Source organism: Lissotriton helveticus, chromosome 1_1 (genome assembly GCF_964261635.1).
Source record: "Lissotriton helveticus chromosome 1_1, aLisHel1.1, whole genome shotgun sequence".
Classification (NCBI taxonomy): Eukaryota; Metazoa; Chordata; class Amphibia; order Caudata; family Salamandridae; genus Lissotriton; species Lissotriton helveticus.
Window position 1 is genome coordinate 1886623572 of NC_136057.1, and position 144179 is coordinate 1886767750.

The following is a 144179-nucleotide window of genomic DNA, read 5'->3' on the forward strand; positions in this document are numbered from 1 at the left end:
GGTGTTGTTCGCTTGGAGAGAACCGGTTCAGTCCTTGTCGAAGGATTGTATTTCTCTTCGTGCTGAAGACACAACATCGGGCCGGCCGGCTGGGGATGTGTCCTTGGTACGGGGAGGTGCAAGAATTTGGAGGGCGGCAGGCTGATGCCTGGAACTTTCCATGAGGAGACAGCATTCCATATTAGTGAAGTGCAGAGGCGGAGTCAGGGAGAAGGACTTTGGGTTGGAAGGAGTGCAGTCGTGGATTGGAACGGAGAGCGTTAGAGTGCAGAAGGAGAGGAGATGGAGCAGGGGAGAAGAGACAGTGGATGCTTGGAACAGAGGGAAGACAGACAGCCAGTGAGCTGGAACCAGAGAGAGAGAAACTAGAAGCAGTTGTGAGTAGATGGTGTTCTGAACAGAGAGAGATGAAGCAATGTTTGGAGCTGAAGACAGCAGTTAGAAGTAGTTACTTATCCGGAGGAGTTGTGATCAGCTGGAGTCTGAGGTGGTGCCTTTTGGAAGAGACTGAAGTTATACTAATCTGTGAGAGCAGCTGGAGTGAATTGGACATTTGAACAGAGATAATCAGACAGAATGAAGAAGCTAGTGGAGCGAACGGTTATTAGAGCGGCCGAAACAATTAGACTGAAGCTGGAAGGCGGAGACAGTTCGTGGGGGAGAGGTGTCCAGTGCAGAGTGATCAGCGCAGCATGTCCAAGAGTGCAGAGGAGAATCACAGACGAGGGAGGAATCCAGATGACAGCTAGAACAAGACTCCATACTAATCAGGTGATATCTGTCCTGTTATGTTAGTGTCCATGAAACATTATTACTAATCCTTTTCCTTTCAGCAGTGTGCAGTCTTTTTACCGTCCCTGTTAGTTAGATGTGGATGTGGTCTTCACAGAGACCCTGCAGATCTGTGTATGTGTCTATTATGTGTTGCTAATGTTGTTTATTGTACTGAGAAATAAAGATACCCCAGTTCTTAGTGAACCATTGTGCAGGCGTTGTTGTTCTTAGTGAGGCTAACCTTTCTTCTAGTCAGGTGCAGGTGAACGGATGCATCTCCCGTCCATGTGGGTCTGAGCAAGGGGGTAGAGGAGAGCTTATATTTGATAATAACCTTTGCATAGTGAACCGGTGTGCTTCTTATTCTTGTATGAAAAGGTAACCTGTTCTTCTAGTCAGATGCTGCTATGTGAACAGATGCTAACCCTGATCAGGTAAGTGGTAACTGAATAAGGGAGAGAGGAGCTCTTGGATTGAAGGATAGGTGGTACATCACCTAATTTGGCAACTATTGTGTGATCCAAAATAATGTAGTACTATACCCCTGATGAATAGTGAGACTGATCCCTTTATGTAATGGTAATCATAGGACACTGATACTGCCAGGTAATAAAGATACCCCAGTTCTTAGTGAACTGACATGTGCTGCGTGTTCTTGTATGAGAGGGTAACCTGTTCTTCTAGTCAGATGCTGCTATGTAAACAGATGCTAACCCTGATCAGGTAAGTGGTAACTGAATAAGGGAGAGGGGAGCCCCTTGAATTAGAGAACATGTTGTACATCACCCAATTTGGCAACTATTGTGTGATCCAGAATATTGTAGTACTATACCCCTGATGAATAGTGAGACTGATCCCTTCATGTAATGGTAATCATAGGATATGCTGCCGTCTGGGTAGGTTGTCTGGGTCTGTATGAGGCCGCGAGATCGCCGATTCTGATACTGCCGTCTGGGTAGAGAGGTCTGGGTTCGGATGGGACCGCGAGATCGCCGATTCTGATACTGCCGTCTGGGTAGAGAGGTCTGGGTTCGAATGGGACCGCGAGATCGCCGATTCTGATACTGCCGTCTGGGTAGAGAGGTCTGGGTTCGAATGGGACCGCGAGATCGCCGATTCTGATACTGCCGTCTGGGTAGAGAGGTCTGGGTTCGGATGGGACCGCGAGATCGCAGATTCTGATACTGCCGTCTGGGTAGAGAGGTCTGGGTTCGAATGGGACCACGAGATCGCCGATTCTGATACTGCCGTCTGGGTAGAGAGGTCTGGGTTCGAATGGGACCGCGAGATCGCCGATTCTGATACTGCCGTCTGGGTAGAGAGGTCTGGGTTTGGATGGGACCGCGAGATCGCCGATTCTGATACTGCCGTCTGGGTAGAGAGGTCTGGGTTCGGATGGGACCGCAAGATCGCCGATTCTGATACTGCCGTCTGGGTAGAGAGGTCTGGGTTCGAATGGGACCGCGAGATCGCCGATTCTGATACTGCCGTCTGGGTAGAGAGGTCTGGGTTCGAATGGGACCGCGAGATCGCCGATTCTGATACTGCCGTCTGGGTAGAGAGGTCTGGGTTCGGATGGGACCGCGAGAACGCCGATTCTGATACTGCCGTCTGGGTAGAGAGGTCTGGGTTCGAATGGGACCGCGAGATCGCCAATTCTGATACTGCCGTCTGGGTAGAGAGGTCTGGGTTCGAATGGGACCGCGAGATCGCCGATTCTGATACTGCCAGCAGGGTAGAGAGGTCTGGGTCTGAGTGACCGCGAGGCCGCCGATATTGATACTGCCAGTAGGGTAGAGAGGTCTGGGTCTGAGTGACCGCGAGGCCACTGATTGCTAATATTATAGGAGGTACATGGTATGTATCTTAGGAATTCCCTGTCCTTAGGGGGTAGATACCTGTTGTGAATAGGTCCTAGGGAGGGGCAGAGAGTAACGTTCTGGCTGGGTTAGTTAGGCTCTGATGAGCTGGTTCTATCTAATCTGAGAACCCAAGCAGAACATATGGCGTCACGAACCGTTTACGTTAACCTGTGTGAAAACCCTTTGAAAATTTGACATCTGTGAACAGTCTGTGAATTGCATGGTGGGGTGTGGTCCCTGACCTATTGGCTTGAACAGTTGGAGTGTAAGGAGATTGCAGTATATCATGGCATCTGACTTATGCAGTGTAGGAGAAATGCTTTTCATCTTGGTGTTTGGCCTGTCAGGCTGGAAGGGTGACTGTGTGTGAGGGGGCCAATTACGTGGTCCCTGACCTATTGGCTTGAACAGTTGGAGTGTAAGGAGATTGCAGTACATCATGGTATCTGACTTATGCAGTGTAGGAGAAATGCTTTTCATCTTGGTGTTTGGCCTGTCAGGCTGGAAGGGTGACTGTGTGTGAGGAGGCCAATTACGTGGTCCCTGACCTATTGGCTTGAACAGTTGGAGTGTAAGGAGATTGCAGTATATCATGGCATCTGACTTATGCAGTGTAGGAGAAATGCTTTTCATCTTGGTGTTTGAACTGTCAGGCTTGAAGGGTGCCTGTGTATGAAAAAGGCTTGTACATTGCTTATCAAATGGCTTGCTGCATTTGCTTATGCTGTGAAGTGTGAAATGTATTCTGTGATATAACTTGCTGAAAATCTTGTAAATAGCGCCTTCTGACTAAGGCTTGTGTGCCTTGTGCATAGCGCTTTGTGCTTCTCACTTGTGAATAGTTTGTTGCATCTGACTTATGCAGTGTAGGAGAAATGCTTTTCATCTTGGTGTTTGAACTGTCAGGCTTGAAGGGTGCCTGTGTATGAAAAAGGCTTGTAAATTGCTTATCAAATGGCTTGCTGCATTTGCTTATGCTGTGAAGTGTGTAATGTATTCTGTGATATAACTTGCTGAAAATCTTGTAAATAGCGCCTTCTAACTAAGGCTTGTGTGCCTTGTGCATAGCGCTTTGTGCTTCTCACTTGTGAATAGTTTGTTGAATCCATGTGCATAGCGCTTTGTGAGTGCCTAGTTGAATTATTTGTGAATTGCGCCTTGTGCTTCTGACCTGTGAGTAGCTTTTTAAGGATCTTGTGCATAGCGCCTTCTAACTAAGGCTTGTGTGCCTTGTTTGTAGCGCCTTGTACATATGGTCTGTAGTGCCTTGTATTTTTTGGCCTGTGAATAGCGTGTTATCATTGTGTTTCTTGTGAATAGCGCCTTGTGCTAAAAATGTATGAGTGGCTTCTTAAGACCATGTGCATAGCGCTTTGTGCTTCTAACTTGTGCATAGTTTGTTGAATCCATGTGCATAGCGCCTCGGGTGTGACTAGTTGCATTATTTGTGAATTGCGCCTTGTGCTTCTGACTTGCGAGTAGCTTTTTAAGGATCTTGTGCATAGCGCCTTCTAACTAAGGCTTGTGTGCCTTGTGTGTAGCGCCTTGTACATATGGTCTGTAGTGCCTTGTATATTTGGCCTGTGATTAGCGTGTTATCATTGTGTTTCTTGTGAATAGCGCCTTGTGCTAAACATGTATGAGTGGCTTCTTCAGACCATGTGCATAGCGCTTTGTGCTTGAGATTAGTGAATAAGTTTGTTCCATTGAGCAGGGAAGGGTTGGATCCTTTCTGTCTGTTGGGGGAGAAAATGTGTTTTTGAAAGGAGCTCGACTGTTATGTGAGAACGTGAGAGATTAGTCCTGGGACTTTCCCTTGTGTCTGCTGCGATCGGGGAAGGCTTAGGTTTCAGCTGCCAAAGGGTTGATATCTTGAATTGAGACAGCAGTGTTCATTTTTACGTACTGTTTGGAATGCATCCACGGGTTTCTGTGTGTCTTCCCTTTGTACACATGATTTAATGTGTTTGACTCGGAGGTGTACATCAACCTGTCGGAATGTGAGGGGGTGTTTTGGTCGTTTTCAGCTGTGCACAGATGGTGCAATCTTCGGTTGTGGAAATGAAATTATTTCAATGTAGAATGTGCTTTAATTGGTGAAATGCAACCGTGTGCTTTTAAATGAAATGATGAATCTGGCCCTTTTTATAGGTAGAATGGAAAAGTTTGCACACTTAATTATGAATTCTTGGTTATGCAATGCAAAATTATATGTTGCCCCTTGTTTAATTTGATGGTGTTTCACATGTTATATAAAATGAAATGTGTCTGCATGCATTGTTGTTCTAATATTTTTTTCCCTTTCAGCAAATAGTGAACCGTTGTGACAGAATTGTTTGATGTTCGTGTATACAGTCAAGGGTGGATATGAGGTTCTATTTTGATTTTGACTTTAATACACTCACATCCCTTACATCAGTTTAAAATTGCTTTAGTGCAGAATGCCGTCTTTTGAATGTTGGTTAACTTTTCATATGGCTATAGAAAAATAATAGCTTAAGAACTTGATTACATTAGTTAGAGAAATACGGTGCTTGTCTGAAAGGAGAAAGGTAAAATACCAGCTGCATAGAGTTTCATTTAAAAATGTGTGAGAAACTCCACAAAGCAGAAAATTGTTGTTGTAACCTTGAACGAGATAACTCAGGCCCGTCCTCTGCACGGCTCCTGCTTGTTATGGTTGGAGCTGGTTCAAAACTCTGAGCGCGACAATCTTTCTAGAGGGAGGGGCTGTTTCTCAAAGGAGTGAGAGAGTGACTAGGCCCCAGCCCTTCTGACTTGTGTAAAAAAAAAAATTGGGGATTTTGCCCAAACAAATTATGGTATAGGTAGAGTGTTCAAATTATCCCTTGGATTTAGAGAGTTCTTTTCAGGAATTAGGAGGTTTTCTTCTTACAGAAATGAAAAGCACTTGGGGTGCTTTTTTGAATGGAAAATTTTCTTTTATAAGATGATTGAAGCTTATCTCTCGTTTCAGGTTGATGGCTTGTGCGGGAGTGCATGGATGGTCTGCCCCGCCCCGTTTGTTATTTTGTTTTTTTTTATTTTCTTGTTGTTATGTTAGTTTGTTATTTTCTGAAATGCGGAACCAGCTTGGGCCCAAACTACACCGGAGCTGATGGCGAGAAGCGGTGTCTTACGGCGGATAGCTGGAGTTCCATGGATGACAAGATCAGATGGGATTCCTTCCTGGCAAAGAACTTTGGAGCGGTGTGTCTTGCACACTGGAGAACTGTCATACCTGCTTTCTGTTTTAGAAAGAACAGACTAACTTTTTTTGATAGAGACACTTTTAATTAAAATCTTTTTGTTGGTTCAAAATGTAAATCTTCAGTTGGATGCCTCAGCAGTACCATTCCTGGATTTCCTAAAAGATTTTTTTTTTTTTGACAAAGCCAATAGTAAAGTGATGTTCTGAAAGTACCCATTGGTATTTGGTTATAATGATGTTCCTTTATGAAAGGAGTCTACAATGTAATTCCTTGGCCTGCATTCTTGAGTCTTGCATTTTTTCCCATGTTTCTATTTCAGATGGACATAATGCCACTTTTTGCAGTTACCACAAACAGGCCCCAATAATAATGTTACATTTGCAGTCCTGTTTATGCTTTTGATTTTCCAGTTTGAAAGATGCAGTGCCACATTCATAATTTGGCCTTTGGTTTAATGATTCCTTTTGATATATGCAAATGATTTTGTTTGAAAGTCATAGGGTGCAGTATAAAATTAGTGAGCTGCTTTAGTAATCTGATGCCCTGTGATACATGATATTTTGATCTTAGTATGCTATGCTATTACAGATTGACTTTACACTTGTTTATCTTTCACCTATTGGATAGTTTTCCTGTTTTCTGTAAAACAGTTTTGCCAATGAAGGGAAAGTAGTGTTCTGCATGATGGTGCACACATGTGTTCCACAGATTGATACCGAGGGATTAGGTGCACACTGTTTCCTGAGTTAGATGACTTATGACCTTTGCCTATTGACTTTGGCATGGTCTCCTATCACTTAGTTTTTCAAGTTTAAGTTTCAGCTATTTTAGCTATAGGGATTTCTGGACAGACTATGTCTGAATTATCTTTTAGAAGAGTATATGCACCACACTTAGATCACTGTTTCTGATTTCTTGCTTGATATGCATAGTGCTACACCAGCTATTTTGTAGGAATGGGGTTATCCTTGTTATCCTGTTATTACACTTTTACTTTGATCCATCAGCTTTTAATTGGAGCAGTGGGATTAGTTCCAAGGGTGGTCACCCTAGACTTTAAGTTGTCCCGGGAGGTGTGTCATTTAGTTAGGTCATGTCCTAGATTTACTAGTAATAGTTGCCCAGACATTGAGGACCCTTTGTTATGTTTATTTGTCAAGATTTTACCAAATCCTTTCTTAAGTTGACCGAAGTAGGTAGGCCTCGTTTAGGCCCTTTGTTGTTTTTACTTCACGGATATGTCCCTACATCAATAGACTTCATGAGTTATTACTAGAAGTTGAGGCACATTTAGTTCAAGGGTGCTTAGGTTAGTTTCTTAAGTTGACCGAAGTAGGTAGGCCTCATTTAGGCCCTTTGTTATTTTTACTTCACAGACATGTCGCTACATCAATAGATTTCATGAGTTATTACTAGAAGTTGAGGCACATTTAGTTCAAGGGTGCTTAGGTTCTCTATGTTGAAGACGCAACACCAGGCTGGCCAGCTGGGTGCGCGTCCTTGGCATGGAGTGGTACAGGAATTTGGTGGGCGGCAGGTTTTGTTTTTGATTTTGTTGATAGATCATGTCGATGTTTGTTTATTTGGTTGTTGTTGTTTATAGATGTTAGCAAGTTAAAGTCAAGGGTGCAATGTTCTGCTTGATTTTTGGGCTCTATTTATGAGTGATGGTGACTTTAAGCTTGCTACCATCCTGAATCTCTATTCTTGCCTTGTGTTGGTCCTTTTAAGGCCTTTTTGCCATACCTAGAAGCATAAACTAGAGGATAGCTGCTTAATATGATGATAGATCCCTTATTGTCGACTCTAATCCATCTATTGCCTATTGGCTTTGACATAATTATGTGTCCTTTCATGATTCTACCTATAGTAGAGGGTGGATCCTGTTGTCTTGACTTCATATTACATATTGGTATGGTTTGTGTAGGTACTCTGATAGAGCTAAGTGTTATTTCATCTTTCTCAGGCCTACAAGGCCCAGAACTAGAGAGACTCCATTTTGCTTTCTGTCCCTGCAGACTGAGATGCTTGCAGGGTAAAGGTAATGTTTTAGTTATGAGGTGTTGTTCGCTTGGAGAGAACCGGTTCAGGCCGGCCCTTGTCGAAGGATTGTATTTCTCTTCGTGCTGAAGACACAACATCGGGCCGGCCGGCTGGGGATGTGTCCTTGGTACGGGGAGGTGCAAGAATTTGGAGGGCGGCAGGCTGATGCCTGGAACTTTCCATGAGGAGACAGCATTCCATATTAGTGAAGTGCAGAGGCGGAGTCAGGGAGAAGGACTTTGGGTTGGAAGGAGTGCAGTCGTGGATTGGAACGGAGAGCGTTAGAGTGCAGAAGGAGAGGAGATGGAGCAGGGGAGAAGAGACAGTGGATGCTTGGAACAGAGGGAAGACAGACAGCCAGTGAGCTGGAACCAGAGAGAGAGAAACTAGAAGCAGTTGTGAGTAGATGGTGTTCTGAACAGAGAGAGATGAAGCAATGTTTGGAGCTGAAGACAGCAGTTAGAAGTAGTTACTTATCCGGAGGAGTTGTGATCAGCTGGAGTCTGAGGTGGTGCCTTTTGGAAGAGACTGAAGTTATACTAATCTGTGAGAGCAGCTGGAGTGAATTGGACATTTGAACAGAGATAATCAGACAGAATGAAGAAGCTAGTGGAGCGAACGGTTATTAGAGCGGCCGAAACAATTAGACTGAAGCTGGAAGGCGGAGACAGTTCGTGGGGGAGAGGTGTCCAGTGCAGAGTGATCAGCGCAGCATGTCCAAGAGTGCAGAGGAGAATCACAGACGAGGGAGGAATCCAGATGACAGCTAGAACAAGACTCCATACTAATCAGGTGATATCTGTCCTGTTATGTTAGTGTCCATGAAACATTATTACTAATCCTTTTCCTTTCAGCAGTGTGCAGTCTATTTACCGTCCCTGTTACTTAGATGTGGATGTGGTCTTCACAGAGACCCTGCAGATCTGTGTATGTGTCTATTATGTGTTGCTAATGTTGTTTATTGTACTGAGAAATAAAGATACCCCAGTTCTTAGTGAACCATTGTGCAGGCGTTGTTGTTCTTAGTGAGGCTAACCTTTCTTCTAGTCAGGTGCAGGTGAACGGATGCATCTCCCGTCCATGTGGGTCTGAGCAAGGGGGTAGAGGAGAGCTTATATTTGATAATAACCTTTGCATAGTGAACCGGTGTGCTTCTTATTCTTGTATGAAAAGGTAACCTGTTCTTCTAGTCAGATGCTGCTATGTGAACAGATGCTAACCCTGATCAGGTAAGTGGTAACTGAATAAGGGAGAGAGGAGCTCTTGGATTGAAGGATAGGTGGTACATCACCTAATTTGGCAACTATTGTGTGATCCAAAATAATGTAGTACTATACCCCTGATGAATAGTGAGACTGATCCCTTTATGTAATGGTAATCATAGGACACTGATACTGCCAGGTAATAAAGATACCCCAGTTCTTAGTGAACTGACATGTGCTGCGTGTTCTTGTATGAGAGGGTAACCTGTTCTTCTAGTCAGATGCTGCTATGTGAACAGATGCTAACCCTGATCAGGTAAGTGGTAACTGAATAAGGGAGAGGGGAGCCCCTTGAATTAGAGAACATGTTGTACATCACCCAATTTGGCAACTATTGTGTGATCCAGAATATTGTAGTACTATACCCCTGATGAATAGTGAGACTGATCCCTTCATGTAATGGTAATCATAGGATATGCTGCCGTCTGGGTAGGTTGTCTGGGTCTGTATGAGGCCGCGAGATCGCCGATTCTGATACTGCCGTCTGGGTAGAGAGGTCTGGGTTCGGATGGGACCGCGAGATCGCCGATTCTGATACTGCCGTCTGGGTAGAGAGGTCTGGGTTCGAATGGAACCGCGAGATCACCGATTCTGATAGTGCCGTCTGGGTAGAGAGGTCTGGGTTCGAATGGGACCGCGAGATCGCCGATTCTGATACTGCCGTCTGGGTAGAGAGGTCTGGGTTCGGATGGGACCGCGAGATCGCCGATTCTGATACTGCCGTCTGGGTAGAGAGGTCTGGGTTCGAATGGGACCGCGAGATCGCCGATTCTGATACTGCCGTCTGGGTAGAGAGGTCTGGGTTCGAATGGGACCGCGAGATCGCCGATTCTGATACTGCCGTCTGGGTAGAGAGGTCTGGGTTCGGATGGGACCGCGAGATCGCCGATTCTGATACTGCCGTCTGGGTAGAGAGGTCTGGGTTCGGATGGGACCGCGAGATCGCCGATTCTGATACTGCCGTCTGGGTAGAGAGGTCTGGGTTCGAATGGGACCGCGAGATCGCCAATTCTGATACTGCCGTCTGGGTAGAGAGGTCTGGGTTCGAATGGGACCGTGAGATCGCCGATTCTGATACTGCCGTCTGGGTAGAGAGGTCTGGGTTCGAATGGGACCGCGAGATCGCCGATTCTGATACTGCCAGCAGGGTAGAGAGGTCTGGGTCTGAGTGACCGCGAGGCCGCCGATATTGATACTGCCAGTAGGGTAGAGAGGTCTGGGTCTGAGTGACCGCGAGGCCACTGATTGCTAATATTATAGGAGGTACATGGTATGTATCTTAGGAATTCCCTGTCCTTAGGGGGTAGATACCTGTTGTGAATAGGTCCTAGGGAGGGGCAGAGAGTAACGTTCTGGCTGGGTTAGTGAGGCTCTGATGAGCTGGTTCTATCTAATCTGAGAACCCAAGCAGAACAGGTGGGGAGAAGGGTAACGATCAGAAAAAGTCACCATCAGGGCCCCAAAAACCTGCATCATGGGGGAGTCACAAGCCAACAAAGGTAAAGGCAAGAAAACACATTGGACAAGAGATGCTGATTGCCTGAAAGCCAAGGAAAATACTCCTACTACCACAGACCCTAAGGCAACTGCATCCCCAAACACAAGTACAGGTGGTGGTACAGGGTCAAGGGATTAGTAGGGTTAACCTTGGGCTTTGATATGGGTTCTGGCCTGTCAGAACTCCACCTCAGGCTGTGCTTGTCTGTGATGGTGGCATGGATCTTTCCACCTTATTTGTCAATCTCAGTAGCCTGGGCAAATACAGACAGCAGCCTTTGACCAATGGTAAGGAGGCCATGGCATACAAGGACACAGGTGCAAGTGTCACTATGGTGACAAAGGATCTTGTGACCCCTGACCAAATCATACTTGGAGAAATGTACCAAGTGACCACTGCAAACAATGTCAGGAATGACCATTCCTTGACAGTTGTTAATTTCAGCTGGGGATGAGTAACTGGCCCTAAGAAAGTTGTGGTTAGGTCAGACCTACCAGTAGAGTGTTTGTTGGGCAATGATTTGGAAACTTCAGCTTGGGTTGAAGTGGAACTAAGGACTCATGCAGCAATGCTGGGCATTACTGCAGATGTGTTTGCTGTGACCAGGCCAAACTGGCTAACACTGAACAGGCCCTGGATCCTGAAATAATGGACCAAGGGCCTTCCACGAGAAAGAGCTGGAGAGAGGAAGGAACTGTCCTGGATGAACTTGAGCCTGATCAGGTTGGGTTCTTGGGGACAGGGGGCCCTTCCAGGGCAGACTTCAGTATGGAACAGCAAATCTGCCCCTCTCTTGAACCCCTTAGACAGCAAGCTGATGTTGAGGTTGCTGGGAGTATCAGTGGGCCCCACAGGATCTATTGGGATGAGGGACTCCTATACACAGAGAGTAGAGACCCCACGCCTGGTGCCACCTGGAGGTTGGTCATACTTCTGAGGTGTAGGGGTTTCCTACTCACCTTGGCACATGACATTCCCTTAGTAGGACACCTAGGCCAAAGTAAGACTTGGGACAGGCTTGTCTCTCACTTTCACTAGCCTCACGTCAGAGGACACCAAGGAGTTTTGTCGCTCCTGCACTACCTATCAAGCCAGGGGTAAGTCAGGTTGTACTACAAAGGCCCCCCTCATACCACTACCTGTGGTGGGGGTTCCCTTTGAGAGGGTTGAGATTGATACCATTGGTACAATAAACCATACTACAGCATCTGGACACAGTAATATTCTAGTGGTGGTGGACCATGCTACTAGGTATCCAGAAACAATACCCCTTAGAACCACCACAGCCCCTGTGGTGGCCAGGGCCCTCCTGAGAATTTTTTCCAGAGTGAGTTTCCCTAAGGAGGTTTTAACTGACAGGGGTACAAACTTCATGTCAAGTTATATCACTGTAATGTGGAAGGAGTGTGGATTGCACTATAAGTTCACCACACTCTATCACTCACAATGCAATGGGTTAGTTGAAAGGTTTAGCAAAACCCTCAAGGGCATGATCATGGGCCTTCCAGAAAAGCGTAGGCGAAAATGGGATGTCCTGGTGCCCTGCCATCTCTTGCTTATAGAGAGGTCCCATAGAAGGAGGTTGGCTACAGCCCTTTCGAACCTTTGTTTTGGCATCCAGTTAGGGGTTGCTTGTGTTTGGTGAAGGAGGGATGGGAGTTACCTCTAAAACCTCCTAAACAAGACATAGTGGACTATGTACTTGGTCTCTGCTCCAGGATGGCTGAATACATGAAGAAGGCCAGTAAAAACCTTGAGGCAAGTCAAGAATTGCAAAACGTTTGGCATGACCAAAAGCCTGTCTTGACTGTTTATCAGCCAGGGCAGAAGGTGTGGGTGTTTGAGCCTGTGGTCACAGCATTCCTCAAAGATAAATGGAGTGGACTCTATACCATTGTTGAGCTGAAGGGAGAGTCCATCTACTTGGTGGACCATAGTACTCCCAGTAGCCCCCACAGGGTGGTCGATGTGAACAGGCTGAAGCCATATATAGACAGGGCAGACATGGGCTTGGTCATGGCAACTGATGGGGGACAGGAAGAAGAGAGTGACTCTCTTCCTGATCTCCTCTCGCAGAACCCTGATGATGGGTCAGTAGATGGTGTTGCTTTGGCAGGCAGCCTCAATGACCAACAGTAGATTGATTGCAGGAAGGTCCTCAATCAATATAGACACATGTACTCTCTGACTCCCAGTCAGACCACTTGGTGTACCCATGAAGTGGACACATGTGAGGGTCTACCTGTTAAAAATAACATTTACAGGCAACCCAACTATGTCAGAGATTGCACTATGACTGAGGTTCAAAAGATGGTAGAGTTAGGAGTTATTGCGCCCTTAGATAGCCCATGGGCTAGTCCAGTTGTCTTGGTACCAAAACCTCACACCCAGGGTGGTAAAAGAGAGAAGAGGTTTTGTGTTGACTACAGGGGACTCAATGCAGTCACTAGGACTGATGCTCACCCAATTCCAAGGGCAGATTAGCTCATTGACACTTTGGCCTTAGCAAAGCAGACTAGCTGAGGACGCCAAACCAAAAACAGCATCTTCAAACCCTAGTGGGCATTATCAATTTATTGTAATGCCCTTTGGTTTGAAGAATGCACCTGGCCCATTCCAAAGGCTGGTGAATAAATTCCTTACAGATTTGGAAGCCTAAGATACAGCACATTTAGGTGATATAGCTTTCTTTAGCTCCACCTGGGAGGATCAACTGGTCCACCTGAAGAATATTTTGGAGGCTCTTCATAAAACAGGCCTCACTATCAAGGCTACTAAGTGCCAGATAGACCAGAGCAAGGTTTGTACTTGGGCCACCTTGTGGGTGGAGGCCAGGTTCAACCATTACAGAGCAAACCCCAGACCATTATAGACTGGGTTGCTCCAACTACCCAGACTCAGGTCAGAGCTTTCTTGGGCCTCACTGGGTACAACAGAAGATTTGTGAAAGGATATGGGTTTATAGTGACTACTTTAAATGATCTTACATCTAAGAGAATGTCCAAGAAAGTTCAGTGGGCAGTTAGCTGTCAGAAGTCATTTCATGCAGGCCATGTGCACTGCTCCCATTCTGCAGAGTCCTGACTACTCCAACCAATTTATTATCTAAAGAGATGCATCTGAATTGGGGGTAGGGGCTGTGTTGTAACAGGGCCGGCTCTAGGCTCATGGTGGCCCTGGGCAGGGAGCGTAGGTAGGGGGCCCGGAAGAGGGGCTCTGGGCGGTGCGCGCAGGCCAGTAAAGAGGGGAGGGGGGTCAGGGTGTTTAGAAGTGGAACAGAGCCGGAGGCCGCCAAATCCCTGCCAGGGGCCACCACGCAAATATGTATCCATCCTCAGAGGATTAATATATTAAGGATACATATTGGCGTGGTGGCCCCTGGGGTTTGGTGGCCCTGTGCAGGTGCACAGCTTGCACATGCCTAAAGCCGGCCCTGGTTGTAACAACTGAATACAGAGAGTCAGGATCAACCAGTAGCTTTCATAAGCAGGAGCCTGACCCCCAGAGAGAAACTGGGGTCAGCTATAGAGAGGGAAGCCTTTTCTGTGGTCTGTGCCCTGAAGAAGCTGAGGCCATACCTGTTTGGCACTCAATTCATTGTTCAGACAGGCCATAAGTCCCTCCTCTGGCTAAAACAGATGAATAATAAAAATCCCAAACTTTTGAGGTGGTCCATTTCCCTACAGGGGATGGACTATACAGTGGAACGTAGACCTGGGCGTAACCATGCCAGTGCAGATGGCCTCTCCAGATATTTCCACGTAGAAAATGAAGACTCAACCTGGCAAGGTTAGTCTCATCTCCTTACTTTTTTTTGTGGGGGGGGGTGTTTGATGGAAAGTAGGATCTGCTTCTTCTGGTTACCCCTACTTTTTGCTAAATGTAATACTGTTTTGACTAGTCTGACCAGGATCCTGCAAATCAGGACCCCAGTCTATCTGCTTTCTCCCAAAACTGTATGGTTATGTACTTTGATACACCCCAGATTGGATACTGGGGTACCCTTGTCAGTCAGTAGTATATGGTACCCATGTACCAAGGGCCTAGGTATCCCAGAGGCCTACCCCTGGTGATTGCTGCACTAACGCGGACCGCGGTCTACTCATCAGACCCCCCGGACGATCGAGGATCTTTTGACCCAGAACCCTGCCAAACTCATCAACAACGGTTTCAATACCGGCAGTCAGCCAGTGGACAGCCAGTGGATCCCTCAACCCGGCTGCTCATTGTTTAGCCCATTCAGCTAGGATGGGGCTCCGTTCCTGTGCTCCTCCAACACCTTCTTTATTTGGCAACCCGGTCCTGATGAAGATCCTAATTCAATAGGATCGAAACGCCGTCGACCTACAAAACAACGCAACTTATGACGCAAAACACCCCTTGGTTCCAATACTAATTGTAAAAACCCTTCCACTAAAGAGGAACCAACTATTTTGTATATATTGTTTTTCAATTCTTGTTTATTTTTGCGCCTTTCGCTGTTCCCTTACCCATATGTCACTTGAGCCGTCACCGTTTCTCTCATGGTCACGTAGCACACTAAGCCCCCTTGGGTTGCCTTAAATATTATTTGTCTCCGGTGCTGTTTTTCTTCAAACTGTTTCTTTTGCTAAACTGTTTCCAGAATTGCTTTGATGAAAATATGTTTCTAAATATATGATGCTATATGCACTTCTAAATCATTGAAATCTCGCGTCTCTCTTTTATGTCCAGATCTTTTCTAATGTTTTGAACATACAAATGTTTCTGTTAACAAAGTAAATCCAGTTGAGATATTGTCGTTCTTTACACATATGCACCCAGATCTCAATCTGGTATATGGGTTATACTCCTGTTGTTTGTTCCCATATCCCGGGCTGAAGCATGTATTATGCCACCAATGGGAGGCCATTCAAAATGGAACCTACAGGTGAACAAGCCCCTTACCAGGGCCGGCTCTAGGCTCACGGAGGCCCTGAGCAGGGCGTGTAGGGAGGGGGCCCGAGGCCGCCAAATCCCTGCCAGGGGCCGCCACGCAAATATGTATCTAAGGATATATATTGCCGTGGCGGCCCCTGGGGTTTGGCGGCCCTGTGCAGGTGCACAGCTTGCACATGCCTTAGGCCGGCCCTGCCCTTACTGTTATCAGAGCGCTTTACAGGGCAAATGTAAGTGAGAGAACATGTACAAAGAAATATAGTTTAAACAAATACAAAATAGTAACTACTACAGACTCTGCAAAAAAATGGAATATACAGGATATATACATAGTTCAAGTGAATTTGGCCATGAGGATGGATTTCACTTCTTTTTTTAAAAATGCCGTGGAGGGGTTCTGTCTCGTTTCTGGGGGCAAGGCATTCCAAATCCTGGAGGCCATTCCAGGGAAGATCCAGATGTATGTACTCTTCTTATCAAATCGTTGTGGTTTCAGTAAAAGGTTATTGGAGCTCCTGGTGGATCTGTTACCGCCGGAGAGCACCAATTTCTCTGCTAGGTAACTCAGGGTTTTGTGATGTAATGCCTTGTGAGTCATACAGGCGATTTTCAAATGACTGCTGATAACCAACTCTAAAACGCCTGAAAGTAACCCCATCATGTTTGGTGTCAAACATTGTGGAATCCTACCCCCACATTGGTAACCGGTGTGAGAGGTATGATTCCAACCCTCAGAAACGAGCTTTGTGAGGTCCCTGGTGTTCCTGGTACCAGCCTTCTAGTCCTGTGCAGCCCAAAATGGTTGCTGTAAACCAGAGACACATTTCTGCCCTCCTGCTGCTGAGCCAAGCTTGAGCAGGGGAAGGCAGAACAATAGGCATCCTGTTACAGGGAGGTCTGATCACCTCCCAGACAGGATTTAGTGTATTAGGCCTGGCTGGGTGCACTTGCCAGCGACCTAAAGTCAGCATGAGGGGCACATTTGGTGTACCCGTGCATAGTCCAGTTCAAACCAGTCCTGGGAGCCACTGGCTCCTGCTGTGGCGCGAAACCGGACAAAGGTCATGGGAGTAACCTCCCCACCGTCCTGACCCGCCCCTGGGAGGGTCCCATGAATCTGTCCAACCCTCTCCCTTTCGTACAACATGGCTTACTTGGCTGTAGAACCCTAGATTCGACGTGGACAAGATACTGAAACAGAAGCCACTGAACGTCGATCGTCTGGACACTCTGGACTTCGTTTGGGCCCGACTTCATCTCAGTTTCATTCTGAAGCATCGTCTGTGCCCATGCACCATATAGGCTCCCTGCTGGACCTGTGGAGAATCAAGGACAACTGAAGTTATCTCCCTTCGGGTGAAGGAGTCACTTGCCTGCAGCTGCAGGCACCACATCACGCCTGACCAGTCTGCTGATCCTGAGCTCCTATGGACTCCGAAGGCTCCAGGAACACAAGACGTGGGTTTCTATGTCCCTCGAGGTCCGAGCTGCCCTCTTACCAAGTTGGAGGCCAGAATACCTCATGGGGGGATTCACTGCGATCATTTGCAAGTACATATGCTTGTTGGCATTTCCCAAGCAAGTACTACTAAAAAGTGGTCCGGGTAAAGGGGGATCTATTATCCAGCCAGTTTCTATATAGGGCAAGCGTACATACTCAGTGGCACAATTTCAAACGATTTAAGTGAACTTGTAAACACACACGAATATACCAAACAGAGAAGTTTTGTGTTGTTATTGAAAATTAATCATAAAATGATTTATTACCTCCCAATGGGGTTACAATCTAACACATTATCACAGTATTAAAAAAAGTTTTTAAAAAAAGTTTTTAAAAAAACCTCATAGCATGGTTATACAGTCACATATACAAAGTCAAAATTTAATCAACAAACAGTCGACGCAGCGTTTCGGTGCTTTTTTCTTTTCTCACACCTTCTTCAGGACTTTACAACATTTTGACTCCATTATTTCTACAAATAAATAACAACATTTTAGTATTATTCTTTTTACAAGTTCATCGTTTTGACCTAGACATATTCCTATCTATTGTTATGCCCCTAGATATACCCGTACACTTCGTTCAAGTAACAGAGAATTTATTCTCTTTGTTTGGAATTTACATTCAGATTCCTTTGGATAACTGAATCTTGTAGATGGGACCACGTCCCTCTGTGGACTATATCTAATTTTCTACATCACTGTATTTAACATTAGGATGCATTTTTTATTAAACTAATGTTGAGGATATTCGTCATACCTGTATTCGGTTAAAAAATGAATAAATCATTTCGCAATAATCCCACACGAATTTGCAAGATGCTCAGGTTTTTCAGTTTCCTTGAGCTGAGCTGATAATAAATGACAAATACTAGATTAAGTAATGGATGACTAAAAGTCACAGTTTTAAACTAATGAGTTACTACACAGTTATCGACATTACCTCTTAGTCTGAGCAACTCTGTGTTGTATATGCACGGAGGAGCCACCATCAATGAGGGCAGAACTTCTTATAGTTTTGTTAAAATCTGTAAATATATGGATAACAAGACTAAAATATTTTTTCACGATTATTTAGCGATTATTCTTATTTTGTGCTCAATCATCACCAATATTGGTGGTCCTTATGGTTAAAGCATCAAGTTACTAACCTTTATCGCATTTTTCGCCGATTTGAAATGAGCGTCGGCGGCAAGTAAATATTACACGGCTAGAGAAAACATCGTTAATAAATCGGGTCTTAAACCTAAATCGACATGGACACTCAATATTGGTATCGTAAATAAACAAGTTGACCTCTTTGAAAAAGTGGTGGAAAACAACATCTCTGAACTCTTGACACACCCTCTCAGAGGTATTAACAATCTAAGCCCTGCGGAAAGAATGGCTTTAAAAAAACCTAGAAAAGAATGACCTCTTAACAATTAAACCTGGTGACAAAGGTGGTAGTATTGTTTTAATGAACTCTGAGGACTACGAAAAAAGGATGATGTCCCTCCTTAATAATAAGGAACATTATTGTTCCTCTAGTAGATCCGAGTGGAATTCACTGATCCTTAAAGTAAACACACTATTAGATCATGCTAAGGAAGATGAGATAATCTGTATAGAGGAATATAAGTTTTTAAAAAACGAGGCACCCATTATTCCTGCACTCTACGGACTTCCCAAAGTCCACAAAAGTATCACTGACCCACCAATGAGACCTATTGTGTCGTCGATTGACTCTGTCACAGAACCTCTAAGTAAATATATCGATAAATTTCTCCAACCGATTGTATGCAAGCAAAAAGCATACATAAAGGACACCACGTGTATGATTGGAAAAGTAGAAGGTGTGCCATATGACATCACTTCACAATGGTTGGTGACTTGAGATATAGAGGCCCTCTACACTAACATCCCACAGGATGATACCATCAGAATGTTAGAGGGCCTCTTAAAAGTAGGATCGGATGATCTAACTGAACACGCAATTTTCATTGTAGAGTGTGCGGAAATCATACTAAAAAATAATATTTTTCTGTTTAAAAACAGTTTTTTTAAACAAACAAAGGGGACCAGCATGGGGGCCACTTGTGCCCCAAGCTTAGCATGCTTATATGTAGCGGCCTTTGAGGAAGCACACATTTTTAATGATCTAGCCCCGTTCAGTGAAAACATCACAAACTGGTCGAGATACATCGACGACATTTTTTTCATTTGGTCAGGATCCTTAGAATTACTTAATGAATTTATCCTCTGGCTTAACCTGGGGGACAGTAATTTGAAATTTACCTCTAACATCAATAAGGATAGAATAGAATTCCTAGACATTACCATCAAAGCAAATAACGGTATCTTAGGTGTTGATCTTTACACCAAACCAACGGATAGAAACACTCTGTTGCATTATAAGAGCAATCACCCTAACAGCCAGAAAAGCAATATACCGTTTGGGCAATATCTACGCATAAGAAGGAATTGCACCGATATCCAAGATTTTAATAAACACGCAGATGTTTTATCTGACAAATTGAAAGAGCGAGGATACCCAAAAAGTCTAATTAGACGGGCCTACAAACGAGCAAAATATTATAACAGAGAGGCTATCTTTGATAAAAAGAACACTGAGAACAACGAGATTAAAGTGGATAACTCAAAAAATAGATTAATCTTTGTAACTAACTACAGCACAGCTAGCAATAAAATTAAGAACATTATATATCGTAACTGGCCGCTACTGAACACAAAACCAGGTGAGAATATTCCGAAACCCATGTTCAGTTTCCGGCGAAACAGAACAATTAGGAACTGTTTGGTCCATACCTTTAAAGAGAAAGAACGACCAAATATTAACACCATCAATAATGCACCATTACCAGTCGGGAATTTCACCTGCAATATGTGTTCGAATTGCACATCTCTAATCAAAGGTAAATCAGTAATGTATAATGATGTAGTGCACAACATAAAAAACTTTGTAAACTGCAGAACAAAAAACTTGATTTATATGATTAAATGTCCATGTGACAAAGCGTATATTGGTGAAACCGCAAGAGAAATCAGGACAAGAATAACAGAGCACAAATCTGCTATTAGAACAAACAAAAAATCTGCCCCTCTTGTTGAACACTGGACAACACACAACCATAAAGTAGAAGAGCTTAAATGGTGTGTGATAGAAGCCATCTCCCATAACACTAGGGGTGGGAGTATGGACAACAAACGTAAGAAAAGAGAGCAGTTCTATATGTCTCTCTTCAATACCTTCCGCACGGGATTAAACAACCGGGAAGAATGGGAGAGACTAGTCCTATAACGAGAATCAGATAATCCATAGTGAATGCTAGAACTGGTCAGTCATGTTGTCCCCTTCTTATATAAATTATCATCAAGACATATATACAAAAATGGTTCTGTAGGGATAATGCATAACAAATGATATGATCCACATACCTAAAAAAACTGCACAGACAACATAACTAATGGAAATGTAAAAATGTTTTTTTCATGTCTCTTTAAGTAATGTGTTTTCTCCATAGAAATGTAAAAATATTTCCTTCATGCCTTTTTAAGTAACGTGATTTCTCTATAGAAAGAGAGTACTAGTGCCATGTTATGTACCGTCAGCACTTGTGAAAGATGATATTGTGATAGGGGTCTTCCCAATACAGACAGAACAATGCGGATTAAAATCAATCGGTAGCAAATGTAATAGAATTAAAAATGAGTAGAAAACAGAACTTAGCATAATAATATCCCTGTTAAGATATATATTTTGTTGGAAAACCGAAATGAGAGTTGAAATTATTATAACATTACTTTAGAGATGAAAAAGTATAGACATAACAAAGTGGTGTTTTGTGTATTATGTGGGTCACTTTCGACTTTCTACAATCCAAGCAAATCGGGCTCTCGACCCGTTCCAAGATGGCGGCCGCCACAAACGCGGGGATAATAATAATAATTATTGTAATAGTAGTTTGTTATCACGTTACGAAAAATGAAAAGGTTCTTAATTATAATCTGTAGGACCGGTGGAAGTGACATTGTAGTGCTTTATGATCTAAATCAGAGAAGCACGATAAGTCCGTTTTTTAAAATAGTTGTCATTTACGAATGGGCGCCTAATTATGATGCCCGACTATGTGTTTAGGATAAACGCCTTAAAAACCAAGCACATTTGTGCGTCATTATGATTATCGAAAATTGTAGAATAAACGGCGCCATGTTGACAACTAGAACACTTCCGGGTCTAATTTAAGAAACCGGATATAAAAAGGACGTCCCAAAACAGTGGCGCCACTCTTCTAATCTTCAGGAAGACGCCGCTACGGAGGAGCAGGGAGGCCACTTACGATATACAAGGTGAGACATGGGTACTAATCTAACGGAGTAGGATTAGTCTAAAGCACTTGGGACAGGTCATCTCTTTAAATTAATTTTGTTAACATAATCATTTTTAATAGTATTAGTAAGCTTAGAATTGTACACTCTAAGCTTACTGACTTTGACTCGCTCAGCCCAGGACATACGTAGATAAAAAGAACATGCCCTGAATAATATGGTGGCTGTTCCGCTTTTTTTAAAAACTATGTCCTACAATAGCGTCCTTAAAAGAGGATGTATTAAAACAAAAATAATCAATAATATATGTATGATTATGTGCACTAGGTATAAAACTGTAACCCTGAGTGAAATCTATATGACAAATGGATGTTTTAAAAATATCCCTAGAGACCCGGACCCTTGATGAAAGAAATCCTGACACTGGGGCCGTGTACTATTTACTTGCCGCCGACGCTCATTTCAAATCGGCGAAAAATGCGATAAAGGTTAGTAACTTGATGCTTTAACCATAAGGACCACCAATATTGGTGATGATTGAGCACAAAATAAGAATAATCGCTAAATAATCGTGAAAAAATATTTTAGTCTTGTTATCCATATATTTCCAGATTTTAACAAAACTATAAGAAGTTCTGCCCTCATTGATGGTGGCTCCTCCGTGCATATACAACACAGAGTTGCTCAGACTAAGAGGTAATGTCGATAACTGTGTAGTAACTCATTAGTTTAAAACTGTGACTTTTAGTCATCCATTACTTAATCTAGTATTTGTCATTTATTATCAGCTCAGCTCAAGGAAACTGAAAAACCTGAGCATCTTGCAAATTCGTGTGGGATTATTGCGAAATGATTTATTCATTTTTTAACCGAATACAGGTATGACGAATATCCTCAACATTAGTTTAATAAAAAATGCATCCTAATGTTAAATACAGTGATGTAGAAAATTAGATATAGTCCACAGAGGGACGTGGTCCCATCTACAAGATTCAGTTATCCAAAGGAATCTGAATGTAAATTCCAAACAAAGAGAATAAATTCTCTGTTACTTGAACGAAGTGTACGGGTATATCTAGGGGCATAACAATAGATAGGAATATGTCTAGGTCAAAACGATGAACTTGTAAAAAGAATAATACTAAAATGTTGTTATTTATTTGTAGAAATAATGGAGTCAAAATGTTGTAAAGTCCTGAAGAAGGTGTGAGAAAAGAAAAAAGCACCGAAACGCTGCGTCGACTGTTTGTTGATTAAATTTTGACTTTGTATATGTGACTGTATAACCATGCTATGAGGTTTTTTTAAAAACTTTTTTTTAAAACTTTTTTTAATACTGTGATAATGTGTTAGATTGTAACCCCATTGGGAGGTAATAAATCATTTTATGATTAATTTTCAATAACAACACAAAACTTCTCTGTTTGGTATATTCGTGTGTGTTTACAAGTTCACTTAAATCGTTTGAAATTGTGCCACTGAGTATGTACGCTTGCCCTATATAGAAACTGGCTGGATAATAGATCCCCCTTTACCCGGACCACTTTTTAGTAGTACTTAAACCAGCCATTCGCTGTTTTTCCTGACAGGGTTTTCTTCACCTTTCTATTGCTTGAACCCCCCTCCCTGTTGCATAAGACCAGGGGTACCTCCTATTTGTTTTTGCTTATTTCCCAAGCAAGCGCATTGGGCTCCGAGTAGCCCCAACCCTTTGGCACCATTTCCTACAAAGAACTCCAGCCTCTTCGCATAGTGTGCTCCGTGGGCTGCTGCTTTGTGAAATCGCTCAAGGTCCTCTTGCCACTCCCGTGCCTCCGGCCAGTGGGTCTATTTGAGGGTCAACTTTGTTTTTCGTGGGCTCCCCATGTTGCTCCAGGCCTGTCCTGACTCCCCTGTATTTGGTGAGTCTCTTGGACCTTGCTGGTCCGAACTGTAACCTTCTTTGACCTTTTGCATGGGTTGCCTTTGCCAAGGCTTGTTGGTGCTATAGCCATACACCAACCCCTCAGTACTCAACATCTTTCATGAAACAGCTCGTAGCCAGCTCCTGGTTGTCCTCGACATCTCCTGGTACTGGTGGCTCCAGAGTCAAGAACCTCCTCAACTCACCTGAAGCACCCGACATCGGTGGGCATTCGTCTACCGAGCCTCTGGTCACTCTTGAGTGACCCAGACTCTGTCCCCTCTGCTTTCAGGTACTCTTCAACAAGAATTAACCCTTGGATTCTAATGGACACTTCTCTTCCTTCCAGCAGCGGCTCTTCTTTGAAGACCTCCATTGGGTTCGACGGCGGTTTCCGATGCCACTTCAGACCTCTGCACCAGGTGCCCCTGTGATAGGCAACTCTGGTAATTCAGTATCCATGAGTGGGGTGGCTCTCTAACCTCCTAACTTCCACAGGGTTTCTTCAAAGTCCACTTGGAATGGTCCTTAAACTCTAAAACTTCAACCGCGGCTCTCCCATAGAATTGTATGGAGTACGCAGTCGTGAGCTGCACTGAACACATATTATGCATCAGGCACGATAACCCTCTGTGCTACCATATGGTGGGTCAAAACTGCAACTGGACAAAACTCTGATCTCTCTCCAGCAGGTTCATCAATCACCAGAGTTATCATGACATTTTTATTAGTGCCTGAAAACTGTTGGGAGGACAAGGAACTGAGCAGCAGGTGCTTTTAACTCCATCAGACAATTTAAAACAAAGACCATCCGGAGCTGGGCAACTAGTGCTGTAGCACTGGTCGCACCGCCTAAAAACCAGCCCAGAGTGCCCAAATGATGAAGGGCTCATCATAAGGATTCATATCTCATACAAATGGCGGCACGATTTACAAAGGACCTCCGCACCGGTAGTGGAGGCTCATAGTCATGGAGGCGGGGCCACCAGTCCTGGCGGGACCTTTGCAATGAGAATCTGCAATGCGGAGCCCCTTTGTGAATCTGGGCTTGTGTAATTGAGACTCCTCCATTAGTGTACTGATTATATATATGTCATTGTTTAAATAGGCCTCTTATGATTTTCTAGAAACAATAGTCTGATTATCAAGTTCTTGATCCACACATTTTTGTCCATACTTAGCTACTAAATTATATTTAGCTATCAGGCCATCAATCAAAGAGAGCCACAGGTTGCACAGCTTCTAAGGTGCAAATGGAACAAACAGATTTCGCACGGTTTGATATTGGTAAGTGCCCATTTTGCATTTCTTCCCAATTAATGCACATCAGAATGTTGGGCGACACGTTAATAGTGCATGCTATTACCCATTTGAGGGTATGTACATACAGTGCATTTACGCTATTGTCCCAGACAATTTGGGGGAGCTTTCACTTCACAAAAACCTTGTAGGTAAACACATCAGTGAGAGCAGTTTTTGCCATGGTTGTAATCTCCAATCTGCTCAAACAGGAGCTTGCATCCAAGTTGTTATTTGTGGGCCTCTCATAAACTGCCTAATTCTGTTACCAAAGATGAGAAAACACCTTTTAAAGAATTTTAAATCTTATAAATAAGGCTATCATCTGCTGACTTCTTTTTAAGAAGATTGTAAAATAACCCGGCTTGGTCGGCAAATTTACTCGGGGACCTGCCTAAATTTGCCCAGCAAAATCCAAACATTTTACAGAGCAGATTGCATTTCATGACGTCCAATTATTAGCTACATGCAGGATCCATGGAACTTCACATATGAATTCTCTCATCATTAGAACAAGCCTTTGGGACCTTATATGTGTTTAGACAGAGCTATTGGCTTCGCCAATGTCTTAAAGCTATGGTGTAGAGCAGTGTGGCTGCTGACCGGAGCCGACCGACCTCCAGTCGGCAGTCCCAACACTGCAATTACAATGCGGCCACACATGGTGCGATCGCATACTCCCATTTCTCCATAGGAACTTGTGCTGTGGCTGTAAACCACCCATAGCACAAGCTCCCAACGAGAAATGGAAGATTCTGTTAATCCCAACCCCGTGTGGCAGGCACCTCAAGGTGCCTGCCAGACGGTGCAGGAATTAACAGGGGGGCTCCGGAAGGGCCCCAAAGTCACTTTCGGACAGGCTATCCATGTCGGAAAGCCCGACACGGAAAGCCTGTCGGAAACCGACTTTGTAATCCCGGTGGCGGAAACGCCGTCCTCAGGGATTGCGTTGGGGCCTCCGACTGGAATCCAGCCAGAATGACAGGCCGGTTTCAATTCAGACCTCCTACATTCTTATTAGGTGGTCAGAACTAAAACTGGAGATGTTGGTCGGAAAACTCTTTCCGAATAACATCATAATCAGCGCCATAGTGTCGCACATGATAAATACAAACACAATATTTGCATTTTGCTATACATTCACGTGCTTACACAAACATGGCATACTGCTCGCACACACTAAACGTATACACATGTACACAATCCTGGCAACACACCATGCCTTGGCCACAATCAACATACTTTATGGCTCTTGTCTTATTTTGCTGCCTGCCTGGATTTTTAGCCCCAGAAAATTTCATGTCACTGTCTTCCTCCTGATGGGTACAGAGGGTGAACAGATAGCCCCCTCTCTTCTCAAACCAGCGAATCTCAGAAACGAAAGAGAGAGACATATTTGAATAAACAATCAGATACCTGGGCTGTCTCTCAGGTTACTTAGATGATACCGTGGATTCTAATGAGAGGAGAGCTATGCTTCAGGATGCCTTGGAGTTAAAGTCTTGCACCTTAGACAGCAAGGCAATGAAACTGTTTAGTAGTGCTTTATATATCGCTTAACACTGAGCCCCATGTTGCAACCTCGATTAGTAGATGCAACTTGGTTAAAATGATGTTGTATACTTGGAATGCTGGCTGCGGGCTGCGGGCTGGCACGCTGACTGGAATTAGTTTTAGCCATAAAACAATTCATAGGTAAAATTCTGCTGTGCTGTACCTACCAGTAATATGCCATTATGTTTTGGGATAAGCACCATGGATCAATAAACTTGGCACTGATTCCTACATCTTACAAAGAACACAATCTAAACAGAATATTTATGCTACAGAAAAACAGAAGTTAATTTATAATGAAGGCTTTCCTGTTTTCAGTTTTTCTTTTTTGTAAATTCTGGTGGAGTTTTTTTCAATAACATAAAAAACAGTGGTTATCAGTGGTTACACATTTTTGCGCCATTAAAAACAACAGAAACCTTGTTTTTCTGGTGTTTATGGAACATTTTGCTTTTATTATTGCTTGCTTTCTGCACTGATGGTGCATGGTATGTAGACAGTGTACGTACAGTGTATGAGGTCCAAAACAATTTGTACAAATCAAACATATTGTAGACCACCATATAATCCTTCTTCTGTCAGTCTTTGTGCATGTGCACTCACTCTTTCCTTCCCATGTAAACTTTTAGCTCTGAAACAGCCCTCTCAGCATTGGCACTTGAGACGGGCAATGCCAAAACAGCTAGTACACAATTTGCTAACTTTGGGCACTCATAGCTTTCCATGCCAATACTAGTGCACCTGAAGATTGGGATTCCCTGGGACAGCTTCAGCAACATGAACTCGGCATGTATGACCTCAGTTATTCAAGAGGGCAAAAATGAAGAAGTACTTTTCAAAGTTCAGAGAAAATTCCCTTTTTTTGGAAGGGATCTAGAACTTGTGCAGAGTACCACAGTGAGGCTATATTGACTTCAAATGCCATGGTTGGTAGAGGGGCATTTCTATGAATCATTGCAAACCATTTCTCATGCATTGTAAAATGAAATCTTTTGAATTGCTCCTAAACATTTCTTTGCTTACCAAGTGGCAAGCATTCTAACATGGAACATGTTGCAGTGCCACAGTCACTTAAAGTGTTGCCCAGCCTACTCTCAGGCAGATGTTTCAAATATACACCAATTAATGCTGAACACTTGGTAGACAAAGGTCTTTTCAGACTCTAGTTAGGCCGAGCATTCGAGACCTCTTGTATCTACTTTAGTATATACCTTAGTATATATACTTTAGTATATACTTTAGTGTATACTTATATGCGTATGTACTTTGTGGGCTCTGGAGATCAGCCCTAGGAATTGTCTGCTTCAGCTTAGGCACTTTTTTCTGTTCAACCGCCTCTATTTAACTATCTTGATAGAAAACAACCAGCAGAGGTCAGTAAAATACCAGAATTGCTTTCTGCTGAGAGACTTTCTTTTCAGAATCACTTTAGCATTCTTTAGATTCCAGTCCATAGAAATTGTGTTCCATGAGCTCCCGTAGACAATAATATTTTTTTCAAATCTTGTATTTTCAGTGATATGACCACGGAAGGCCCTGCTTTCTAAATTAAAAACAGTGCTTTGGACTATACCATTTCCTGCTGAAAGGCAACATTTCTCTCAATGTGTTCCCATACCATACGTGTCACTCAGTTTGGTGCTCACTTTCCCTCCATGTTTAAGAACAGTAGATGTGTCAGCACCCAGGCTCATGTGCTGCATAGCTAAATACATATAAGGTCCCAAAGGCAAGGCCGATTGCATTGCAAATGTTTTTTTTTTGATTATGTGTACTACAGCAGTCATGTTTTCTTGTAATAATCTAAGAATGCATTAGAGTGTACTTTTTTCACATCACTATGCGACGAAGATCCTCACATTTCTTGCCTTTGCCATTCTCACTAAGTAAAAATTATATTAACGTTCTCCACATGGATAATATAGCATTCATAGACTCTAAGACTGAGAATCATTGGTTAAATGAAACAGTTGGGATAACAAGTATGGATATCAAAGTCAATAGCATTCCTCATTAACTCTAAGGATTTAAAAGTGCTTTCAGCATATCATCTAGAAAGTGGCAAGGATCTCTTACAGGGAGGCACTTCAGCTCAGTTATCGATTTTTGACAGTTTATCAAACAACTTTTTCATATGCGTAGCTGAATCACTGCAAATACAAACAATATCACTCCAATCTTTGTTGAACTTGATATGAACTTATTGCAGAAGCATTCCAAGTTTTCGAAAATACTGGTGACATGTTTTCACCACTATCCCAGATGGTTGCTGACAGCACTCTTTCCACATTTACCAGTCACCACACCTTGCATTGAATGTTAAAAGCCAGGAGTGCTTAGCAATTCAGCTACTATGGATACTGACTTGCAAGAAAAGGGTGCAGATATATCAAATGGTTTCCCCCATTCTCTGTGGGTAAATGTGAGGGTACATATTGGGAAAGATTCTTAAGAAACCAGTCATTTTACTCACCAGCGAAAGAATCAAACTAAGCCAAAATATTAAATATGATTTTCATATTTTGTGATACTCTACATTTATAAAATAATTAAATAAGACCTAAAGCATGCTTCTAAACCCTGCATCTTTAGAGCACAGATCACAAAACTGAAAAAAGCAAAAGGAAGAAGAAATAATATTTTAGTGACATCCCTTAACAACTAAACTCGAGTAGAATAATCTTAGCCCAGTCTTGCTGCTACCTTGTATAACAAGGTTGCACTGTATTGGTCCCTTTAGGCAGGAAGAAATAAAAATGACTTTCACTCTCCTTTTCCTTTGTTTGAATTGCATTTAGTTTGTGGTTGTGCAGGTGTTTTGTCAGTGTTTATAAGTTTACACTGGTGAGGGATAATTCCCCTTCGGAAGGGTTTTATCAGTTATTATAGGTTTACACTTAAAACAGGATAACCTATTTATATGTTTCTGGCTCACGGGAAGCTTTGAAGGGAAGGTGGACAGCAGTGTGGGAGGCCTGCATCACTATCGATAATAATTATTGTCTGATGTCTAAACATAGGGACTGTCGCATTTTGGTTTATAATGTAAGATTAACAAGGTACATGGACATAAGGAGATCTGCCACAGTGCAGACAGCTTGCTCTGAAGCAAAAGTCAGGATTTGAAGCCCCGGTGCACGGTGTCTGAAGCCTGAGGCTTAGACGGTGCCACATAATTTTACAATATACGTCTTAAAAAGATATCCAGCATACATGAATCCAGGCAGTGGTCCAGGATTGGGGGAAGGCTTAAGCTCACTTAAATAAGCACACACTGCATGCCAGTCCACAGTGACTGGGAGAGGCCTGAGATATGCTTTGTCAGGGTGATAACCAGGCGGGCATCAGACATGTGAGCAGAGGAGGAGGTGGTGGGGGTGACACAGAGGCATCAGCAGCTGGCGGAGGGCCCCATATATACACAAAGGGGCAGAAGTCATCTCTGGAGGACCCCAGAACAGCGCAGAGACAAAAACGAGGTTGTGGAGCTGAACATTTCACAGGAAGATCATTTTATTGCCAGGACGCTGCTAGGCAACAATGACAAAATCCAGATGGAATTTACAATACTAACACAGTGTAGATCAATTATAGAATAACTGTCTGTCCTTCCTTTTCAGATACCCTCTCAGACGCACCCTTTTCCATCTGAAAACAAAATGGAAAATATGATTTATGGGCTAAACGTAAGAGTAAATTAAATCAAATTCCAACAAGCTAGGGAAATGATAGCTACATGTTACAAGAGTAATAGACCTCTCTTTCCCAGGCATTTCTCATTTTACCTGCTGGTTATAACATCTGGGGCCCTGTGTAAGAAAGGAAAGCATATTTCACACTATAAGAGTGATCCACTGCTGAAAGTTAATCATCATTCTTTGTACGTGCAATGTAAACATTTCCAGTGCAATTCACAAAACTCCAGGCAGGAAGGGCATTTCCGCTACCTGGTAATGACAGTCAGCAAACCTCAGAAAAGCAAGCTCCTCCTCCCCGCCTAGCTCTCCCCTGATTCTCCATAACTGCCTGTATCCATTCAACTTCTCTTCAGAACACAGACATCCACAGGATGTCAAATAATATATAGCCAGCACACATGCATGCGGTGTTTATAGCAAAAGAGCGTGAAGGGGAAGATGCAAAGAAAGGTGAAGGGAAACAAATCTTTTAGAAGGAAAACATAATGGCATCCCACAGGCTAGGTTTTACTTGGGGAACATGTCTCAGAGAAGGACGCGCTGTTTCATATCCCAGCACAACCTGCAACCAGGGAGTTTCTGGATTGCCTCAAAGTGGAATAGAAGTTTAAGTGTCACTTAGGTGGATTTTCTTCGTCCTTTGCTTCCAGAAAGAGCCGACCCTGCTGGCCCGTATTACTATGAGCGGCTGCTCCAAGCGATGCAGGCACGGGATCTTTACGTGCCTGTGGACCTTGCTCCGGCTCATGATGTACTTTTTGGGTACAATCTAAATGAAAACCAGGAATATTTGGAGAGAGGAGGTGTGGTGTAACATCCAGAGCTGCCAACGTTGGAACCAGCATCCCGGTTTGAGTCTCGCATCGGTTCTCCCTAAGCCTCATAAAAGATTTTTTTTTAATACATCACGCTCATTTGTTAACAAAATAAAACAATGCAAAAGGGAAACAAAACGTTGAATACTGATAGAAGTTAGGGGCATATTATCAAGAACATCGTTAAAAATGATCGCCGGTTTAGCTGCAGAAAACTACCGCTAAAGCGGCGATAATGGGCTTGATGATATGCCCTTGAGAATTCCAATAGAAGTCCATGTTCTGGTGTGAACATGGGCTTCTATTGGAATTCTCCAGGGCATATTATCTAGCCCATTATCGCCGCTTTAGCGGCAGTTTTCTGCAGCTAAACCGGCGATAATTTTAACTTCGTTCTTGATAATATGCCCCTAAGTTTGTTAGTAGTACAGCAAATGAACTCCTGTCGGGTGAATACAGGAAGATAGGTGTGTTTGGTTGAACAACCAAAAAGCAAAACAATCCTCAAACACGAGCGAAGTCAAATGAGTGCAATGAGTGCAAATGGCCAGAAGTGAACTGATCCATGTAACATGCTCCGTCTCCAAGGCAGGAACAAAACAGCCAAAAGACAGGTCACATGTAAACTATTCACCATAGAAATTTCGAAAGGCACACAAAGGAATGAATGAATGATAAGCGATGTGCATGTTGATAACCCACTGAAATAGATACAGATTGTCGCGCCACAGCGCGGTCTGGGCTCAACCTAAAAACGGAGAACCCCATTGTTAATGACATTTGTCTTAATTGGGCATTTAGTACAGTCTCCATTTCAAATTCAAGTGAAATAATACACCCAATGAATTATATGACTTCACAAATGTCAGTTTTAGTTAGCTTTCATTAGATTTGAAGTATTCCCACCTGAGATTATAACTATATGTACCACATGAATCTCTGTTTGAGCACCTCTTGGCAAAGCTTGAAAGACCATGCTTTCTAGATGTGTGTCTATTGAAGCTCACATTTTCACCGGGGGAAACATCCTTTACGACGCAACTTTTACCACGCAGTGCCTTTACAACGCAGGTTTTTCAACGCAAGTCATTACAACGAATTGCGCTGGGGGGCGCTCTAGGATAGGTAATAGTTTAATTTACTATCCAACACCTTCCCACTATCCACGGGGACTGGAGTTGGAATAGTAAATTAAACTATTCACCATCCAGCACCCTCCAACGCAAGTCGTTGTAACGACTTGCGTTGTAAAACCTGCGTTGTAAAAGCATGCGTGGTAAAAGCATGCGTTGTAACAACATACATCCTTTCACCGGTGGTTGGGTTATAGTAAGTTGTCAAACCCAGGTTTTCAAGGGTATTCTAATTGCAAATGTGGGTGGGAATGAAAATCAAGATTGGTGGGAGTGTGGTGTAAAGTTGCAGTGTACAGTGTGTGTGTCTGTATATGTAGTGCACTCACCCAGCAAAACACAGTTGTAGTAACTGCGTTTTTTTGTTCTTACATAGACATTACTTGCATACAGGATCAATGCAACATTCCAAAAATACTCACATAATTTAAACTATGCAGTACAATATAGGTTGACATTGAATACCAACTTTATGTTGATGCTGGTATTTGTTTTGCTGTTGACGTACATGAAGGCTTCGTAATGAGTTGTGTGCTATCAGTGGATCATATGACTAGAGGGAAGAAGAACCTGATCTAGTGGTTCCCTCTGTCCTTGTTTGATCTGAAAATGTTGTGAGAAGTTGATTGTGACTCTAAAAACTCCTTGTAGGGATCCAGCAGGGCTATAGCATAACATGCATTGCAGCTTTGTTATCTTTGGTTTTGCATTAATGGTTTCTTTCCTGTGTGTGGTGAGGCATGATGAGATATATGAGTTAATTGATGGTATCCTTGTTGAATCTGATTCTCGGAGTATCTTCCCAGTTGGTGGAGCCCCACAGTGTTGTCCTTTGGTGGACCAGCTTTTTTATGTGTGCCATTCTTCTTGACCTGAGTGTGCGACAGGTGAAATTTCAATTCACTTAAGTTAAAGTTGTCTTGCAGGTTTTCTTCATTAGCATAGATGATGGAATTTGATGTAACTGTGTGTGGGGGAGAAGGGATTGATTTTGATGTTATCAGGTGTGGATTTCCTGTTGCTTTATGTTAGTGTTCACAGGTGGGTGCCAATCTATGCTCCATCGTGGAGTGATGATGATGTGGCAGTTGTATCCTATTGTAGGTCTCATCCCCAATTGATTTAGTCTCTGGCAAGTTTGCCCTTTATATATGTACAACATTTTAGCTTTTCGTCTAAAGTTTGCTCAGAATAAACAACTGTTTTGTAATATTTTCCTGTATGTGAGGTAGCATTTTATTTGTTAATGTTTTCGTGGCTGTTTGTTTTATGGTGGGTGGGTGCGTAATATACCTTTTCTGTGTTTTAGATTCTTTAGGTGTCCTAATTGTATATGGTTCTGCGATTCAGGTGTTAGTGCATTTGGGGTAATTTCCTGGATTGGTAAACTGCAGTGTTTGTTATCTTAGGTCCCTTGATCTTGCAAATCTTCAAAGCTCATTTAGGGCTTAGAAGTCTGTTGACTAAACCACCAGTACTGCATATTCACTACCATACTGGACTGCCGAATTTAGAGGTGCCTGGGGCAGTGAAAGACATTTTCCCTCTGAAACCATTGAAATGACACCCATCTACGTGGGTAATCCACTGAAGGAAAAAAGACTGTAGTGCTAGGTATGCCATAACTGCATCCAGTACTCACTTACAAAACATGTCAACATTTCACGTAAGTGAGTCCTGGAGATAGAATGCCAAAGTTGTTGTCCATTTCCAGTTCCCACATAACAAATGCCCTCCTTTAGTTGGGGGGTTCCCACTACTATGTTAGGGGCATTTCACAATTTTCAGAGTGGGTCAGCATGGTTTTAGTGGCAGTTCAAAACAGAATGGATGCAGATGGAAGGGGCATCTGACAAAGTGCTCTAAATTGGGCAACCTACACTATACCGTCTCTGTTGGTACCAGGCCTGCCACACGGGTGTTTTCAATGTTGGGACATCTGCAATTCTTGGTTTAAGTCCAATTAGCTTCCTTCATCTTATTATGGACTTCAGATTCCTGTTAGTTGTGGTAAAGATTGTCTAATTACAAGCTTTAGGCCTGATTTATTTATGTATACCTTGGTATCCGTTGGCAAAGATGGAACATTTTGTGGTGATATCCAAAATGCCGACTTCATCTTTGCTTTTTTTGGTGATTCTCAGACAAGAATGAAATCATGAATTGATTATGAATATTAACAAACATGGGCTTGGCCAAGATGCTGAACAAGATGGCCATGTAGGCTTGCAGCTCCACTGGCTTCCCCGGTAATCTTAACCACTCCTGAGGGGCATGTCGGGCCTGCTGCAGAGGCGTAGTTATGTGATCCCCCCCCGGGACGGGTTTGCAGAGTGGTGCTGCTTCCGAGTAGTATGCAGCTGGGCCTGGACCCCGTCGGAGCCTTGCAAAGGGAGAAGAAGTGGGTACGGCATCCCGTGGCGACTGAGGAAAGCCGACATTCAAGCATGAGTGAATCTGGGACAGGGCCTGCCCGAGGCGTGCTGCAAAGAAAGGAGAGACAGGAGTCTTGCAGTCCGTGCTGGAGAGCAGAAAGACCCTGGCAATCGCCTAACCTTTTACAAAACTAAAGCCTGGATTACTATGCAGCGCCTACAGTGGCAGAGGGGGGAGAGAGCCAGAGACATCCATGACACAGCTGGCTATATTTGACACCTTTATGCCGAACTGCGCTCCGGATTTCAGGCGATGTAGGGCAGCTTCCACGTCCTTGACAGGAGGCTGGTTGCAATGGGCGAGCGAATAGACCACCATGAACATAGGCTGGATGCTGCTGAGGGTAGGATATCAGATGTGGAGGACGGGATGTCACAAACCACTAAATAACCAGAGCGGCTAGAAAAAGTCATGAAAACAAAAGCTCTAAAAAATGAAGATTTAAAAGCGAGGGGAAAAAGGAACAATATCCAAATTCTTGGACTCCCTAAGACTACAAACATTGGCTGGCTGGACCAATTCCCGGAGAACCTCCTGATGAACCTCTTCCATAGAGACTCCTTCACACATACATTCCCAGTGGAGAGAGCCCACTGCTCCTAGGGGGCGCGGCCGAGCGCCGGTTGCCCGCCAAGACCGCTCATTGCCTGTCTATTGAACTTTAGAGACCGGGACACGGTCCTGCGCCTGGCACAAGATAAGGGACCGCTCAACTGGTAGGGCTCCACACTAACTATATTTCTTGACTTCACAGCAATAGTCGAGGAGACCAGACAAAAATACACAGGAGTTAAAGTGACGCTTAGGAACCTAGGCCTATGGTACGGCATGATATACCCGGCACAGCTCCGGGTATACATGAATGGCAAACCACTCATCTTCGACAGTTTCACTGCGGTGTAGGAATTCTGCCAACGATATTCTGCGGAACGCCCCCATCCGGGTCAAGAATCGCCTGGTAGCACACCGCCTGATGTTCATTCCAATGCTGATAGGCTCCTCGGCTCGGCAACATAAATAAGACATGTTGCAGAGAGAACGCACCCAAGCTAAAGCCCAGCGACTCGGAGAACAGCACATGAACTGGGGAATTATTGCAAAACATAGTTCTGGACTCAGGATGTGGTGAACCATGATAGCTCTCCTTAGACTACAAATCCATAATACTGAGTGGAGACTGGCGAGGTTTTGCCACCCCCTGGTGCGGTTAAGCACAAACACAGACTGATCAGGCTTGTTGGGATCTAATTTAAAATGTTTCTGTTGCTGTGGTTTTGGGACAATGTCTTCGGAAAAAGAAGACTGGGGATGGGAGGGAGGAGAGGGAACATGAAGTTGTTCTACATTGGAACCGTTTGCAATTATGTTACTGTTGCTGAAGCAGTGTCCTAAGCCACAACCGTATCCGTTACTCCACTCCTTACAACATGATGAGAGGCTCTGACACAAACTCATTTGCAGATATCACACTGGCAACCTGGAATATACAGGGGCTTAATAACCAATGTAACGGCAAACAGGTACTGTATTACCTACAATGCAACCAGGTACACATAGTCTTCCTAAAAGAAACTCACTTACCTCCTAGGACATCACAAATGTTTGCTACAGCATGGGGACAACACTGTTTTTTTTCTAAATATAGCTCATGTACCAGAGGGGTATCCATATTGATCCATACCCTTCCACCTGCAGGAGCTCCACATTGATGCTGAAGGGGGGTACTTAACAGCAATGGGGCAACTCATGGGGCACTGTATCGTACTGGTGAATTTGTACTTCCTGGACACAGGCAGCCCAGAATTCTGTATCCACCTAAAGACACAAATGGATAAACTTGAAGCAGATTTCATCTGCATGGGAGGAGACCGTAACATCCTACTTGAGCCAGAACTCAACAGCACCGCACACGCCCCATCCATAAAGCCCTGCGCGAGGAGAGCACTTCAAGTGCTCTGCGACGCATTCCCACTGGTGGACCCTGGCATCAGCTTATCCCTCTCCAAACTGCATTCATATACCACTTCTCACAATACGACACATGGACCCGTCTTGACTACTAGTTACTAACCCCCGCCCTTCTCCCATGGGTATCCTCCATTGTAAACAGTCTAAATATCGACTTTTTTTTCCGACATACAAGAATATTGAGTTTAAAATATCAGAGGGACAGAATATCGAAATCAAGAATATCGACGACCAGAATATCTACCTGAAGGTAAGAAATATTGTTTTTGTTAATATCGAAGTTAGTAATATCGATAGCAAAAATATTGATGTTACTAATATCGATATTAATATTAGTGTTATGTTTTTTTATATGATTGTTTTTATATTTTTTGTTAATTATTGTACCAGTTTTTAAATATATGTATTACATTTTTAGAAGTTAGCAGTCATTAAGTAAATTATGCGTTTTGTACCATAACAAGTTGTGGGTATATAGGGGAATAGGGTGAGAGGTAATTTAATTATAGTAAATTAATTAAATATTTTTTCGAAATTATTAAATATTTGTAAATACATTTTGCATTTTAGTTCTGTCGCATGTTGTGGGTTTATAGGGGAATAGGGTGGGAAGTAATTTAATTATAACTAAGTAAACATGTCATTTTTATTTATTGGTATTGATGAATATTTTTATGTTAATTAATTAGTAATTGGTAATTAATTTGTATTCATTGATAATTCATTTTTATTCATTGATTAGTTGGTAATTATATTAAGTGTATTAATGTATTATTGAAGTGTGTTGTGAGGTTACAGGGTAATAGGGTGGGAAGTAATTTATTTGTCATTAATTGGTAATACATTTCTAATAATTCATATTTTTTTAATTAATTTATTTTTCATTAATTATTAATTGGAAATTACATTTGTTCTTTTATAATTTATTGGCATTTATCACTAACTTATTGTTAAGTAAATATTAATTGCTAAAAGTGTTTTATTAATTATTGTTTTTGGTACTGAAAATTATTTTATTATTATTTGGTAATACATTTGTAATAATTATTATTTAATTGTATTTATTTTAATTGTTAATTAATTATTAATTGGTAATTATTTTTAAATAATTATTTATTGGTATTATTAATTAATTTGTTGTAATTAAATAATAAATTATAATTTTTTTTAAAATGTGATTGTTAGTAAATTATTTTGACCCCTACGCTATCCACACTTTCCCTACTGTTGCACCCTATGGAGTTGGAATAGTAATGTTAACCCCTGCGCTATGCAACACTTTCCCTACTGTTGCACCCTCTGGAGTTGGAATAGTAATTTTAATCCCTGCACTTTCCAACACTTTCCCTACTGTTGCACCCACTGGAGTTGGAATAGTAATTTGTACCCCTGCGCTATCCAACATTTTCCCTACTGTTGCACCCTCTGGAGTTGGAATAGTAATTTTGAATCCCTGCACTTTCCAACACTTTCCCTACTGTTTCACCCTCTGGAGTTGGAATAGTAATTTGTACCCCTACGCTATCCAACACTTTCCCTACTGTTCCACCTTCTGGAGTTGGAATAGTAATTTTTACCCCTACGATATCCAATATTAACTGTTTTAGTTAATGTAGTGTATAATGTATTTAAAAATTTTTTTTTTAATTTGTTATATATAGTTTTGATATTTTTATTTATATTATTGTTGTATGTGTATGTATGTATTTATAATTTATAAAATGTTTTTACCAATTTATAAGTTATTAGAGTAATTAATTGTAAATATGATAAAGTAAGTATATATATTATATTTTATAGGTATATATTACATTTTTTTTACATTATGGGGCTGATTCCGATTCGGTAAAATGCCCTCCGAATAGCCGTACGGAGCGTTTTTCCCGTACGAATCGCATGCAGAACCGTACCCGTACGTACGATGTCGTACGATGTGTACCCAAAGCAGTTCTCCATATGAATCGTACCGAAGACCGTACAACTCACTGATCCATACGAATCGCATTCGGAACGCGCAGTACGCGATGTCCGTACGGATCGAACCTGCATTTTCCGACCCAGCAAGTACGAATAGTATCGACAACACTCCGTACGACTCTTTTTCTACGGGAGTTTAAAACGTCCGTAAAAGCAGATTTCGACTCGAACTGCGTGCGAAACAGACGCCCCCGGGTACGCGAGTACACCCCATGATTGCACGGGTACGGTGCGTAGGGATACGGTGCATCAGGGTACGATGCGTAGGGGTACGGTGCATCGGGGTACGGTGCGTAGGGGTAGGGTGCATTGGGGTACGATGCGTAGGGGTACGGTGCATCGGGGTACGGTGCGTACCCCCATGATTGCAGAATGTGTGGCTTTCCGTACGAATTGCTCATATGATGTTTTCCGTACGAACCGCGTTCTAGGTCCCCGGTCCGGATCGTACTTGTCGGGTCGTACGGCATGTTTACGATTCGTATGGTTCACTTTCAGGGTTCGTATCGTACGGTTCGCAACGATTCGGACGTATTTTTTTCCTACGGATCGTACTACGCGATTCGGACGGATTTGTACGATTCGTACGGAAACGGCTACGAATTCGAATCGTCGTACGGATTAGTTTCCCGAATCGGAATTGACCCCTAAGAGTAACACATTTTAATATTTTAATTTTATAGTATTCTTTCTTTAATAAATGTATATTGTTAATTTCTTCCTAGCATCATTTTAACCTGTTTTTGTGGGTGTTGGAATTTTAGGATGCTAGGGTGGGAAGTGTTGTAGAACATTTTTTTAATATTTTATTTGGTAATTTAAAAAAATATAATTGCATTGAAAATTGTAATTGCTCATTTATAAATACAATTTGTAATATTTATATAATGTTAAAAATCATATATAGATATATAGAGAGACATAGTTATAGATATATCTTATCTTATTTTTTGAAATATATTTTATGTTTATTTATTTTATCTATTTTTAGGGTCTTATTACGTGTTTGGTGGTCCGACTGCTGTAGATCCACCCCGCCAGTAGCCCACGGCACTGGCAGTCCAAAGACTGCTGTATTACGAGGTGACCACAGTGCCGGCAGTGTGGACACAGAGATCCTGTTGCAGTGGTGAGTACTTTTTCCAAATATATCAATGCATGTGTGCACATGTCGACTGCATATGTGTCGGATGCACACATATGCATGATACATGTGGAAAAATACCATCTACCCATTGCTGGAGTTCGGCCCATATGTGGGCAATCCTAGCAATGGATATATGGTACGAAAAGGGCTCACCTGTAGATCGTTGCAAATGGGGTTGTATTCTTCGGGGTGAATATCCTGCAGTGAAGGGGGGACCAGGAGAAAGAGATCCACATTGAACTCTGCCTGGAAGAATAAGAAAGAGGTGAGTATGCACCCCAAATCCTTGATCACTGCCACCTTGAAGCAGGCGGTCAGACCACCACACTCTGCTCAAAGAACAGGCAACTCATAATGCTCACGGCGGTTCAGCTGCCCTTTACTGCCCTATGGCGGCTGGCCTATCCCTGACTGCAAACCCCACGTTCAGCGGTCTGCTGGTGGTTTCGTCAGTTCAGCTGCAGTCTTCGCAAAGGCTATTCGCCCAACTGGTAATGCGACGGTTGGACTGATGCGCTCTCCATGTTCGCACCACCACTGCCAGTACAGTGGTTCATGGGACCGCCAAACTTGTAATAAGGACCTTAGTTTTTTGGGTTTTTTTACTGTATGAATGGAGATAGTGAATCTGGGCTTTTTTCGATATCCAACTATTTCCATACTACTTTTCAGGCTGAGCTGGGCTGGAATAAATAATCTAACCAATCCAAAGTCGAACACTTTCTCAGGTTGGCGTGGGAATAGTAAATGTGACACCCTTCAAAGTTCAAAACATTCCTTACTACTGTCCAATGTGGAGTGGTAGTAGTGAATGTGACCACTACATGTTTAATTTTTTTTAAATACTAATTTATTTTCGATTTTTTTAACATAGTTTTTGTGATTTCATGTTAAAAGTTATTTGTATCTAAATAATGTGTTAAGATATATTTTTGAAGTGATATTATGTGCATTAAATTAGTTTTGTAATTGCAATACTTTTTTTGTATTTTTTATAATTTTTAATTTCATGTGCCCATAACTATTATTATATATTGCCATTTTTTTAAATTTCTTATGCTTATTTATTATTTGTAGGTATTTAAAAAATATAGTTACGTTTTGCTTTAATATTAAAGAATACATTTATTGTACTAATAAGTTGTAATCAGAATGATATATTTTCATATAATAAATCGAGACAGAGTCCTTTTAGGCATATTATTACAGCTTTGGATTGGTAAAATATCATCCAAGCCAACCGGGAACAGATAAATCAACCCCTGATGTGTTATGCTCTTATTTGGGCTCCTCAGAGAGGTAATGCTTTGTCAAGACACAAGGGAGGACCCAATATAAGTCAAAACAATGCCATTTCAGGCTTAGAGACCGACTCAGGTATGTCCAACATCGATTTGGTACTGGGACCGATCAACCTTCTGTTGACAGTCCCAACCCAGCAATTAGGAGGCGACCCAACACTGTTCAGTTGCACTGCTATTCTTTACAGTGGGAGCATGCATTCTGACCAGAATACATGTTCTAATTGTAAATTGAAAAGGTAGAGTTCATCCCTCCACCCCGTGGCAGGCACCTCAAGGTGCCTGCCAAGGGGTGCAAGGATCAACAGGAGGGCACCATAGGTGCCACGTCGGCCTCGAACCGGAGGCCGTGCACCTATGGGGCCCCTGCTGGGGGCTCGAAAGTCGACCTCTGACAGCCTTTCTGTGTCGGAAAGGTCAGCAAAGAAAGGCTGTTGTAATCCGACATTGTAATCCCTCCGGCGGAAAGAACCACCCTAGCGATTACTTAAGTCATTCGACTGGTGGAGGGGCTCTCTGAGCCCATCGGTAGCCAGTCGGAATGACCGGTTGGATTCCTTTCCAACCGCCACCTAATGGGCTGGTCAGAAAGGAATCAAACCGGCTAATTACGATGCGTTATGAAGGGTTCCGAACGCCAGTCGGAGCTGTTTCTAACGCTTCATAATCAGCCCCTAAGAGTGCTGCATGAATTATGCAAAAAAGGAAGCAGTAAACCCTAGGTAGTTCACAATTTTTAGGTGGAGATTGGGTCCTCTATATGGGGCACCCTGCAACACCACCAACACTCTGAATGTGCTCCCCTCAAATATCTCTTATCATCTAAGCCAACCTAGAATGAATAAAAACAACCCCTGACGTGTTAGATTCTTATTAGAGCTCATCAGAGAGGGAAAGCGTTGTCCAGACACAAGGAAGCACCCAGTATAAGTTAAGACAATGCCTTTTCAGGCTTAGTGCGCCACATAAATTATTCCAAAAAGTAAGCAGGAAACCCTAGGTCTTTCCCAATTTTTAGGTGCTTGTTTTTTTAAAAAAATGTTATATGCATATTTCTAATATCGTAGTTTTTAAAGCCAATATATTTTTTTATTTCTTATGCTTATTTATTATTTGTAGGTATTTAAAAAATATAGTTACGTTTTGCTTTAATATTAAAGAATACATTTTTTGTACTAATAAGTTGTAATCAGAATGATATATTTTCATATAATAAATCGAGACAGAGTCCTTTTAGGCATATCATTACAGCTTTGGATTGGTAAAATATCATCCAAGCCAACTGGGAACAGATAAATCAACCCCTGATGTGTTATGCTCTTATTTGGGCTCCTCAGAGAGGTAATACTTTGTCAAGACACAAGGGAGGACCCAATATAAGTAAAAACAATGCCATTTCAGGCTTAGAGACCGACTCAGGTCGGTCCAACATCGATTTGGTACTGGGACCGATCAACCTCCTGATGACAGTCAGGGCCGGACTGGAAACCAAAACCGGCCCTGGCAAAGTGCTCGGCTGGCCCCCCCGCCCCCTGGGCGGGAGGGGGGCGAGCGCTTTGCCAGGGCCGCTTTTCAGCCGATTTTGTTGCAGGGCCGATTTTGCAGCTGTGCTGCAAAAACGGCTCTGCAACAAAAACGGCCCCCAGGGACCAAAACCGGCCCCCACCCTTGCGGCCGACCGGGGGATTGCCCGGTGCCCCCAACGGCCAGTCCGGGCCTGATGACAGTCCCAACCCAGCAATTAGGAGGCGACCCAACACTGTTCAGTTGCACTGCTATTCTTTACAATGGGAGCATGCATTTTGACCAGAATACATGTTCTAATTGTAAAGTGAAAAGGTAGAGTTCATCCCTCCACCCCGTGGCAGGCACCTCAAGGTGCCTGCCAAGGGGTGCAAGGATCAACAGGAGGGCACCATAGGTGCCACGTCGGCCTCGAACCGGAGGCCGTGCACCTATGGGGCCCCTGCTGGGGGCTCGAAAGTCGACTTCTGACAGCCTTTCTGTGTCGGAAAGGTCAGCAAAGAAAGGCTGTTGTAATCCGACATTGTAATCCCTCCGGCGGAAAGAACCACCCTAGGGATTACTTAATTCATTCGACTGGTGGACGGGCTCTCTGAGCCCAACGGTAGCCAGTCGGAATGACCAGTTGGATTCCTTTCCAACCGCCACCTAATGGGTTGGTCAGAAAGGAATCAAACCGGCTAATTACGATGCGTTAGGAAGGGTTCCGAACGCCAGTCGGAGCTGTTTCTAACGCTTCATAATCAGCCCCTAAGAGTGCTGCATAAATTATGCAAAAAAGGAAGCAGTAAACCCTAGGTAGTTCACAATTTTTAGGTGGAGATTGGGTCCTCTATATGGGGCACCCTGCAACACCACCAACACTCTGAATGTGCTCCCCTCAAATATCTCTTATCATCTAAGCCAACCTAGAATGAATAAAAACAACCCCTGACGTGTTAGATTCTTATTAGAGCTCATCAGAGAGGGAAAGCGTTGTCCAGACACAAGGAAGCACCCAGTATAAGTTAAGACAATGCCTTTTCAGGCTTAGTGCGCCACATAAATTATTCCAAAAAGTAAGCAGGAAACCCTAGGTCTTTCCCAATTTTTAGGTGCTTGTTTTAAAAAAAAGAAAATTATATGCATATTTCTAATATCGTAGTTTTTAAAGCCAATATATTTTTTAAGATAATATAGCTTTTCATTCTTAAAATTCGATGTATTTATCTATGATTCCCCCCTCCTCCGGGAACATCCTCAATTCAGGTTCTGGAGTGTGATTAGCTGTTGGCACTGAGGCGTTTACCCTAGTTAAGATGCAACCCAGCAAAAAGAGTTTTGCGAGGTTCACATTTGCCTGTCCCTTTAATCCCACTGCTGCATGAGTCTTTGGGACTCTCTATCCACTTTCCAATGTTCACACAGTAGACTTCTTCAGTGTGTGGCCTCTCCTTTGACTAGTCATTTGTGGGTTTCTGTTTCTTAGTGCCCAACTGAGCGGAAGATAAACAAGGCTATTCTGCACACCCTTCAAATCCCAACAGGCAAAGTGCATCATTGTTTGTCTCCCAGCAGTGTCTATCCCAGTGGCATGACAAAACTTGAGGGGGTCTTCTTGCAAAGTACATAGAGCCCCCCTTCAGTCAGGAGCTCTCGGTCCAGGGTACTGTCCTGAGGGGCCCCCTGGGGGCCATCTGGAGCTTGGATGCTCCAGCTGCACCGCTGGGCCTATGCTACGCCAATGGTCTGTCTAAGGAAATGGAGACACCCAATAAGCTCCAGGCTGTGTGTTGCTGCTCATATAACTGGATCCTATTGCCAGGTCTAGCAGTTGAACCCAGGTAGAGTCTGGTAACTACCAAGCATGGACCCAGCCAGTCAGTAGGGTGCGATCACTCCACCAGAGTCACACACCTGTGCAAACAGGAAAGCTTACTCAGTCTCCGGCTTCCAAATTAGCTGGGGTAGCCTGTGCTTTCAGGCCCACTTCTCCTTCAAACACTTCGAGGCAGATTTACAAGCCCCTTGAGCCACTTTTGCGTCAATTTTGACATGGAAAATTGACGCAAAAGTGGCGCGAGGGGCTTGTAATCTGCCCCTTTGTTCCCAGGCCCTAAATCTTTGACAGCAGGGCAAGGTGAGGCCTGTTCTGTTCACTGGCAGGTGCTCTTTCTGCCCCAGTATAGCAATCCTTCAAAGTTCCGCCAGGCTTCCTTGATATATGGCCCTTCGCTTCGGTCTCCTATCACATCTGCCGAGAAGCGGGAGCAGAAAGCTCTTGTTTTGGTGGTGATTTCACGAATCAGGGAAATTTCTTGCCCCTGGCTCTTTTTTTGTGATTTTTGTGATTTTTGAGGCTGAGGCACCCCTGCCAGGAATGTGGAAGAGGTCTTGTATGCAAAATAGCTGTATAGGCCCTGTTGACAGACTATCTGAGGTCAAGCTCTAAGGCCCTATGCTCTTCTCATTTTGGGCCCTTAGTGCATCTGCAAGTTAGTCACCGAGAAATATAAGGAATGATGAACAAGTAACAACTACCTAACCAGCAAATCATGGAATAAAACAATGCAGTCAGAAACTAGAAACACATATTTCTTTATATTTATATAAGAATATATTAAACTGCATAAAAAATACACCAATATTTAAAGCATTTAATACATGATAAGGACATCCATCCTCTTTCAGGTGAATTAATTACTGCTCTGACATACTTGACCATATGGCATTCAATAAAATATTGCACTCTTCTGTATACCTGAGGGAGAAACCTATTTGTTGGGAGCAGTATGCATGGTGTATAAAGATGGAGTTTACACGGATGGACATAGTTTGTTGGTGCTCATGTAGGATCTTCCTGGCTCCCACAGTTAGTGTGCCCATGGAATCGTGAGGAACGTTTTAACGGGTATGCCCTGAATGAAGGATAAACTTGCCTGGGCTGTGACTAGAGTGAGTAACAGTGCCTGCATGTAAAGGATTGAGTGATTGCCTGCAGGTGAGCACACGAGCTACCAGTAGGGCAACCCCAGAGGGCTCTAGGCTTGGGATCCTAGGGGGAGAAAGTCCTACCACTAATGTTCTACTAGTTCTTAATTTTTGCTCTAGTATTTGTAAGGCACACTAGTACCACTTTGTGTAGTTGCAACAAGGAGAATAAATAAAAAAAATAGTTTGAGGCCAAAATAGGAATGGCTCTCTCTAGGAGGTCAGATATGACTCTTGGGAATGCTTCTTCTAGCACAAGGCTTGGTCTGATCCAGAGTTGCTGTCACCATACATTCTTCAAGGTGCATTGATTTGCATCTGCAAAGGAGGATATGGAGGGAAGCCTGGACCTGACAACTTCTCAGGAGCAGTAAGTGGGCAGAGTGATACAGATCACCATTGATAGAGTTACACAACACTGGTGAGGAGAATATGTAAGGTAGAACTCTGCTCTATTAACTTGAGGGTGGTCTTGCCCAGACATGATGTTCTGCTAAGTCCCAGCCACAGGTTTCTTGGCTGGGCACTCAAGGCATGCTGACCTTTTCAATGGACCCATACAGGAGGCATGATAGTTCCACCTTCTTACTGGCTATCACAACCCTCCTACTGCTTCACTTCTTAGTGTGTGAAACCTCTAGTGAAGGTGGGAGAGAGCCCTGATATGCCGCTAGGAAGGGTAAAGTGTGCCTTAGTCCCTATGCAAGGAAGATACACAAGCAAAATATACTACCTCGTTGTCCAACTCAGAGATGGCCACAAGAACCAGATTGAGTGAAGTCGGTACACGTTTCCCTACCTCATTGTCATTTCCTATCTCTGACCTGGTTTTCCATATTTCTTGCAGTCTCTTGTAAAGCATGTGTAGCCTACAAGACATGTAAAGAGCCTCTCTGGCACAGGAGTCATTTGTGGCAATAAAAGCACGGAATGGCACAAAGCTGGCTGTGTGGGCTTTCATTGGTGTATAGAGCACTAAAGTTGGATTCCTGGTCCAGGGGAGGCAAAGCTCAATAACAAGTTAAGAGTGAACTGGGACATTTATGTATGAGTGTGCACATGTGAGAGTGCCTTGTGAACATATATATACCTGTCTACGCTCTGAATTAGGACACTGTGCAGCGAAGAGTTTTATTGGTTGCTCCACCTACCCAACTAAATTAATTGGCACTGTGAGTTGAAGCCCCACTGTCTGCCACTGTGAGGCCAAGTGCTGTACGTGTTACTTTACTCATACTGCCCCACTCTATGTCATCTATGTACACCGAGGACCTATGCTACCAACTGTACTCATACAGTCCTACTGTCTGCCACTGTGAGTTGAGGATACCTGGCCCTTGCTCTCCATACAGTCCTGTTGCCTGCCACTGTAAATTGAGGGGCTCTCCTCTTTACTCTCCATATTAGAATACTCGTGACTGTCCTGAAAAAGGAAGACCCATCCCTGTTTCTATATTCCTTAAGTTCACTCACCCTACTCATTGCTGTCATAAATCATGTCCTTAGAGTGAAAGTGTGTCCCTTATCTTCCATCATTATCATCCACTTGAATACTATCAGTAGACAGTAAGGACAAGCTGTCACACTAACCCTCGCTGTTCAGTCCCGATACCCACTCATGAAACAAAAACATATCAGTTAACCCACCTTTTCAAGTCCTCATTTCGTGTCACTGTAAGTCAAAAGCTTTCCCCTTTATGCCCTAGAAGAACGTCAATTTGCTAAAAGAACAAACTATGCAGTTTCATCCCAGGCTTATTGGATCCCTGTAGTGACTTTTGTGACCAACAGCTTGCAAAGAGAAGGTCTCCACATCTAGCACCTTTAACGATATCTGCATTTCTCATCGCAGTTCATTTCACCTTCTCCTGGGTTAGCAATGAATGGTCTCTCGCTTTCCATCAACGCCAGTGCTCATTTGATCAGAGGTCTCATAAGGAGAAACTCTAAAGTTTATAAAGTCCAAAGAAGGTCTTGGTTTCATCAAAACCCACTAGACTGATGTCTGACACGTTGACATATAGGCTTTCAAACCGGGTGAGATTGAAGACGGCAGCCAGGGAGCTGCTTCGCGCCCACACACGATTGTTGCCACAGTAGTTAATTTTTCTGCCCTCAAGTAGAATGACATCATTTCTGGAGGCTTGAGTCCGCTTGAAAACGGTATGAATGAGAGGTTTGTTTTCACAAGTCTTCCACCTGAAGTAGACCGTGGAGTAGACGAAGTACAGTCCGGTTTCATTGATGACGAGGCCTCGGTTTACGTAACGGACTCCATCCAGGAAGGCTCGTCCATGGGTGTCCTCCCAGTCCAGTGGCAGAGAGTTTGCATTGGATTTGCCTGGGGAAATACATGCAGATATGTCATCAGAAGCAGCACAAACATGAATATTCTTGACCTTTTCTGGATAAAGCAACTGTAAACCATTGTTTCAAAGATTTATTTTTACTTTGCCACCCCCTTTTCTCCTTTATACTCATTTTTACTTGATCACATATCCTGACATTTGGAGCATATCTGCTGGCTGCCTGTTTTTGTAAGATGGTTAACCACATTAATCTAATATTGAGCACCACCTCCATCAAAGTACACTGGCAGAGGGTAATGTACAGAACCACTATTTTTTGCTGATAAATTTCACTTAGCCACCAGGTTGAGATCTGGTTGTCAATTAGGCACTGTAATTAGTTGATTTGTTCAACTGGGGATTCCGTGAAAGGAGGCTATAAGTCTAGGCCTAAAACCTCAATTATGTGGAGTAGAGAATTGTTTTAATTTACCGTCCCGTGATGCTTTTCCCTAAGTGGAAGAATGATCCCCATTTTGTCAAGAAGTAGATGTCATTGCCTTTACAGTTTAAGTACAATGCACGCCTGTGGGTGCCTTTTATATCCCTGTGTAGGTGCACTGTCTGTGCCAATATATGTGACTCCCTGCCCAGTCTCTCCAGTCTCAATCTGAATGTCACTGTGTCCTAGTGGCTGGGTAATCCCTGTCCTTTGCACAGTAGGAGAAAGTTCCCAGTGTTAGTGGTGGTGTATTTCCTGACCCAATGTTGGTTTATTTCTTGGACCAGTCCAGGTGTATTCCTTGTGCATGTGTAATTGCCCCAGAGTGTTTCTGTCGCAGTGTCAGTGCATTCCCTGACCCAATCTGCTTCTCTTCCTATGTCAATGTCTGTGTTGCTATAAATCATGGGTGGTAACAAGAAAGGGGTTCCCTCCTCACCCATGGGCCAGTTGGGGTCTATCTCAGTCAAAGGAGCTCTGGGTCCCTTAACATCCACTCACTGAAGCAATGTTGTTTTGTCTTAAAGAACATCACCCTTTTCCAGTGCCCTGGTTAGGGTGCTGGTGACCCGAAAGGCATTCTGGTCAGTGTTTACTGGCTGGTCCTGATGGCCAACTGGAGTTCCTATTGACCCCTGCAGTGGTTGATAGAGTAGAATCTGGGGAGGAGTAAGTGATCAGGAACGTGTGTGTGGATTGTGAAGTGTCTATGGGTGGCTGGCCACCGCTAGGTCCCACAGCCCTGGAGTTGGATTGAAATTGATGGGTGGGCAATGAAAGAGTTAGGTTGTGTCAGGTGCTGGTGTTGTGCATTGGGCAAGTGGATACGAATTTGGGCAAAGATGAGTAGCGTCTGTAGAACAGTACTGACTGATGTAGGATTTGTATAATTGTAAATATAGCGCTAACTAGTGAAACATGGATGCATGTAATGTCACCCTTAGCTGGTTTGGCATTCTGTGTGGATTCCCATAAAACAATAGGATGGTGGTGCATGCAAACCAAACAAGACAAAATAGAGCCCTGCAAGTTGCTGAACAATGGGAGTGTGAGAGAACGACGGGAAAGGTAAAAGGCAGGATGTACCATCTGGAGGGGGGTGGCACTTCACTGCAAATGAACATAAGCAAGGAAGGATACGGCGAACATGAATATGAGAGGGCGAATCAATTGATTCCAGATTCAAAGATCAAGAGGCACAATACATCACTCAGAACTTCCAAATAATTTATAAATAGGAGTTTTTCTTTTACAAAGTCTACTAAAAGTTAGCTTCACTACAAAGTTTAGAGGTTTCTGTACGAAATATACTCTGGGAAAGGTAGTTACTGAGTTTCTGAATTTGAGAAAGAAGTAGCAGAAGAAGATATACCAGAAAGAGTTTTGAATAAAAACAAAGTGCCACATACCCGTTAAATGGGCTGCTCTCCTTGGATGTTGCTTTGCTGCTAATAAGTTAGGCAGGCCTGTGAAAAGGAACAGAGGCTTTTATAAAGTTCAGTTGCAAAATAGAAAACCATAAAACTATTAATCACAACCACTACCATCTTAGGAGAAAGCGAGCGAGATGGGCAAAAGGAGAGAGAGCATGTGTGTGTGTGGGAGGGGGATATATCACCTGCACTATTAGGAATGACATCATTTTGGCAATATATTATAGCATCAGCCATAACTACATAATAAACCTTCAGAACCACGAAATAAAGTCAAACAATCCAAAGACAGCCAACACAGCTGCACATGAGTACATGTTGTCCCTCTCCCTGTACTTGGGCTGATCTCTGTGCCCATTACAACCTTGTCCAAAATCAAGAAGGAGGGTGTAGAGAGGCGTTTGGGTAAGAACGAGGCAGACATGTTAGTGTAATTTTAAGTATATTTAATTTACAAGGAGTGCGCCGGGGATAATCCAGCTCTAACAATGTGGCTGGCTCGATCCGGAAGTCCTACCCCCAGCGCTCCTAGTGTCTTCCATCCATGGCCACGAAAACACTAGAGCGCAACACTACAGATGGGACATCTGATGGACAAGGTGTTTCCTTTTATGACTGAGCGGCCCAGGGGGGCTGGCTGCACACTGCCCTCTTGTGGCTTCCAGAGGGCTGTGTCTTTGTTGAGCTTTGAGTAGAAGTCAAGTGGATGGAGCTGCAGGGGCCTTGAAAGGTGAATATCCACGCTGAACGGTTATAGCAGGAGTCCCCAACTTTTTCTGTAATAAGAGCTATTTATGTTAAATGAAAGATATCCCAAGCTACTGATATTATTAGTGTTGTACTAATGACCACACCGGACACCATGTGCAAGATTACCAGCTGTGATCACTTCAGTGCGTCAGCGGTGATGTTAAAAAGGCTGTAGAATTGAAAATGCATCTACATGGCCGAAAGGTAACATTCATAGCTGCAATGCCCTGACACCAAGGTACAAATACGATAAATAAATAGAAGCGTGCAAAGTTCACTTAGTGTTCTTTCACATAATTACGCATACAGAAAAGTATAGATTTACTATTATTAATTCTATTTATATGTACCTTCAAGATACACATATCATCAAAGGGCATATATGTGGCATTGGATATAGAAAACCTATACATGCTTATATGTTTATATATTTGTCCTCAATATTATTGCTAAGATATTAAGAAATAACGCTATTCCCTACTCAGTATTCAGGATCCAGTCCAATTGAAGCCCTAAGACTACTGACAGAGATCACATCTACACTTAATTTGATCCTTGATTCAAATCAAACAGGACATCTCTTCTCCAACCTTGACCTTTTCACCATTCCTACTATAATAGCAGTCCCATTTTCAAAAATCTATAGCATTTCACTCGAAGTGTGAACCTTTGTGCAGACCAGACACGAAGTTCCATCCCAGCTTCCTTCATAGTTTTATTCTCAACTCACAATCACTACTTGATTCAAATAAGACCAGCCACTCATTTAAGTGGTCACTCGAAGATAAAACCCCTGTTTTAACTTGAATAAGATCTGTCGAGTATATCATACTAGGAAAAAGTTCATTGAAAAACAAATCCTCAATTGTAACCTAAATACATTTTCTCTCTATCTCCAATCCTTAGTTCAAATCAAGGCAATAAATTTATTTTGAATTATTTCATGACAAAACAAGACAAAGAATCACTCAAGAATCACCCTTAGATACACAACAAAGCAGGATTCTATTCCACAATATCCCCATCCAGATCCAACTCTACTATCAACATTTGTCTGAAACGGGGAAGAAGTAATCGTAGAAAAGACTGAAGCTTCAAAGCAGACAAGAGGTCATCCAGGGTACGTTTTGAGTTGACATCTGGTAAGAAATGTAGTCCTCGATCAAACAGAATAATGTCGCTCAAGAATCAAGCCTTCTTTAATATGAAGACAAAATGTCACTCCGAGGTCGCCCACTGTTTATAGCTTAATAATTAGTTTACAGCAACATCAATCTTAATTCAAACAGAGACTCATCTTTGATGAAAACTGAGGCTGGCAGAGGCATTGGCAAAGTGGGCAATTGCCCAGGGTTCCTAGGTTCCAAGGGGCCCCTGGGAAAAGGAACATTCTCTCTGTTTAACATCTGTTTATTTTTCCACCTCGATATTGTTTGGAATAATAGGGCTTGAATTAGTAGAACATTTGCAATAAAATGGAAAGTATTTCCGAACATGGGCCCCTAAAGTATGCTTTACCTAAGGCCTGCAAAATCCTTAACAAGACACTGGAAACAGGAGATCATTAGGGGATCATCACAAATAAATATTTTTCCAAATAAAGAAAGAGTATCACTCTCAAAGTCATCATTCAATGAATTCCAGCAAGCAGCTCTTAAGAAATCCTCCTGGCAGGGCGAGGTGGGAGTTTCATTAAACACCTTAACTGAAACCGCAATGCCCTTGCCAGGAAGGTTACACAGAGACAATCCAAAGATCTCCTTACAGTATCCTCTCTAACCCTCTCATAGTTTAGACAGATTTTTATAGAAAGTTGCTAGATTTACAAGGATCAACTCTTCTAAAAGTCATAGAGTCAAAGGAATAAAGAAGGTGAGGTCCGAAATGAAGTCTATAAGAGATAAAAAAAAGTATTAGCTAAATGGCACAACAACTTCAAAAAACAATTTAAGAAATCACAGTAACATTTCTTTAACACTTTTTTTACTAGAGCGAAAAGGGGTGGCGATTAAACTTGAAGTTAAAATAAATCATTGGAGAATTATGACTAACATGAGGAAAATCAGAGAAATATCCTACTGTTCTTCTGGCCTTTTCAGTAGGATTTGGCTATAGGCACAGATTGGGGTACGGGGTTTGGCACAATGAGCATACGCATATTTAGATTCTTTATGGAGCTCATTCCTTTTTAGTTGTGGTTGTCTCAAAGCTGTGTATCACTAAGTGTCTATAAAATTAAATGCATGGAATCAGAGGTTGCAACAAAGAGTCTTGGGAAAAAGTAAAATAATATACGGCGGTGGGAAGGGCCATTGTGGTGGCCAATGTAGGACATAAGTCTGTCCGAATGGAAGGATTCCCTTGATCTGTTCTCCTGCTGTGACGTTTCAGATCAGGAATCACTTAGAAGGGTGGTGCTCATAGATAGGGCTCCTAGACATTTCTGGGGCTCACGATGAAATGATGTTGCAAGGGAAGGAAAGCTCCGAGCAGGAGGTACGGCAGGCAGTGGTTGATAAATTTGCAAAATTTATCAAATCAGTTTGAAACGTCATATCCAGTAAGATTCTGCACACACAGAATAATGCACTTGATTTTTCTGTGGATTTTGTTTTTCACAAAAATGTGTTGCACTCATTTTTGACTCCAACAAACAACTACCTAATGATTAAGTGGGTAATACACCTACAATATTTTTCAGATTGATGACAGTTGGACCATCTCTCCATATAACCGTGTGCACCATATTCTCTCAGTCGTCGCTGGGCCAAAACCTTGGGCAAACAGTCACACTAGCAGCTTCAAGAAGCAGGTTCGTTGGCCGTCCTCAAATACACATCCACCTACACTGAAGATTAAGCGCCAGTCAGAAAGCAGCCACAACACCAATAATAAGCATAGACTTCCAATATGCCTAGTGGTCAGTGAAGAAACTGTATTTTCCAGCACTCACAGATAAAGTATTCTGTCCACGGATGACACTGGTGCAAGTGAGAGTAGCTCTTATGCTTCTTCTGTCAGACAGTCAAGAAACACTTTCATGAGAATCTGCTATTACAGGGTGTGCAGGCAGAGTTCACCAGTTACAAAGACAAAAGTCCTAACCCAGCACAGGAGTTTATAAAGGAGCACATTTATATATAAATTGTCTACTCAGAAACTGCCCCAGGACAAGGAATGACGATTCAGGGAGAAAGAGGTATAGTGATTCTTTTAGCATTTAACAAAATATGGTATGGGAAGTAAAAGTCATAAATAGCAGCTCAAATTAGTTTTTGATGTTATAGTATTTGATTTTATTTAAATAGTTATAAAGCGCAGCTGTCACTCCGAAGGAAGCATCCTGGCGCTATGCGGAAAAGAGCGAAGGGTGTCAGGTGGGCATGAGTTGAATTTCAGGTATACCAATGAGAAACAGAATACATCAGTGGCCCCAAATATCCAGGTGTTCAAGGATTTCCTAAATTGGGTTTCTGATTCCATCGCCCTTAGTTGTGTGGGCATGAGATTCCATGCTCTGGTTCCCAAAACTGCCACAGATTTTCCTCCTTTAGTTTTATATCAAAAGTGGGCGGTTTAAGAAGATTCGCTGTGGAGGATCTAAGGGGCATATTACCAAGGGCCTTATCGCCGCTTTAGCGGGAATTTTTCCCGCTAAAGCGGCGATAATTTTATCGCCCTATTACCTAGCTGTCGCTAACACCAGTTAGCGACAGCTATTAGGAGATAGCGATCATCTTGGGGCCCACTTTGCATGTCAGTGATAATTATCGCTAATGACATGCAAAGTGGGCGTGCCAAGATGTTAGCGACTGGAAACAGTTGCTAACATCGCTATCTCCTATTACCTACTTTTGGAAATAATCACGCTAAGCGCGATTATCTCCAAAAGCTAGCGCCTGCCCAGAGCAGTTCTTAGCCATGTTATCCAATGGAAGGTGGATAACATGGCTAAGAGCATTGTCACGATAATGCATGAATATCGGTGATTTTTCAGCGATATTCATGCATTTCGCACGATTTTTACCGCTTTTGAGATAAACCTTGATAATATCAAGGTATCTCAGCGGTAAAAATCGTCGGAGCGCGGTGATATAATTATAGCCGCTAACCAAGCTTAGCGATAATTATCGCTATTGCTTGGTAATATGCCCCCCAAGTGTCTTAGCAGTGATGAAAGGAGTGAATGTTGCCGCTAAGTATTTAGGTGGCAAGTCTCTAAAGGTTCCAAAAGTAATAACCTGGACCTTGAATAGAATTCTTTTTTGAACAAGCACCCAATGAAGAGTTTTGAGGGCTGCAGTAACCGATGACCAGTGGGGCATTTTCAGCTCCAAGCAGGCCGCTGCATTCTGTACAACCTGTAATTATTTTACTGCTTGTTTGTTAGCTCCTGCAAAAAGGCTATTACAGTAGTTTAATATAGACAGAATAAGTGCTACTGCTACTGTCTTCCTTACAGAGTAGGGAATAAAATCAAAAAACTTTTTGAGGATTTTAATAAGGTTAAAACACATTGTTACCACTGCAAGTGCTTGTGGCCTAAACGAAAGAGTGGTATAAAATTTTACTCCCAGGTTCTTGGCAATTTCTACTGTATTGGATAGAGCGGGTGCGTCTTCTGGCCACCATTGGGTCGGGTTGAAGGAATTGTACTTGCCTAGCAATAGTATCTCTGTTTTATCTGTATTACATTTAAGATGGTTAAGTCTCATCCAACATATGACCTCTGTCTATCAGTGCTTAAATTTAAGCTATGTTTTATTAGAGTCTTTGTCTAGAGCCAAGATCAGTTGTGAATCATCTGCATATGACGTTATGTCAATGTTGAAAGAAGAGAGAAGAGCCCTGTGGGATGCATGAGGTGATAGGGCGTTGGGTTGAGAGGAATTGTCCTACTGTCACTGTTTGTCTGTGGTTGGTGAGATAAGATTTTATCCAGGCTTAGGCGGTGGAAGCTATACCGCATTTTTTGATTTTGGAGAGAAGAATGTCATGTGAGATGGTATCAAACGCGGATTATTAATCCAATAGGATCAGTACTGCATTCTTACCTTCATCTAGGGTTAGTTTCAGTGTATCCACTACTTCCAGTAGTGCAGATTCGTTTGAGTGTTTAGGACGGAAGACAGACTAGCTAGGATGTAATATCCTGGCTTTCTCACGAAAGTCAGTAAGCTGTCTACTAACAAATCTTTCAGTGATTTTCCCAAGGATGGGTAATAATAATATCAGGCGAAGGTTGAACAGTGTGGAAGGATCCATGTTCTGTTTTTTTAAGTGGTTTAACAACTGACAGTTTCCATTCTGCAGGAATTATTGCTGTGGTTAGAGACAAATTTACTATGTTGTTCATTACTGTGTTGACAGTATCTATGATCTTGTGAAGTACCACCGGGGGGACAAGCATCAAAGGGCGATCGCGATTTGCAGGCGATAATAGCTTGACATGATTGATCCAGTGAGATTTTCACCAAGACCTGGAAGGACAATCCTAAATAGGTGGAATCAGGCTTTAAATCTAGTGGATGTGTGTGTGTGTAAGGAGTTAAATTCTTTTTGAATGTTAAGGATTTTTTTTTCAAGGAAAACAAAAATCTGGTCACATAACATCTGTGGTGGGGAATATCCTTAGTTAACATTTTTGGGTTAGTAAAAGATTTTACAACTGTAAAGATCGTTTTCTAATCATTTCGAGCATCTAATTTTTTTTTAGAAATTCTCTTTTTTCGCTAGCTTAATTTGTAGGTGGTATTTTTTCCTACATATTTTGAAGAGGTTCAATTCTTCTGCACTGTATGCTCTTATCCACCTCTGTTCCAGTTGCTTGCACTGGAGATGGAGTTCTGCTAGTATAGGTGTAAACCAAGGAGCTGACATTTTGAATTTATGTTTGTTTGTTGCTTGCCCTAAAGGGGCTAGTTCATCACTAATCCCTATTATCCATATATGGAAGTGTCGGTGTCACCTAAGGTGTTTGCTGATAGAGTAGGTAAGGTTGCCCTTTCCAAATGAGGCAACTCTGGATTAGCTCACATTTTAGCCCATTTACGACATGGTAATGGGATTGGTTTATGTTTAGGAGGATAGTTTATACCTGGAAGGTTATTGGTGAATGGAATTAGCATATGGTCTGACCACACTTGAGTAACTGGGGTACTAACTGTTAGTGAGGTGAAATTAGAACAAACTCCATTGAGGGTGTGTCCGGCCTGGTGAGTAGGGGGCTGAGACCAACTGGTAAAGTCCAGAGTTTCTAATGTTTCAATTAAATTATCTACTCCTGGATTATTCCGACATTCTAGATGGAGATTAAATCTCCTGGGAGAGTAAAATTTGGATAACTGAGCATTAAGTGGCCTAACATATCTCCTAGAGTTTCCAAGAATTTAGGGCGAGGGGGTGGTAAATTAGAGCTCCTGCAAATGAGGAGGAGCTGTTAATTTTGAAAAAAAAAAAATTCTGTTCCTTTTAAGGAGGGGAGATCAAAATGGATACACTGGAAAGATTCACGATAGATAATGGCCAATCCTCCTCCACATATTTCATTACTATCTCGTCTACAGATGGTTTAGTTGGGGGGAGTACTAGTGCGCTGTCGGAGTTACACCATTCCTTAAGCCATGATTCAGTAATAAAATTAAAATTTAACTGTAAGTCAATGATCATCTCTTTGATGTCTTGGGCATGTTTGGAGAGAGCGACCATTTATAAAGCCCTCCCTTTAACAATTTCTCAGCTAATATGTTGCTGGGTATCGAAGAATTAGCATAAAAAATCTTAAATTCAGTTCTACATTTAAGACACGTTAGTGAGCCTGTAGTTTTACAGGGTGCCAGATAGCAGTTGTATTTCCCAACTGTGTTAAGCGCTTTAAGAAAGTCTGAAGGCATAGAGTTTCCTGGGGGAGATTGAGCAGCATGGCTGGTGCTGGTCGCATTCCGGACGCGGATGAGCACCGACTGGCTTGCCTTTGGCGTGCTGAAGCGGTGACAGGCCCATTAAGTGCCGGTGCCTGCCAACAACTAGAGTGCTGCAGCACAAAGATGGCGGCTCAGAGTGGGCCTTCCTCCTCCCACAAGGGAAGGGGGAAAAGTGCAAAGTGCGAATGAGGGAGGAATCAGGAAGTAAAACGGAGCAGCTACAATACGAAGACTGTGCATTAAAAGAACAGCAATCAGTTCAAATTCAAATTGAAATTCAAGGTAAACAGTACATAACAGCATTTATTTCCCCCAAACAGTGTTAAAAAGTTCCATAAGAAAAGAAAAAAGTCAATATTTTAAATCTGGACATGTGCAGTAGAGTTTTAAAAGCATACACGATGTTGCATGCAGCCTAATCTTTGCTTTTTCGGCTGCGCATCCGCGGTGGCAGGCCCATTAAGTACTGGTGCCTGCCAACGACTAGAGCACTGCAGCATTAAGATGGTGGGTCAGAGAGGGCCTGCCTCCTCCCAGAAGGAGAGGGGGGGAAAAGTGCAAAGTCCGAATGAATTAGGAATCGAGAAGTAAAACGGAGCTTCTACAATACAAAGACTCCATGTGTTGTGAGAGCAGCAATCAATTCAAATTCAAATTCAAGGTAAACAGTACATAACAGTATTCTTTTCCCTCCAAAGAGTGTTCAAAAGTTTGTTAAAAAAGAGACAGTCAATATTTGGAGCCCGGGCCAGGGAAGGCGAAGCCGGACCCAATGGGGACCCGGGACAAACACCGCCCGGAAGCGGGAAGCCCTTCCCTTCAGGGCTCAAGCCCACAAAATGGGGTGACCAGGATTGGCTGACCCAGGGCAGGCTACGGCCCCCCCAATCCGGGGGGGAGCTGGTAAGCCGCAAGGGGGATAAGAAGGGGTCGAAAGGCCCACAAAGCATGCACTCCCCCCTAAGTAAGGAACAGACCCTCGCCGGATCGGAGTGGATCGGACTCTGGAGGGCCCCAGGGGAAGCGAAGACGTAGTCTAGTCTTCCCCTGGGGTCGTTCGCGCGGGGAAGGGCCAGGCTGGGGTTGGGGGTGTGGCTGGGCGGTGGGTATAAGAATGCAGGGGAGAAAGGCGACTTCCTCTTCCTGCATTCTAGCATTGCTGGGTGGGGAACAGCTTTTCTGTGGGACCAGGCGTTTGTGGTTGTTTGGCGGCGGTTTTTCTGGAAGCGACGGGTGTTTTTTGTCAGGTACAGCAGTTTGTCGGGGGCCATCTAGTCGGTGGCTGGGGCTCGTGGTGGCAGAGGTTTTGACTGGGGAGGCATGTCCGGGGAATCGGAGGCGGTGCGGGAGGCCTTGCGTGTGTTGGGGAGGGCTGGGAGGGCGGACTTGTTGCGGCCGGGGGTGTTGGAGCAGGCATGGGTGGGCTTAGAGCGACCCCCCGCGTTCGAAAGCGGCAGAGAGTGGGGGCCCGGGTGCGGGGGCCCGGGGTCATTTTGAGGAAGTGGTGGACGAGGACGCGTGGCCGGGCCCCCCCCGGGGGGGTACAGGGCGCCCGGAGTTTGATTAGGCACGGGTGGGGGCCCCGGGGGCCGGCGGTGCGTCCTTCAAATGAGCTGGCTGCAGGTTGGCTTGGGGTGGAGGACCTGGGTGGTGCAGGGCAGGGGGGTCCTGTGTCTGTGGATTTAGAGGGGGAGGGGGGCAGCGAGGGAGAGGAGGCTGCCTGCGAGGTGGTGGGGGGGCCTGGAGAGTTTGGGCCCCTGGACCTGTCTGTGAGTTCCAGGGCCAGCATCCGGTACTGCGGGAGGTTGGTGGGGGGCCCGCTGGGCAGGTGGAGATGGAGGTCAGGCCTGGGGGGTGCTGGGGGCCCAGGGGGGTCTTGCCTTGGAGGAGCATGCAGGGGGTGGGGCCCAGGGGCTACTGCCCACCGTTGCTGGGCAGGTGGGAAGCGATGGATGTGGAGACCAAAATCAGAGAGCAGAGGCGGCTGGTTCCAGGTGGGCCGAATTGGAGGACATGAGGGCGGGCGCGGCCTGGGGGGGGAATTGGTGGGCCCGCCTACACCTACATCGGAGGAGGAGTTTTGGGCAGAGTAGGAGGAGGCTGAAAGGGTGGGCGGTAAGGGATCCCCCTTACCCCCCGGGCCGCTCCAACCCGGACGGGCTCTGGCATTGCCGGGCCTCGACGCCGTCCTGGCAGTCCCTAACCGCCCCTGCCTGTCACCCCTACCCCCCCTGGTGGGGGCCTGGGGGGGTAGGGGTGACAGGCATGGGCGGTTAGGGAATGCCAGGACGGCGTCGAGGCCCGGATATGCCAGAGCCCGTCCGGGTTGGAGCGGCCCGCGGGGTAAGGGGGGGTCCCAGCTGCCAGAGGTCAGCAAAGGGGTGGGAGGCTCGCCGGAGCACAAGACGGCTCCTGGATGCTGCCTTGAAGAAGTAGGGGAGTCTGCGGCGGCTCTCCCTCCATCGCGGGACTGGGCCTCGGCGTCTGGTGTAGATAAGGGGGTGGGGAGTGGTGTGCCAGTTCAGAAGGGTGTGAAACGTGCAGTGCGTGAGCTGGAATTGAAGCCGGTGGAGGATGAATGGGAGTTGGGGCTGGATTATGGTGCTGAGAGTGAGGAGCTGGAGGAAGGTGAAGTGAGAGATGACGTGGACAGGACTGCAGAAGGGGCGCAGGGCAACAGTGGACTTGGTGTCTTGCAGGTCCCTAAGAAGAAGACCGGGAAGGCGAGAGGGTCTATGGTGAAGCCCAGCAGCATGGACCGTCGTCCGGGAGCGTCGCAGGACACTTTGACAGGTGAGGGTGCTTGGTGGGTTGCGTGGGAGGAAGGCCAGAAAGGTGGCAGAAAGAAGGCGTGCAGGTCAGTCAGTGTGGGGGATGGGTCTGTGCGGGACGAGGGGGCAGGGGGGACTAAGGGGACTAAGGTGGGGCGCTTGCATTGGCAGGTAAGACGGTGGTGATGGCAGGGGCACAGACGGACAAACCAGGGACAGAGGACCGGTCGGAAGGAAAGGAAGACAAGGAAGAAAAGGGGGGGACAAGCACCAGAAGAAGCTGCCCTATATGGGTTTGGCCATGCCTTTGGGGTCTCACTTGTCTGAGAAGATTAAGGGTAGGATTTGGAAACAGGAGTACGTCGATGTTTTTAAGCTATTACACAGGGAGGTTCAGGCCAAGGAGGGCTCCAAGGAGGAAGAGTGGGAATTGACCAGGAGGCCCCGGGTCCCTGTCAATATGGAAAATTGGACTTCGGCGTTTTTGATATACGCAAGCATATACTGCGAGAAGCACCTGGATAGGGCTATCCCTCTCTTCAAGTACATGGACATTATCAGGAAGGTGCAGTTACAGTTTGGGGGTTTCGCATGGCTGAGCTATGACGAAGAATTTAGGGCGCGGGTTAGTGTGAATCCTGACAAGCCATGGGGATTGATTGATCAGGAGCTCTGGATGCAGTGGATGGCGTCGACGCATTCGTCCGCCTCGACACACACGGCTAGTGGACTGCCAATACCCTATCGGTCCTTTCCAGCGCGACCCGCCCAGTCTGGGGCGGGAGGGGTGGTTACCCCGGCAGGACACACAGCCCCAGCGGCCAAACCAGGCACCAGCACGATCGGTGCCTGCTGGAGTTACAACAAGGGATATTGCTCGCGATACCCCTGTAAGTTTAAGCATGAGTGCTCCAAGTGCGGCGGTCGTCACGCGGTCACTCAATGTCTCACGCTGGCCACACCTTCGGAGCAGTGGCGAAACTCCAATGCAAAGGGTAGGGGACAGCCTGGTGCGATGGGGGCCTACTCCGGTTAAGATGGAGGCGATGGCCCATTGGCTTGCGTGTTACCCTGACATGGAGGCTGCGTTGAAATTGCAGTGGGGTTCCACGGAGGGTTTTAAAGTGGGCTACCAAGGAACGAGAGTGTGTAGGTGGGCAGACAACCTTAAATCAGCGAAAGAACTACCGGAGGTAGTGGCCGCTAAGCTACAGAAAGAAGTGTCGGAGGGTAGAGTGGCAGGTCCCTTTGCAGAATGGCCCTTGGAGCATCTGATCATTTCTCCGTTGGGTGTGGTGCCTAAGAAGGAGGAAGGGGAGTTTCGTATGATACATCACTTGTCCTGGCCGGAAGGCCAGTCCGTTAACGACTTCATTGCGGAAGTAGACTCCCGGGTGCTTTATGCGTAGGTGGATGATGCTATTCGTCTGGTCCAAATGAGCAGGCGGGGGGCGGAGATGGCTAAATGTGATTTCAAATCAGCTTTCCGCCTTCTGCCGATTCATCCGGCGGATTTTCCTCTGTTGGGCATGCAGTTTGCCGGGGCCATCTACGTGCACAAGGTCTTGCCCATGGGGTGTGCCATCTCCTGTGCGCTTTTTGAAGTATTCAGTACATTTTTGCAGTGGGCTTTTACTCAAGGTGGTGTGCACCGGACCGTGACACACTACTTGGATGACTTCCTGTTCATTGGGAGAGAGCAGCCAGGGGATTGTGGCAGGGCCCTGTCACATTTCCAGTACATGACGCAAAGCTTTGGGGTTCCCTTGGCGCCCGAGAAGACTGCTGGGCCTAGCTCTTGCTTGACGTTCTTGGGGATTGAGCTGGACTCCGTTTTGTGGAGGGCTCGCCTTCCCCGGGCGAAGGTCTCTGAGATCCAGGCATGTCTGCTATGGGCTATTGGAGAAATGAGGATTGCGCTGCGCGCTGTGCAACAGCTGTTGGGGTTCTTGAACTTTGCGTGCCGCGTAGTGCGAGCAGGGAGGACGTTTTGCAGGAGGCTCGGCATGGCCATGTCGGGAGCAGTGTTACCACATCACAGGGTCCGGATCTCCATGGGGGTGCGGGCAGACTTGCGGACTTGGTGGACTTTTCTTTCTGACTTTAATGGGGTGTCTCTGGACTTTCTGGAGGAGCGGAGAGTGTGGCAGATTCAGATCTTTTCAGAAGCAGCGGGGGCGGAAGGTTTTGACCTTTTCTGGGACGGCAGGTGGTGCGCGGAAGAGTGGCCGGCACACTGGTTGCAACAGGGGCGGAGCATTGCTTTCTTGAAGTTTTTTCCTCTGTTAGTGGCACTGGATGTGTGGGGGGCTGAATTTCAGAACAGGTCGGTGTTGTTTCATGTGGACAACATGACGGTGGTCGAGTTGGTCAACCGACAGAGGGCAGGAGACTTGAGAGTGTTGCGTCTGTTGAGGGGGTTTATGCTGCGATGTTTGAAGTTGAATGTGATTTTCCGAGCCAAGCATGTCCCTGGGGCGAATAACGACATTGCGGATGCTTTGTCTCGTTCGCAGTGGCAGCGTTTCCGGAGGTTGGTGCCTGGAGCGGACCAGCACAAGACCAGACTGCCGGCCGGTGTCTGGGCCTTGGGGGAGTGAGAGTATTAGGACTGGTGGAGAATTCTGTGGCGGAATCAACAAGAAGGACGTACAGGCTGGCATGGGATGAGTTTGTTTCCTTAATGGGGTGGCAACTGGAGGTGGCTGAGAGAGTTTGTTCGGTGATTGAGCAGGGAGTTTTGCAGTTCGTTTTGCACTGTATTGACAAAGGTTTGTCGTCTGCAACCATTTCAGGGAAGTTGGCAGGGTTGTCATTTTATGCTAGTTTGTTTTTTGGCTTTGACCCAACGAAAGATGTAGTCATTGGGAGGATGCTTCGGGGTTGGGGTAGAGAGAACAAGGGGGGAGGGGTGACATTTGAGTTGCTGGTTCGTATAGTTGAAGTGTTACCGTTGTGCTGTTACAATGGGTTTGAGGTTCAGCTGTTCAGATTGTGCATGGTGTGGATGTTTTTTTGGGGATTTTAGGGTTTCAGAGTTGTTGGGGACAAGGTCTGGAGGTGGTAGGCAGTTTGAGGAGGTCCGTGTGGAAGCGGGACGATTGGGTATTTGGCTGAGCCAGTCTAAGACGGACCAGTTGGGAAGGGGAAAGTGGGTTTGGCTGTGTGAGAGTGGATGGGACGGTGTGTGCCCGGTGAATGAGTGGAGGTCGTTTGTGGACCAGGTACGGTTGTCGGGTGGTGAGATATTTTGCCATGAGTCTGGGGCCAGGGTTATGGCTGTGCAGCTGTTAGCGGTCTTGCGCAAGGCAGTGGGCAGATTGGGGCTGAATCTGGTGGGGTTTGGGACCCACTCTTTTAGAAAAGGGGCGGCAACTGCGGCGGCGAGGTTGGGGTGGTCTTGGGATCGGATACGCCGGATTGGTAGATGAAGGTCACGATGTTGTGAGAGGTAGGTCAGGAAATAGGTGGTTGAGCTAGGGATGGGGTGATAGGATGTTGAGGTGTGAATATTACCAGGATGTGTATTAATACCTTTTTCTTTCGTAGGTTGTGTGGGCAGACCGGGGGCCAAGATGGTCACATGGATTGTGGGGCATTCCTTTGTGCACTGGGCATCGAGATATGCGGAGCAGCGGGTGTACGGCCGTAACCTGGGACTCAATGGACTTCAACATGAGGTGCACTGGTGGGGAAAAGGGGGGATGCGATGGGGGGCACTGTTGCCCTGGCTCGCGAAGATGGTCCCACAGAGGGGATGCCCGGACTTGTTGATCATTCACTTGGGGGAAAATGACTTGATTCAGCTGTCGGGTTTGGCGCTCTTGCAGCTGATGCAGAGGAACTTGGAGGTTATAAAACTAAAGTTATCTGGGGCTTGCATTGCTTGGACTGATTCCCAGGAGAGTTTGGCGGGGGGCGAATAAGCATGGGGCAGTGGAGAAGGCTCGGAGGAAGTTGAACAGGGCAATGAGGGTTTTCTGTGAAGCAAAGGACATTAAGGTGATCACCCATCCCGGACTACGACTTGAGGAGAGGTTGCTTTTTAGGGATGACGGAGTGCATCTTTCGACGCTTGGGAATGCGTATTATATGATGGAAGTGCGTGATGTAGTGAGCAAGTTGTGGAATGAAGCGATCTGGTGCCGCAGGGATGTGTGAGTGAGTGGTGGCGAAATATGGGCATTGGCACCAGGGGGGGCAGGTAAGTGCCCTAAAGGGGGTTCCCTGATTGGCGGTATTTGGGAGGGGTGGGGAAGTCACTAGCGGGCGCACCCACTTCTCGTGGGGGGGAGGAGTGAATGATGGGGGGGGCGACTGGTGGCATGAGAGTAGTGCCAGGATGCGAAGAGAGATTGGAAGTAAGGTTGAAGAACGGAAGGTGGAATGAAAGGAGAGCATGAGGATGGAGTTTGCGTTGGGGGGAGATTTAGTTGTTGTTGATTATTGTTGTGGTTTATGTTGTGCAGCCTGGTCCTAATAAATGGCCTTTTACGCTTAACAACAGTGTGGCCTGATTATTGCGCGATGGAGGGCCCCAGGGGAAGCGAAGATGCAGTCTAGTCTTCACCTGGGGTCCTTCGCGCGGGGAAGGGCCATGCTGGGGTTGGGGGTGTGGCTGGGGGGTGGGTATAAGAATTCAGGGGAGGAAGGCGACTTCCTATTCCTGCATTCTGGCATTGCTGGGTGGGGAACAGCTTTTCTGTGGCCACCCACCCACCATACCATTTTAGGGTTTGGGGGTAGGGTTGGCAGAGCGTGCCAGTTTAGGACGGGCTGCGGGGTTGCCGGTATTTGGGAGGGGTGGGGGGGTCACTAGCGGGCGCACCCACCTCTCATGAGGGGGAGGAGTGAATGATGGGGGGGCGACTGGTGGCATGAGAGTAGTGCCAAGATGCGAAGAGAGATTGGAAGTAAGGTTGAAGAAAGGAAGGTGGAATGAAAGGAGAGTATGAGGATGGAGTTTGCGTTGTCGGGAGATTCAGTTGTTGATTATTGTTGTGATTTATGTTGTGCAACCTGGTCCTAATAAATGGCCTTTTACACTTAACAACAGTGTGGCCTGATTATTGCGCGAAGAGGAGCGGCGCATCAGGGCCAGTGGTGACCGGTTTGCATGTGTCACGGCGGACGATGATGGACTGCGCCTCCGGGCTTATGTGCAACTACTCAGGAGAGAATCTAGCATTGGGTCGGCTCTGAAGCTCCAGGAACTCTGTGGTAACAAGACCCCGTTTGTTTTGAGGCGTCGGAAGCCAGGGGAGCAAGGCAGCAAGGCTCCGGTTGGGAGCATCGGCTGGCAAGCATCGGCGGAGCCGGTTGCGGGCAGCGAGATGGCACTGGAGACGGGAGACACAATACGGCTGCGGGCTGGGAGGGCCTGGGAAAGGCTCCTGCCTTAAAGGCACAGGAAACCCCTTTGCTTCTCCACGCTCCAACAACAGTGAGTGGTGAGCGGCAAAGGGAGGAAAAAGGGATTTGTACACAGACAGAGCTACGCACCGCTGCCGCACCCAAGAGGATCCCGGAAATAGGGCACGGGCAACACTTGTGGCATTTGGCCTTGCGTTGGCAGCATTTGTTGGGCAGCAGAAGCCCCAGGAGCAGTGTGCTGCCCTGTGGTCCAGCCATGGATATATCTCAGGAGGCTGATGCTAGGTGCAACTAAGCCTCATGCTACGTACACTCAGAAGCACTGGAGTGCCGGTGGAACAGCTCTGGTTGTGGGGCTGCAAGGGCAGTAATGTGACCTACTGTCCGGGTCGGACACAGCAGAGAGCAGTGATGATGAGGGGTCTGTAGCCAGCACAGCGGCCCCCAGTAATCACTTAGAAGGAGGAGCAACGCGGTCAGCAACGAGGATGGTAAGCAATGCGAGCAGGGCGACGGGAGAGGGCACAACAAGGGGCGGCACATGTGCCTGGCCGATGGGGCCAGGGAAAATTGTGAACTTGGGCATGCAGCTAGGCATAAGTAATCTAGCAATGCAAGGGCCCTGGCCCATACATGCTCCATGGCAGTCAGGGCATGGAAGAGACCAGCGGGGTTTCCAAGGGGAGGCATGGGGGCAGGGTCCAGCACACCCAGCAGCATGGATGCCCTAGGTGGCAATGGCCTTGGGAAGGTTCCCTCTTCGGAGGAGGCCCCCCATGGGGCACCGAAAGGAGCCAGGAACCAGATCAAAGACCGAATCGAGGTGGGGACCCGGAAGGGACAACAGAAAAGAAAAAAGACAACCCAAACAGGCAAAGCAGAGTGAGAAAGCAATACAGCGACCCTCGACCCTGTTTACAGGCCAGGTCGCTCCCCCACCGCATCAGCATCCCCCCTGCTGTCTCCGTGCTCCAGCTTTTTCCCGCCGTTCTTCGATTCCCGCTTCCGCTGCTGCCTCCCCTGCGGCCCCGCCCCCGTGCCTGATTCGCCACCCGCTCCCCCTCCCAGATGCTCCTCCCTCCCTCGCACCCTTCTTAAAGGAGGATGCTGCGCACTAAGGGAGCGACCCTCGACCCTGTTTACAGGCCAGGTCGCTCCCCCACCGCATCAGCATCCCCCCTGCTGCCTCTGTGCTCCAGATTTTCCCAGCCGTTCTTCGATTCACGCTCCCGCTGCTGCCTCCCCTGCGGCCCCGCCCCTGGTGCCTTATTCGCCACCAATGCCTACAACAGCAAGGAACTCTTCAGCATCGTCAAAGAGCTCTCCAACCCCAGCGCCAGCAACAACGACATCACACCGTCGCAAGACATCTGCAACTCCCTCGCTACATTCTTCCACCGCAAGATCGCAGATATACACGACAGCTTCGGACCCCAGACTCCGCATCCAGCCACCAAACCAATGACCCCCACCACCAGCCTCAGCGCATGGACCCCCATCAGCACTGAAGACACCACCCGCGTCATGAAAACCATGCTCTCCGGCTCCCCCTCCGACCCATGCCCTCATCATATCTTCAACAAAGCCGACACCATCATCGCACCCCACCTCCGGAACGTCATTAACAGCTTCTTCACGTCAGCCACCTTCCCGGGAAGCTGTAAACACGGAGAAATCAACTCCTTTCTGAAGAAACCAACAGCGACCCCAAAGACCTCAGGAACTTCTGCCCCATCTCTCTTCTCCCCTTCCCAGCTAAAGTCATCGAGAAGACCGTCAACAAACAGCTGACTGCATTCCTCAAAGAAAAAAACTCGCTTGACCCATACCAGTCCGGATTTCGAGCCAACCACAGCACCGAGACCGCCCTCATCGCAGCCACCGATGACATCAGGACCCTGATGGACAACGGAGAGACAGCCGCTCTCATCCTCCTGGACCTCTCGGCAGCCTTTGACACCGTCTGCCACCGCACCCTAATAACCCGCCTCTACAACACTGGGATCCAAGGAAAGGCCCTGGACTGGATCACATCGTTCCTCTCCGACAGAACCCAGAGAGTCCGCCTCCCTCCCTTCCGCTCCGAGGCCACCAAAATCATCTGTGGCGTACCCCAGGGCTCCTCACTCAGCCCAACTCTCTTCAATATCTACATGAGCCCCCTCGCCACCATCGCACGCAAACACAACATCAACATCATCTCCTACGCCGACGACACCCAACTGATACTCTCCCTCACCAAAGACCCTCTCACCTCCAAAGCCAACTTCCAGGACGGAATGAAAGATGTCGCTGAATGGATGAAGCACAGCCGTCTGAAGCTCAACTCGGACAAGTCGGAGGTCCCCATTCGCCTGGGACGACTCCTGGTGGCCCACAACGCAGTGCACCGCACTGACACCCACAGACCACGCACGAAACCTGGGATTCATCCTGGACTCCTCCCTCACGATGACCAAGCAAGTCAACGCAGTCTCATCCTCATGCTTCAACACCCTGCGCATGCTCCGAAAGATCCTCCGGTGGATCCCCACCGAAACCAGAAAGACGGTCACCCAGGTCCTCGTCACCAGTCGACTGGACTACGGAAATGCCCTGTACGCAGGAACCACAGCCAAACTTCAGAAACGCCTTCAACGCATACAGAACGCCTCCGCACGACTCGTCCTCGACATCCCTCGCCACATATCCGCCCACCTGAGGAACCTGCACTGGCTCCCCATCAGCAAGAGGATCACGTTCAGGCTGCTCACCCACGCACACAAAGCGCTCCACAACATGGGCCCCGAATACCTCAACAGTCGCCTCTCGTTCTACATTCCCACCCGCGAGCTTCGCTCCACCAGCCTTGCCCTCGCCAGCGTCCCACGGATTCGCAGAACCACCACCGGAGGAAGATCGTTCTCCTACCTAGCAGCCAAGACATGGAACTCCCTCACAGCACACCTACGACTGACCCAGGACCATCTTACCTTCAGGAAACACCTCAAGACCTGGTTATTCGAACAATAGCAGGCACCCACCCCCCCCTCCCATCAGCGCCTTGAGACCCTCACGGGTGAGTAGCGCGCTTTACAAGTGTATTGATTGATTGATACAGAGGGAGACCTGTGCAGGGGAAAACGGAGCGGGAGAGGGGCGGGACCCAAAAGGGAAGACGGCCAGCGAGTACCTGTGACCCTCCCCAGAGACCCCCCCACCACAACGATACTCCTGGGGTTGGCCAATCTCATCCCATTAGAGGTAAGGGAAAGAATATGGAGGAAATAAGTTATAGACATTTTTTCCCTGCTAGAGGTGTGCCAGGCAGGCTTGGACCTTGACTTCAGTGAAAAGATGCAGACCTGGCCAGTGATCGAATGGGACTGCCAGGACATCGTGGGGTTCATGACACACAGGGTATCTGCCAGGGAGGGAGTCAGCAGGGGGCTTCAGCTTCGGCGTTCTCCTAGGGACGGCATGGACCACGGGGCATGGCATGAGACCTGGAGAAAGGCAGGGGCCCCCGCAAACATATCATTGCTGGAGTTGTTCCACATTGTAGTAGCTTTTAATATTTGGGCAGAACGGCTGGCGAACAGACAGATGACGCTATGGTCCTACAACCACGCAGTGGTACAGGCAATCAATACAAGGACAGCAAAATGCACGGCGGTGGACAGCTTGTGGCGCAAACTAAAGGACTGCCAGCTGCGGGCAAACATCGCGCTTAGGGCACAACACATCCCAGGGGTAGACAACTCAATTGTGGATGCCATTTCTCGTTTTCAGTGGTCAAGATTCCAAGAACTCGCCCAGGATGCGGGCCAAGGGATGACCCCGGTGCCGGAAGATGCATGGGCTTGGGTGGACCTGGGTTAGAGGAAATGCTGGATAACGCACTGGCCACAAAAACAAATAACCGTTACCATAAGTGCTGGGCAACATTTACAGCAGCGACAGGGCTAACAGGGGCCAGCTGGCAGGGCACAGGGAGGTCCTGATCTACACAGAATGGGCCTCCTTATCGGGAAAGACAATATCCTGGGCCCAGTTGCATTGGCGTTCTTTGGGGCATACAGAGTCAGAGAGTTGCTGGCTCCAGCAGTGGGTGACCCAGGGGCAGCGTGCATTCACGGGACCGACGATGAGTTCATGGAAGGGCATATGTATGTCCTGCTGCGGCGGTCAAAGACAGACCAGGCAGGCAAGGGGAGGTAGCCCAGAATAAATTAAGGAAGAATCCTGCTGCCCAGTGTGCCTATTTCAGAGATAAATGGCCACCAAGGAACGCAAACACAGGCCACTTTTCAGACGTAGGGACGGTCCGTTCCTGAGTCGGTTCCAATTCATAGCAGTAATGAGAAAGGCACTGGAGGCAGTGGGGCTCCTGGCCAGGGCTTTCGGATCCCACTCATTCAGGATCGGGGCTGCCACCACGGCTGCAGGCCTGGGCTTGGGCAGAGAACAAATCAAGGGAATCGGGCGGTGGGCATCCGGCACATTTAAACATTATATACGCCCCTCCATGTACTGAGTCAGGTCACTTCTTTCTCTATTTAAAATCTGGAATCATGCAGTAGAGTTTTAAACGCATATGCGGTGTTGCATGCAGCCCAGTCTTTGTTTTTTTTACTCTTTTCTTTTTAACCACGGTACAGTAGGAGCTGCTGTCTCAATAAGGACTTGTTAATATGTTTTAAATGTAATTTTACAGAATGACTTGCAGGCCACTTGATTGAACTGTTCTGGCAAGTTTGGCTTATAAGCCTGACTTCTGCAAATAAACAAAATTTTGCATAGGCACTGATTTTTAAAAACAGCTTATCAAATCCCATTAAGGGAGCTGCATGGCATACAAAGGATACTGAGCTAAAATTATGGTGTTTTAGGTTGTTTGCCTCTTGTGTCCTGGGTTCTATCCTACTATGGCTCTACAAACTGGGCTAAGTAACACTTTCCAATCTTGACTCTTAGGGTGGTGAGGTTAAGTAGTCAAGGGCTACTCAGGGAAGTAATATGGGAAGGCATAGACTCCCAACACAGACTGTCATGCAGACGTTTACCCTGGTCTCACAGTAGCTTTTTGAGTACTCTGAAGCACCCCCTTACTTGCTCAAGAAAACCCCCAAACTGGAACCAAGTGGGGTTGTTTGAATACTACTTTTCAACTTATTTTCCAGATAGGGGATGTTGAGCCACTGTCTAAGGTCCTGGGACCAGTTTGAAGTAGTTTATTTTTTAATGGCATTTGTGCCTGCAATGCAGACACAGGCGTTGTGCAAACAGATAGTTCTCATATCAGATATTGATAATGCTGGATCCAAACAGGAGCATCCCAAAACATTGACAGGATAAAGAGCAAAGACTTTACACCTGGTTGTCATCAGCCTTCTACTCAGCAATCCCCTGCTGGAAGGTCTTCATGGAATTTCTAAGTGTAGCCCTGTCCCCCAGTCTCCTTCACTTCACTGCCAGGGTCTCCATTCTCCAGCTTCAGCAATGCAGGCAATACACTTCCACTGTCCATCGAGTTGGATCCCATCCTCCATCTTGTGCCATGCTAACCGGGGTACTCCAAAATGGATCCCACAGATCAGAGTAGGAGACCCTCACCATCAAACAGAGTGTTTCTACCACCTTCATCATGCATACACAAACTCATCACACACACAGGATGTCAGTGCAAAGGTTTCTATGTTACATCAATGCGGAAATTTACATGAATGTGGCTGGTAGGCAGCACTCCCCAGTGAAACAGAATAACATCTGCTCAGAACGGATGTATGATGATACAACGCGAGTCAGTACATCGCGTGCCGTTACATCACGGTCGTTACAACAACTGCGATGTTACCACGCTATGCCATTACAACGCAAGTCTTTACATCGACTTGCGCTAGATGGCGTGCTAACATTAGAAAAGTGTAATTTACTATTCCAACTCTATGTAAAGACTTGCGCTGTAATGGCATAGCGTGGGTACATCCCGGTCGTTGTAAGGACTGTGATGTATTGTATTGTATTATATTATAATTTCATTTATAAAGCGCTCACTACCCTGACGAGGCGTCAAAGCGCTTTTTCGGCGAGTAGCACGCTACTCCGGGACCCATAGAGGATTAGTGTTGAATTATTATAGCGAAACATGCAAGTACATTTTAAGTGGTGGATAGGTTAGTCAGTTATTTGGATTTGGAATGATAGCAGAAGGATAGAGTAGGAAAAAAGGTTTGTATTTATATAGCGCATGTTACCCCTGATGGGGTGTTGAAGCACGCTACTCCGGAAGCCCATAAAGGATTGGTGGTGAATTAGTATGGTGAAATATGAAGTAATTTCAGTGGTGAATATTAGTCAACTATTTGGAGTGAGAAGGATAGCGGAGGGATAAAAGGTAAGAAAGGTTTGCATTCATATAGCACTAGTTACCCCTGATGTATGTTGAAGCGCTTTTCTGGCGAGTAGCACGCCACTCCGGAACCCATAAACGATTTGTATTGAAAATTAGTATAGTAAAATATGAAGTAATTTGGGTAGTGGATAGGTTAATCAGTTATTTGGGAAGAGAAGGGTAGGTGGCGGGATAGTGAAGGGTTTGTATTTTTATAGCGCTTACTACCCCTGATGGGGTTTTGAAGCGCAAGTAGCACGCTACTCTGGAACCCATCAGGATTAGTGTTGAATTAGTATGATGAAACATCAAAGTAATTTTAGTGGTGGATATATTAGTCAGTTATTTGGAGTGAGAAGGGTTCAGGAAAGGTAGAAAAGAGGGAAGAGTTTAGAAAGGTTTGTTTTGGGGGATCGGTATAGTAAAAGAGGTGTCAGATGATGCAATGAGGGGTAGTGTAGGGGAGAGTCTAGAAAGGGTTATTTTGGGGATCATAGTAGTGGTATGGGGTTTGGGATAAATGAGAGAGTGCATATAGAGAATATATTGATAGATGTAGAGGATTAGAGATAGGGTAGTGCACTGGAAAGAGTACTAGAAAGAAGTTTGAGATGAGTCAGAAGGTTGGGCTAGAAGGTATATTGAGCGAAGTATAGGCTGAGAAATAGGGAAGTGCATTGGAAATGCTAAATTAGAAGAAAGTGATAAATATATTGATCCATGAGTACATTGAAAGTATATAGATACATAAAGGAGGTATGTATATTGGGCAGTATTTCTGGCCCTAGTCCCGACCAGTCTCGAACAGGCTCAAACAGGAAACTGCCCTTGTCCTCTCTGCCCTTAACAGGCTCAAACAGGAAACTGCCCTTGTCCTCTATGCCCTTAACAGGCATAAACAGGAAACTGCCCTTGTCCTCTCTGCCCTTAGCCTCTTCGCCCGGGCTGTGACACCCTAAGCCCAGCCTTTTTTATAGCCCGAGTAATCAGGTGACCCCTTCAGCCAATGGGAACCCTAGCCCTAACAATATCCAATCACAACACTAGCCCTAAAAGCTAGAACCAATAGGAGACCAGGACCTTACAGCCAATCTTAGCCCTAGTTCAAGCACCCAATCAGTTCAAAAACCCTGACCTCTACATCCAATAAAGGCTCTAGCCCTACCAGTAGTCCCAAAAACAAGTCCATGCAACCATTGGCACAGGAAGCCCTAGTCCCTACTTCCAATAGAAAGCCTAACCCTACTCTAAGTCCCACACCTAGTCCAGCAACCAATCACACCAGAAGCCCTAATCGCTACTTCCAATTAAAGGTCTAACCCTAGCCCTAGTCCCACCCTACTCCCAACAACCAATAACATAGGAAGCCCTAGTCCCTACTTCCAATAGAAATCCTAACCCTAGCCCTAGTCCCAACCCTACAATGATTGAATCACAGACCCAGAAACCAATCAGAACCCTCAAATACCCAACCAATGAGGACATTAACCCTAATCCAATAGAAACACCAGATACAACCACCAATCAGTGTAGACATGTACCAACCCCTAGCAGACCATATAAGGTCCCAGCGACCTCAGACAAGGTTTGCTGGCCAGGGAATTGGAAGCAGCTTCTCCTGATCAGAATCTCCTAGGAGACAGACGGGCTCAATCCACACTTTGGACTTCAGCAGGCAAAGGGCCTCACTAACTTGAAATCTAACAATACTGTTTGAATAAAGCTTTACTCCCCCTGCTGGCCAAAAAACGAAGTGCACAGGCCCTGATGAGAAAAATCCCTGTTGCTGAGGGGGGGGGGGGGGGGGGAAGGGGGCTGGTTTTACTGGCTTGTGTACACAAAATGGTGGCTGGGAGTGCACTGTTTTAACATACAGGTCTTAGCACAGAGCAAAGGAGAAATTTGGAGGGAAAACAGAATTGTCAACAAGGAATGAGAGGGACAAACTACAGAGGTTGGACTGCAAACCCCACAATACAACACACTAAATGGAGGCAATCATGGGCAGGGAAAACCACAAATTTAAAACACAACACAGGTGATAAAATATGCAATTACAGGCAGGCTAAAACTACTATTTTTAACTGTAACAACCACAGGCATAGACAGTAAACACAGAAAGTGAAAATCGTTTTTTAAACAACTATTTTTCTTGGGAAGAGACAGCACTAGTCTGTCTCCTTACCACTTCCTGGACTCTGCTCACTGCAATCTGGGGCACAGGTAGGCTAAGACTCACAAGATGGAGGTGAATGATTTGGGGTGCACCCAGCAAGGCCTTAATGAGCCTGGGCATGTGTGAGAGGAGGGCTCAGACTTGCCTGGTAGCTGAATAGCCAATGGTCTGCTGGCCTGGGGGTGGGGACTGGGCAGTTGCCTCTCCTGTTCAGAATCTCCTAGGAGACAGACAGGCTCAATCCACACTTTGGACTTCAGCAGGTAATGGGCCTCACTAACTTGAAATCTAACAATACTGTTTGAATAAAGCTTTACTCCCCCTGATGGCCAAACAATGAAGTGCACAGGCCCTGATGTAGAAAAATCCCTGTTGCTGGGGGGAGAGGGGGGGTTGTTCAGGGGTGCTGGTTTCACTGGCTTGTGAACACAAAATGGTGGCTGGGAGTGCACTGTTTTAAGATACAGGTCTTAGCACAGAGCAAAGGAGAAATTTGGAGGGAAAACAGAATTGTCACCAGGGAATGAGAGGGACAAACTACAGAGGTTGGACTTCAAATCCCACAATACAACACACTTAAAGGAGGCAATCATGGGCATGGAAAACCAAAAATTTAAAACACAACACAGGTGATAAAATATGCAATTACAGGCAGGCTAAAACTACAATTTTTAACTGTAACAACCACAGGCATAGACAGTAAACACAGAAAGTGAAAATCGTTTTTTGAAAAACTTTTTGTCTTGGGAAGAGACAGCACTAGTCTGTCTCCTTACCACTTCCTGGACTCTGCTCCCTGCAATCTGGGGCACAGGTAGGCTGCAACTCACAAGATGGATGAGAATGATTTGGGGTGCACCCAACACGGCCTTAAGGGGCCTTGGCATGTGTGAGAGGAGGGCTCAGACTTGCCTGGTAGCTGAATAGCCAATGGTCTGCTGGCCTGTGGGTGGGGGCTGGGCAGCTGCCTCTCCTGTTCAGAAACTCCTAGGAGACAGACAGGCTCAATCCACACTTTAGACTTCAGCAGGTAAAGGGCCTCACTAACTTGAAATCTAACAATACTGTTTGAAAAAAGCTTTACTCCCCCTGCTGGCCAAAAAACAAAGTGCACAGGCCCTAATGTAGAAAAATCCCTGTTGCTGGCGGGGGGGGGGAGGCAGGGGGGCTGGTTTCACTGGCTTGTGAACACAAAATGGTAGAATAGTGTCATCACTCCTTCATATTAACAACCCAGAATATGGACAGCAAAAAAAAGGATGTTTAGTGAACCCCTCCAGGTCGCCGAACAGGTTCTGGACCTTGGATTAGCCATGGACAGTGCTACACCTCAGTGCGCATGCTAGATCAGAGTGACACCTGAGAAAACAACGGTAAAGATACTATTTTCACATGCAGTCACGTGACTCCAGGCAGAGGGTTCACCCATGTTTACCATTGCTTGGGTGGGACATTCCTGTCCTCACACATCTGTAAGCCACTTAGACCCTCCCTGATGAATCACTTACTGGTGCAGCTGACCAGAATCGGACTGTCACCAGCAACACTCTGAGCAAGAAGCTGGGCAGTACTGCACCAATGGCATTTCCTTAACCCTTTCCCTTCTCAGCCTGCAGCAGAAGCTAAAGCACTCGAGCATAAACACATTCCTGAAATATGAAGAAGTCAGGTCACAGAGAGACAGCTTCATCTGGGAGGGGGGCCCTTAGGGGATCTTTGGGCACTGAGATACAATGTCTGAGTGGTCACTCACTTCTGCACCATGAAGTTCTTCATCTAAAATCCTTCAGCTGTCAGGCCTGGTTTACATATGACCACAGATACAGTAATCATGATAATTTGACTTCTGCTCTTTTCTGGGCTCTTTGCACCTTGGCAGAATCGCAAGAGAGTGAAAGGAACTGCAAACATAGTCCTCACCTCAGGCACTATTAGTGCAGCTAGCAGATATTGAGAATACAAATGGGGCTGCACTTTGTCAGAGTCTCCAAATCAAAGAGGAGCTGTTTCAGAGCAGTGATAGTGATGAGGTGGCAATTACTGAAATGCATCTGACGAGTGGCACTTGCCAGGGCTGTTGTGCGGTGTCAGTCTGCCTAATTTGTTGCATTGTATGGGGGAACCAGCATCTCCCGAAGCTCCTCAGCAGCTTATTTTCTTTAGTCAATTCAGACTAGTCGAAAAACAAGCTGTATTGACCATAGAAAAAGAAGCCCATTGTCCCAAAAACAGTATGTGTCCATACAAAAGGGACAAGAGCTGTGAGGGGAGTGATGAGTAAGAAGACAGAGGAGAGAGGAGAGCACGGCAGGAGACTGGACCTTATGTGCAGTAGAGTAGCAGGAGGCATGGAGCATGGAAGCGGGAGGGGGGGCGGGGCAGGCTGTAGAGCATGGAGCCAGGGGAGGCTGAGGGAGCAGAGAGAGAAGCCACCCAGCTCACTAGATGTCGGACGGAGAGAAAGACACTGAGCTGCATTGCTCGCTATTGGCAGGGCAGTGGAGTACAGAGAGAGGGACATGGGATTACGGTAGAAAGAAACCCATCAGTCGGGAGAGAGATGCCTTGGTATTGGAGGGGCACAGGGGTAGGCATAGGGGGAAAGAGAGCAACACACACAGCACAGCGTAAGGGCACTGTACTCTCCTAGAGTGCTAAAAAGTCTAACGATATAAAACATGAAGAGAAAAATAGTTCCCTGTTGTCAGGAGTGTTTGAAGAGCTTTATTGCATGATTAAAAAAAAAAAAACCTTTGCAAGTACAGAATTTAAAAATATATCAAGAGTACATATAACAAGCATTTACAATGCAATGGTTTTGCCTTTGTTAAAGTTAGAGCTATTGGCATTGCTCTTGACACTCTGAAGCTCCACTCTGAAGCTCCACTCTGCACTCTGAAGCTCCACTCTGCACTCTGAAGCTCCACTCTGCACTCTGAAGCTCCACTCTGCACTCTGAAGCTCCACTCTGCACTCTGAAGCTCCACTCTGCACTCTGAAGCTGCACTCTGAAGCTCCACTCTGCACTCTGAAGCTCCACTCTGAAGCTCCACTCTGAAGCTCCACTCTGAAGCTCCACTCTGAAGCTCCACTCTGAAGCTCCACTCTGAAGCTCCACTCTGCACTCTGAAGCTCCACTCTGCACTCTGAAGCTCCACTCTGCACTCTGAAGCTCCACTCTGCACTCTGAAGCTCCACTCTGCACTCTGAAGCTCCACTCTGCACTCTGAAGCTCCACTCTGCACTCTGAAGCTCCACTCTGCACTCTGAAGCTCCACTCTGAATCTGCACTCTGAAGCTCCACTCTGCACTCTGAAGCTCCACTCTGAATCTGCACTCTGAAGCTCCACTCTGCACTCTGAAGCTCCACTCTGCACTCTGAAGCTCCACTCTGAATCTGCACTCTGAAGCTCCACTCTGCACTCTGAAGCTCCACTCTGCACTCTGAAGCTCCACTCTGAATCTGCACTCTGAAGCTCCACTCTGAATCTGCACTCTGAAGCTCCACTCTGCACTCTGAAGCTCCACTCTGAATCTGCACTCTGAAGCTCCACTCTGCACTCTGAAGCTCCACTCTGCACTCTGAAGCTCCACTCTGAAGCTCCACTCTGAAGCTCCACTCTGAAGCTCCACTCTGAAGCTCCACTCTGAAGCTCCACTCTGAAGCTCCACTCTGAAGCTCCACTCTGAAGCTCCACTCTGATGCTCCACTCTGAAGCTCCACTCTGAAGCTCCACTCTGAAGCTCCACTATGAAGCTCCACTCTGAAGCTCCACTCTGAAGCTCCACTCTGAAGCTCCACTCTGAAGCTCCACTCTGAAGCTCCACTCTGAAGCTCCACTCTGCACTCTGAAGCTCCACTCTGAAGCTCCACTCTGCACTCTGAAGCTCCACTCTGAAGCTCCACTCTGCACTCTGAAGCTCCACTCTGCACTCTGAAGCTCCACTCTGAAGCTCCACTCTGCACTCTGAAGCTCCACTCTGAATCTGCACTCTGAAGCTCCACTCTGCACTCTGAAGCTCCACTCTGAATCTGCACTCTGAAGCTCCACTCTGCACTCTGAAGCTCCACTCTGAATCTGCACTCTGAAGCTCCACTCTGCACTCTGAAGCTCCACTCTGAATCTGCACTCTGAAGCTCCACTCTGCACTCTGAAGCTCCACTCTGAATCTGCACTCTGAAGCTCCACTCTGCACTCTGAAGCTCCACTCTGAATCTGCACTCTGATGCTCCACTCTGAATCTGCACTCTGAAGCTCCACTCTGCACTCTGAATCTGCACTCTGAAGCTCCACTCTGCACTCTGAATCTGCACTCTGCAGCTCCACTCTGAATCTGCAGCTCCACTCTGCACTCTGAAGCTGCACTCTGAATCTCCACTCTGAATCTGCACTCTGAAGCTCCACTCTGAATCTGCACTCTGAAGCTCCACTCTGAATCTGCACTCTGAAGCTCCACTCTGAATCTGCACTCTGAAGCTCCACTCTGAATCTGCACTCTGAAGCTCCACTCTGAATCTGCACTCTGAAGCTCCACTCTGAATCTGCACTCTGAAGCTCCACTCTGAATCTGCACTCTGAAGCTCCACTCTGCACTCTGAAGCTCCACTCTGAAGCTCCACTCTGAAGCTCCACTCTGAAGCTCCACTCTGAAGCTCCACTCTGAAGCTCCACTCTGAAGCTCCACTCTGAAGCTCCACTCTGAAGCTCCACTCTGAAGCTCCACTCTGAAGCTCCACTCTGAAGCTCCACTCTGAATCTGCACTCTGAAGCTCCACTCTGAATCTGCACTCTGAAGCTCCACTCTGAATCTGCACTCTGAAGCTCCACTCTGAATCTGCACTCTGAAGCTCCACTCTCCACTCTGAATCTGCACTCTGAATCTGCACTCTGAAGCTCCACTCTGAAGCTCCACTCTGAAGCTCCACTCTGAAGCTCCACTCTGAAGCTCCACTCTGAAGCTCCACTCTGAAGCTCCACTCTGAAGCTCCACTCTGCACTCTGAATCTGCACTCTGAAGCTCCACTCTGCACTCTGAAGCTCCACTCTGCAGCTCCACTCTGAATCTGCACTCTGAAGCTCCACTCTGCACTCTGAAGCTCCACTCTGAAGCTCCACTCTGAAGCTCCACTCTGAAGCTCCACTCTGCACTCTGAAGCTCCACTCTGCACTCTGATGCTCCACTCTGAAGCTCCACTCTGAAGCTCCACTCTGAAGCTCCACTCTGAAGCTCCACTCTGAAGCTCCACTCTGAAGCTCCACTCTGAAGCTCCACTCTGAAGCTCCACTCTGATGCTCCACTCTGATGCTCCACTCTGATGCTCCACTCTGATGCTCCACTCTGATGCTCCACTCTGAAGCTCCACTCTGAAGCTCCACTCTGAAGCTCCACTCTGAAGCTCCACTCTGAAGCTCCACTCTGAAGCTCCACTCTGAAGCTCCACTCTGCACTCTGAAGCTCCACTCTGCACTCTGAAGCTCCACTCTGCACTCTGAAGCTCCACTCTGAAGCTCCACTCTGAAGCTCCACTCTGAAGCTCCACTCTGAAGCTCCACTCTGAAGCTCCACTCTGAAGCTCCACTCTGAAGCTCCACTCTGAAGCTCCACTCTGCACTCTGAAGCTCCACTCTGAAGCTCCACTCTGCACTCTGAAGCTCCACTCTGAAGCTCCACTCTGCACTCTGAAGCTCCACTCTGAAGCTCCACTCTGCACTCTGAAGCTCCACTCTGAATCTGCACTCTGAAGCTCCACTCTGAATCTGCACTCTGAAGCTCCACTCTGAAGCTCCACTCTGAAGCTCCACTCTGAAGCTCCACTCTGAAGCTCCACTCTGAAGCTCCACTCTGAAGCTCCACTCTGAAGCTCCACTCTGAAGCTCCACTCTGAAGCTCCACTCTGAAGCTCCACTCTGAAGCTCCACTCTGCACTCTGAAGCTCCACTCTGAAGCTCCACTCTGCACTCTGAAGCTCCACTCTGCACTCTGAAGCTCCACTCTGCACTCTGAAGCTCCACTCTGAAGCTCCACTCTGAAGCTCCACTCTGAAGCTCCACTCTGAAGCTCCACTCTGAAGCTCCACTCTGAAGCTCCACTCTGAAGCTCCACTCTGAAGCTCCACTCTGAAGCTCCACTCTGAATCTGCACTCTGAAGCTCCACTCTGCACTCTGAAGCTCCACTCTGAATCTGCACTCTGAAGCTCCACTCTGAAGCTCCACTCTGAAGCTCCACTCTGAAGCTCCACTCTGAAGCTCCACTCTGAAGCTCCACTCTGAAGCTCCACTCTGAAGCTCCACTCTGAAGCTCCACTCTGAAGCTCCACTCTGAAGCTCCACTCTGCACTCTGAAGCTCCACTCTGAAGCTCCACTCTGCACTCTGAAGCTCCACTCTGCACTCTGAAGCTCCACTCTGAAGCTCCACTCTGAAGCTCCACTCTGAAGCTCCACTCTGAAGCTCCACTCTGAAGCTCCACTCTGAAGCTCCACTCTGAAGCTCCACTCTGAAGCTCCACTCTGAAGCTCCACTCTGAATCTGCACTCTGAAGCTCCACTCTGCACTCTGAAGCTCCACTCTGAATCTGCACTCTGAAGCTCCACTCTGAAGCTCCACTCTGAAGCTCCACTCTGAAGCTCCACTCTGAAGCTCCACTCTGAAGCTCCACTCTGAAGCTCCACTCTGAAGCTCCACTCTGAAGCTCCACTCTGAAGCTCCACTCTGCACTCTGAAGCTCCACTCTGCACTCTGAAGCTCCACTCTGCACTCTGAAGCTCCACTCTGCACTCTGAAGCTCCACTCTGCACTCTGAATCTGCACTCTGAAGCTCCACTCTGAAGCTCCACTCTGAAGCTCCACTCTGAAGCTCCACTCTGAAGCTCCACTCTGAAGCTCCACTCTGAAGCTCCACTCTGAAGCTCCACTCTGAAGCTCCACTCTGCACTCTGAAGCTCCACTCTGAAGCTCCACTCTGAAGCTCCACTCTGCACTCTGAAGCTCCACTCTGAAGCTCCACTCTGCACTCTGAAGCTCCACTCTGAAGCTCCACTCTGCACTCTGAAGCTCCACTCTGAAGCTCCACTCTGCACTCTGAAGCTCCACTCTGCACTCTGAAGCTCCACTCTGCACTCTGAAGCTCCACTCTGCACTCTGAATCTGCACTCTGAAGCTCCACTCTGAAGCTCCACTCTGAAGCTCCACTCTGAAGCTCCACTCTGAAGCTCCACTCTGAAGCTCCACTCTGAAGCTCCACTCTGAAGCTCCACTCTGAAGCTCCACTCTGCACTCTGAAGCTCCACTCTGAAGCTCCACTCTGAAGCTCCACTCTGCACTCTGAAGCTCCACTCTGAAGCTCCACTCTGCACTCTGAAGCTCCACTCTGAAGCTCCACTCTGCACTCTGAAGCTCCACTCTGAAGCTCCACTCTGCACTCTGAAGCTCCACTCTGAATCTGCACTCTGAAGCTCCACTCTGCACTCTGAAGCTCCACTCTGAAGCTGCACTCTGAAGCTCCACTCTGAAGCTCCACTCTGAAGCTCCACTCTGAAGCTCCACTCTGAAGCTCCACTCTGAAGCTCCACTCTGCACTCTGAAGCTCCACTCTGAAGCTCCACTCTGCACTCTGAAGCTCCACTCTGCACTCTGAAGCTCCACTCTGAAGCTCCACTCTGAAGCTCCACTCTGAAGCTCCACTCTGCACTCTGAAGCTCCACTCTGAAGCTCCACTCTGAAGCTCCACTCTGCACTCTGAAGCTCCACTCTGAAGCTCCACTCTGCACTCTGAAGCTCCACTCTGAAGCTCCACTCTGCACTCTGAAGCTCCACTCTGAAGCTCCACTCTGCACTCTGAAGCTCCACTCTGAAGCTCCACTCTGCACTCTGAAGCTCCACTCTGAAGCTCCACTCTGCACTCTGAAGCTCCACTCTGAAGCTCCACTCTGCACTCTGAAGCTCCACTCTGCACTCTGAAGCTCCACTCTGAAGCTCCACTCTGCACTCTGAAGCTCCACTCTGAATCTGCACTCTGAAGCTCCACTCTGCACTCTGAAGCTCCACTCTGAAGCTCCACTCTGAAGCTCCACTCTGAAGCTCCACTCTGAAGCTCCACTCTGAAGCTCCACTCTGAAGCTCCACTCTGAAGCTCCACTCTGCACTCTGAAGCTCCACTCTGAAGCTCCACTCTGCACTCTGAAGCTCCACTCTGAAGCTCCACTCTGCACTCTGAAGCTCCACTCTGCACTCTGAAGCTCCACTCTGAAGCTCCACTCTGCACTCTGAAGCTCCACTCTGAAGCTCCACTCTGCACTCTGAAGCTCCACTCTGAATCTGCACTCTGAAGCTCCACTCTGCACTCTGAAGCTCCACTCTGAATCTGCACTCTGAAGCTCCACTCTGAAGCTCCACTCTGAAGCTCCACTCTGAAGCTCCACTCTGAATCTGCACTCTGAAGCTCCACTCTGCACTCTGAAGCTCCACTCTGAAGCTCCACTCTGAAGCTCCACTCTGAAGCTCCACTCTGAAGCTCCACTCTGAAGCTCCACTCTGAAGCTCCACTCTGAAGCTCCACTCTGAAGCTCCACTCTGCACTCTGAAGCTCCACTCTGAATCTGCACTCTGAAGCTCCACTCTGCACTCTGAAGCTCCACTCTGCACTCTGAAGCTCCACTCTGAAGCTCCACTCTGCACTCTGAAGCTCCACTCTGCACTCTGAAGCTCCACTCTGAAGCTCCACTCTGAAGCTCCACTCTGAAGCTCCACTCTGAAGCTCCACTCGGAAGCTCCACTCTGAAGCTCCACTCTGAAGCTCCACTCTGAAGCTCCGCTCTGAAGCTCCGCTCTGAAGCTCCGCTCTGAAGCTCCGCTCTGAAGCTCCACTCTGAAGCTCCACTCTGAAGCTCCACTCTGAAGCTCCACTCTGCACTCTGAAGCTCCACTCTGAAGCTCCACTCTGCACTCTGAAGCTCCACTCTGAAGCTCCACTCTGCACTCTGAAGCTCCACTCTGAATCTGCACTCTGAAGCTCCACTCTGCACTCTGAAGCTCCACTCTGAAGCTGCACTCTGAAGCTCCACTCTGAAGCTCCACTCTGAAGCTCCACTCTGAAGCTCCACTCTGAAGCTCCACTCTGAAGCTCCACTCTGAAGCTCCACTCTGAAGCTCCACTCTGAAGCTCCACTCTGCACTCTGAAGCTCCACTCTGAAGCTCCACTCTGCACTCTGAAGCTCCACTCTGAATCTGCACTCTGAAGCTCCACTCTGCACTCTGAAGCTCCACTCTGAAGCTCCACTCTGAAGCTCCACTCTGAAGCTCCACTCTGCACTCTGAAGCTCCACTCTGAAGCTCCACTCTGAAGCTCCACTCTGCACTCTGAAGCTCCACTCTGAAGCTCCACTCTGCACTCTGAAGCTCCACTCTGAAGCTCCACTCTGCACTCTGAAGCTCCACTCTGAAGCTCCACTCTGCACTCTGAAGCTCCACTCTGAAGCTCCACTCTGCACTCTGAAGCTCCACTCTGCACTCTGAAGCTCCACTCTGAAGCTCCACTCTGCACTCTGAAGCTCCACTCTGAATCTGCACTCTGAAGCTCCACTCTGCACTCTGCAGCTCCACTCTGAAGCTCCACTCTGAAGCTCCACTCTGAAGCTCCACTCTGAAGCTCCACTCTGAAGCTCCACTCTGAAGCTCCACTCTGCACTCTGAAGCTCCACTCTGAAGCTCCACTCTGAAGCTCCACTCTGAAGCTCCACTCTGAAGCTCCACTCTGAAGCTCCACTCTGAAGCTCCACTCTGAAGCTCCACTCTGAAGCTCCACTCTGCACTCTGAAGCTCCACTCTGAAGCTCCACTCTGCACTCTGAAGCTCCACTCTGCACTCTGAAGCTCCACTCTGAAGCTCCACTCTGCACTCTGAAGCTCCACTCTGAAGCTCCACTCTGCACTCTGAAGCTCCACTCTGAATCTGCACTCTGAAGCTCCACTCTGCACTCTGAAGCTCCACTCTGAATCTGCACTCTGAAGCTCCACTCTGCACTCTGAAGCTCCACTCTGAATCTGCACTCTGAAGCTCCACTCTGAAGCTCCACTCTGAATCTGCACTCTGAAGCTCCACTCTGAAGCTCCACTCTGAAGCTCCACTCTGAAGCTCCACTCTGCACTCTGAAGCTCCACTCTGAAGCTCCACTCTGAAGCTCCACTCTGAAGCTCCACTCTGAAGCTCCACTCTGAAGCTCCACTCTGAAGCTCCACTCTGAAGCTCCACTCTGAAGCTCCACTCTGAAGCTCCACTCTGAAGCTCCACTCTGAAGCACCACTCTGAAGCTCCACTCTGAAGCTCCACTCTGAAGCTCCACTCTGAAGCTCCACTCTGAAGCTCCACTCTGAAGCTCCACTCTGCACTCTGAAGCTCCACTCTGAATCTGCACTCTGAAGCTCCACTCTGCACTCTGAAGCTCCACTCTGCACTCTGAAGCTCCACTCTGAAGCTCCACTCTGCACTCTGAAGCTCCACTCTGCACTCTGAAGCTCCACTCTGAAGCTCCACTCTGAAGCTCCACTCTGAAGCTCCACTCTGAAGCTCCACTCTGAAGCTCCACTCTGCACTCTGAAGCTCCACTCTGCACTCTGAAGCTCCACTCTGAAGCTCCACTCTGAAGCTCCACTCTGCACTCTGAAGCTCCACTCTGAAGCTCCACTCTGCACTCTGAAGCTCCACTCTGAAGCTCCACTCTGCACTCTGAAGCTCCACTCTGAAGCTCCACTCTGCACTCTGAAGCTCCACTCTGAAGCTCCACTCTGCACTCTGAAGCTCCACTCTGAATCTGCACTCTGAAGCTCCACTCTGCACTCTGAAGCTCCACTCTGAATCTGCACTCTGAAGCTCCACTCTGCACTCTGAAGCTCCACTCTGAAGCTCCACTCTGCACTCTGAAGCTCCACTCTGAAGCTCCACTCTGCACTCTGAAGCTCCACTCTGAAGCTCCACTCTGAAGCTCCACTCTGAAGCTCCACTCTGCACTCTGAAGCTCCACTCTGAAGCTCCACTCTGAAGCTCCACTCTGAAGCTCCACTCTGAAGCTCCACTCTGAAGCTCCACTCTGAAGCTCCACTCTGAAGCTCCACTCTGAAGCTCCACTCTGCACTCTGAAGCTCCACTCTGCACTCTGAAGCTCAATCAATCAATCAATCAGTTCATTTGTAGAGCGCACTACTCACCCGTAGGGTCTCAAGGCGCTGGGAGGGGGGGGGGTGCCGCTACTGCTCGAACAGCCAGGTCTTGAGCTTCTTCCTGAAGGAGAGGTGGTCTTGGGTCAGGCGCAGATTGGTCGGAAGTGAGTTCCAGGTCTTGGCGGCCAGGTAGGAGAAGGATCTTCCTCCTGTTGTCGCTCTTCGGATGCGGGGGACGGCGGCGAGGGCGTGGTTGGTTGATCTGAGGAGGCGCTTGGGGGTGTAGAAGGTGATCCGGTTGTTGAGGTAGCTCGGGCCTTGGTCGTGTAGGGCTTTGTGCGCGTGGGTGAGGAGCCGGAAGGTGATTCTCTTGTTGACCGGGAGCCAGTGCAGATCTCTCAGGTGTCCGGAGATGTGGCTGCGTCGGGGGATGTCGAGGATGAGTCTCGCTCCACTCTGAAGCTCCACTCTGCACTCTGAAGCTCCACTCTGCACTCTGAAGCTCCACTCTGCACTCTGAAGCTCCACTCTGAAGCTCCACTCTGAAGCTCCACTCTGAAGCTCCACTCTGAAGCTCCACTCTGAAGCTCCACTCTGAAGCTCCACTCTGAAGCTCCACTCTGAAGCTCCACTCTGAAGCTCCACTCTGAAGCTCCACTCTGCACTCTGAAGCTCCACTCTGCACTCTGAAGCTCCACTCTGAAGCTCCACTCTGCACTCTGAAGCTCCACTCTGCACTCTGAAGCTCCACTCTGCACTCTGAAGCTCCACTCTGAAGCTCCACTCTGAAGCTCCACTCTGAAGCTCCACTCTGAAGCTCCACTCTGAAGCTCCACTCTGAAGCTCCACTCTGAAGCTCCACTCTGAAGCTCCACTCTGAATCTGCACTCTGAAGCTCCACTCTGAATCTGCACTCTGAAGCTCCACTCTGAATCTGCACTCTGAATCTGCACTCTGAAGCTCCACTCTGAAGCTCCACTCTGAAGCTCCACTCTGAAGCTCCACTCTGAAGCTCCACTCTGAAGCTCCACTCTGAAGCTCCACTCTGCACTCTGAATCTGCACTCTGAAGCTCCACTCTGCACTCTGAAGCTCCACTCTGCACTCTGAAGCTCCACTCTGAATCTGCACTCTGAAGCTCGAATCTGCACTCTGAAGCTCGAATCTGCACTCTGAAGCTCGAATCTGCACTCTGAAGCTCGAATCTGCACTCTGAAGCTCCACTCTGCACTCTGAAGCTCCACTCTGCACTCTGAAGCTCCACTCTGAATCTGCACTCTGAAGCTCCACTCTGCACTCTGAAGCTCCACTCTGCACTCTGATGCTCCACTCTGAAGCTCCACTCTGAAGCTCCACTCTGAAGCTCCACTCTGAAGCTCCACTCTGAAGCTCCACTCTGAAGCTCCACTCTGATGCTCCACTCTGAAGCTCCACTCTGAAGCTCCACTCTGAAGCTCCACTCTGAAGCTCCACTCTGAAGCTCCACTCTGAAGCTCCACTCTGAAGCTCCACTCTGAAGCTCCACTCTGAAGCTCCACTCTGAAGCTCCACTCTGAAGCTCCACTCTGCACTCTGAAGCTCCACTCTGCACTCTGAAGCTCCACTCTGCACTCTGAAGCTCCACTCTGAAGCTCCACTCTGCACTCTGAAGCTCCACTCTGCACTCTGAAGCTCCACTCTGAAGCTCCACTCTGCACTCTGAAGCTCCACTCTGCACTCTGAAGCTCCACTCTGAAGCTCCACTCTGAAGCTCCACTCTGCACTCTGAAGCTCCACTCTGCACTCTGAAGCTCCACTCTGAATCTGCACTCTGAAGCTCCACTCTGCACTCTGAAGCTCCACTCTGAATCTGCACTCTGAAGCTCCACTCTGCACTCTGAAGCTCCACTCTGAATCTGCACTCTGATGCTCCACTCTGAATCTGCACTCTGAAGCTCCACTCTGCACTCTGAATCTGCACTCTGCAGCTCCACTCTGAATCTGCAGCTCCACTCTGCACTCTGAAGCTCCACTCTGAATCTCCACTCTGAAGCTCCACTCTGAAGCTCCACTCTGAAGCTCCACTCTGAAGCTCCACTCTGAAGCTCCACTCTGAAGCTCCACTCTGAAGCTCCACTCTAAAGCTCCACTCTGCACTCTGAAGCTCCACTCTGCACTCTGAAGCTCCACTCTGCACTCTGAATCTGCACTCTGAAGCTCCACTCTGAAGCTCCACTCTGAAGCTCCACTCTGAAGCTCCACTCTGAAGCTCCACTCTGAAGCTCCACTCTGAAGCTCCACTCTGAAGCTCCACTCTGAAGCTCCACTCTGCACTCTGAAGCTCCACTCTGAAGCTCCACTCTGCACTCTGAAGCTCCACTCTGAAGCTCCACTCTGCACTCTGAAGCTCCACTCTGAAGCTCCACTCTGCACTCTGAAGCTCCACTCTGAATCTGCACTCTGAAGCTCCACTCTGCACTCTGAAGCTCCACTCTGAAGCTGCACTCTGAAGCTCCACTCTGAAGCTCCACTCTGAAGCTCCACTCTGAAGCTGCACTCTGAAGCTCCACTCTGAAGCTCCACTCTGAAGCTCCACTCTGAAGCTCCACTCTGAAGCTCCACTCTGAAGCTCCACTCTGCACTCTGAAGCTCCACTCTGAAGCTCCACTCTGCACTCTGAAGCTCCACTCTGAATCTGCACTCTGAAGCTCCACTCTGCACTCTGAAGCTCCACTCTGAAGCTCCACTCTGAAGCTCCACTCTGCACTCTGAAGCTCCACTCTGAAGCTCCACTCTGAAGCTCCACTCTGCACTCTGAAGCTCCACTCTGAAGCTCCACTCTGCACTCTGAAGCTCCACTCTAAAGCTCCACTCTGCACTCTGAAGCTCCACTCTGAAGCTCCACTCTGCACTCTGAAGCTCCACTCTGAAGCTCCACTCTGCACTCTGAAGCTCCACTCTGCACTCTGAAGCTCCACTCTGAAGCTCCACTCTGCACTCTGAAGCTCCACTCTGCACTCTGCAGCTCCACTCTGAAGCTCCACTCTGAAGCTCCACTCTGCACTCTGCAGCTCCACTCTGCAGCTCCACTCTGAAGCTCCACTCTGAAGCTCCACTCTGAAGCTCCACTCTGAAGCTCCACTCTGAAGCTCCACTCTGCACTCTGAAGCTCCACTCTGAAGCTCCACTCTGAAGCTCCACTCTGAAGCTCCACTCTGAAGCTCCACTCTGAAGCTCCACTCTGAAGCTCCACTCTGAAGCTCCACTCTGAAGCTCCACTCTGCACTCTGAAGCTCCACTCTGAAGCTCCACTCTGCACTCTGAAGCTCCACTCTGAAGCTCCACTCTGCACTCTGAAGCTCCACTCTGCACTCTGAAGCTCCACTCTGAAGCTCCACTCTGCACTCTGAAGCTCCACTCTGAATCTGCACTCTGAAGCTCCACTCTGCACTCTGAAGCTCCACTCTGAATCTCCACTCTGAATCTGCACTCTGAAGCTCCACTCTGAAGCTCCACTCTGAAGCTCCACTCTGAAGCTCCACTCTGAAGCTCCACTCTGAAGCTCCACTCTGAAGCTCCACTCTGAAGCTCCACTCTGAAGCTCCACTCTGAAGCTCCACTCTGAAGCTCCACTCTGAAGCACCACTCTGAAGCTCCACTCTGCACTCTGAAGCTCCACTCTGAAGCTCCACTCTGAAGCTCCACTCTGAAGCTCCACTCTGAAGCTCCACTCTGAAGCTCCACTCTGAAGCTCCACTCTGAAGCTCCACTCTGAAGCTCCACTCTGCACTCTGAAGCTCCACTCTGAAGCTCCACTCTGAAGCTCCACTCTGAAGCTCCACTCTGAAGCTCCACTCTGAAGCTCCACTCTGAAGCTCCACTCTGAAGCTCCACTCTGCACTCTGAAGCTCCACTCTGCACTCTGAAGCTCCACTCTGCACTCTGAAGCTCCACTCTGAAGCTCCACTCTGAAGCTCCACTCTGAAGCTCCACTCTGAAGCTCCACTCTGAAGCTCCACTCTGCACTCTGAAGCTCCACTCTGAAGCTCCACTCTGCACTCTGAAGCTCCACTCTGAAGCTCCACTCTGCACTCTGAAGCTCCACTCTGAATCTGCACTCTGAAGCTCCACTCTGCACTCTGAAGCTCCACTCTGAAGCTGCACTCTGAAGCTCCACTCTGAAGCTGCACTCTGAAGCTCCACTCTGAAGCTCCACTCTGAAGCTCCACTCTGAAGCTCCACTCTGCACTCTGAAGCTCCACTCTGAAGCTCCACTCTGAAGCTCCACTCTGAAGCTCCACTCTGAAGCTCCACTCTGAAGCTCCACTCTGCACTCTGAAGCTCCACTCTGAAGCTCCACTCTGCACTCTGAAGCTCCACTCTGAAGCTCCACTCTGCACTCTGAAGCTCCACTCTGAATCTGCACTCTGAAGCTCCACTCTGCACTCTGAAGCTCCACTCTGAATCTGCACTCTGAAGCTCCACTCTGCACTCTGAAGCTCCACTCTGAAGCTGCACTCTGAAGCTCCACTCTGAAGCTCCACTCTGAAGCTCCACTCTGAAGCTCCACTCTGAAGCTCCACTCTGAAGCTCCACTCTGAAGCTCCACTCTGAAGCTCCACTCTGCACTCTGAAGCTCCACTCTGCACTCTGAAGCTCCACTCTGAATCTGCACTCTGAAGCTCCACTCTGCACTCTGAAGCTCCACTCTGAAGCTCCACTCTGAAGCTCCACTCTGCACTCTGAAGCTCCACTCTGAAGCTCCACTCTGCACTCTGAAGCTCCACTCTGAAGCTCCACTCTGCACTCTGAAGCTCCACTCTGAAGCTCCACTCTGCACTCTGAAGCTCCACTCTGAAGCTCCACTCTGCACTCTGAAGCTCCACTCTGCACTCTGAAGCTCCACTCTGAAGCTCCACTCTGCACTCTGAAGCTCCACTCTGAATCTGCACTCTGAAGCTCCACTCTGCACTCTGCAGCTCCACTCTGAAGCTCCACTCTGCAGCTCCACTCTGAAGCTCCACTCTGTAGCTCCACTCTGAAGCTCCACTCTGAAGCTCCACTCTGAAGCTCCACTCTGAAGCTCCACTCTGAAGCTCCACTCTGAAGCTCCACTCTGAAGCTCCACTCTGAAGCTCCACTCTGAAGCTCCACTCTGAAGCTCCACTCTGAAGCTCCACTCTGCACTCTGAAGCTCCACTCTGAAGCTCCACTCTGCACTCTGAAGCTCCACTCTGAAGCTCCACTCTGCACTCTGAAGCTCCACTCTGCACTCTGAAGCTCCACTCTGAAGCTCCACTCTGCACTCTGAAGCTCCACTCTGAATCTGCACTCTGAAGCTCCACTCTGCACTCTGAAGCTCCACTCTGAATCTCCACTCTGAATCTGCACTCTGAAGCTCCACTCTGAAGCTCCACTCTGAAGCTCCACTCTGAAGCTCCACTCTGAAGCTCCACTCTGAAGCTCCACTCTGAAGCTCCACTCTGAAGCTCCACTCTGAAGCTCCACTCTGAATCTGCACTCTGAAGCTCCACTCTGCACTCTGAAGCTCCACTCTGAAGCTCCACTCTGAAGCTCCACTCTGAAGCTCCACTCTGAAGCTCCACTCTGAAGCTCCACTCTGAAGCTCCACTCTGCACTCTGAAGCTCCACTCTGAAGCTCCACTCTGAAGCTCCACTCTGAAGCTCCACTCTGAAGCTCCACTCTGAAGCTCCACTCTGAAGCTCCACTCTGAAGCTCCACTCTGAAGCTCCACTCTGCACTCTGAAGCTCCACTCTGCACTCTGAAGCTCCACTCTGCACTCTGAAGCTCCACTCTGAAGCTCCACTCTGAAGCTCCACTCTGAAGCTCCACTCTGAAGCTCCACTCTGAAGCTCCACTCTGAAGCTCCACTCTGAAGCTCCACTCTGCACTCTGAAGCTCCACTCTGAAGCTCCACTCTGCACTCTGAAGCTCCACTCTGAAGCTCCACTCTGCACTCTGAAGCTCCACTCTGAATCTGCACTCTGAAGCTCCACTCTGCACTCTGAAGCTCCACTCTGAAGCTGCACTCTGAAGCTCCACTCTGAAGCTGCACTCTGAAGCTCCACTCTGAAGCTCCACTCTGAAGCTCCACTCTGAAGCTCCACTCTGCACTCTGAAGCTCCACTCTGAAGCTCCACTCTGAAGCTCCACTCTGAAGCTCCACTCTGAAGCTCCACTCTGAAGCTCCACTCTGAAGCTCCACTCTGCACTCTGAAGCTCCACTCTGAAGCTCCACTCTGCACTCTGAAGCTCCACTCTGAAGCTCCACTCTGCACTCTGAAGCTCCACTCTGAATCTGCACTCTGAAGCTCCACTCTGCACTCTGAAGCTCCACTCTGAATCTGCACTCTGAAGCTCCACTCTGCACTCTGAAGCTCCACTCTGAAGCTGCACTCTGAAGCTCCACTCTGAAGCTCCACTCTGAAGCTCCACTCTGAAGCTCCACTCTGAAGCTCCACTCTGAAGCTCCACTCTGCACTCTGAAGCTCCACTCTGCACTCTGAAGCTCCACTCTGAATCTGCACTCTGAAGCTCCACTCTGCACTCTGAAGCTCCACTCTGAAGCTCCACTCTGAAGCTCCACTCTGCACTCTGAAGCTCCACTCTGAAGCTCCACTCTGCACTCTGAAGCTCCACTCTGAAGCTCCACTCTGCACTCTGAAGCTCCACTCTGAAGCTCCACTCTGCACTCTGAAGCTCCACTCTGAAGCTCCACTCTGCACTCTGAAGCTCCACTCTGCACTCTGAAGCTCCACTCTGAAGCTCCACTCTGCACTCTGAAGCTCCACTCTGAATCTGCACTCTGAAGCTCCACTCTGCACTCTGCAGCTCCACTCTGAAGCTCCACTCTGCAGCTCCACTCTGTAGCTCCACTCTGAAGCTCCACTCTGAAGCTCCACTCTGAAGCTCCACTCTGAAGCTCCACTCTGAAGCTCCACTCTGAAGCTCCACTCTGAAGCTCCACTCTGAAGCTCCACTCTGAAGCTCCACTCTGAAGCTCCACTCTGAAGCTCCACTCTGCACTCTGAAGCTCCACTCTGAAGCTCCACTCTGAAGCTCCACTCTGCACTCTGAAGCTCCACTCTGCACTCTGAAGCTCCACTCTGAAGCTCCACTCTGCACTCTGAAGCTCCACTCTGAAGCTCCACTCTGCACTCTGAAGCTCCACTCTGAAGCTCCACTCTGCACTCTGAAGCTCCACTCTGAATCTGCACTCTGAAGCTCCACTCTGAAGCTCCACTCTGAATCTGCACTCTGAAGCTCCACTCTGAAGCTCCACTCTGAATCTGCACTCTGAAGCTCCACTCTGCACTCTGAAGCTCCACTCTGAAGCTCCACTCTGAAGCTCCACTCTGAAGCTCCACTCTGAAGCTCCACTCTGAAGCTCCACTCCTAAGCTCCACTCTGAAGCTCCACTCTGAAGCTCCACTCTGAAGCTCCACTCTGAAGCTCCACTCTGAAGCTCCACTCTGAAGCTCCACTCTGAAGCTCCACTCTGAAGCTCCACTCTGAAGCTCCACTCTGCACTCTGAAGCTCCACTCTGAATCTGCACTCTGAAGCTCCACTCTGAATCTGCACTCTGAAGCTCCACTCTGAATCTGCACTCTGAAGCTCCACTCTGCACTCTGAAGCTCCACTCTGCACTCTGAAGCTCCACTCTGAAGCTCCACTCTGCACTCTGAAGCTCCACTCTGCACTCTGAAGCTCCACTCTGAAGCTCCACTCTGAAGCTCCACTCTGAAGCTCCACTCTGCACTCTGAAGCTCCACTCTGCACTCTGAAGCTCCACTCTGCACTCTGAAGCTCCACTCTGAAGCTCCACTCTGAAGCTCCACTCTGAAGCTCCACTCTGAAGCTCCACTCTGAAGCTCCACTCTGAAGCTCCACTCTGAAGCTCCACTCTGCACTCTGAAGCTCCACTCTGAAGCTCCACTCTGCACTCTGAAGCTCCACTCTGAAGCTCCACTCTGCACTCTGAAGCTCCACTCTGAATCTGCACTCTGAAGCTCCACTCTGCACTCTGAAGCTCCACTCTGAATCTGCACTCTGAAGCTCCACTCTGAAGCTCCACTCTGAAGCTCCACTCTGCACTCTGAAGCTCCACTCTGAAGCTCCACTCTGAAGCTCCACTCTGAAGCTCCACTCTGAAGCTCCACTCTGCACTCTGAAGCTCCACTCTGCACTCTGAAGCTCCACTCTGAAGCTCCACTCTGCACTCTGAAGCTCCACTCTGCACTCTGAAGCTCCACTCTGAAGCTCCACTCTGAAGCTCCACTCTGAAGCTCCACTCTGAAGCTCCACTCTGAAGCTCCACTCTGAAGCTCCACTCTGCACTCTGAAGCTCCACTCTGAAGCTCCACTCTGCACTCTGAAGCTCCACTCTGAAGCTCCACTCTGCACTCTGAAGCTCCACTCTGCACTCTGAAGCTCCACTCTGAAGCTCCACTCTGCACTCTGAAGCTCCACTCTGAAGCTCCACTCTGCACTCTGAAGCTCCACTCTGCACTCTGAAGCTCCACTCTGAAGCTCCACTCTGCACTCTGAAGCTCCACTCTGAAGCTCCACTCTGCACTCTGAAGCTCCACTCTGCACTCTGAAGCTCCACTCTGCACTCTGAAGCTCCACTCTGAATCTGCACTCTGAAGCTCCACTCTGCACTCTGAAGCTCCACTCTGAATCTGCACTCTGAAGCTCCACTCTGCACTCTGAAGCTCCACTCTGAATCTGCACTCTGAAGCTCCACTCTGCACTCTGAAGCTCCACTCTGAATCTGCACTCTGAAGCTCCACTCTGCACTCTGAAGCTCCACTCTGAAGCTGCACTCTGAAGCTCCACTCTGAAGCTCCACTCTGAAGCTCCACTCTGAAGCTCCACTCTGAAGCTCCACTCTGAAGCTCCACTCTGAAGCTCCACTCTGCACTCTGAAGCTCCACTGAAGCTACACACCGCGCAGGGCAGCTCTGGATGCTGATGCGAGAGGCCAGCTGGGAGGCGCGCTGCTCGTCTTCCTGCTCGTGCTGACTCGGAGAGAAAACTTGTTTTCATTGGGAGAGCGGCCTTCAAAGACCCGGTCACTGCGCCTCTCCGAGTGTTTAGCTTGGGATAAAATGGGCGCAGTGTTGTGGTGATGACAGTAGAGCAAGGGAGGTGCCGGCAATGCCGGACCAGACTCTGGGGCGTTCCCGGCGTCGCGTGACGTCGGCAAAAGGCAAAGAATGTCAGGAACGCCCCCGTGTCTGGTCCGGCATTGACGGACAGGCCCCTCGTCCAATGGCAAGGCTCCGTTTACGGAGCCAGCCAATCAATGACGAGGGCCGACCCAAAGCACCCTACAGTTCTCAACAGGATTTCGCCTGCGCGAAAAGCTGCGCAGAGCGCAGCTTTCGCTAGGCAAAACCTAAAAAGGAGTATAAATTAAGTCCATTATAGAAAAAAATGGCAAATGGAAGTTGCCAAGATGTTATGCTGATGGCGGTTCACAGACTTTGGGCCCCTCACAGATTTTGTTTGCTGCTCGGTTCAAGAACCTTACTAAGGCACAGTTTAGTTTGGTGTTCCGAGGGTCAAAGCAGGCCAAAACTGCTACTCTGCATGATCTGATCATGTTTATATTCCAAAGTTTCCTAAGAAGGGACCGTCTTTCATTCAGCAGATTTGGACAAAGGCATAGGATGTGTATTATGTCTTCTTTGTGGGTCCCACAAAGTCGACAGTGTTCATGTCCGTGTTCTCTTTTCCATTTTGGCAAGTGAACCAACAAGTTGATAACTCCCAATCTCAATTTGAAAAAACTTAGTTTGGTTCATGCTGTGAATGGTAAAATTAAATACTGCTGTGGAGTCAACTGGGCATAAGATTGTAGGGTCAACCAGCCGTGACTTCTTTTTGCTTGGCGAGCCTTGTCTTCCACTGAAGACAGCTTTTTTTTGCTTATTTTCGCTAGCCGTTTGAATTCATTTTGTCTTACTTGCATGCTCCAAAGATCTTTTAGGCATAAAGTTGTTATGCCTCTTTCCCAATAAACATGCCCTGCTCGCCATAAGTTTGTATGAAGACAGACCCATAGATGATGAGCTAGGCTGCCTTCCTTCGATGACCTCAATTTGTGGCAGCACACTAGAAAACTCATGGCTCTGGCAAGTGATTGATGGCAGATTCCCAGTCCCAACCTGATTTGGGCCAGTGATGTTTGAGTTGGTAACTTGAACACTGTTCTGTAGATTTTTATAATGATTTTGTCAAGTTGGCCACTATCCAATCCTTTTAGGACTTCGCTACCGTAGGTTAGTGTAGGTATAATTTTTGCCTGCGCGACCTGTATTGTTGGAGCGAAAGTAGGACCTTGTAGTTTCTTGTGTATTGAACCAATTGCGAATGCAAGTGCAGCACCCTTCTTTTTTTGTTCTTCCAGATGGGTTTTATATCTGCCGGTGTTGTTAAAAATAACTCCAAGATACTTGTGGCAGTTAGATTCAGCAATGCTTTCCTTGTTCAGGGCCCAAGAAAGCTTCTTAGCCTTCCCTGGACGTACCGCCAAAATTGTGGTCTTCTCGCTGTTAATCTGGAGCTCATTCTTGTGTGAGTATAAAGCGGTGGCGTCCATGAGTCTTTGCATGCCGATCTTTGTTTTGCTGAGAAGAACCACATCTTCGGCGTATAGAAGGTTTGACAACAAGAAACCAGCTACTTTTGGAGCGTGGGAGTTTACCTTATTTAAGGCTTCAGGAAGGTCGGATAGAAATAAGTTAAAAAGTGTGGGGGCCAGGACACATCCTTGTTTTAGGCCTTTTGTCGTCAGAATTGGACGTGATAGTCTGGAGCCATCCCCGATCTTAATCCTGACCCATGTGTCCTGGTGTAGAAGCTGTATGGCTCTTAGAAGGTCAGTTGGGATATTAAGTCTGTACAGCTTCTGCCAGAGCTTGGCTCTATTCACGTTGTCAAAGGCCGCTTTGTAGTCAATAAATCCCATATAGAGTGGGCAAGAACTGAACTCCGCCTGATCAATCAGGCAGGAGAGGGTCATGAGATTAACTGAGGTGCCAGTATTGCATGTAAAACCGGTTTGATTCGGAGGAATGACAGAGTGATCATCCGCCCATGCCCTAAGTGAATTAAGCAGCACTCCTGCAAAATACTTTGCTTCGTTGTCGATAAGGGCGATGAGGCAGTAATTCCCGGGGGATTTTTTGTCCCCGCCTTTGAAATTGGTGCAAGGATTGATCCCTGCCAAGAGGGCGGTATGATGTTATTTTGCAGGATAAAGTTAAATAACGTGCTTAACTTCGGGCCCAGAAAGTTGCATCATCCTTAAACAAAGCTTGAGGGATTCCACCTGGACCAGGAGCCCCGTCCTTCTTCCCCTTTTTAATCAGCTTTTCGATTTGTGCCTTCTGGATTGTTATGAGTTCTTTACTATTTTGAGTCGAAGGGCACTCTTTTTGTGATGCAATTTTTTGATCCGCATTGAGGGGTTCCTTCTTTGGGGGGGGGTTTGGTGTTCCTGTCAGATGCCCAATCTACCACTTTTTGAACAACATTGTCTTCAAAGGTGGAATTCTGGTGAAAGGTGTTTTCTTTGCGATCATTAAAATGAAAATACAAGAAGTCGACCCACTCTGTCTCCAATATGCATGAAGTCGCAACTTTCGAAGCGTGCCCAGATATGCTGTTGATGGTTCGCCAAAACCTAGCAGAATTGTTTTTTTTAATATCTTGCTGTAATCTAGCCCAGAAGGAATGCCAATAGGATCTGCGTTGTTCTCTTTTGGCTTTCTTAAGATGGCTGCGGGCCTCTCTCAATTTTGTTATTTTTATAGAATCCATTGGATTTGTTTTCAGCGCCCGCCATGCCCGATTCATAGTTCTTATTGCAGATTGTATCGTGGGATTCCAACAGGGCATCTGTTTTTGCCCATTCAGGTTAGCGTGTCTTATCGGTTTAGCGTATTTGTCGGTCAGTTCGATTGCAAATGTTGACCAATTGGTGATTTTGTCATTCGTGGATCCACTGGTGCGCTCAATAATTTGTTTGGCCTCTATTGCTACTTGTTGAAAGTTGCTAAAAGAGCACTTGATTCGTTTTAGATTAATCGTGTAGCTCTCGGATGGGAGTGCCCTTTCTTCTTCATGTTGAGTTAGACTGGTCCTGAACGATATTTCTTGGGGGCAGTGGTCACTTTCTGTTCTGCTTCCAAGAGTGAAACCTGTTATTAGGTGAAGGAGTGAGAGACTGACAAAGGTGTAATCTATTAACGATGCTCCATTTTTCGATAGATAAGAGAAGCGAGGTGGCTTGTCTGAGGGAAAGCGCCCGTTTAAAGCTCTAAGGCCCAGATTTTCAAGGTTGCCTTGTAAGGAGCGACCCTTCGGATCATCCTTGTGCCGTTCTGGCAGGTCCTGCGGTGGTATGACCCAGATGCTTTCGTGTGATTTAGTGACCTTGTTTTTTTGTGGGTCTGACATTAGCCACATATTGAAATCACCAGATAGAAATATTTCTGGATTAGGAAGTCCAGTTTTCACTCTTAAAACTGTCGCTATAGCTTCTTCTGCGAAAGATTGCCTTGATGCTGGGTTTGGGCGGAGGTAGGCGTTCATTAAGGTCAGGGTCGTGCGCTGGCCTTTATTAGAGGTGTAAGAAATTCCCACACACTGGAGACAGTGTGATGAACCTAATAGGTCCCATGAGGCGATTGCGTTATTTATTGATATGTAAATTGCTAGACCACCACTCCCTCTTCCCGAAAGATTCAGTTTTTGTGCTGGAATGGGGTAAGTTTTGAAACCTTCTATTTGCTGCGGTTCAAAGAGGCATGTCTCCTGTAATAATAATATCTCGAATTTCCGAAAGTAAGAGATTGTGTCTTTATCCTCCAGTTTGTTACTTAGGCCATTAATATTCCATCAGCAGATTTTTAGAGGACGCGTTTCGAGGCCCTTTTCTCTGTTGTGCTGTCATCGTAGGAGTCGAGTTGTGTTAAGGGTGCCTGCCAACCATGACCATGTACCGACCTCTTCCCAATCCCTAATTGGTGTGATCCCATCGACTCTTGATTTTCTTTGTGTGTGGTCGAGGGTAGGAGTTTTGTTGCATGTCCCCCTGAGGACTGAGTACACTGGTCTCCGTTCAGCTCGTCTGTGTGCAGTGCCTTGACTTGCCTGCAAGACATGTGGATAACCCGCTTCCCTACCGGGTTGCATGAGTATACCCCACTGCTTGAAAGTATCTGTTTGCCCTAAGATGTTGTTCATTGCCTCTGCCGAACTCCAGGTGAACTTTAGATTTGTTTGTTTGGCCATGACACGGTGCAATTAATTCTATCGATGTGATATCGGCCATGACACGGTGCAATGAATTCTATCGATGTGATATATGAAGTGATAGGATGAGCTCAACCAATCAAAAGGTAAGGTGAAACCAAAATGCTCCTTGGGCGGGACAAACACAAGAATGGGGGAAGCCACCCAATCAAGAGCAGGTACCTGAAACAGACATGAAAGCAGCCATCCAGTCATGAACAAGGGCCAAACCCCAAATCAGCTCTATATGTTAAAGCATTGGTTACAATGCTGTCTGCGGTAGACAGCACATGCTGTTCGTAGCAAGACTACAAAAATGTATCCCCTGGAAAATACCGAATGCCAGGCCATGATTTTGTTACGAGAGTGTCTACTGGGGCGATTGATTCAAAATTCACACCCAGAAAAAAATGCAACGTCAAGACTGACCTTCATCCTCAAACTCATACATTTATAATTAATACTTGGCTTGACTCAGCCATGAAGTTACTCCTCTTCTTCAACTTGATGTCGTGGTAAACTCTAGGAATAATTTTCAGCTCAAACTCTGATATGAGACCAGTTCAGGATTATCCCTTAGTCTAACCCTTGGACAGCCAGACAATCCAGGGGCCTCATTTATGAGAAGTGACGCATCGCTGCTTTCACGCAGCGATGCGTCACTTCTCAGTGCGCACTCCTTGCGACATGTTTGATGCGTCATATTTATAGTATGACGCATCATGTTTGCAAGGAGTTACAGATACGTCAGTATTTCTGACGTATCTGTAGGCGCAAAAGTGACGCATTGCTGGAGTGTGTCACAAAAGTGACGCAACTCCAGCAATGTGTACTTTCACATGGGCTAGTCCCATGTTGTTAGTGCCTGCGTCAGTCTTACGCCTGCCATGAAGCAGGCGTAAGATTTTGACGCATTAGCGGCCAAGAAATGGCGCAGTGAAATCTTATAGATTTCACTGCGTCACTTCCATTACCCTTTCTTGCGTGAAAACGCCCCCCTTGCATACATTATACCTGGCGCAGGTATAATGTGGCGCAGGGGTTTACAAAGTGACGCATCTAGGTAGATGCGTCACTTTGTAAATATGGCGCAACAAGGCGCATTTTTTAAGCCACTGGTGCGTCACAAAAAGTGACGCACCAGCAGCGTAAAAGTGATGCACAGCCTCATAAATGAGGCCCTAGGATTATTGGTTGAAATGCAAACATTTGGCCCTCTAAGAATGACCCTTCTTTGAAATCCAGCACTAACACAGGTAGAATGCCACTCCGGATACATTGCATGCGAAATAGATACAAAATATATTTAAAACCGTGGGGGGAAAGGAGAAATGGAGAGAAAAAGACCACTGCACACAGCATCAGAAGGAAATTCCCACACACTGGAGGCAGTGTGATGAACCTAATAGGTCCCATGATGCGATTGCGTTATTTATTGATATGTAAATTGCTAGACCGCCACTCCCTCTTCCCGAAGGATTCAGTTTTTGTGCTGGAATGTGGTGAGATTTGAAACCTTCTATTTGCTGCGGTTCAAAGAGGCATGTCTCTTGTAATAATAATATCTCGAATTTCCGAAAGTAAGAGATTGTGTCTTTATCCTCCAGTTTGTTACTTAGGCCATTAATATTCCATGAGCAGATCTTTAGAGGACGGGTTTCGAGGCCCTTTTCTCTGTTGTTCTGTCATCGTAGGAGTCGAGTTGTGTTAAGGGTGCCTGCCAACCATGACCTTGTACCGACCTCTTCCCGATCCCAATTAGGTATGATCCCATCGACTCTTGATTTTCTTTGTGTGTGGTCGAGGGTAGGAGTTTTGTTGCATGTCCCCCTGAGGACTGAGTACACTGGTCTCCGTTCAGCTCGTCTGTGTGCAGTGCCTTGACTTGCCTGCAAGACATGTGGATAACCCGCTTCCCTACCGGGTTGCATGAGTATACCCCACTGCTTGACAGTATCTGTTTGCCCTAAGATGTTGTTCATTGCCTCTGCCGAACTCCAGGTGAACTTTGTAGATTCGTTTGTTTGGCCCTGACACGGTGCAATGAATTCTATCGATGTGATATCGGCCATGACACGGTGCAATGAATTCTATCGATGTGATATATGAAGTGATAGGATGAGCTCAACCAATCAAAAGGTAGGGTGAAACCAAAATGCTCCTTGGGCGGGACAAACACAAGAATGGGGGAAGCCACCCAATCAAGAGCAGGTACCTGAAACCGACATGAAAGCAGCCATCCAGTCATGAACAAGGGCCAAACCCCAAATCAGCTCTATATGTTAAAGCATTGGTTACAATGCTGTCTGCGGTAGACAGCACATGCTGTTCGTAGCAAGACTACAAAAATGTATCCCCTGGAAAATACCGAATGCCAGGCCATGATTTTGTTACAAGAGTGTCTACTGGGGCGATTGATTCAAAATTCACACCTAGAAAAAAATGCAACGTCAAGACTGACCTTCATCCTTAAACTCATACATTTATAATTAATACTTGGCTTGACTAAGCCATGAAGTTACTCCTCTTCTTCAACTTGATGTCGTGGTTAACCCTAGGAATAAATGTCAGCTCAAACTCTAATATGAGACCAGTTCAGGATTATCCCTTAGTCTAACCCTTGGACAGCCAGACAATCCAGGATAATTGGTTGAAATGCAAACATTTGGCCCTCTAAGAATGACCCTTCTTTGAAATCCAGCACTAACACAGGTAGAATGCCACTCCGGATACATTGCATGCGAAATAGATACAAAATATATTTAAAACCGTGGGGGGAAAGGAGAAATGGAGAGAAACAGACCACTGCACACAGCATCAGAAGGACAGAAAAATCTGGGTATGTATGTGGAGGGCAGATCTTCAGTGAAGTAGCAGGGACACTTTCGGCCTTACAGCAAGCAATGAAAATGGGGTCCCCTCCCCTCCAGTTGGATAATAACATGCAGTCATATTTGGGGATCATCCCTTGATTCCTATGGACCCCTGTGTCACTGCATCTGCTACACTACTGGTAGCTACGTTGATGCACGTCTTGGCAAGGCCTTGTGTTGATGGTTATATTCACAGTGTCCATAGTGTGTAAAGTTGTACTCACCGGTGTGCTTCTCTAGGAATGACGTCAACCCATCGCTGCTGGCAAACGGCTGTAAATATAGAAAAGGGACATCCAATTTGTTCATGTGTATTTATATTGTGCAGACAAGATGGCCCTTCAGGGCCTGCATGAAAATCTACCTTCCTTGTCAGCACTTCTCACGCAGATTTCTACTTCATCTCCATTGTCACATCAAAGCAGCAAAAGTGATGAACACAATTATCAGGACAGTAACATAAACAAGCATTTGCAATGCAATTGGTCTTGCATTAGCGAGAGTTTCAGCTATTGGCATTGTAAATTACAATGCCTCTTTTGATAATTAACATATAAATAAAAGGCATTGCCATTTACAATGCCAATAGCTCAAACTCTTCTAAATGCTAGACCTATTTCATTTCAAAGAAGCGGCCGCCATTGTCCCGGACTGTTTGGAAAGTGAAAGCTTCCACGGCGCGCAGAATTTTGCAGGAAAGCATTTCCTCCTTGCAGTAGGAGAAACTCATTAAAGAAAATAGTGCCTACTGACTAAATAAGACATACTGTGTAACAACAGAAGTAAACGGGCCAGTCCTCATGGAGGTCACAAATGATACAAGGCGGTACTAAGGAGAGACTAACAAGCCTAGTAACGAACCAGAAGCCAGCATTTACAAAGGACAATGACACAAGCCAATGAAAAATATGGGCGAAGAGTGGGCGTAGCTTCAAGTCCATACTCAAATGCTATTGTTATAAATGCAGTTTTTAATATAGTGTTTAAAATTTGTCATTTACCCCTTCGCAAAGGCTCTGAATTTTGGCATTATAGAGATGTGGCCAAGATCATACAACTTCATCAACATGAGGCATTCTGGATTGGATGTTCTCCTTGTATTCATCTACATGATTTTTTCCAGTGGTTATTATATAATTTCTTCTAGATTTCTATGAGTTTCTTTTAGGAAAATTTGAAAATCCTTTAGAGAGCAACAGGAAAATAGGACCAGTATGTGTTAAGGTTTCTGTGACGCACACTTAAATGTATTCTTCCAAGAGGTTCTATAGAAAAGTAACATGACCTACTCAGACAGCAAAAAGACGAAAGGGACAGATAAATAACGCTAAGGAATTCCATTGGCATCCTGTCATTTAGTCTAATGATATAGGAAAATGGTGCACTGGTACCCTACGAGTTTTCCATAACATATTGATTTTTAATATAAGAAATTATAAAATGATTTCCTACAGGCTCAGACAACAGTAGTTGGTGAAACAGCCTCTAAGTCTAATTGCGATAATAGTTTACATTAATTCACTCAACAGCCCACAACACAGATGTGTCAGAGCGGAATATGCTTCCTATGCATTGATCTTGGTCCGATCTTAAGAAAGCATCAGGAAGTGGCTGTGGCTTTCTGCCCACTGCACGTGCAGAGGCATGGCGCGCTTCCTCACAGGAAGCGTCACTGGTATTTCCAGTGCTCGCGCCTCACAGAGTCCTTGTCGACGTAAAACAGGTTCTTTGATGACTTTCCGTTGTCTCGAGCCTTGGAGGTCACTAAGGGGCAGCCAGGGGTGGCAGCGGCCATTTAGGTTTACACCCACTGCCTTTGCTACCCCTGGTCTCATGTGTCCCCAATGCTGCTGTATTAAGAGGTGGTAAACCGAGAAAATAAGAACCACTCAACTCTCCCGCTTTTGACGGGTGACGCTCCCCCGGGGGTTCCACGTGCCCAACTGCCAGCCGTCCTTCTTTACCCGCGGATGCCCTGAACATTCCCAGAAAGGTAAAATAATATAATTGTGAGGTCTGACACCTAAAGTTAGCATTGCCCTGAGCGAGAGGACATTTTAAATTTGCCCCTGCCAAGCTGCTACAAAATATTGGGTAATATACAAATGCAAGGCTGTTGAGGGGTTCAGGGTAGACCACCAAGTCAAACCAGTGATGCCCCCAAAGGTTGAAGAGTGCAATGTACTTTCCATTTCCGCAACATTTTGGTGAACCAGCATGACTGAATCATCGTCGATGGGAGCCTTTCTTCCAATATGGTTATTAGAAGGCTCCAGATGGCTGGTAAGGGAAAACCATCCAATTTCTTGTGGATTCTCTTCGAGATGTAGCACTTCCGCCAGAAACTGCAGCTTTAGACCAAATGCTTCAATTACAATGGACAAGACTACAACTCCCACAGTGCATCAGGCCTTAAGAAAAGTCTATATCGATTTCGAACTGGAGATAACGAATATACATCCGAACCCAAAGGCGGAAAGAAGCGGTCTGGGGATGGAGTTGATGCCCATGCGCGCTGTGGTCCGGGGGGGGGGGGGCACCTGTCTCGTGGTGCTTCGGGGACTCTTCCGGGGCGGCGGTGTGCAATCGTCCGGGCCCGGCACTGGGCGGCGGTCTATGCTGTGGATGTGAATTCAGCAGCCCACATGCCTCAAACACTGTGTAACCTTTGTAACGATGTAACCTGTAACTATGATCTGATGCTCATGTAAAGCGCACTGATACCTCCGGGTCTAGCCAGCGCTATATAAAACTTTTAAAATAAAAAATAAAAATAAATAAATAGTCTCCAAAGAGAGACGAGGCACCCCCAAGCCCAATGCCCAGCAATGGTGAACAGACTGAAGAACTCAAAAACAGCGCCTGACCATCAGAAACTAACTCAAGGTTCAACTCCCCCGAATACCTCACCATCTACGCAATCCCTCATAAAGTAATTGCTTGCAACCTTCTGGTCTTGGTGCTAGTGCTAATTAAATGTTTACAAGCATTTAATACAACATAACATAAACATCATATCCTACAAAACACAACCTAAAATAGCAAAACATAATATATAACATACTCTATCACATACCATACACACCGTATCTCAAGTATGTGGGTAAGAGGAGCTGACAGAACTTGGCAGCCCTACCGCTTACATTTCCTGAAGAGATGTGATGAAACGAGCCCTGAGGTACAGGATGTGGGCGTCCCGATACGAAACAGACTGAGGGCCTGATTCACAAAGGCATTTTGCAAATTAGGCCCTCAACATGTAAAATGTTGTTAAAGGATACCAATTCGAAGCAGCATTGCTTGCATCATTCCTATTTTATTCTCTCTCACACCAATGCCGGATTTCAAACTGAGTTCTCGTTTCTTTTTTTAATTGAAGAACTTTTTTTAAATTATTCAGCAAAAGGCAAGTGCATCTCATTTTATCAACAGCTATTTTAATCTACTTATGTTTACCTATTCGAAAGGTATCTATCTGTCTATCTATCTATCTATCTATCTATCCATATATAGATGTGTGTGTATTTATATATATATATATATATATATATATATATATATATATATATATATATATATATATATATATATATATATATATATATATATATATATATATACATATACAAATTCCAGAAAGTAACATGGTTAATTCTGTGACATCCTTCATGGTACCACTGTCCCACAAAATCCCCCTGAAAACAGATGAAATCATTTGCAGGATTCTGAAGTAGAGTGGACTTTACCTTCTTCATCCTATCCAGATCGTTTTGCAGCTGGACGATCTTGTAGTACCCCAGTCCTACTCCTGTGAGAGCTAAGAACACCAAGACAGTAACAGCAAAGAGGCAGAGCCAGGTCCCAGCTGTTCTTCTTTTCACTGGCCTCCGCAGAGGTAGGGGCGGCCCGGTGGATGCAGGTGGTGCACCAGCCACGCCATCTACCCAGAAAACGGATGGGTAGACATAGTTGAGGTTCTGCTGCATGGTGCGGTGGGCTATGTCTCTGCCACCCCCAGAGCAATGCCTCTTGCCCAGTGGTTCTGCAGGGAGGTCTTCTGATCACTGCCTCAGGATGTGAAAGGAGGTCTTCCTTTATACGCCTCGTTTGTACTTGTCCGCTGCGTGCTCGCTCTCTCGCAGAGGGGACACCTACTTTGTTCTGTCTGATGCTGCAGACACTAACCACATCAGTAACACCAAATGCTTCCACCCACTGCTTGTTTCATAAGAGGTTTGTGTCAGTCACTGAGGTCTCCATGCTTAGAGGAAGTGCATCTCACAGAGCCCCCAGTAAAGTTTTCTGTTGCCAGGACCAGTGTTGCATCGAATAATTAGGTCCAAAAGGGTTATGGGTATGCAATTACATTTTAGGTGTTCATTTCTGTTGATCAAATGTGCTTATTGTGAATAATATGTTAAATCTTAAGGTTTGGTTATCGGATTTCATCCAAAAACTAAGATCCCTAGATATAAACTTGTTATTGGAACTTGTCTGCTAAAGTTGAGGTGTCTGATAGGATGTGTCACTTCCACACTATTATAGGGATACACTAAAGGTCTGGAAGTGAATGCATAATAATTCAGATTGACAAATTTTGATTTTTTTTTGGTGCACGGGAGATCATAAGCACACAGATCCATGGTTGTTTACTGCTGGCAGCGATCTGCTTTCCCTGTTCATGTGATTTCTTTTACAGAGATTGGATTTTCCCCTTTATTTTTAGGTATAGCAGACAATTGTTTAATTATTTTAAGTGTTCTGAACCTAGATTTTAAGATAGTGGCGAGTTGTGCTGTGATTTGTTGGTTGTTGTATGTTTTCATACAGAGACGCACTGTCATTAGTTAACCTTTGAACTGGAGGTGCTGTAATTGGTTAATTGTATTGTGATACACACTGTGGTTGGTTGACTACATTCCTTGGTGCTGTGCCTGCGCTAGGGTTGTTAGTTATCTCAGTTTGCTGCTGGAGATAGGTGGACTACTGTTGTTTATAACACGTGATTAAACAGAGTGAGTTCAGTACAGGGAAAGGGGAACTGTACTTAACCCCTTCTGCGCTGATGACGAGCTCAGCTCGTCATGAGGTTTACCTGTTATGCGCTCATGACGAGCTGAGCTCATCATGAACCGCGGGGTTTTAAAAACTTCAGCGCGCAGCGGGAAAATCCACCGCGCGCATGTGGTTAAGAAACCTGCCATTCCCATTTTTTAAGAGAGAGAAAAGACCAACCGAAGACACCTGCGTATGACATGTCCATCAAAGAAATAATTGATGCTGAGGCGTATGATTGGCATAGAGAAACAGAATACATATTATAAGGCTGAGTTGAAAAATGTGAGTAGAGAAGCTGATAGACAGGCCTACGAGGCTCATGAGGTATTGGGGAAACTTGGCTGAAGTACATGAGATTGATTTAAATAGAAATAAAAACTTGCAAAACAATTTCAGAATGGTAATGAGTGATGAAGAGATAAAAGAAAAAAGATCACCATGTTTGAGAGTGCACATACAGGAATTAGTAAATTGCACAATGGAATGGGGAGAACCAAAGAAGAGCAAGGATCAACAGGCAAGGAAAGAAGGAATTGAAGTGAGAGAAAAAGTCAACAAACAAGATTGTAGACTAAATCCTAACAGAACACTAAATGATGCTCCGGTAAATTCTCAGTTTCAGAAAATGAATGTGATGTCTCAGAATGGGGTAGTGGAGTCAGTAGAACATGCAGATTGAGAGGCCATATAATGCAAAAATGCTACAAGCCCCAATAATGCTGAAACACATGCAAAACAGAGGATTTAATTTAAAGCAAAATCGTAGAATAAGCAGGACCTTTTAATATCCAATGACAGTTGAATTCACTTTTTTGTCGGTTCTGAACGTCCCATTGGACTTGACCCCAACCAATTGCAATAATGGTGCCTGAGTAAAGCGAATTATTGCATGCTCGGTGCAGTCTTGAAAGTTAACCAGAGTTGCCCATCTTTAGAAGGTGATGTGAACGGCCACCCAGTATAATTTTTGATTGATACAGGTGCCACCTGTCCCACGGCTCATCCAATAGAGGTCCCAAACCTACCCCCCTGAGAAAAGAAATCCAAGGTGTAGGCATTTCAAACAGGCAGATCACTAATCAAATATCAGCATGAGCCACTGTGTACATTGGCCCTATTGAAAACACCGATACATTGCTAATATATGACACAAGTCCTTTTAAATTATTAGGACGAGACTTCTTGTGCAAAATTAATTGCACAAATATCTGTAAACCAGATGGATGGAGTGGCAATTTAGACTCAAGACGCAGACACTGACTTCACAATAGTCAGATGTCTGTTTGTTCCCAGTTCTGACAAAAGAATAATTTCCTCCTAATTTAAAATGTACAGTAAGGGAGGAAGTTTGGGATTTCACAGGCAACGAAATTGGACTGATAAAGTGTGGAGACAGTGAAAATTAAACTGAAACCAAATGCAGTTTATCCCTGAGCGCCTCAATATAAGCGTACTCCAGAGGCAGTGTCAGGAACGACACCCGTGATTCAACAGTTGAAAGACCAGGGCATTTCAAAGAAAGTATTGGATGTTCCCAGTAATTCATAGATCATGGTAATTCAACAAGAAAAAAACAAAATAAAGAATAGTAGAGGATCTTAGACAAATCAACCTAGCTATAATCCCATGTTATCATGTGGTACCGAATCATGCTGTATTTCTTTTTAAAAGTCCATTATATGCGGAATCGTTCACAGTCACAGACTTATGCTAAGTATCTTTCTACATTACCCTACATGAAGGCAGTCAATTTCTTTTCACATTGTCTCTCGATATCCAGACAAAGATACTAGATTTTCTTTCTTAAAAGACAAACTGTTTTGCTTCATTGCGCCATAAAATGAATTAGATTTTTTTTAAAATTTGTTTGTAGGAAAAAACTGTTATCATTAACCCCTTGGCTGCTGGGGTCATTCCCCTGCCGTGCTGGGGGGTGGGGAGGGTGCGCACAGCACCCTGGTGCTCATGACGAGCTCAGCTCGTCATGAGCCACGGTTCTCGTGTGCTCATGACGAGCTGAGCTCGTCATGACCACACCCGTTTCATTAGAACGCTCGCACAGCAGGGGAATTTGCCCAGCGTGCGAGCATTCTAACGGTCATGATGAGCTCAGCTCGTCATGAGCACATGAGAACCGTGGCTCATGACGAGCTGAGCTCGTCATGAGGGCATGTATATGGCATGTATGAGGGCATGTATGTGCACAAAATGTGCACACATGCATTTTTCAGGGGTGCAACAGGGTCTCCTTTCGGCACCTCTGCAACCTCGAAAATGCATTCTCAATTTGCGACTCTCTAAATGGTAATCGCAAATTGAGAATGTCTTCCCATTGATTCCTATGGGCCTCCTAGCCCATTGGAATGAATGGGAAGGTATTCCTTATTTGAGAATCTCAATTTGCGATTCGCAAATAAGGACTATGTAGGATTCGCAACATTTTTTGCAAATCCTACATACATTGCATATTGCGATTCGCTAAGAATCGCATATTGATACTCTCAAAACTCTTTTTTGATACATATGGCCCCAAGTCTTTAATTCTTTGCAGAAGTTGAAAGGGAGGTACAGCATTTCACGGACTCGGGAAGGGAGTTACATAACTTAGGGCCAAGAAAGGAAAAGGATCAGCCGCCCATAAGGATGAGTTTGACTCTCTGAAAAACAAAAAGAGATTGATTGCTTGAGCACAGATGTGTGTGGTAAGACTGCTTACTTTAAACTCCCTCATAATTGGGTGGGAGGCTGCTATTTAGCTCTAGTATTTCTCAGTATTTATCTTGTTAATTGAGACCAGTGACAAGGGTGACACAAATCTGAGGAGGGAGGTATATTTGGTGCTATGGTTCCTTCTCTTGGTGTAGCTTTAAATGATTTGAAGATTAGAAAATTGTTTTAGGGTTTAATACTACTACTGGGGATCTTGGGGCTATAGTAAGGGGGCAGGAGCCTGGATATTGACAACAGAGGGCAGAGACACAAGCTGGCCATTGAGGGTAAGTGGAAGGAGCAGAAACTCCGCCCATGAAGGGCAGAAGGGAGAGGCAGGGACATTAACTTGGGCAAGGGTGAAAGTGGGTAAGTGCAGCAAGCTAAGCACTGAGGTCAAGCGGGAGTGTCAGTGGTTTCTGCCACCATAGTGTCAAGACTCGACTATGGAAATGCGCTCTACTTGGGTCTGCCAAAGACGCTAATTAACAGACTCCAAGTAGTCCTAAACGATGCCGCCAGGCTCATTTTTAATCTCCCGAGGAGAGCGCATGCCTCCCCACTGTTAAAGAGTCTACACTGGCTGCCAATCGGGCAGAGGTCCACCTTTAAAAGCCTCTGTATAGCCCATAAAGCCATCTATGGGCAGGCCCCGGCCTACATCAAGGAACGGATTGAGGTATATAGACCGGAAAGAAGTCTTAGGTCTTCAGATGCCCAACTCCTTGTTTGCCCACGCTTCAAACTGGCTACAATGGGAGGGAGATCCTTTTCGGTTGTGCTACCGAACCTGTGGAACGCCCTGCCTGAGGCACTCCGAAAGGAGGGCAACTTACTCCGTTTCAGGAAAGTCCTGAAAACTAACCTTTTTAGAACAGCACACAACCTAGTGTAATCCTGTTCCTTCCTCTACCCCTCTCAGTACTTTGGTTATTATGTCATGAGGTAAAAGCGCCCTGAGACCTGTAGGTGATTTGGCGCGATATAAACCCGCAATAACAATCACAATAACAATAACAGTGGCAGCACAAAAGACCACATAGGGCAGGAGGGTGGGTGAGGGCACAAACCTGGACAACAGAGCACTGGTAGAAGGGGGGCAGTTGAAGCAATCTGGCCATGGGAGGTAGGGGCAGAGGAACACACTCCTCCCCTTCTGCACCTCCAAACAAAGCATCCCACACAGCAGGCTAAGGTGCCATCCTAAATGTGCCCAAACGCACTCCAGCTCCTCCTCCTGCCTGTGGTTTTGTGAGGGGAGAAGTCCTTCCCTCGGCAGCTCCAAACAAAGCATCCCCTTTAATCACCTCAAATGTGGATCCACCACCCCCCACCCCCTCCGAATGGTTCCCGAATTATCCAAAGACAATTTATGCCATGGCAAATCACTGCTGGCTATAGGCGTAATAGGACTCGGTACTGCTACCTGCATCTTATCACTAAAAACACATGCACCACGATCCCTGCCAAAATGTTCAGCCTCCTTATTGACCCCAGGCTACCAGAAATCTTCCCTTAACCTGTGCCTACACAGAATTCCATCCCAAAATGATAGTTTATCAGCCACTCTTTTGCAACAAATTCAATTTTCCTGCAACAATCTCAAATCAGGCCATTCTTGAGACAAATACTCCATGACTGTTTGTGCATCATTCTCGTTCAGTAAGGATAGCATCCATTCTTCCTCATTCAATGCTCCCTCCATGACAGCCTCGGTAAAGCTGGTTGCACACACCATCTCAAGATCAACCAATGAATCTCCTGGTAGCACACTAGAACCTGGTCCCAACAGTCGGCAGCCCAATGGCAGAAGGCTGCCAGCTAAAAGTTTCCAGCAGTAGAGCCAGATCAGGTTCTGCCATCAGTAACTGGCAGTTTCCCGCTTCTAAATAACCAGTACAACAGCAACTGGCTGGATGCAGCGCAACATTTTCCATATGCAGAAAAGCCCAAGGGTTTAATGTAAATGGATTTTCCAGTAATCCTAAGAGCCCCCGATACAATGACCATTATCCAGTGCTTAATTTGTAAATAGATAAGTGCTGGGTCCCAAAGTTTTACTCAGAGGCCTGCGTTGAAGCTCCGAATATCGTGGAGATGGTCTGGATACCAAGACTGCGTAGTTTCGATCCCACCTCATCCCTCTTTCATACATCATCAGACAACCCTAATTTTTGAACTCACTCTTGCAAGTCTTTGTCATACCTGCTTTCTCCTGTCAAAACTGTTCTTTCTTTTCTTCTTTCTTTCGCCATTTTTATTTAACTTTCTTTTGTAATGGGTGAAAGTCTGATGAGAAAAAATAAGTGTCACTCTCCAAAAATAAGTGCAGGTGGGTCCCACCTGCAACCAGCAGCTCAAATTAAGCATTGTCTATATCTCAAGAATGGACAGTTTCCATGAAATTTAAATGACTCTCTGTGGACGGAGTTGGATGATGTTAACATTGATGGTAAATGACATCTATGAAAGCATGACCCGCTCTGTGAAGTGACGCGTGTGGGAACTCTTTATTAACCTACTTTCGTTCTTGTCTCTAAAACCCCACAACCCACTGGTATGTCACTCAGAGGAAATCCTCTGTCTACCCCGTTGATCATGGAAGACAGACCTGTCACAGTCTTCTAGCAGCTGAGCGTATATCTCGAGTCGAAGTAAAGGTTGATTTAAAGTAATTTACTTGGGGGGTGAACCTTTTTCTTTGCCCTCCCCATACCTCCTCAACCTTCGGTGAAGAAAGCAAAATATTGTGGGAGCAATACAAGTGGTGACTGGGAGGGAATAGGGGTGGCGGGGGAGACAGGGGGTGTTGAAAAATATCAAATACAAACCCATGTGCCATTTCCGCCGCCACTCCTCTGTCTTCACTTCTCTTCAGGACTTCAGCCCAGAAGAAGCTGCAGGAAGCACTCGAGCTTTGGTTACCCTGAGCCAATCATAACTCTGCAATTTAGCGTTGTGATGGATTGGCGCTCAGATGGGTACAGGGAGCCTGTGCATATTGCCCTCCACGCTGTAATGCAAAGCCTGGTGGGGAATGTGCAAATTGCGCATGAATGTTTGGCCAAACCGAGACGGCTGGCCAAGCAATCATGCACAATAAAGTGTGCACAAACCACTCCTCCTCCCTGAGCCACTAGCCCCGCTCCGCCCTAATCCAGTTCCATAGTAACGAAAAATAAAATAATAATAACGCTGTTGTTATCATTTTATTGTTCCCATTTTCACTGCTCTAAGAGCAGGGGGTTGATCCTCCTCCGCCTTAGAGGAGCTACCACTGAGTAATACATGTCAATGTTTAAGATCATACTGAAACTATGCTGTTGGAGCTCTACTGTATATTTACGTGATGACTCTTCAAAGTATTTATGACAATTATTTGTAGAATGTATGCACCTGGCACCAAGAATCCTGAGGGTTACTTGGCGCTAGCTGCTGCAGATCCCAGGTTCATCATTGTCTGGATAAAGGTTGAGATTCATTGGTAATTTAAAAAAAATACCCCACCTTCTTTGGTATAGTCAAAAACTATTGCCAAGTGCAGCAAACCCCCAGGCCTGCCAACACACACGGCGCCACCGTGTGACATACAATATCGGCTCCCCTCACACAGTCACCCGATGAGGGGTTGATATTACACGGTGGCAGGGAAAATGAACTGAAATTCACCCAAAATAGTGGGTTTCCAGCTCGTTTTTCGAGGCTTTGAATTACTGATGTCCCTTAAGGGGTGTAAAAACACTAAGCCTGGGCGGAGATCGCGGAGATCCGCAAGTGCAAAAAAAAAGTCTGCTGCGCTACGTGGAGCTCCACGAGCAGCAGAGTGCATTAGATAAATGTCGTGCCAGGTGCTTGTCCGCACCGTGCAATCATCACGAACTGCACCGTGCACTGCGCAAGCGGGCGCTGCTGCCTTTCTGCCGCTCAAGTAGATTTTTACTTGAACTGTAGCTTTTCAATGCAAGCGGTCGCTAGCATAGGTGACCACTCACAATGAGAAATCTGAATGCCCGCGTTATGGAACCTCGCCGGAAGGTTAATTTTCCACGCTCGTGCTTGCCAACTTGATGTTGGTGATCACGAACAAGGAAAAATCTTGACGTTGACAAATGCGAGCGAGGAAAAAAACTCCACTTCGCTATGCGAAGCAGAGTTTTTTCAGTACTCAGCGAGTTCCACGTAACGCAGAGTGTGGAAAACTCCACATACTCTGCGAGCGTAGCGTAGTTGATCGCCCTGACTATGGAAACACCCCAGGACATTGACATCACCCTCAGCAAGATTATATTTTTGGAGGAGGGGGCTTGGGGACAGGGTGGGGGCAAAAGTGCCATGCAGGTACTTCTTGGCACAAGGTCCCATCCCCTCCTAGGCCTGCCCCCTCCAAACACAGTGAGATTTGTGTTCAAGGTGGCAGGTATGAATCCCCCTCCTCTGCACACCCACTATTTTTGTAAGTTTCCTTTTCCCCTTTGCCATGCTGGAAAAAAGATTTACACCAGCCCATGGGAGGAGTAAATCAATGATTTAAAGAGTCGAAAAGGAGACAGCAACACGTTTGACAATACCTACAATCTTCCAAGTTTGTGTGTATCCTCAACCTCACTAGGGAACAATCTCCCTGAAGACTTACTCCCTTTTGTGGGATTTCCTCAAGTGCAATATAACAGTATCTTGTGAATAAAACTTCATGTGAGGGGCACATTTTGTGAATATGTGGTCTTTGTAAATCCTGCTACTTACATATGAACGTCAGACACGGGCAAATGGCTGAGTTAAAGAAGAAAAATCCCCCTTCCGGCAATGTTTAACACTGAAACAGTAACTCACATCAAATCCATTCAATCACCAGAACAAGACACCAACACCCTCAATAGGCCAAATGTAACAATTTAGAAGTATTTATTTTCATTAAACAAGAAAGTTCATTTCAATTCATCATCATATACAGTGAAAAGTCCTATGATTATACAAAAGATAAAAACTGTGATCAAATATTAAAAGAATAATCAAAAGTTAAAAAGCAGTTCCACATTAAATGCACATATTATAAGCTGGGAAAACAATCTTGCTTTTGCTTGGTTTTGTGTTTTTTTCTTACTGTACAGCCCTGTTGGCCTCACACGAAGGGTAGTATGAAGACTATAGATATGTTGCAACAGTCACACGGACAGCGTTTATTTACTGTCCTGCTACATGGTGCAACAAACTATATGATGTGTAGTGTAATTCTGATATATTACTACTGCCCATATGTTACAATGTGTGAGAAATTGGGCTGTTGATTGGCTAGGGTGTTAGAACTGGTCAAGCGACAGCCGCAATCACATACAGAGTGAACAACAAAAAGTCACAAAATTAATATGTGCTTAACCCTGGGTAACTTCATACAAGAAGTAGTCAGGCTTAACTTAGAGACAATGTGTAATGTATTTATGCAGCACACAAACAGTATCACAGTTAAACATAACACAAGAAAAATCCCACACTAATTCAGAAAAATAGAGTACATTTTATTAAATTATGTGACACCAAACAGCAATGATCCAATCAGTAGAACAGGAGTTAAGAATTTTTTAGGATTTTAGGAAAAATGAAGGGATAAAAGATCAAAGTGCCAACTGCCGACATCTAATCGCTTAAGACCGGATCAAATTTGAAAAGTCAGGCCGGCTGAAATAGAGCGTGAGTAAGATTCAAGAAATGGATTAGGCCCAGTCAGCGCCAGTCAGCACATACCTTCAGACTTAGAAGAAATCTTTAACAAAAAGTTCAGAGAAGGTGAAGTTCAGCAGGGCAAGACTTCGGCTGTGTCTGAGGAGGGAACTTCGTCGTCAGGGAGTTGCCAGACGAAGTCGCGAGGAAGATTTCTATGTTTGGTCTTAGTCACTTTTATAGAAGTTGAAAAATCTCCAGCAGGACGAGGCAGGAGGCTGTAGCCGACGAGAGTTCCAGGAGGGCTGATACCCCTTTGGCGAAGGACTACTCAACAGGATGTGGTCCTGCGGAGAAGAACGTAGCGGGAGCTGGCCTGAAGTTAGGCCGAATGGCAAAGCACCTTGGGTAGATCAACGAGCAGGTTGGTCCCTGTCTCATTTAAATTCTCAGAGCAGGTTATAGCCAAAAATATTTAAGAGCCAGGTTTTGGCTATCCTGTTACCCTTACCACCACCACCAAGGTAGGTTCTGGGACTGGAGGGGCACCATTTGGGGGTTAGGACTCACTCAGCCTGGGTCCAGGTGCAGGTTCGAGATGGTGGGAGCCTTTTATGTCCCTGTGGCTCTGAACAGTAGGCCAACAAACTAGCCCTGGGACCCACTCTTGCAGTCCTGGCTTCAGGTGAAGCAACAGGGCTCAAGAAGCAGGGCAGGCCTCTGAGGAATCAAGGCAGGGTCCATGCAGCAAAGCAGTCTTTCCAGGTGCAGCAAAGTAGTTTTGTTGAGTACATAGCAGGCCACAGCAGCAGGTGGTCCTCTGGTAGTCCTTCAGAAGGCCCAGAAAGTGATCTGCAGAGTGGGTCTGAGAGCCCTATTTTTTATACCTGATGCCTTCTTTAATTTGGGAGAAGTTGCTAAAGGGTTCTCTTTGAAATGTTTTGGATTTCTAGACTCTCCTGTCCTGGTCCCAGGCTGCCCGAAGGAATAATGCAGTGGCAGCAAGTCCTTTGTGTTAAGGCAGAGCATAGCCTATTCAGATACAAGTGGAGCTGTGCCCAACTCTGCTCCCTATCTTGCCAGCAGATGGCCCAGTCAGGCACACCTAATTCCTCTATTGTGTAATTGTCTGGAAGGAATTCACAAATGCTAATTGGCAACAGCACTCAGTCACGTGGCCTAGGGCAGGCTGCAGGCACCAAATGGCAGAGGGTAGGAAAATGCCTAGCCTTTGCCATTATATCAATTGAATTGATGGCCTTTAGTCTGTTAAATTGGTTTAGCAGCATTTGAATGTGACGGCTAGGACCCCCACCCCCTTTTCTTAACTTTATAAAAATGGCATTTTCAACAATGAAATTCAAAATCCAACTTTTTAATTACAATTTCATAGATACCAAACATGAAATGCCTATCTGTTCCCAATCAAATGTTTGCACTTATTATCTGTAATAGGGCAACCCAATGTTATCCGAAGGGACAGATAAGCCTCATAGTAGTGAAAAATGAATTAGGAGTTTTTAACAACCAGGACATGTAGAACTTAAAGGTACATGTCCAACGTTTTAATTACAATGGACCCTGCCCTATGGGCTACCTAGAACCTACCTTAGGGGTGACTTATCAGTGGCTGCTGCCACCAAGTAGCACCGGTGTTAGAAAAATAAATTTGAAAAAATGACTTACCTTGCTCCCGGACCGACGCCTCACCTCTTCCTCTTCTGTTCCTGCATGAAGCAGGAAGCACAAAGAGACTCTCCCAGCAAATCACAATGCTGCAATGCAGCATTTTGATTGGTCTGAGCGCCCATGGTTTGGCGTTTAGACAAGCTGTGGGAGCCTGTGCATTTTGTAAGATAAGCGCCGCCCCAGGGCGGCAGCCCTTAAGTGCACAGTGTGGACTCCAATAAATGGAGTGATCCGAACCTAATCAAAGATAAAATGCAGGTTGGTCTGTTCTCCAGAATTGAATGTATTCAATCGTCATGAATTCTGTTTCATAAATGATTTATTCACATGTAGTCATTAAAGAAGATCTTTAGATGAGGTGAATGGTTGCTCCCAGATTGTTAGTCCACATGCATTTCGGACTAAAAGAAGCCATGAAACAGAATTTATGATGATTAAATAAATTCCTTAGCAGGCTGTGAATTGCAGCCTGGTGGGGAACATGCAAAGTGCGCATGACTGTTTGGCCGGGCCAAGACCGCCGGCGAAACCGCCATGCCCACTTAAGTGCCCACCACTTCTCCCATTGCTGGCTGTGACACAGCCAAGCCCTGCAAACCGGAAAAATAAATTGATAATAATATTATATTATTATCATTTTATTCTTCTTTTATCCAGTGCTCAAAATGCAGTTGGGTGACTCTCTTCCGCATTAGCAGAGGAGCCGCCGCTGTGATTTATTTGGAACCAATGGGAAGTATAAGGCATGGCAATGAGTTATATTGCCAAGTTGAATTGGTAGTTTAAAACTGCAATCAAGGCTGCCAATGGAAGGCCTGGGACATGTTTTAAGGGGCTACATAAGTGGATATAAGTGGAATACCCACTGGAGGGCGAAAACTACAAAAATGAAGGGATTACGAAAGGGACTACGAATCCCATAAACATTGGCATGGTCAAACACGCCCACTGGAGGGCTTCCAATCAGAGGAGGTTTAAAACACAAGGATTCATCCCCTCATTTCATGTGCCGCTTTTCAAGCAATGCCCGTGAACAAGGAAGAGAGAACTTCCGAAACGCGTAGGGCTCATCAAATAACACGAGATGCTGCTTGCCGATTGCCGTAATAAAGGACAATGTTAAGAATAACGCAGAGTCCTGCTGCTTCTTTGTGCACGTTCTCAAGCAAGGTCAACTTTATTTTGGAATATTATTACGGCCAGTCCGGTCGTGAGAATTGCGATGACGCGGAAAAGAAGAAGAATGCGGACTGCCTGGAGCAATGAGACTGAACTCAAGTACCATAGGCAGAAGAAGCAGTCTAGGCTGAATGAATTGGCAGCGGACACCTTGTAGCTCACTGGAGAGCTTAAAATTTGCAATTAATGGTGGAAACACGGCAAATACCCACTGGAGGGTGAAAACTACAAAAATGAAGGGATTACGAAAGGGACTACAAATCCCATAAACATTGGGCATGGTCAAACACGCCCACTGGAGGGCTTCCAATCAGAGGAGGTTTAAAACACAAGGATTCATCCCCTCATTTCATTTGCCGCTTTTCAAGCAATGCCCGTGAACAAGCAAGAGAGAACTTCCGAAACGCGTGGGGCTCATGAAATAACACGAGATGCTGCTTGCCGATTGCCGTAATAAAGGACAATGTTAAGAATAACGCAGCGTCCTGCTGCTTCTTTGTGCGCGTTCTCAAGCAAGGGCAACTTTATTTTGGAATATTATTATGGCCAGTCCGGTCGTGAGAATTGCGACGCCGCGGAAAAGAAGAAGAATGCGGACTGCCTGGAGCAATGAGACTGAACTCAAGCACCATAGGCAGAAGAAGCAGTCTAGGCTGAATGAATTGGCAGCGGACACCTTGTAGCTCACTGGAGAGCTGAAAATGTGCAATTAATGGTGGAAACACGGCAAATACCCACTGGAGGGCGAAAACTACAAAAATGAAGGGATTACGAAAGGGACTACGAATCCCATAAACATTGGGCATGGTCAAACACGCCCACTGGAGGGCTTCCAATCAGAGGAGGTTTAAAACACAAGGATTCATCCCCTCATTTTATTTGCCGCTTTTCAAGCAATGCCCGTGAACAAGGAAGAGAGAACTTCCGAAACGCGTAGGGCTCATCAAATAACACGAGATGCTGCTTGCCGATTGCCGTAATAAAGGCCAATGTTAAGAATAACGCAGAGTCCTGCTGCTTCTTTGTACGCGCTCTCAAGCAAGGGCAACTTTATTTTGGAATATTATTACGGCCAGTCCGGTCGTGAGAATTGCGACGCCGCGGAAAAGAAGAAGAATGCGGACTGCCTGGAGAAATGAGACTGAACTCAAGCACCATAGGCAGAAGAAGCAGTCTAGGCTGAATGAATTGGCAGCGGACACCTTGTAGCTCACTGGAGAGCTTAAAATTTGCAATTAATGGTGGAAACACGGCAAATACCCACTGGAGGGCGAAAACTACAAAAATGAAGGGATTACGAAAGGGAATACGAATCCCATAAACATTGGGCATGGTGAAACACGCCCACTGGAGGGCTTCCAATCAGAGGGGGTTTAAAACACAAGGATTCATCCCTTCATTTCATTTGCCGCTTTTCAAGCAATGCCCTTGAACAAGAAAGAGAGAACTTCCGAAACGCGTAGGGCTCATGAAATAACACGAGATGCTGCTTGCCGATTGCCGTAATAAAGGACAATGTTAAGAATAACGCAGAGTCCTGCTGCTTCTTTGTGCGTGTTCTCAAGCAAGGGCAACTTTATTTTGGCATATATATATATATTACCTGCTGGCGGTCGCCAGTAGGTAGTTATAGTTAGGACCTAGTTACCATAGGGAAATCGTAACATACCATTCCCAATAACTTTGGCGCCGATTGACGAATCTTCGTGACATTTTCAAAACTTATGGCACGCTACGGTCCACTCCTATCTTGAAAGTTTCGGGGTGATTCGGCAAGCAGGAGCCGAGAAAAAAGGGAGGTCCCAAAACATATTTACCCATGCAATTATCCCATAGGAAACTTTAGCCGCGGCTACAGCCCGAACTGCTGAACGGAATTACACCAAATTTGGCAAAAAGGTAGCCCTTAGTTCAGAAAGAACTCTTTTTGTTAAATGGTGTAAATCCGTTTGGTAGTTGCCGAGAAAATAAAAATTAAAAAAATATCGATATCTAGAGGCGCGCAGGATCCTCGCACCCTGCAGATTAGGATCCGCGCATCGTGCTGATCACAAGCTGCATTCTAATTGGCTGTCAACACTCCAAAGCAGGAACTGTTGGTCGCCATCTTGTGCCTCGGTAGAAGTGAGGCACAAGAAAACAGTAAAATAGAGGCACAAAACAAGAAAAGGGGGCAGGGTTGAAACACCCTGACCCCCTAGGCCTGCTTAGGGGGTCCCACAAGGACCTCCAGGGCCAAAAAAAAAAGTTTTTTGTTTTTAAAAAATGCCGAGATGCATGCTGGGTACGCAGAACCAGCTGCAAAAATGAAAAAAATTAAGCGCGGGCTCCCACGCATCGTTATTAATTGGCCCCGGGTGGGCCAAGTCCCGGGGGCATCACAAAATTATATGTGTGGGGGCCCAGGGGTACCCCCTCAGCCCCGGAACCGCCACCTCCCGGGACTTTCTAAAAATATTTGGGGGGCACATACAGGCCCCCCCCAGGCCCCCCAGCCCCGGGGACCGCCACACCCCGGGGCTTGTTTTTTAGATGGGTGGGGGGCCTCCATGGCCCCCCAAGCCCCAGAAACCACCATCCCCGGGACTTTTCTAAAATATTTGCGGGGCTCACACCCTCCCCCCGCAGCCCCGGGGACCGCCACACCTTGGGGCTTGATTTAAAAAAAAAAAAATACCTAACCTGTGTGGGGGGGGCTCGAGCCCCCCACACACCCTGGGGACTGCCATCTCCACGGGGATTTTGAAATGTTGTGAGGGTGGCCACGGGGCCCCCCTCTTGGAGCCTTTGTTGGCCCTTGGGACCGTCACCCCCCAGGGCCAGCTCCTGCAGTGTCCCGGGGTTCCCACCCCAGACACTGCTGTTTGCTACGGTAGGGCGGGAGGACGTCTCCCGCCCTACCGTAGCAAACTCTGCTTTGGATTTTGGAAGAAAGAGCAGTGAAACCTGCTCTCTCTTCCAAAATTCAAAGCAGAATTACTTTTCCACACGGGGAGCTGCATGTTAGCAGCTCCCCATGTGGAAAAGCAATGCAGGCTCCCGGAGGATGCGGGGAGCCCGTGGGAGTGTGGGGGCATTGAGGCTCCCCCCACGGTCCCCATCTAAGTACATAGGCCCCGTGGGATGGGGTCCTTGGGGTGAATAAAAATTAGTGGTAAGACCAGGTTTTTTTTCCGTAAAAATTAGTAGCTGCGACGCTCGGCGCAGCCCCCTGGTGTGAACGTGCTAGATGTGTGACTGCCAGCGTGGCCCCCTGGTGTGATTGCGCTGGGTGCGTGACTCCCACCGTGGCCCCCTGGTGTGAAAGTGCTCAGTGCGCTACTCCAAAACACGCTAGGTGCGCGACTCCAAGCAAAAAAAAATCTATATTTTTAAATATAAATCTAGGTTATATGTTTGGATCTTGGGTGGCTCTAAAAAGAGCCCTTGTGTTTATTGTGAGATTTTGGTACCTACAAGTAAGTACCTATGCAGAGTCTAAAGTTGTTGAGAAAGACTCTGTTACCCTCATCTGTGAAATGTACACCATCTCTCCTGTAGATGCCATCCATATTAAAACGCAGACTGTTGTTGTAAATGGACCCCATCCCACATTCTCTGAGATAAGCTGAAACAGCTTTATCGTCATGTTTCCTAGCTTTCCCAATCTTTGGGCAAAATTGATTGGACCAGTTCCATTTCTGTCTTTGGCATGTGTTAGAGTAGACAAAGGCAGTTTGGGGGAAAAGTAACATACATTCTGCAAAGGTGTCCTTCCTTAGCATTTCCAGACCTACCACAGTCAATGTGCCTAGGTCTTTGCCACCACAGTTCACAATTATGAGGTCAGGGTGTTGGAGATGCAAAAAGGATTTAACCAATGGCATTAATTGTTGACACTTTAATCTTCTCTGTCCAATCCATTTAATGTCTACATTTTGCAAAGCTAGGTGTTTGTCAATACCTCTGCTTTCAGCATATCTTTTGCATCAGAAAATATACCTGTGTCCCACAATCCACACTCTAAGCATCTTGAAGGAAAATCATCCTGACAGAAGCATGTCCTTATTGAATCTCTCTACTGACACATATGTGCTTATAAGCTTATCCTGCTGTCATCTACTAGCAGTCTGAGAACCAGTCACTGTCTATGCTCTTTTTTAATGAGTCAGGCATTCAGACAAGCAGCGGTATAGTGAAATGTGCACAATGTATGTGGTCCCCTAACTCCTTCCAGACTACTGAGTCAGTCCTGCAAAAGTCTACAGAATAGTCATGTTTGTCTGGAATCACACTGTGAGTCTGTGTCCACTCCTTCAATCATTCTGACAGAAGCATGTCCTTGTTTAATCTCTCTGCTGACACATAAGCGCTTATAAACTTATCCTACTGTCAACTACTAGCAGTCTGAGAACCCAGTCACTGTCTATGCTCTTGGAGTATGAGTCAGGTATTCAGACAAGCAGTGGTACAGTCAAATGTGCAAAATGTATGCGGTCTCCTAACCCCTTGCAGACTACTGAGTCAGTCCTGCAAAAGTACAGAGAATAGTCATGCTTGTCTGGATTCACACTGTGAGTCTGTGTCCACTCCTACAATCATCCTGACAGAAGCATGTCCTTATTTAATCATCTCTCTGCTGACAATAAGCATGTATAAACTTATCCTGCTATCAACTACTAGCAGTCTGACAACCCAGTCACAGTCTATGCACTTAGAAAATGAGTCAGGCATTCAGACAAGCAGTGGTACAGTCAAATGTGCACAATGTATGCGGTTTCCTAACCCCTTGCAGACTACTGAGTCAGTCCTGCAAAAGTCCAGAGAATAGTCATGATTGTCTGGAATCACACTGTGAGTCTGTGTCCACATCTACAATCATCCTGACAGAAGCATGTCTTTATTTAATCTCTCTGCTGACACATAAGCGCTTATAACCGTATCCTGCTATCAACTACTAGCAGTCTGAGAACCCAGTCACTGTCTATGCACTTGGAGAATGAGTTAGGCATTCAGACAAGCAGTGGTATAGTCAAATGTGCACAATGTATGCAGCCCCCTAACTCATTCCAGACTACTGAGTTAGTCCTGCAAAAGTCCAGGGAATAGTCATGCTTGTCTGTATTCACACTGTGAGTCTATGTCCACTCCTACAATCATCCTGACAGAAGCATGTCCTTATCTAATCTCTCTGCTGAAACATAAGCACTTATAAACGTATCCTGCTGTCAACTACTAGCACTCTTGGAACCCAGTCACTGTCTATGCACTTGCAGAATGATGCTTGGCATTGAGACAAGCAGTGGTACAGTCAAATGTGTTTAAATTATGTTGTGTTTATAACATTTATTATACTTTATAACTGTATTTTTTCTTCTATTTTACAGATCATAATTCTAAAGTTCCAAAAGTTTAAAAATTAAAATAATAAAAAATAACTGCAAATTTTTTTTTAGAATATTTTGATATCCACTACTTTAAAGGTAAGATTAAGTAATTCAAATACTATCCATATACTACTACATTCAGCAGTACTGTATCTATATAAACCTCAAACCAGCTACTTAGAAACCTACTACCCATGCAGCCTAGTAATCCTTCTGTGTGTCCCACTACATACTATTCATACACTCTTGTAAATACCCACTTAGTACTTATGCAGTGTAGAAATCTTCCTGTCCGTCTCATGCATTTCTCCAATCACCCATCCAGCACTATCTACTTATCCTATTACTCCACGAATACCTAAGCACTTATAAATTCACTATACACTCTGTTTGCAATACTGTAATAATTCTAGTTACTAGTCATGAACTTATGGAATAACCTAGCAACTAACACAAGTACAACTATAATAGTTTGTGCACTATCCAAGCAGACCTCTAACTAGCTACACACTATTGATACACTCTTCCAAATACCCAGTTAGCACTCATGTAGGAATCGTCCAGTCTGTCCCATGCACTTCTTTAATCACTTATCTACCACTATCTACTTATCATATCACTCTACCAATAAGTAAGCACTTATAAATTAAGTGTTCACTCTGTTTGCAGCACTGTCATCATTCTAGTTACTAGTGGTATTCTTATAAAATGACCTAGGCACCAACACAAGTACACATACAATATTCTGTGCATAATCCCTACAAATCTCTAAGCAAATACATACTATGGGTCCACTCCATTAAATACTGAAGTCGTACCCATGCAGCATAGGATACGTCAGTCTCATGCAGTTCTTCAATCACCCATCCAGCAGTATGTTCTTATTGTATCAGTCTGCCAATACCTGAGCACTTATGGGGCAGATTAACAAGCGCCCTGTGCCACCAGTACGTCACTTTTTGTAATGTAGTGATGGCTGCAGGGATTCCTTTATATTTACAAGGAGAGGAAAAGCCACCCTGCGTGGCTTTTCCTCTCCTTGTCAATACGGCGCACTCAAATGCAGCACTTTGTGTTGAAGAGCGTTCCATGGGTGTTGCTGTGTATGTTCCCACAAAACACCCATGGAACAAGACACATCTCAAGATGTACAAGAAATGCTACATCTAGAGATACATGTGAATGCTGCGTCACCCTAGAGGTGGTGTAGCGAGACGTAATGGGGAGTATTGTTTTCATTTCTCCTCATTTTCTCCTCTTTCAATGTGGGCTGCATTCCATTGCACATATTGAAGGAGGAAAATGCCTTTAGTGATTATTTTTGTGCCGGAAGGTGTCCCTTCCTGCACAAAAACAATCTCCCCATGACACAGACATCTTTGCACCATGATGCAAGGGTGCCTGCGCCTGCACTAGGCAGCTGTTTGTGAGCCACTGCATGGAGAAGTACAGAGTTGCTGCATATTTATGTAAATATGTCACATCGCTGTGCTTTAGAAGTGCCGCAGCGTGATGCAGCTAAAGAGCGTGAAATGTCACGCTGCAGCACTTCCTTATAAATCTGCACTTATACATTCACCATACACTACTAATGCATTCTTTCAGTCAATCATGCTCTACACATATATTCAATCAAACTTTCAGACATTACCATGCAATAATAGTTCTTTTTTTTAACCAGATAAGGTAGTTCTGATAAGAACTTTTTTTCTTTTTTTTGAACGATTTTGTATTTTTTTGGTGTTTTTCTATAAACTGAACAGTAAAACGAAAAAATAAACAGGTAACTTTTGGAATTAAACATCATTCAAAAAAGAAAAAAAAATGAAACAAAATTAACTACGGTGGTTGCGCTGAGCAGCACAAATTGCATCCACCGACTGCTCCCCGTAGCAAACTACTTTTTTACATTTGATGCAGTGCTGCTCTAGAAAGGCAAATTCATCCCTTATATCTAGTGGAGGCTGAGATGTCGACGGTGTTGAAGTACTAGCTGCTGCTGCTGCTGGTGGATTCAACGCAGCTCTTTTCATCTCCTCCCGAGCAAGATTCAGTGGATGGATTGTACGCAGGTGTTTGTACATACTGCCAGTGCCGCAAGAATACTTCTTTTCACTGCCTCTTGACAGCACTCTTCTGACATAGTTTGCAAGTGACCTTAGTAGCATTCACTTTTTTTTGGCCTTCAGGAAATGATTCTTCTTGCATGAAATCTTCTTCTGAAGATTCTTCCATCTGCTGCTGTCCTCCAGATACAATTTTTGTTCAGAGTTTACAAAAAAACACCAAAAAAAACAAAGAGGTTGAAGTTGGAGTAGAGATGCTTCTCTGAAGATGGTCCAATAAAAATGATTAAAATGGGTGGGGTCCGTCAATAGTTACAGTGGCAAATGTTATGAACCAATCAAATCTTTTTTATTTAAGTCACATGGGATCCACGCACCCTGCGCTCACGAAGCACGCACCTGACGTGACTTCACAAAAATATATTTAAAAATAATATAAGTTTATTATAAGTACAAATACATTATTTTTATGATTATCTTAGATAATCTCTTGCCCTAATATGTATATTTAAGACACATACATATCATTTTAGAACATACATTTGTTTTACGGGAGTCACGCACTCAGAGCGCCCCAGCACGTATATGACGTCATGCGGGACCTGCCACCGCACTAGCGTCACGTACCGTAATGCGTATGTGTCACAAATGCGCAGGAGTCGCGGACCGGTCGCATGCCAATCGCGCACATCACGTAATATGAAATGTATATGACGTAACTGAAAAACACGCACCCGTCGCACACCGTACGCAGATCCTTCACGACTTTTCTAAAATGGCGGCTAGAATCCGCGCACCCATCGTGATGGGGATGGTTTGGGTGTGCGACACTAAAAAAAAATTGAAAATAAATATTAAAAAAATAATAATATATTAAAATTAAAAAATAAAACAAAAAAGTAGACAATATTTCAGTTCCAATGTTTAAAAAATAATTTGATGCAATTTTCTGAAAAAAAATATAATGTTATTTAATGAATAAAATATTTATAAATAAACAGTTAAAAACTGTAGAAAATCAGTACAAAAAAAATACCTATTACTACTATTACACTTAAAAAAACAGCATTTAAAAAACATTTGAAGTTCACTGAAAAAACCATAGGTTTCAGACACGTTATATTTAGAAATTAGCATTTAAAAAACCTTTGAAATTCACTGAAAAAACCATAGGTTTCAGACACGTTATAGTTAGGAATTAGCATTTAAAAAACCTTAGAAATTCACTGAAAAAAACATAGATTCCAGGGGTGCTATAGTTAGCTGGACATTTCACTCGTACAAAACCATAGAAATTCCCCCGTTATAGTCAGTACAGCTAACTATAACTCACACGCCCGCAATGCAATGCTGATGACGTCACATATTACATCACTCATGACATGGTCAGTGACATCACTCATGACATCACTCATGACATCTCAAATGACATCACTGATGACATCATCCAGTGAATGTGTGTTTTTCTGAAAATTCAATATGTTTTATATATCTATATCTTAAGTTCGAAGGAAGAATAAATGAGTATAGAAGTGTATAAAAGGATACTTCTTTTGTAAAATTGATTGTATAACTGACTGATTAAGTGTATCTTAGTGAGTACATGGGTTAGCGAGTAATGTTTAAATATGTAAATATCTGTATCAGTCTCTCTTTGTGTATAAATGACTGCATGGGTTGGTGAGTAGCTACATGAGTGTCTATATTGGTTATTAGTTGTTTTTTGAGTATTAGTATAAGTGTGTGAGTGTCTGTGTGGTTTTGCTGGGGGTATTACTTGGTGCATAGATGCATGAATGAGTGAGTCACTGTTTGTATGTGTTGAAGACAGTATGTGTGCAGGACTGTATGGGTGGATGAGTGTGTGTATGGGTGTGTTTGTGAGTGAATGACTGTTTCAATAGTGTCTTTATGAGTAACTACATTTGTTTTAAACTACTATATGTCAGTATTTGTGTATATAAGTGAGTATATGTGAGAGTGAGAGATTGGAAGAGTTCCTGTATAAATAAGTATGTGCTTTTTATAAGTGATGGTTTAAGAGAGTAAGTATGTGTAAGTTTCTGTAGAAGTAAGTGTGGTGGTGTGTGTATAACTGTATATGCAATTAAATGGATGTTTGATACTTTGTTTGCATGTGTGACTATGTGTGTGAGTAACTCTATGGATGAGTGTCGGTGTGTAATAGGATGTATAGGTGTATGAGTACGTATGATGAGTGAGTACATGTATGAGTGACTGTATAGGACTGTTGGTGAATGAGTGGATGTGTGTGTAGATCTTGGAATTACTGAATAGATGTGTTGTAACTGGTATTGGTATTGTTTTGAAAATGTTAGTTTGTATTTTTGAGTGTGTGCATCAAAGGTTATATTAGGGTGACAGGATGTCTGCCACTCTATCACAAGGATGATGTCATCAGTGATGTAATTTGAGATGACATCAGTGATGTCATGAGTGATGTCACTGACCATGTCATGAGTGATGTAATATGTGACGTCATCAGCAGTGCATTGCGGACGTGCGAGTTATAGTTAGCTGAACTAACTACAACGGGGGAATTTCTATGGTTTTGTACGAGTGAAATGTCCAGCTAACTATAACACCCCTGAAACCTATGTTTTTTCAGTGAATATATATATATTTCTGCCTCGGCGGATTTCCTTTGGTTTCCAGGTTACTGGATTTTCTGTGGTCCACCACCAGGCACGGGAGGAGTTGGAGCGGTGTTGCCGTCACTTGACTGCACATTGGGCGAGGTGGATGGTCTACCAAGCCCCCGTTGTACAGATCCCGGATATTTGGTGGTTGATGCGGTCCAGGGGACTCGAGGAGGTTTGGACGTTCAAGAGGTACACAGACTTGAGGGTTTGAATTTTCCTTGGTGCCATTCTTTGCCCCCGTCACTATACCTTCCCAAATATTGCATTGTGGGACATGTAGGCGATTCACATCACGCTGCATACAGACTTACCTGGGGGCGGAGTGAGTGACCAGGAAACAGGATGGGGCGGGATATTTAAATCCGTCATTGGGGCCTGCATCTTCACAACACCTCTGGCACTGAAGAAGGCAAAAAGAAGATGCCGAAATGCATTTGCCACGTCGTGAGTTCTTGAATAAAATGCCTCCATGTTTCCCCGCCTGTGGCCTCTTCTTCTTTCTTGGAAGGAGTGCTTTGGATACAATTCAGCGTGACTGCCAGCATTGCGCTTAAAGAGGCCCCCGCATCTTCAAGTTGGCCACGGACTTGCTGGTTTCTGCCTCGGCGGATTTCCTTTGGTTTCCAGGTTACTGGATTTTCCGTGGTCAACCACCAGGCACGGGAGGAGTTGGAGCGGTGTTACGGTCACTTGACTGCACATTGGGCGAGGTGGATGGTCTACCAAGCCCCCGTTGTACAGATCCAGGATATTTGGTGGTTGATGCGGTCCAGGGGACTCGAGGAGGTTTGGATGTTCAAGAGGCACACAGACTTGAGGGTTTGAATTTTCCTTGGTGCCATTCTTTCCCCCGTCACTATACCTTCCCGAATATTGCATTGTGGGACATGTAGGCGATTCACATCACGCTGCATACAGACTTACCTGGGGGCGGAGTGAGTGACCAGGAAACAGGATGGGGCGGGATATTTAAATCCGTCATTGGGGCCTGCATCTTCACAACACCTCTGGCACTGAAGAAGGCAAAAAGAAGATGCCGAAATGCATTTGCCACGTCGTGAGTTCTTGAATAAAATGCCTCCATGTTTCCCCGCCTGTGGCCTCTTCTTCTTTCTTGGAAGGAGTGCTTTGGATACAATTCAGCGTGACTGCCAGCATTGCGCTTAAAGAGGCCCCCGCATCTTCAAGTTGGCCACGGACTTGCTGGTTTCTGCCTCGGCGGATTTCCTTTGGTTTCCAGGTTACTGGATTTTCCGTGGTCAACCACCAGGCACGGGAGGAGTTGGAGCGGTGTTACGGTCACTTGACTGCACATTGGGCGAGGTGGATGGTCTACCAAGCCCCCGTTGTACAGATCCAGGATATTTGGTGGTTGATGCGGTCCAGGGGACTCGAGGAGGTTTGGATGTTCAAGAGGCACACAGACTTGAGGGTTTGAATTTTCCTTGGTGCCATTCTTTCCCCCGTCACTATACCTTCCCGAATATTGCATTGTGGGACATGTAGGCGATTCACATCACGCTGCATACAGACTTACCTGGGGGCGGAGTGAGTGACCAGGAAACAGTATGGGGCGGGATATTTAAATCCGTCATTGGGGCCTGCATCCTCACAACACCTCTGGCACTGAAGAAGGCAAAAAGAAGATGCCGAAATGCATTTGCCACGTCGTGAGTTCTTGAATAAAATGCCTCCATGTTTCCCCGCCTGTGGCCTCTTCTTCTTTCTTGGAAGGAGTGCTTTGGATATATATATATATACATATATACATATATATATATATATATATTCACTGAAAAAAACCATAGGTTTCAGGGATGATTTTTTTTTATTAAAACGTAAGATTATGTATACTAAAAATATTATAAAAGTTAATAGCATTTGATGATAATACACAGATAATCACTAGGATTATTATATCCATAAAAATGTATAAGACACCAACAAATAAATAGATTATTTATACAGATTCAGTGCACACAGAGGTCCCCACACTATGTATAAAGCAAAACAAATTATTGCGGGGCAATAGCAGCTGTAGCCTTCAAACTATTTCTGCGGATGTCCAACATCCAACTCAGAAACTTCGCCATTTCCATTGCTACATTCGCGTGTGTCGGTTTTCAGAATATGCAGCGATGTTTGGCATGAGCTTGTGCCAAGGTTAAGACAGATTGACTTAAGCCATTTATGACGAAGGCACATGTATGCGGGCATACAAACAATATATCCGTTAGTTCCCCCTGTTGGCCCCAGCGTACCTGGGAGTAGTTTGACTCATGCAGTTTAATAATAATAATAAGTAGGAGTTCAAGAGGCATCCCTTATTCCTTTAGTGTAACCCATTATTTATTCCAGGTGACCAAATCAAACGCAGATTTTAAATCTATTAATGCTGCGTATAAAGTCCCCCAGCTAAAATCACAGTGCTCCAGTAAATCATCATAAACCTGAAGACTTGGTCGATAGTACTAACATGGGGGCGAAAACCAGCTTGAAAAGTGGATAGAATATCATGGTCATCTATCCATGTATTAATTCTACACAACACAAGCCTGGACACAATTTTTTGTATCGTATCAATTAAGCTTATTGGCCTATAGTTACTTGAGCTGGCGCGGTCCCCTTCTTTGTAGATAGGTATAATTTCTGCGCCACGCCATGATTCGGGGATAGGGGCTCCCCTGGCTAGGGCGTTGGATAATGTGTGAATATATTTTAGCCAATTCGTATTATCATGTTTAAATAGATCAGCCGGGATACAATCCGTGCCAGGGTCCCTGCTAGTAGGAGCAGCATCCAAGACTCTTTCAATCTCCCCTATCCCAAAGGTTAGTAGGGTGTCAGAGACTATTTCCGGGCAAAGTATGGGGGTACCTGATGTGGCAGCAAATTGGGCCTGATAATGCGAGACCCATTTTTCTCGTGCCACATTATTCACTGGTGCTGGCCCTATATCTCCGCTTCCCCATTTAACTGTTTGCCAAAATTTCAGCCAATTTTTCCCATTACTTGCGTGCAAAAGATCATTCCATCTTTTTTCATTGAATTCTTCTTTGCCATGTATTGCACTTTTTTATATGCTGACCGTGCAGTTTTAACCTCGTGTGGTACTCCCGACCTGATGGCTTGGGAGAGGTGCCTAAAAGCCGCCCTACATGCCCCGTCATACCACTTTGCTAACTTTTGGATTTCTTGCCCGCTAGATCTTTTATTCTTGGTAAAGAAGACTTTCAGCTTAGCGAAAATATCCTCATGTACCTTCGTGATAGCGGAGACGGAATCATCATGAGTGACTAGGGTTGAAATAGCTACTAATGTATTTTCAACTGTTGACATTATCTGGTCTAAAATATTACCATTTTCTAGAACCGCTGGCCATTTTAGCCTGCGACAATCATGTGACATAATTACATCTGCGGTCCCTATTTCATTTTGATCTATTTGTGGTTCCAGACCCTTTATCTCTGAAGTTAGCAATAGGGGATTGTGGTCACTCTCCGTTCTTCATGGTTCTACATATCCAGAAGTCGGGTCATAATTCTAGGTTGATAAGAAAGTAGTAAATTCGGCTACTTCTTATCCCATTATTAAAAGTGTGATGGCCTTCGCTATCTGACAATGACCTCCCGTTTACAGCCCTTAAGCCCCTCTCTAGACATAGGCTTTTTAGCTGGAGCGCTGCCTCAGTCCATTTTTTTTTTGAGGCAGCGTGAGCAGCGGGATGCCCCAATTGGAATCCTGATCACTACTAAGGCCACAGTCTTTTTAGCCGAGGGGCTCGAAAGTGCAATTAAAGTCACCTGCAATTACCAGGTGATTTTTCCCTCTATGGGCTTCAATGAAGGTATCTAACATTGATCAGTATTAAGACTGGATCATATTCCGATCGAATTTTAATGACCAAGATATCAGGGCTATCCATTAATAACTCTTCAACCTGCAAACCGGAGTGTTGTCTTACCCAGATGATAAGCCCCCCACAGGGTCTCCATTTTTGTCTTACAATGGCCGATTTGACAAAGGCCAAATAACCTGAGCGAAAAATCATATTCTATGACCATGTCTCTTGAAAGGCAATGATATCATGCCCCTCTATAAAGGATGACCAATCAGATGACATAATCTTAGATGGTAGTCCAGCGATATTCCAAGAGATAATAGTTATCGAGGAACAAGCCGGCCCACCATTTGATACAGGGGATATCAGAATCTTGCTACTCTCTAATTGATTAGAATTAATTAACTGTGATCCCTCAACAATGTCAGGAGCTAGTGTAGGCTGGATAACAGTGCTCTCAATCGGGTTTGATAGTACTGGTTGCAGTCAATCACATGCTTCTAAGCCAGTTTGAGGCGCAAATCTATTAGCGAGACTTAGATCTGTGAATCTAAGTAGGCTTCTTGGGGATGCCCATGACTGTCTCACCACGCAAGGAGAGGCCCATCCTTTCGGAAAGTGGGGGTGAGGTCTATAGAAGGAACACAGTGGCAGCACAGTAATTTTGTCAGGATAGCTATCTAAGTTATTACCCAGGTAATCCAAAAGAAGTCTGACAATAAACTCATTGTTAAAGTTTACAACCACACAATCTCCCCCCACTTCCTTCGTGGTGGGTCCTATCAAGGCAGATCTTCTGGCCATAATCAGTTGGTTATATATATCCCCTTTCCAGAACCTTACACCCTTCAGACGTTGGTTCAACCAGTGCATAACTTTAAACAGTAATTGCTCTGTGGTTTCGGCCTGTCCTTCCCGCAATACTGGCACATTCCCCAGGACCACCACCAGTCAAGCAGCTGCTGGGGGGAGATGTAGAGTCTGAGATCCTTCTGTAGAGGTACCATGTTCCGATCTTCCAGACTTCCGCAGAGATTCTGGGCTACTCATCCCTGACGGCATACTGTCCTGCCTGACTGTTACACAGTTTGAGTTGGAATTAACCCTTAGGGTATTATTAGCAACTGTCGCTGGGATGGAAGCATTATCACCCGATAGGCTCTCATTGGATTGGACTAATTTACTCGAGGTATTAGCTAACTCAGAGATATCTTCAACAATAGCGACTGCCTTTAGATTTGCTGTCGTGCTCAGAGGGGAGGCCCAACCCAGTCTCCTCTGGACTCTGATGGGCACAGACGGGCCCGGGCAGCACCCTCGCGCGTCCTGCGCTGTGGGAGGGCTACTCGGCACTAATCGCGCCTCCTGCGCCGTGATGACGTCCCCAGCAAGCGTCTCCAAGTGCCTGCTGGGGATTGTAGTCTCTAAGAGTGGAGCCGTACCCCTCGCGATGCAGCCTAGAAGTGCTCCACCGGTGGGCCCGTGTAATGAAGAGTCGTTCCCTTCATGGCTGATTAATGGAGGAAGAGAAAAAGCGGTTCCCCTCACGGCAGTGATGACAGGCAAGTCAGCGCGTCCCTCGCTGCGGGAGGGCTACTCAGCACTTATCCCACCTCCTGGCGCTGCGATGATGTCCCCAGCAAGCGTCTCCAAGTGCCTGCTGGGGACTGAAGTCTCTAAGAGTGGAGCCGTTCCCCTCGTGATGCAGCCTAGAAGTGCTTCGCCGGTGGGCCTGTGTAATGAAGAGCCGTGCCTTTCACGGCTGATTAATGGAGCAATAGAGAAAGCCGTTCCCCTCACGCTAGTGATGACAGGCAAGTCAGCTCGTCCCGCGCTGCAGGAGGGCTACTCAGCACTTATCACGCCTTCTGGCGCCGCGATGACGTCCCCAGCAAGCGTCTCCAAGTGCCTGCTGGGGATTGTAGTCTCTAAGAGTGGAATATATCAAACAAAAGGGAGGAACCCTACTATTATTGTAATAGGGACAGGGTAAGTAGAGTGAAAAATAAACAAAGGTCCCTAAAGTCTGTTCTTAGAACTGTGCATCTAAAAGGGCATATTTCTCTACGTTTGTATTTGCAAGAGCGTATACTGTGCCAAATAATACAGATATTGTGTGCAAACGGAAAGTTAACAGGGGTCAAACCAACAACTGATCGTAATAAAAGCAAAATTGCTCAAAAATTAAAAACTTTTTTGACACATTTTATTATATCATTTCATTGAGAACAAAGAAACACATAAAGTTGATAGGTTAAAAAATGTTCACATGTAAAAACACATTAAAATCACACAATCCCATGGTAAATACAGTTCCCAATTTTTAAAAATTCTTAATTTCCTAGTTTTAAGAAAACATTCGTCGACGCTGCGTTTCGGTGAATTTTCTACAATATACACCTTCTTCAGGACTGTTTTCTACAAGAAATGATATTTTTTAATTAATATTAACATCCGTTGTTTGTGACCACATTTGTTGTTAACATGATTTAACATAACATTGTTAATTAATCTAACGCCCCATGCCAAAATTATTGGCATTTACAACTAACCATCAAACCTTTACTTATTCTATCATTACATATATATTAGAAAAAGGAGGAAGAAAGAGAGAGAGAAATATGCCCTTTTAGATGCACAGTTCTAAGAACAGACTTTCGGGACCTTTGTTTATTTTTCACGTCTCTAAGAGTGGAGCCGTTCCCCTCGCGATGTAGCCAAGAAGTGCTCTGCCGGTGTGCCCGTGTAATGAAGAGCTGTTCCATTCACGGCTGATTAATGGAGGAATAGAGAGAGCCGTTCTCCTCACGGCAGTGATGACAGGCAAGTCAGTGCGTCCCTGCTCTTCATTCATGGCATGGTCAGTGACATCACTAATGACATCTCAAATGACATCACTGATGACATCACTGACAGTGTGTTTCTGTAAAGTTTAAATATGTTTTATATATATGCCAAGATGCACTGAATAATGAGTAGGTGTATAAGTGTCTGGATGTAGGATTTAGGAGGTGTGTGACTGATTGTATAAATGACTGATTAAACGTGTTTTACTGAATATATGGGTTAGTGACTAAACTGTGTGAATGTCTGTATAAGTCTGTCTGTTGTTGTGTATGCCGGTACATGGGTTGGTCAGTAGCTACATGAGTGTCTATATGGGTTATTCATTGTTTGAGTATTTGTATGGTTGTCTGAGTGTGTGTGTGGGTGGGTTAGACGTGTGTGACTCTGTGCATAGATGTGTGACTAGTTGATTCACTGGGTGTGTGGTTCAAGAGGGCATGTGGAAAGAGCTCTATGTGTAGGTGAGTGTGTGTATGGGTGTGTTGGTGAGTGAATGGATGACTCAGTGGTACATGTGCAAGTAACTACATATGTAAAAGGCAGTATATGTGAGTGATGATGGTGTATATAAATACCTATGTGAGTGTCAGTGAATATGAGAGTGGCTGTATGGATGAGCCTGTACTTGTAGCAGTAATTATATAAGAAAGTAAGTATGCGTTACTGTATGTATGAATTAGTGAGGTGGTGTGTGTATAACTGTATAGGTGAGTAAATGGGAATGTGATTAATTCTTCACATAACTAACTAGGTGTGTGAATAACTCCATAGATGAGTGGCTGTGTGTGAGTGTCTGAATAGGTGTATGAGCGCATATGATAGTGTTGTATTCATGAGAGACTGCATGTATAAGTGATTGTATGGGGAAAGGAGTGGATGTGTATGTAGACCCAGGAATCAGTCAGTGCGTATGTAGTAACTGGTATTGGTGTCTCAATGGTTTCGAAAATGGTAGTCTGTATTTTTTTCAGTGGGTGTATCAAAGGTTATATTAGAGTGTGAGGAGGTGCATCAGATTTTCACGTGGATAATGTCATCAGTGATGTCATTTGAGATGTCATCAGTGATATCATCAATGATGTCACTGACCATGCCATGAATGATGCAATATGTGACGGCATGAGCAGTGCATTGCGGGGGTGCGAGTTAGAGTTAGCTAAACTAACTTTAACGATGGAATTTCTATGGTTTTGTACAAGTGAAATGTCCAGCTAACTATAACATCCCTGAAACCTATGGTTTTTTCAGTGAATATATATATATATATATATATATATATATATATATATATATATATATATATATATATATATATATATATCACACACACATACACACATTTATCTTTGGTACATAAAAAAGCAAATAAAGTACAGTGAGATATGTGGCAAAATAGCAGCACATTACATAAAGTGTCAATAAAAGGATAAAATAATAATCATACACAACAATTTAACAATATTTACTGAGATACAAATTCTGTGCATACAATCTAAGACTTAGCCATCACATATTATTATTATTATTATTATTATTGGTACTCTTATATGACTGTCACCCATCTGGTATCCTGGCGCTTAGACTTAGATGATACATCACAGTGTACAGTCAGTTGCAAAGCCTAAAGAGGGGGTTTTAACAGGTTATGGGAAACAAGAATGTTTTCAGAGCCTTCTTAAAGGAAGTGAGATCATCTGTGCGGCGTAAGCCCAGAGGTATAGAATTCCACAATTTTGCCGCAGTGAATCTAAAGGAACGGCCTCCTAACCGAATCCTCAGAATCTTGGGAACTGTCACCATACATACTGAGGCCGAACGAAGAGATCTGGCCGGTACGTACCAGGAAAACAGGTTCTGCAAAGAAGAGGGGCCCTGTCCATGAAGGGCTTTATGTACCAAACACAGGGCTTTAAACTCAATCCTCTGAGGGATTGGAAGCCAATGGAGCTCCCTAAGCGCTTTGGTAGAAGAGTCAAACCGACTCCGTGAGAGAGCCAGCTTGGCGGCGAGATTTTGCACTCGTTGCAGTTTTGCCACCAGGGTCTTTGGAGCCCGTAGAAGTAGTGAGTTACAGTAGTCGAGCCTACTTAGAATGATACTTCTCACTACTTCTGGCCTGGACTGTTCCGGGAGCATCGGTAATATTTTCCGCAGCATTTGCAGAAGAGCCATACAAGTAGCCACTGTTTTATTTACCGACACATCAAGCTGCATGCTGGAGTCAAACATCACCCCCAAATTCCTGACTGATTGTGCCGGCATACCAGTATCCCGAAAGTTAGGAGGCCAGAAATTCGATGGCAAAGGCCTGGGGGAGAGGTCCGTAGAACAGTGCAACACCTCCGTTTTGGAACTGTTAAATTGCAAAGAATTACGGCTCAACCATGCCGCCGTTATGGACATGCACTGATGGAAAGTTTCTAGAGACACTGCCTCCTTACCCTCACACGCGAAGACAAGTTGGGTGTCGTCCGCATAGTTGGTGACCGCTATGCCGTAAGATTTTATCAACTGAATCAGGGGACGGAGGTAGAGGTTAAATAGGATCGGGCTGATGGCCGATCCCTGAGGCACGCCCTGCCCTACCTTTCTGATGTTAGATTTAAAGGGCAGCAGGGCGACCATTTGGTGCCGGTTGTCAAGATAGGATATCAGCCAATCCAGCGCCAGTCCCGAAACCCCTATTTCCTCCAATCTCCTGATCAGGACCGTGTCGAACCCGACATGTCGAGTAGTACTAAGAAAGCCGCACGACCCTGGTCGGCACGCGTCCGCAGGTCGTCTAGCACCGTCACCAATGCAGACTCCGTCCCATGGGCAGGTCTAAAGCCAAACTGGGCCACGTCCAGACATGCGTTGCTCTCTATAAAACTGGAAAGATGTTTAGTCACCAGTTTCTCCAAGATTTTAATTGGGAATGGGAGCAACAAAATGGGTCTATAATTTGCTGGACAGGTAGGATCCAGAGTGTCTTTTTTTTAGGAGAGGGGGATACCACTGCCAACTTTCAGCAATCCGGGACCTGTGCCAGCTCAAGAGACTGACAACAAATGGAAAAGAGCGGCGGGAAGAGCTCTTCCCGGAAGAGTTTCCAGAATTTAGGTGGAAGAGGATCTAACGGCGAGCCCGAGGATACCCTATCTGCTAGTGCACAAAAATCTTCAAAGGACGGTGACGGGAAGGTGTTCAATTGCGCAGATCCGGCATTGATCACAGGCCCAGCCATAGAGGTGGAATGGTCCAAAGTATGGGCAATGGAGTTTTGTGATGAGGCAAGGTTGTTCAAGATCATTATGATCTTATCCTCAAAGGCCGAAGCCAGTGCATCACAAAGGGTTTGGGTGGCAGGAATGTTCTTAATAGTGCTAGCGGGAGATGCTAAATCCTTCACGATTTTAAATAACGTCTGGGACTTGTTCTCCGCTGCTAGGAGTGATTCCTCAAGGAAGCTAGCCTTGGCCTGCTTAATCTGGGTTTTATAGGTTGCCAGGGCCTGTTTAAAAAGAACTCTGTCAGACTCAAGGTATAGCTTTCTCCACTTTCGCTCAGCCCGTTTACAATGGTGCTTGAGCTGGTGGAGTTTGTCTGTGAACCACGGCATTGCTTATTTTGTTCTGCCTCTAGTTTTTCAGAGGGGGGCCAGTGAATTCAAAGACATCAGAATTCGTTGACTGAGCGACTCATAGCTAGCCGCCACGTTATCGCCCAACCTAATGCCCTCTGGAATCAAGGTGGGGCATGGAGAAAGTTTCAGTAACTTCGACCATTGTCTGCCCACCTTAGTGACTCCTGGATTACGTTTCTTCATAGCTGGAATAGGGGATGAGAGAAGGAAGTGCACAAATGCATGATCCGTCCAGCACTGAGGAGAGATGTTTTGAATGGCCACTTGGCCAGCATCAGCAAAGATAAGGTCAAGAGCATGGCCCTTTACGTGTGTCGGCGAAAGTACCAACTGCTGTAGCTGGATGTTACCGTTGGCCTGCACCAGCTCTTTGAAGGCAGAGTCGGTCAGGCCATCTGGCCATAAGTTAAAATCACCCAGCACTATTATCCTCGTATGCGAGTGGTCCAGCGGCCTATAGGAAATATGTCATAAGCTACACTACCCAACTTCACAATATTCACCATTAATCATAAATCAATCACAAGGCCATAATCTAACATGACATATTTTGACCAACTGAATCATGTGACCTAATTAACCTATTCACAAATTATATACATTTATATACAACCGCGGTAAATGAATTTCATCACACTTTACAAAACCTACAAATTAATTAAGCCACTGTGGCGATAAGATCTTGCTAATGGTAACCTAAACTCATGAAATAACAAGGCCAGCTTGTTTTTCGAAGTAAGATTTATTAGCTATTTGTTTAGAAAATGCATTAGAAATCTTTATTAAAACATTTTTATTAAAGCATTTGTAAAAGATAACGATGGTTTCAGGTAAAATTTCAGTAATGAATATCAATTAGGAAAATAACATTTTAGCATCAATCAAAACCTAAGTCCCTAACTATACTTGCTATGATAGGAAATATAGAATAAAAGTCTTTTTGGGTATCTTACGTGCTCCAAGGAAAGTTCGTCTGCACGACACACCCATCTAAGGTCAGCAAGAAGCAGCGCTCTCTTCCACGGGGAAGAGTTTTTATACCTTTCTACACTAAACTAATCTAAGTAAAAGTATATTTTTCTGCTAAAGTCGGAGTCCCATTGGCTGTTAAGTGACAGGCATCATGTCACCATATTTTTTTTTTTAATATCAGTTCCGTCACTTTCTTAGAGTCCATTGTCTCTAGTTTTCGAACAACGAGGCTTCCTCCAGTTTGCAACATTAACCGAAAGAGAATCATAGCATCCTCGGATATGAAATTGTCACATACTCCTCTGCCGGTTCCTGGCCTTGGCCTTGCTCGACTAAAGAACCGTCAGCACGTCGAGTTTCAATTTACATCACGACACAGCAGAAGGAGATTTTCCATCATGGACTCTCTCTTGCTCCGAGCAGAATTTTGGCAAACACGAATGCACTAGGCCTTAAAAACGCTTTCACGTTAACTAGTATATAAACAAACACAAAAGAATATTTAATGCGAGAAATACAGTTTGTTCTGTTGCCACCCACCATTGCAAATGATTAACCCATTAGTCTAAATTACCTAGCTGAAGCACACAAATAAAGCAGCATTTATATCTACCATTCTTCATTTAATCCAGCAGGATTCTTTATGCACCTGTAAAGAGTAAAGTGACACCACGTAGACAAGAAAGCAAAATAAGCACATGCCATTTTTTAAAAACAGCCGCTATTAATCATGACACAACAATAGACAAGATTAATTTATTATTTTTCACATACAGAAAGATGCAACATAATGCACGTTTATGAGCACACATGTTAGTAACCCTCGTGTTTTCTCGTGTATGCAACTTTAAACTAGGTTGAATTAATACACACATAGCACACATCGTTAGCATAATTAGTTCAGTTATGGAAGTGTGACTTCACGAGCTGAAATGAAAACATTTCTGAATCTCGCTCCATCAACTCCCTCATCTGGTGATTTCCAAATCACCACACCACACCCAAAAATTTAGCAACATTTTTCTCAAGTGAATATTGTTTCGATTTCACTGTGTTAGTATTTCTAAAGGCTTGTTTCAGCAAAATCTTTGCAACTATTATATTGAGCTCTACGTACTCTTCTAGGTCTACCTCCCTTTCCTGTTCCTTTCTGATTTTGTAAATTCTTCTCTTTTCCTTCATGTACTTCTTTCTCTTGTGTAACATGCAACTGACCTTCATCAAAACTATCACAAAAATTATTGCAAACAAAGGTGTTAGAATCTTGCCAAGAACTGAACCACCAATCTCTTGAAACCAGGTTTTGATAGCTTGAAATCTTTTTGAAAGACGTTCTGAAAAATCATCCTCTTCTAAGGGAACTATTTCTGAATGCATCTCTGTGATGTTTCTAATGTACATTTCAATATTCTTGCTCTCGTCTGGGATATAAGTACAGCAGTGCTGGACATGTAAAATGCCACAGACTCCTCCCTCTTTTGCTAGGAGTATGTCCAGAGCAAGGCGATTTTGCATCACCATTGACCTAACCGCAATCACCTCAGTATCCACTAATTGGAAACTACCTGCTGTGTCAGTGGACAATCTGTCAACAATTGTGGAAAATTTTCTGATTCTTCCTGCATTTAGGGTTATACCTACTAAGGGTATCACAGCCTCAAAAATGTCTCCCAGAATTTCTGAAAAACGTTCTCTCTTATATCTATTTGCGTGATTACTGATTTCAAATGAACCTTCTGTATTTTTGTCAACATGAAATATTTTTGGAAATACAAGACCAACAAAACATGTCCCGTACCAATGGTCCGGGAGATTATAATAAGCTTTGTCTCCACAGATAAAATAGATCCCAGGAAAAATTGGATCTCTGCCACCTTTGAATCCCCAACCCCCCATGATTTGGTAAGTGTCCTCACAATTGCTAGCACCTACAAAGTAATTATCAAAAAGAGTATTATCCCTCCTAATGCAAAGCTTGCCACTAATTGGTTTGTCTATGTGAATTGCAACATTGTCAAAAGACTTGCCATTAATCTTTTCATCCTCCTTCTGCCAGAATTTGGATTTGGTCTGTTTGACCATCTCATTTCTTTTATAGATCGCCCTTCTCTCCTCAACAAGATTCAGGAAAGTCTTTTCCTCAGCTCTCAATTTGTAAGTTAAATTATTTATGTAAGCATACTCATAGGTGAGTTCATTAGTAACTAAAAAGAAATCCCTCATCTGTTTGGCTTGCTTGTGTTTATTTAAAGCATTCTCAATTTTCAGGTTAGCAAAAATCTCATCATAGTTTGAATATTAGTACTCTAAGCGGCCAGTTTGGTAAAATAAACTAGCTATCACACTGCAGGTTATGCCATAAGTAAGAGGACGCATATTGTATGTCACTCCCTCAGAAACAGAAGCAGGTAACTTTACACAGATGTAGCAATCTTTGACACTCATAACCTTAACATATTCTCCCAAAAGCCTCGAAAATGTATTGCTAGAAAAATCACTAACAGACCTATCTTGATGAGCCTCTGGTCTGTGATCAATAACCTTGTTAGCTTTGTTTGTTGCACTATGTTTATCTTGTCTAACTGAAGCTTTGCTTGTCATATTGACCTTGTACATCTCCTTATCGATCCCGAAAGGAAAGATGACAGCTAAAACTAACCAGAGCAGAATTAATATGAGCATACATATCAGAGTCATCTTACAGCAATTTTTAAGAATGGAACATTTTGAAGTACTACTCTTCAAAACAACAGGCATTTTAGCTAGCCTTATCACAGAAAAAGAAAACAAAAATTTAAAATATCTCTAACTTAAAACCTAAATTTATCACCCCCCTTTTTTATTTTTATTTTTATTTTTATTTATTTTTTTAAACCCCTCTAACAAACTTTTCTTCAACCTTGCGTCACAAGTTATTCTCCAACTAAACACAAATTCTTCGACCTTGTGTCACCTAACACAATTTCTTCAGCCTTATGCCAAAAACAGAAACCTAAATTCTAACAAATTAGTACTTCAATCATTGTCACTATTGTCCTCAACTTCCTCCTGACTGCTAATATTTATCTCAATTACAGGTGGGATTAGAATATAAGCCCACTCAGGGGACTTGTACTTTTGATTTGGCCTCAAAACTCTCTTTGTTTTTCTAGAGATAACTTCTATTTTCTTTCCTTTCTCTGCTTTCTTTTCAGGATCCTCCTGACTTGTAATCTCATTTACCTGCTCCTTTGATCTTTTTATTAACCTGACTCTCAACCCTCCGTTTTCACTTGGCCAGGTTTCACCTTTTCTCAGCAATTTTCTTTTTGGCTCAGTCACGTTAGATTCTGTTTTCCAGGATCTTTTCCTCACTCTTTCCCTCTGACAATCTTCATTACTTTCTCCAGAATCACTGTCAGAAATTTCAATTCTTGACTCAGGATCTTCTCTAATCGGCAACTTCACTCCGTTAGGAACAGTACTTCTTCTCCCATCACTGGTACTCGGCAATTCGTCTTCCTCCGCTTCTTCAATCACCTTTAACTTCCCAGTTCCGGATTCTTTGTTCCTGCTTTCAGAGCTTGTTTTCTGCTTTTCGATACTTTCCTGGTCTTGCTTCTCAACCTGATCAGACTTTTCTGTTGTTTCAGGCTCTTTTTCTTGAATTTTATCAGATTCTTTTGTCTCTCCTGCTTCCTTGACAGATTCTTCTGCTGATTCTTTTTCTAGCAGTTCTTCATCATCTTCTGAATCTGCTACAATTATTTTCAAGTCTTCCCAATTAAATCTCCATTTACAGATGCTTTGTCCAGATGTCGACATCTCTGTCGATCTTCAGAATCTGGATTTTCTTCAGCTTCTTCTTCAGAATCTGAATCAGCTGTTGTATCACTCTCTTCATCAGAGTTTTCAGGTGTAGGTATAGGAATAGTGTGACTCGGATGAATCCACCTTTTTATGCCTCTACACTTTACAGCATTCGTAGTCACAAGTATCACCTGCCTTGGTTTTTGCCACCTCGGTACCAGACAGTTTCTTCTTCGGTGGACTTTTGTTCTGACCCAGTCTCCAGGTCTCAGATCATGTGTTTGCACTTTGTCTTTTGACTGTACTTCAGTTCCCACCTGATTAGACACAGAAGTCACGACGTCAGAAAGCTTCTTACAGTATTCCAAAATTGCACTGTCATTAATGCTCAACAGTTTTCCTATTGGAACAAAAGCTTGTCTCATGACTCTGCCCATAAGAATTTCATGAGGACTTAGACCTGTCTTTTTATCTGGTGTACTTCTCAGGGTCATCAGAACAAGTGGAAGAGCATCTGTCCACTTTATACCTGTAGCTAGACACATTTTCCCTATTCTGTTTTTAATCGTTCCATTTATTTGCTCTACAACTCCAGATGCCTCTGGTCTGTATGCACAATGCAACTTCTGCTCAATGTGTAAGGCTTCACAGATCAATTTCAACAGTCTGTTATCAAAATGACCTCCTCTATCACTCTCAATAGTCACAGGAAATCCATACCTCAGAATAATCTCTCTTAAAAGCAACTTTGCTACAGTAATTGAATCACTGTGACGTGTGGGGAATGCTTCTACCCATCTTGAAAACAAACAGACAATCACCAAAACATATTGCAGTCTGTTGTGTTTGGGCATCTCAATGAAATCCATCTGTAACCTGGTGAAAGGACCACCCTCCCGACCTATGGTTCCCGTTCCCACAACTGATTTCCTGTTTGGGTTCATTTGCTGACAGATCAAACACCTTTGGCAGAGAGACTCTGCAATTGTTCTGAACTTGGTATTAAACCAAGTCTCCTTGAAAAGCCTAATCATCGAATCCCTTCCAATATGACCAGGACCATGGTACATTCTGGCCATATCAGCAATCATACAATTTGGAAAAACTACTCTGCCATCTTTGTAAGTCCAAATTCCATCCTTATCTCGCTGTCTACAATCTGCCTTCAACCATGTATTTTTCTCATCATCATCAGCTTCATTTTGCAAATCTCTGATTTCCTCCCATGTCTCAACAGTTGATGTTAGCATCAGTGAACTCGAAACAAACTCTTTGTTTTTCTCCCGATTAAGCGCATAACTGTTCCTTGCGCAATATTTTGCAATTTCATCTGCGTAAGCATTCCCTTTGGTGATAAAATCCTCACCCTTCCTGTGAGCTGCACACTTTACTATGGCAATTTCTTTTGGCAACTGTATGCCATCAATTAATCTTTTAATGAAGATTGCATTTTTAATTGGTGAACCTGCTGATGTCATGTAGCCTCTCTGAGACCAGAGCTGTCCATAATCATGCACAACTCAATACCCATATTGGCTATCCGTAATTACGGTGACCCTTAAATCTTTTGCCAATTCACAAGCACGAATTAAAGCAATTAATTCAGCCACCTGTGCTGAACGAATTCCTTCAAGACATGATGCTTCTTCAACATCTGCCACTGTGCAGACTGA

The 144179-nt window shown here is 45.6% G+C and overlaps 1 protein-coding gene across 1 annotated transcript; it reads right to left on the bottom strand.

The window, feature by feature from the left end:
* Positions 1–44715: 44715 nt before the first annotated feature.
* Positions 44716–105210, bottom strand: LOC144775474 (tumor necrosis factor ligand superfamily member 6-like). The gene is made up of 4 exons (XM_078659230.1): positions 104794–105210; positions 101272–101320; positions 49322–49378; positions 44716–47463 (listed from the first exon to the last, which is right to left on the bottom strand). The coding sequence occupies exons 1-4, from the start codon at positions 105031–105033 to the stop codon at positions 47069–47071; spliced, it is 741 nt and encodes a 246-aa protein (XP_078515356.1). The 5' UTR covers positions 105034–105210; the 3' UTR covers positions 44716–47068.
* Positions 105211–144179: the final 38969 nt, after the last annotated feature.

Bases quoted from the DNA above. Each gene is read 5' to 3' on its own strand.
- LOC144775474 (XM_078659230.1), bottom strand. From the start codon at position 105,033: ATGCAGCAGAACCTCAACTATGTCTACCCATCCGTTTTCTGGGTAGAT. The intron at 101,321-104,793 runs GTAAAGTCCACT...CTATATTTACAG, and splicing joins ATCTGGATAGGATGAAGAAG to CCGTTTGCCAGCAGCGATGG. The intron at 47,464-49,321 runs GTATGTGGCACT...GTATTTCCCCAG, and splicing joins GAGAGCAGCCCATTTAACGG to GCAAATCCAATGCAAACTCT.